Source organism: Procambarus clarkii, chromosome 19, assembly GCF_040958095.1.
Source record: "Procambarus clarkii isolate CNS0578487 chromosome 19, FALCON_Pclarkii_2.0, whole genome shotgun sequence".
NCBI classification, from domain to species: domain Eukaryota; kingdom Metazoa; phylum Arthropoda; class Malacostraca; order Decapoda; family Cambaridae; genus Procambarus; species Procambarus clarkii.
In genome coordinates, this window is record NC_091168.1 from 34,654,273 (window position 1) to 34,771,772 (window position 117,500).

At 48.0% G+C, this 117,500-nt stretch overlaps 3 protein-coding genes across 5 annotated transcripts in view; 1 reads left to right on the forward strand and 2 right to left on the reverse strand.

Annotated features, from left to right (window-relative positions):
• Positions 1–37,176: 37,176 nt before the first annotated feature.
• Positions 37,177–105,699, reverse strand: LOC123757466 (uncharacterized). Of its 2 annotated transcripts, XM_069327274.1 has the most exons (20): positions 105,652–105,699; positions 103,638–103,986; positions 102,258–102,403; positions 88,751–88,868; positions 85,348–85,486; positions 81,610–81,794; positions 78,476–78,642; positions 75,226–75,397; positions 74,221–74,380; positions 72,226–72,300; positions 71,911–72,048; positions 65,834–65,912; positions 63,993–64,354; positions 62,538–62,656; positions 56,987–57,142; positions 52,433–52,520; positions 47,993–48,059; positions 39,327–39,454; positions 38,771–39,029; positions 37,177–38,734 (listed from the first exon to the last, which is right to left on the reverse strand). In XM_069327274.1, exons 1-20 carry the CDS (start codon positions 105,661–105,663, stop codon positions 37,442–37,444), a joined length of 4,212 nt encoding a protein of 1,403 aa, XP_069183375.1. In that variant the 5' UTR covers positions 105,664–105,699; the 3' UTR covers positions 37,177–37,441. The 2 variants fall into 2 exon arrangements, with proteins under 2 accessions (XP_069183375.1, XP_045597067.2); XM_045741111.2 differs by having other exon boundaries at positions 37,178–39,029; positions 105,652–105,698.
• An 8,928-nt stretch (positions 105,700–114,627) lies between these two features.
• LOC123757664 (collagen alpha-2(I) chain-like) lies at positions 114,628–117,012 on the forward strand. Its single transcript, XM_045741508.2, has 2 exons — positions 114,628–114,647; positions 115,836–117,012. Exons 1-2 carry the CDS (start codon positions 114,628–114,630, stop codon positions 117,010–117,012), a joined length of 1,197 nt encoding a protein of 398 aa, XP_045597464.2.
• The window catches only part of LOC123757665 (uncharacterized), a 33,339-nt gene continuing 32,708 nt past the window's right edge, over positions 116,870–117,500 (reverse strand). The window contains exon 15 of one of the 2 annotated variants that reach the window (XM_069327275.1): positions 116,870–117,355. In XM_069327275.1, the coding sequence (XP_069183376.1) occupies positions 117,188–117,355 (168 nt within the window). In that variant the 3' untranslated portion in view covers positions 116,870–117,187. The remainder of the gene's footprint in view (positions 117,356–117,500) is intronic. The other variant, XM_069327277.1, reaches the window with a different exon arrangement.

A 117,500-nucleotide genomic window follows, 5' to 3' on the forward strand; every position in this document is an offset into this window, starting at 1 on the left:
CCACCACCACCACCATACACACCACCACCATACACACCACCACCACCACCACCACCACCACCATACACACCACCACCACCATACACACCACCACCACCACCATACACACCACCACCACCACCACCACCATACACACCACCACCACCACCACCACCACCATACACACCACCACCATACACACCACCACCACCACCACCACACTACAACAGGCCGTTCTCAGAGCCAAGCGACTACTCCGAGACATCAACCCAGCCACACCACCTGGGTAGTTATGTTGACAATTATGATGGTCTGACAACACATTTTAGCCCCAATAATAGTCTACTTGTAAACTGACAAGTGAACCTTTGTCCTAAACACAGAATATTCTCATATTAAATCTTCATTCTATTACAAACTGATGGTTTAAAATATATAACGTCTATGGTTAACCTGTTTTCTTTGTCTGAAGCCAAGGTTTTCCTTATAAAAAATTAATTTTAGGGAAGGTTATCTTGAGATGATTTCGGGGCTTTAGTGTCCCCGCGGCCCGGTCCTCGACCAGGCCTCCACCCCCAGGAAGCAGCCCGTGACAGCTGACTAACTCCCAGGTACCTATTTACTGCTAGGTAACAGGGGCATTCAGGGTGAAAGAAACTTTGCCCATTTGTTTCTGCTTCGTGCGGGAATTGAACCCGCGCCACAGAATTACGAGTCCTGCGCGCTATCCACCAGGCTACGAGGCCCCCTCAATACTCAAATAGTCTTCGAATTTCATATTTCTCGTATGAGAACAATGCATTGTGTTTCGACTTCTCGCTAGTCGAAGATATGATGGAGTATCTTACTTGGGAATGGAGAGAATACTCCCCGGGTTCTCTCTGTCATATTATGACCGGCAGGTAACACAATATCCCGGGCCAGATTCACGAAAGCACTTACGCAAGCACTTACGAACGTGTACATCTTTTCTCAATCTTTGACGGCTTTGGTTACATTTATTAAACAGTTTAGAAGCATGAAAACTTCCCATTCAACTGTTGTTATTGTTATAAACAGCCTCCTGGTGCTTCGGAGCTCATTAACTGCTTAATAATTGGAAAAAAAGCCGCTAAATATTGAGAAAAGATGTACAGGTTCGTAAGTGTTTGCGTAAGTGCTTTAGTGAATCTGGCTGGGCTATGGTGAGCCCGTAACTTACCTGGCACAGGAGCGGGGCAAGCGGCGTCCTGCTGAGGTCCGGCCGCTCTAAGGCGTCTCTGATTGATTATTGCCGGGGGAGGCGACTAGTTTATTGTGCACCCCATACTCATCCTGTGAGCGGTAGCGCAAAAAACATTACAGAGGGCACAAAAGGTCTTTGTCAGACTTCTTCTTAGATTATCACATAAACAATTTCATCCATCCTTCACACCTTATAGTTACATGTCAGCTAGTTACAGAGAATGTTCTATTTCAAGAGCACAGTCCGGCCTACAACCATAGAGCGGCAGCCGCAGCTCTATGGATATGACGTCAGAGGCCTAACTGCTTTGTGATTGGTCAACATTCTAACCGACTACAATTTGAACGCTGACAACTGTTTTAACCTAAACAGTCAACATAAGCCAATTGAAATGATTATCAGGAGAAAACGCCAAGCCGGGCAGATAGCCTAAACCAACCTAATCTAACTAAAGAATACAGCACTAATTATGTAGTAATACGTAAGTAATTGCCTCGAGGGTACAAACAGCCTGGTGGGTTGTCCTACGCACCAACACAACTCTCTGTGTCAACCATAGTAATCTACCAATCCGTTAATAATGCGACCTATTGGTAAAATTTAAAGAACCTTGATTAATATTAACGTTTCCTATGCATTAGGTCTCGATAGGTTAGGTGGGTTGCTTGGGTGTGTACGCTCCTGGTCAGGCTAAACCGTCGCATTTGTTACGTTTGTGGGGAAGTAAAACCGTTGCATTCTTCTCGGAGTGGCCAATGGAGACCATTGCGTCTGGGAGCAGCGCGGGCCACTAGTCCCACAATGACTTATATCCGGCCATCATGTGAGGACCGGCCGGTCGCATGCGGTCACTCGGCGCTGCTGCGGGGAGTGACCGGCGGTGGCGGCTGCGGTGGCGGTGCGGAGTGAGTCAGCGGCAGTGCTCGGAGACCCCAGGAATGTATCACTATTCAGAGTGCAGTTGACTAGAGCTCCTATTGGTCCATACGAGGCAGCTCCTATTGGTCCATACGAGGCAGCTCCTATTGGTCCATACGAGGCAGCTCCTATTGGTCCATACGAGGCAGCTCCTATTGGTCCATACGAGGCAGCTCCTATTGGTCCATACGAGGCAGCTCCTATTGGTCCATACGAGGCAGCTCCTATTGGTCCATACGAGGCAGCTCCTATTGGTCCATACGAGACAGCTCCTATTGGTCCATACGAGGCAGCTCCTATTGGTCCATACGAGGCAGCTCCTATTGGTCCATACGAGGCAGCTCCTATTGGTCCATACGAGGCAGCTCCTATTGGTCCATACGAGCCAGCTCCTATTGGTCCATACGAGGCAGCTCCTATTGGTCCATACGAGGCAGCTCCTATTGGTCCATACGAGGCAGCTCCTATTGGTCCATACGAGGCAGCTCCTATTGGTCCATACGAGCCAGCTCCTATTGGTCCATACGAGCCAGCTCCTATTGGTCCATACGAGGCAGCTCCTATTGGTCCATACGAGGCAGCTCCTATTGGCCCATACGAGGCAGCTACTATTGGTCCATACGAGGCAGCTCCTATTGGTCCATACGAGCCAGCTCCTATTGGTCCATACGAGGCAGCTCCTATTGGTCCATACGAGGCAGCTCCTATTGGTCCATACGAGGCAGCTCCTATTGGTCCATACGAGCCAGCTCCTATTGGTCCATACGAGGCAGCTCCTATTGGTCCATACGAGGCAGCTCCTATTGGTCCATACGAGGCAGCTCCTATTGGTCCATACGAGCCAGCTCCTATTGGTCCATACGAGCCAGCTCCTATTGGTCCATACGAGGCAGCTCCTATTGGTCCATACGAGGCAGCTCCTATTGGCCCATACGAGGCAGCTACTATTGGTCCATACGAGGCAGCTCCTATTGGTCCATACGAGCCAGCTCCTATTGGTCCATACGAGGCAGCTCCTATTGGTCCATACGAGGCAGCTCCTATTGGTCCATACGAGGCAGCTCCTATTGGTCCATACGAGCCAGCTCCTATTGGTCCATACGAGGCAGCTCCTATTGGTCCATACGAGGCAGCTCCTATTGGTCCATACGAGGCAGCTCCTATTGGTCCATACGAGGCAGCTCCTATTGGTCCATACGAGGCAGCTCCTATTGGTCCATACGAGCCAGCTCCTATTGGTCCATACGAGGCAGCTCCTATTGGTCCATACGAGGCAGCTCCTATTGGTCCATACGAGGCAGCTCCTATTGGTCCATACGAGGCAGCTCCAATTGGTCCATACGAGGCAGCTCCTATTGGTCCATACGAGGCAGCTCCTATTGGTCCATACGAGGCAGCTTCTATTGGTCCATACGAGCCAGCTCCTATTGGTCCATACGAGCCAGCTGCTATTGGTCCATACGAGGCAGCTCCTATTGGTCCATACGAGGCAGCTCCTATTGGTCCATACGAGGCAGCTCCTATTGGTCCATACGAGGCAGCTGCTATTGGTCCATACGAGGCAGCTCCTATTGGTCCATGCGAGGCAGCTCCTATTGGTCCATACGAGGCAGCTCCTATTGGTCCATACGAGGCAGCTCCTATTGGTCCATACGAGGCAGCTCCTATTGGTCCATACGAGGCAGCTCCTATTGGTCCATACGAGGCAGCTCCTATTGGTCCATACGAGGCAGCTGCTATTGGTCCATACGTGGCAGCTCCTATTGGTCCATACCAGGCAGCTCCTATTGGTCCATACGAGGCAGCTGCTATTGGTCCATACGAGGCAGCTCCTATTGGTCCATACGAGGCAGCTCCTATTGGTCCATACGTGGCAGCTCCTATTGGTCCATACGAGGCAGCTCCTATTGGTCCATACGAGGCAGCTCCTATTGGTCCATACGAGGCAGCTCCTATTGGTCCATACGAGGCAGCTCCTATTGGTCCATACGAGGCAGCTCCTATTGGTCCATACGAGGCAGCTGCTATTGGTCCATACGTGGCAGCTCCTATTGGTCCATACGAGGCAGCTCCTATTGGTCCATACGAGGCAGCTGCTATTGGTCCATACGTGGCAGCTCCTATTGGTCCATACGAGGCAGCTCCTATTGGTCCATACGAGCCAGCTCCTATTGGTCCATACGAGGCAGCTCCTATTGGTCCATACGAGGCTGCTCCTATTGGTCCATACGAGGCAGCTCCTATTGGTCCATACGAGGCAGCTCCTATTGGTCCATATGAGGCAGCTCTTATTGGTCCATACGAGGCAGCTCCTATTGGTCCATACGAGGCAGCTCCTATTGGTCCATACGAGCCAGCTCCTATTGGTCCATACGAGGCAGCTCCTATTGGTCCATACGAGGCAGCTCCTATTGGTCCATACGAGGCAGCTGCTATTGGTCCATACGTGGCAGCTCCTATTGGTCCATACGAGGCAGCTCCTATTGGTCCATACGAGGCAGCTCCTATTGGTCCATACGAGGCAGCTGCTATTGGTTCATACGAGGCAGCTGCTATTGGTCCATACGAGGCAGCTCCTATTGGTCCATACGAGGCAGCTCCTATTGGTCCATACGAGGCAGCTCCTATTGATCCATACGAGGCAGCTCCTATTGGTCCATACGAGGCAGCTCCTATTGGTCCATACGAGGCAGCTCCTATTGGTCCATACGAGACAGCTCCTATTGGTCCATACGAGGCAGCTGCTATTGGTCCATACGAGGCAGCTCCTATTGGTCCATACGAGGCAGCTCCTATTGGTCCATACGAGGCAGCTCCTATTGATCCATACGAGGCAGCTCCTATTGGTCCATACGAGGCAGCTCCTATTGGTCCATACGAGGCAGCTCCTATTGGTCCATACGAGGCAGCTCCTATTGGTCCATACGAGGCAGCTCCTATTGGTCCATACGAGGCAGCTCCTATTGATCCATACGAGGCAGCTCCTATTGGTCCATACGAGGCAGCTCCTATTGGTCCATACGAGGCAGCTCCTATTGGTCCATACGAGGCAGCTCCTATTGGTCCATACGAGGCAGCTCCTATTGGTCCATACGAGGCAGCTCCTATTGGTCCATACGAGGCAGCTCCTATTGATCCATACGAGGCAGCTCCTATTGGTCCATACGAGGCAGCTCCTATTGGTCCATACGAGGCAGCTCCTATTGGTCCATACGAGGCAGCTCCTATTGGTCCATACGAGGCAGCTCCTATTGGTCCATACGAGGCAGCTCCTATTGGTCCATACGAGGCAGCTCCTATTGATCCATACGAGGCAGCTCCTATTGGTCCATACGAGGCAGCTCCTATTGGTCCATACGAGGCAGCTCCTATTGGTCCATACGTGGTTCCTCTTTATTTCTAACTAGCTGTACCCGGCCACGTGTTGCTGTGGGTCAGCAACGCGCCACAGCAACCTTCCCCTGTCTCCCAGTCCTCCCCTCGTCCTCCTAACCATTCCTTACTCCCCCATCGCCTCGTCCTCCTAACCATTCCTCACTCCCCCATCGCCTCGTCCTCCTAACCATTCCTTACCCCCCCATCGCCTCGTCCTCCTATCCATTCCTCACTCCCCCCATCCCTTGTCCTTCCCACTCCTCCGTCCCTTCGTCCTCCCCACCCTTCCCCCCTCCCCTATTCCTTTGTCATCCCCACTATCCCCCAAGCCACCGTCCCCTCGTCCTCCCCAACATTCCCCACTCCCTCGTCCAATGTATTCCCAAATGATCTGATGTTCCCATCAGAAAATTGGGAACTTCAAATGATCTGATGTTCCCATCAGAAAATTGGGAACTTCAAATGATCTGATGTTCCCATCAGAAAATTGGGAACTTCAAATGATCTGATGTTCCCATCAGAAAATTGGGAACTTCAAATGATCTGATGTTCCCATCAGAAAATTGGGAACTTCAAATGATCTGATGTTCCCATCAGAAAATTGGGAACTTCAAATGATCTGATGTTCCCATCAGAAAATTGGGAACTTCAAATGATCTGATGTTCCCATCAGAAAATTGGGAACTTCAAATGATCTGATGTTCCCATCAGAAAATTGGGAACTTCAAATGATCTGATGTTCCCATCAGAAAATTGGGAACTTCAAATGATCTGATGTTCCCATCAGAAAATTGGGAACTTCAAATGATCTGATGTTCCCATCAGAAAATTGGGAACTTCAAATGATCTGATGTTCCCATCAGAAAATTGGGAACTTCAAATGATCTGATGTTCCCATCAGAAAATTGGGAACTTCAAATGATCTGATGTTCCCATCAGAAAATTGGGAACTTCAAATGATCTGATGTTCCCATCAGAAAATTGGGAACTTCAAATGATCTGATGTTCCCATCAGAAAATTGGGAACTTCAAATGATCTGATGTTCCCATCAGAAAATTGGGAACTTCAAATGATCTGATGTTCCCATCAGAAAATTGGGAACTTCAAATGATCTGATGTTCCCATCAGAAAATTGGGAACTTCAAATGATCTGATGTTCCCATCAGAAAATTGGGAACTTCAAATGATCTGATGTTCCCATCAGAAAATTGGGAACTTCAAATGATCTGATGTTCCCATCAGAAAATTGGGAACTTCAAATGATCTGATGTTCCCATCACTGAAATATATGAAAAACAGATAAAAAACGAAATGAAAAAAAATAAAAAATCAACTACAGTATACTGAGGAAATGAATGGTATGGTAAACAACACAGCTTAATACCAAAGCAATGTTACATAAAATAATTAGATCACAATGAAAATAAATCGAAATCTATGAAAATTCAATTTATCAATGAAATCGGAAACATTGAAATGGAATCATAACATACTTAGTATAGCGTGTGTTGCTATTATGTGCAACAGATGGTGCTGGTTTGTAAAAAAAAAAAATGTTTTTACCTGTCACAGGTATGACATCTATATAGTAGGTATACAAGAACATGTTCACATTCAAATGCAACGTTGTGTCAAAATTTCAAAGCAATCGGTGAAGAACTTTCGGAGATTTCAGCATGTGTTGTTCTTACGTCCAACAGATGGCGCTGTTTCCCCCCCCCCCCCCCAAAAAAAAACATGTTTTTCCTGTCACAGGTGAGGCATGTATATAGTAGGTATATAAAAACACGCGCCTATTCGAATGCAACGTTGCGTCAAAGTTTCAAAACAATCGGAAAGAGGTTTCGAAGATTTCCCTCACATGAAAAACACAGTTTTTCAAGAAAATATGTTCTTCCTGACACAGACGTGACATCTATATAGTAAGTATACCAAAACCTGCTCGGATGCGAATGGAACGATGTGTGAAAATTTCAAAGCAATCAGTGAAGAACTTTAGCGATTTTGAACAAACGAACATTTCCATTTGTATTTATATAGATATGTGAATACAGACGCACGACAACCACTTGTATTTGTGAGTTTTCTTCCCCTAATTCATATTATATAATTTTATTCAATACTAGAAACAATGGGCTGGGTTCCCCCACTAGGTATGATAATGCCATACCACAATCCGTCCTCACACAAGGCTGGTTAAAGCAGCGGCCGTCCCCACACTAGGCTGGTTAAAGCAGCGGCCGTCCCCACACTAGGCTGGTTAAAGCAGCGGCCGTCCTCACACAAGGCTGGTTAAAGCAGCGGCCGTCCTCACACTAGGCTAGTTAAAGAAGCAGCCGTCCTCCAAAGACAACCTGTCCTCACACTAGGCTAGTTAAAGCAGCGGCCGTCCTCCCCAGACCCATTCATCAATTTAACATAATGTGTATTAAAATTGGTTTATTCTCATATATAAACTAATATTATTATACATTAAAATTCTATGTATAGTTAGGCTAGTTTAGGTTAGGCGTAGATTAGGTTAGGTTAGGTTCTGTTGGAGATTATTTGTATTTAAAGTACGTGAGTGAAGCATTTACAGCGTTGTGGTTCGAACAGAGGTCGTGACCAAAGCACTTGTTCCGGAAGTGTTCGGACGTCATCAGTTGTAAGTCGTGTGTAAACCGTTTTTCATTCATAAACAGCTGGGGTTTGGCGGCTGGATTAACGAGCCTGGGGCCTTTGTTTATGAGGGCGGGCTGCTGGGCACTAGGAGACTCGAACCACCGACCTAGTGCCCAGGGGCCAGATTAACGAAGCAGTTACGCAAGCACTTACGAACCTGTTCATCTTTTCTCAATCTTTGGCGGCTTTGTTTATAATTACTAAACAGTTAATGAGCTCCGAAGCACCAGGAGGCTGTTTATAAGAATAACAACAGTTGATTGGCAAGTTTTCATGCTTGTAAACTGTTTAATAAATGAAACCAAAGCCGTCAAAGATTGAGGAAAGATGTACACGTTCGTAAGTACTTGCGTAAGTGCTTCGTGAATCTACCCCCTGATGAATGAAATGCTTATATCCACGGTAGCCGGTTAGCCGAGCGGCCAGCACGCTGGACTTGTGATCCTGTGGTCCTGGGTTTGATCCCAGGCGCCGGCGAGAAACAATGGGCAGAGTTTCTTTCACCCTATGCCTCTGTTACCTAGCAGTAAAATAGGTACTTGGGTGTTAGTCAGCTGTCACGGGCTGCTTCCTGGGGGTGGAGGCCTGGTCGAGGACCGGGCCGCGGGGACACTAAAAAAAAAAAACCGAAATCATCTCAAGATAACCTCAAGATAACGGTAGTGTGAATGTCAATGATTTTCAATCCCTGTTTTTCCTCCGCGTTCGTTTATAATGGCATTATTTTGAATAGCATTATATGCTGATCAAGTCCAGTCACCAGAAGAACAAGCAGCATTATTAGCATTGATTGGACAGCTCGGTCCATTCCTTCCCGCCGTCCCATCCCAAATCCTTATCCTGATTGATTGATTGATAAAGATTAAGCCACCCAAAAGGTGGCACGGGCATGAATAGCCCGTAAGTGGTGGCCCTTTTGAGCCATTACCAGTATCAAGAGCTGATACTGGAGATCTGTGGAGGTGCGACTGCACCCTGCGTGACGGGAGATGTCTCCCGTGCCCTTATCCTGACCCCTTCCCAGTGCTATATAGTCGTAATGGTTTGGCGGTTTCTCCTGATAATTTCCTTCCCTCGGTCTCTCGACTTGATACAGCGTATTAAATTCGACGTTGTAAAGTAACTGGAGCTCACAAACCCAAGCCGCCCACCTAACCTCACTTCTTGAGGTAATAGATTATGTGGTTCTTCGTCCCAAAGAATCCAAGATTGGCTGTTACAACGACGGCTTCGCCTTTTGCGGGTAGGCGTTCAATTCTCGATCTTCCAAGTGCTTGGGAATCGTTTCTTCATCCCTCTAAACCATCCTATCTTCATATCTATCCCAGCTCCTATCCTGTCCTCGCATCCCTTCCACATGCTACATAATGGCTTCTTGTAATCTCCTCTCTACCGCTCCTGTGCCAGGTAAGTCTACTACGGGCTCACCATAGCCCGTGCTACTTGTCCCGCTCCTGTGCCAGGTAAGTTACGGGCTCACCATAGCCCGTGCTACTTGCCCCGCTCCTGTGCCAGGTAAGTCTACTACGGGCTCACCATAGCCCGTGCTACTTGCCCCGCTCCTGTGCCAGGTAAGTCTACTACGGGCTCACCATAGCCCGTGCTACTTGCCCCGCTCCTGTGCCAGGTAAGTCTACTACGGGCTCACCATAGCCCGTGCTACTTGCCCCGCTCCTGTGCCAGGTAAGTCTACTACGGGCTCACCATAGCCCGTGCTACTTGCCCCGCTCCTGTGCCAGGTAAGTTACGGGCTCACCATAGCCCGTGCTACTTGTCCCGCTCCTGTGCCAGGTAAGTTACGGGCTCACCATAGCCCGTGCTACTTGCCCCGCTCCTGTGCCAGGTAAGTTACGGGCTCACCATAGCCCGTGCTACTTGGAACTTGTTCCGAGTAGCTGAATCTATAACAACAACATCTCCTCTCCTGTCTTCCTACAGACAGATGCAAGCACTTCGACACTTTGGTAGTCTTTGGCACTTGAAGAACGAGTACCATCACCTTAGGTTAGAAGTTTGTGAACATTTTTTAATATAATAATAATAATATTATTGATTTACCAGAAGGTACAATGGGTGTGTGAGCTTACATAAGATTTATACATTCTTGTAAAGCCGGTAACCCGCCTAGCGTCTGGCTGTGAGCTGACCTCTCACCATGGTTAGCTTCGGCCACAAGCTCATGGTTCATAGTGTGACCAACCCATTCCAAGTTCAAGTATGTTTATTGAGATAAGCAATAAATACATCTCAAAGGGATAGAGTAGCTTAGGCTATTTCTACCCCCCTGCAACCCATTCCAGGTCTTCACTTGAAGGTCAGTATTTTTCCTCTTTTCTTGAGAATATGTTTTTGTCTTTTAGATGAATTAGATTTAGATTCGACAATGAACACTATATTGCGTTGTTCTTTGTTTTGGTCATTGATCAGGGGTTGCTACTGTATTTGTCACTCTGGGGATGCTGAACCCTTATCGTGTGGTGCTCATGGATCAAGGCACTGGTTGTGTCATCTCTGGGGTTGCTGAACCCATATTGTGTGGTGCTCATGGATCAAGGCACTTGTTGTGTCATCTCTGGGGGTTCTGAACCCATATTGTTCGGTGTTACACTCTTGTTCCTGGTTCATGTTCTCTACCAGTCTGTAGTTCTGTTGTTTAATATTTTCCCAGGTACCTCGACCAGGGGAAACTACCATGTAATTGGTTGTGGTAGTTGAGTATCCTGGTGGCTGTAGGGATTACTCTAGCAGTACTCACCTAGTTGTACTCACCTAGTTGTGTTTGAGCTCTGGCTCTTTGGTCCCGCCTCTCAACCGTCAATCAACTGGTGTACAGGTTCCTGAGCCTACTGGGCTCTATCATATCTAAGTGGCATCATATCATAATAAGTGGCACTTATTAAGTGGGTGGGAGTGCCACAGCTGCAATTAATACAGTACATGTATATATATATATATATATATATATATATATATATATATATATATATATATATATATATATATATATATATATATATGTATATATATATATATATATGTATATATATATATATATATATATATATATATATATATATATATATATATATATATATATATATATATGTATATATATATATATATATATATATATATATATATATATATATATATATATATATATATATATATATATATATATATATATATATATATATATATATATATATACATGTACTTACATAACTTGTTGTTATGTAAGTACATAACTTATATGTTATGTATGATTCAGTTGCATATAGTCCTGGGGACCATTCAGGCTTGTTCGTACATGTATTTATATGTACATATGTACATGTACCGATGGATTCTCCTCCCAGGTAGGTTAATCATTCCTAGTTTGTTTATTTTGTTAATGCGCTGGATGTATTAAATATATGCAGCATACATATACATTTGCTAGTGCCAGGGTTGTGCATAATATATATACATTATAGATATACATATGTTAATCCTCGACACCTGAGTCTTTAAAACCTGGAGTTGGTTTGTTACACTCTTCGGTAGTTATGGGGTGGTAATCACTGCCCCGTGCTGTTAAGGTGTCTTGTTTGTGTCGGTAGTTGGGTAATTAGGTTGTCTGTGACGTTCAGAGGGTCCCGGGGGGGGGGGGGGGTGCTGTTGGGAGGGGGTGGGGGAGGAGCTGTTGTACTCTCCTAGTTGTGCTTGTGGAAGGTTGAGCTCCAGCTCCTGTGTTGTGGATTGTTAGTGGTGATAGTTGTGACTTGCTTGTGATCGTTCAGGTGCTCGTCCCTACCTTCAGGAGGTGGGGTAAGGGGGGGGGGGAGGGGGTGGAGAGAGGGGGAGGGAGGAGAGTGGGGGGGGGAGGGAGGAGAGTGGGGGGGGGGGGTAGGGGAGAGAAAGGTTTTCACCAACATTCTTCCTGCTTCTAGGAACCACCTTCCCCCCCCCCCCAACCAACACCACGCCCCCCAACCCTTCCAATTTCGCCGGAACCCCTCCCGCCCCCCCCTCCCCCTCCCCCCAACACATGCACAGCTAATGTTACCATACGCGGGGTCGCATTTACACCAAAACAGACCACTCGTCCCCCGGGTTCGCATCCCGCCAACACACGTCTGCACGGTTGTGTGTGTGTGTGTGTGTGTGTGTGTGTGTGTGTGTGTGGTGTGTGTGTGTGTGTGTGTGTGTGTGTGTGTGTGTGTGTGTGTGTGTGTGTGTGTGTGTGTGTTCATATATGTAACACTATGTACACACGGGGCTTCACCCTTGTGCTCAAGTGGAATGCAGAGTTCAAACAGCTTCATATACTTGAATGAAGTCAAAAGAGAGAGAGAGAGAGAGAGAGAGAGAGAGAGAGAGAGAGAGAGAGAGAGAGAGAGAGAGAGAGAGAGAGAGAGAGAGAGAGAGAGAGAGAGAGAGAGAGAAGAGAGAAGAGAGAGAGAGAGAGAGAGAGAGAGAGAGAGAGAGAGAGAGAGAGAGAGAGAGAGAGAGAGAGAGAGAGAGAGAGAGAGAGAGAGAGAGAGAGAGAGAGAGAGAGGGGGAGAGAGAGAGAGGGGGAGAGAGAGAGAGGGGGAGAGAGAGAGAGATAGAGAGAGAGAGGGGGGGGAGAGAGAGAGGGGGGGAGAGAGAGAGAGAGAGAGAGAGAGAGAGAGAGAGAGAGAGAGAGAGAGAGAGAGAGAGAGAGAGAGAGAGAGAGAGAGAGAGAGAGAGAGAGAGAGGGAGGGGGGGGGGGGACCAGCGGATGAAGGGCTAGATGCGTGCAGGAGAGACGGCCGTTTGCACTGGTCAGTGTACGTAGTCAACCAGCTGCCACCATCCCACTATCCCCCCCCCTCTTCTTCTACTCTCCTATCCTCGACCTCAGTGACTATAAAACTTTGTATGAAATACATATTCGCTGCCATCTTGTGTGTACTCACCTATTTGTACTTGCAGGGGGAGAAGTTGTGCTCTGGCTCTTTAGACCCGCCTCTCAACCGGGTGTGTGTGTGCCACTCTGGCTCAAGATCGTGCACAACCTGAAGTTGGCACTCACAACACAAGGCGCTCAGCCATCAATAGTGTCTGACGAGATGATGCACGATAACATCACATAGCGAGCTTCAGTGATGATGTATTAAGAGATCAGACATAGCTCAAGCACTTCACGTCAAGCGCTCTCCTCTAGTTAGCAACCACCACAATAGCCTTAGTTATGTCCAACCACCTTACTTGTCCAGGACAGAACTGCCAGTTCACACCCCACCTGCAGTTGCTGCAGGTGGGGGCTGGGGGAGGCAGGAGGTGCAGGTTATGGGGGCTGGAGGTGCAGGTTATGGGGGCTGGGGGAGGCTGGAGGTGCAGGTTATGGGGGCTGGGGGAGGCTGGAGGTGCAGGTTATGGGGGCTGGGGGAGGCAGGAGTGCAGGTTATGGGGGCTAGGGGAGGCTGGAGGTGCAGGTTATGGGGGCTGGGGGAGGCAGGAGGTGCAGGTTATGGGGCTGGGGGAGGCAGGAGGTGCAGGTTATGGGGGCTGGGGGAGGCTGGAGGTGCAGGTTATGGGGGCTAGGGGAGGCTGGAGGTGCAGGTTATGGGGGCTGGGGGAGGCAGGAGGTGCAGGTTATGGGGGCTGGGGGAGGCTGGAGGTGCAGGTTATGGGGGCTAGGGGAGGCTGGAGTGCAGGTTATAGGGGCTGGGGGAAGCTGGAGGTGCAGGTTATGGGGGCTGGGGGAGGCTGCAGGTGCAGGTTATGGGGGCTAGGGGAGGCTGGAGTGCAGGTTATAGGGGCTGGGGGAAGCTGGAGGTGCAGGTTATGGGGGCTGGGGGAAGGCTGGAGGTGCAGGTTATGGGGGCTGGGGGAGGCAGGAGGTGCAGGTTATGGGGGCTAGGGGAGGCTGGAGTGCAGGTTATAGGGGCTGGGGGAGGCTGGAGGTGCGGGTTATGGGGGCTAGGGGAGGCTGGAGTGCAGGTTATGGGGGCTGGGGGAGGCAGGAGGTGCAGGTTATGGGGGCTGAGGGAGGCAGGAGGTGCAGGTTATGGGGGCTGGGGGAGGCTGGAGGTGCAAGTTATGGGGGCTGGGGGAAGGCTGGAGGTGCAGGTTATGGGGCTGGGGGAGGCTGGAGTGCAGGTTATAGGGGCTGGGGGAAGCTGGAGGTGCAGGTCATGGGGGCTGGGGGAGGCAGGAGGTGCAGGTTATGGGGGCTGGGGGAGGCTGGAGGTGCAGGTTATGGGGGCTGGAGGTGCAGGTTATGGGGGCTGGGGGAGGCAGGAGTGCAGGTTATGGGGGCTGGGGGAGACAGGTGCAGGTTATGGGGGCTGGGGGAGGCAGGAGGTGCAGGTTATGGGGGCTGGGGGAGGCTGGAGTGCAGGTTATGGGGGCTGGGGGAGGCAGGTGCAGGTTATGGGGGCTGGGGGAGGCTGGAGTGCAGGTTATGGGGGCTGGGGGAGGCTGGAGGTGCAGGTTATGGGGGCTGGGGGAGACAGGAGGTGCAGGTTATGGGGGCTGGGGGAGGCTGGAGGTGCAGGTTATGGGGGCTAGGGGAGGCTGGAGTGCAGGTTATAGGGGCTGGGGGAAGCTGGAGGTGCAGGTTATGGGGGCTGGGGGAGGCTGGAGGTGCAGGTTATGGGGGCTAGGGGAGGCTGGAGTGCAGGTTATAGGGGCTGGGGGAAGCTGGAGGTGCAGGTTATGGGGGCTGGGGGAGGCAGGAGGTGCAGGTTATGGGGGCTGGGGGAGGCTGGAGGTGCAGGTCATGGGGGCTGGGGGAGGCTGGAGGTGCAGGTTATGGGGGCTGGAGGTGCAGGTTATGGGGGCTGGGGGAGGCAGGAGTGCAGGTTATGGGGGCTGGGGGAGACAGGTGCAGGTTATGGGGGCTGGGGGAGGCAGGAGGTGCAGGTTATGGGGGCTGGGGGAGGCTGGAGTGCAGGTTATGGGGGCTGGGGGAGGCAGGTGCAGGTTATGGGGGCTGGGGGAGGCTGGAGTGCAGGTTATGGGGGCTGGGGGAGGCTGGAGGTGCAGGTTATGGGGGCTGGGGGAGGCAGGAGGTGCAGGTTATGGGGGCGGGGGGAGGCTGGAGTGCAGGTTATGGGGGCTGGGGGAGGCTGGAGTGCAGGTTATGGGGGCTGGGGGAGGCAGGAGGTGCAGGTTATGGGGGCTGGGGGAGGCAGGAGGTGCAGGTTATGGGGGCTGGGGGAGGCTGGAGTGCAGGTTATGGGGGCTGGGGGAGGCAGGAGTGCAGGTTATGGGGACTGGGAGAGGCTGGAGTGCAGGTTATGGGGGCTGGGGGAGGCAGGAGTGCAGGTTATGGGGGCTGGGGGAGGCAGGTGGTGCAGGTTATGGGGGCTGGGGGAGGCTGGAGGTGCAGGTTATGGGGGCTGGGGGAGGCTGGAGTGTAGGTTATGGGGGCTGGGGGAGGCTGGAGTGCAGGTTATGGGGGCTGTGGGAGGCAGGTGCAGGTTATGGGGGCTGGGGGAGGCCGGGTGCAGGTTATGGGGGCTGGGGGAGGTAGGAGGTGCAGGTTATGGGGGAGGCTGGAGTGCAGGTTATGGGGGCTGGGGGAGGCAGGTGCAGGTTATGGGGGCTGGGGGAGGCAGGAGGTACAGGTTATGGGGGCTGGGGGAGGCAGGAGTGCAGGTTATGGGGGCTGGGGGAGGCAGGAGTGCAGGTTATGGGGGCTGGGGGAGACAGGTGCAGGTTATGGGGGCTGGGAGAGGCAGGAGGTGCAGGTTATGGGGGCTGGGGGAGACAGGTGCAGGTTATGGGGGCTGGGGGAGGCAGGAGGTGCAGGTTATGGGGGCTGGGGGAGGCAGGAGGTGCAGGTTATGGGGGCTGGGGGAGGCAGGAGGTGCAGGTTATGGGGGCTGGGGGAGGCAGGAGTGCAGGTTATGGGGGCTGGGGGAGGCTGGAGTGCATGTTATGGGGGCTGGGGGAGGCAGGAGTGCAGGTTATGGGGGCTGGGGGAGGCAGCGTTCCAAGCACCCGCCTCTTATCTACCACCAGCCCCCCTGGGACACTATTTACATCCCACTGATGCGTCCTTATCACCAATTGATTACTGTCTCCGCTCGACCGTGGCGTCCGTCACCGGGCCGCCATAACCACCACTCCTGTCAACAACCTCCCTCAAACTACCAGCTGTAAATAGGATTAACTTCACGCTACTGGAGACGGGAAAGGTCGCTAACTCCCATTGACTGGTTATCATAGGGCCCCCAACACCTGTCTTACATTACAAGTGGTCTAGAGTAGTCTAACTCCCTCCCAAGGAACATTATCCTCCCTCCTGCACGATGGGAGAAGAATATTAAAGGTTAAACACGCTGTAGCGAAGGAAGTCGCTAAATACACCATCAAGTTACGCCCGGCCTTGACGGACTCGCTCGCAGCGGTTGGCACCCCTGGATGACGTCACCAACAACAAAGTTTGCGAGGGGGCAAGACGCTAAATCTTCCCGCTTTACCGTCAGCGTCCCTCGTAGTGTCCACGCCTGAGGGTGTAACTCAGCTCGTGGGTGATCTAGAGCAGTGTGCTAGTCGTTAGAGCTGGTTTGGGTGGGTATTGGGTGGATATTGCAAGAAGTGAGGGAGGGTGGCCATTTTGGTCCGCGCGGCTGGAGGCGCTCGGGGAGGCTGAGGCGTCATCAACGTCACCCGTGTGGGGTAGAGGGGCTCCCTGGCTGGGGCTCCCTAGGTGGGGCTCCCTGGCTGGGGCTCCCTGGCTGGGGCTCCCTGGCTGGGGCTTCCTGGCTGGGACTCCCTGGGTGGGGCTCCCTGGCTGGGGCTCCCTTGGTGGGGCTCCCTAGGTGGGGCTCCCTGGCTGGGGCTCCCTAGGTGGGGCTCCCTGGCTGGGGCTCCCTTGGTGGGGCTCCCTGGCTGGGGCTCCCTTGGTGGGGCTCCCTGGATGGGGCTCCCTTGGTGGGGCTCCCTAGGTGGGGCTCCCTGGCTGGGGCTCCCTTGGTGGGGCTCCCTAGGTGGGGCTCCCTGGCTGGGGCTCCCTAGGTGGGGTTCCCTGGGGCTCCATGGCTGGGGCTCCCTGGCTGGGGCTCCCTCGGTGGGGCTCCCTGGCTGGGGCTCCCTTGGTGGGGCTCCCTGGCTGGGGCTCCCTGGCTGGGGCTCCCTTGGTGGGGCTCCCTAGGTGGGGCTCCCTGGCTGGGGCTCCCTAGGTGGGGCTCCCTGGCTGGGATCCCTAGGTGGGGCTCCCTGGCTGGGGTTCCCTGGCTGGGGCTCCCTGGCTGGGGCTCCCTAAGTGGGGCTCCCTATGTGGGGCTCCCTCGGTGGGGCTCCCTCGGTGGGGCTCCCTGGCTGGGGTTCCCTGGCTGGGGCTCCCTCGGTGGGGCTCCCTGGCTGGGGTTCCCTGGCTGGGATTCCCTGGCTGGGGCTCCCTGGCTGGGGTTCCCTGGTTCCCTGAGGTTCAACTAACACAACACTTGTAATTCCTATTAGACTGTTTTACAGGAACTTTTCGACGGCTCATAAAGCGGAGGAAAGTGTCCTGAAAGATATAATAACGTTATCCCTACAGACAAAAATCAGAAGATACAATTGACAATTTACTACAAAAACACGAAAACAGCCAATCTACTCATGAAAAACTCCCCAGACACCAAACACAACCCTTGGAGGAAACCAACGTCGTCTCAACCTTCACATGTCCACTTGGGGACTGTAAGCCCCAAAGATATCAGTATATAGGCAAGAAAACAACGTCTCTTTCTATGCGATTAACAGTGCACAAACAACAAGGCTCCATCAAGAAACATAATCTCTTCTCACAACCAGACCATCACCAAAGAAATCTTAAAAAGCAACACAGAAATCATCGATAGGTACAGCGATAGCAGGAGGCTCGACATCAGCGTGGCCCTACACATCAAAAAGTCAACACCAGCAATCAACAGCCAATTAACGCAATTCTACCGACTTCAAGACCCCGAACCAACATAGAAGCAGCAAGAGAAAACATGGGTCAATAGGCCTTCTGTAGTTACTTTTATTCTTATGTTTTCATATCCAATTTATACCCAATGATTCGTGTTCTGTCCCCTCACCCAAATATATATATATATATATATATATATATATATATATATATATATATATATATATATATATATATATATATATATATATATATATATATATATTTATTTATATATCCATACACTTGCATGAACTCGCAAGGAATTTTAACAAACAGAACACTTCCCCATATGAGAGAATAGAACCATGGGCCTATATGTTTCGAGATATATATATATATATATATATATATATATATATATATATATATATATATATATATATATATATATATATATATATATTATTAAATATGACCGAAAAAGTAAGATTAATAATTCTAACACAAATTTTCTCTATGTTTCTTATAATTCTTTTCACTGTTGATGGTAACTGAAAAATCAATTCTCCAAAATTCATTTTTATTTCTATTCTGACGCGACACTTGAACGCGTTTCGTAAAACTTATTACATTTTCAAAGACTTTAGTTTACACACACACAACTATAACTGAACAGAGTTTAAACAGCTTTGATTTTATACCTGCATTTGGGTGAGGTGATATGTTGCAACAGTTTTGGATGAGGTGAAAACAAACTTTCAACACAAGACAGAACACGAAACAATGGGTATAATATTTTGTAAGTTAAAGGGAAGAATGGAAGTAACTGCAAAGGGCCTATTGGCCCATATTTCTTGATGCTTCTATATTGGTGCGGAGTCTTGAAGTGAGTAGAATAAAGTTGTGCATTAATTGGCTGTTGATTGCTGGTGTCGACTTCTTAATGTGTAGTGCCTAGCAGATATCAAGCCGCCTGCTATCGCTGTATCTATCGATGATTTCCGTGTTTTTTGTTAAGACTTCTCTGGTGATGGTCTGGTTGTGGGAAGAAATTATATGTTCCTTAATGGAGCCCTGTTGCTTATGCATCGTTAATCGCCTTGAAAGAGATGTTGTTGTCTTGTCTATATACTGAATTCTTTGAGGCTTACAGTCCCCAAGTGGGCATTTGAAGGCATAGACGACATTGGTGTCTTTTAAAGTGTTCTGCTTTGTGTCTGGAGAGTTTCTCATGAGTAGGTTGGCCATTTTCTTGGTTTTATAGGAGATCGTCAATTGTATCTTCTGATTTTTGTCTGTAGGGATAACGTTTCTATTAACAATATCTTTCAGGACCCTTTCCTCCGTTTTATGAGCTGTGGAAAAGAAGTTCCTGTAAAATAGTCTAATAGGGGGTACAGGTGTTGTGTTAGTTGTCTCTTCGGAGGTTGCATGGCGTTTCACCTTCCTTCTTATGATGTCTTCAACGAAACCATTGGAGAAGCCGTTGTTGACTAGGACCTGCCTTACCCTACAGAGTTCTTCATCGACTTGCTTCCATCCTGAGCTGTGGCTGAGAGCACGGTCGACATAAGCGTTAACGACATTTTTACACAGGTACCTGATGTCAGACATCTGCAGGAGCTGAAGGAGGCATTTGAGTGGAATTCTGTGTTGCGTTTCACTTACGAGATGGAGAAGGATGGGAAGCTGCCCTTTCTAGATGTAACAGTCATGGAAAGGAGCGGAGGTTTCCACACTGCAGTCTACACTAAGGAAACAAACATAGGAATGTGCCTCAATGCCAACAGTGACTGCCCAGACAGGTACAACAGGAGTGTTGTTAACGCTTATGTCGACCGTGCCCCTCTCTCCTTTCCCCCCTCTCCTTCCTTTCTAACGTGGTCATGTTTAGTTCCTTCAGTCTGTCTTCGTACCTCATCCCTCGCAGCTCTGGGACGAGTCTCGTTGCAAACTTCTGCACCTGTTCAAGCTTTCTTATGTGTTTTTTTTTTAAGATGGGGGTCCACGATGGTGCGGCGTACTCTAAGACTGGCCTCACACAGGCGGTGTACAGTGATCTAAAAGCCGCCTTATTCAAGTTTCTGAAGGATGTTCTGACTTGTGTCAGAGTAGAGTATGCGGCTGACGTTATTCTGTTTATATGAGCCTCTGGAGTTAGGTTTGGTGTTATGTCCACTCCCAGGTCTTTGTCTCAAGACGTTATAGGGAGGTAGTTTCCCTTCATCGTATATTGGCCTTTAGGTCTCCTGGCTCCTGTTCCCATTTCCAGCACCTTGCACTTGTTAGTGTTGAACTCTAGCAGCCATTTCTCGGACCAGCTCTGCAACCTGTTCAAGTCATCCTGGAGAATCTTGCAGTCCTCATCTGTCTCAATCCTCCTCATTAATTATGCATCATCTGCAAACATCGGCATAAAAGACTCAACTTCTGCAGTCAAGTTATTTACACACACGAGGAACAGTATGGGTCCCAGCACCGATCCTTGAGTCACCCCGCATGTTACTCTACGCCAGTCCCACTCCTCGCCCCCTCACTGTCACTCTCTGACACCTGTCTGTCAGGTAATTCTTTACCCATGATAGTAAGTTTCCGTCTGCTCCCGCCTGCCTCTCAAGTTTGTATAGTAGCCTTCTGTGTGGTATTGTGTCAAAGACTTTTTGGCAGTCCAGAAATATGTAATCTACCCTGCCTTCTCTGTCCTGCCTTATTTTCGTTACCTTATCATAAAGCACCAGGAGGTTTGTCAGGCGTGATCTCCCTGCTCTAAAGCTGTGTTCACTTACAAAAGCTGTGTTCACTTACAAAAGCTGTGTTCACTTACAAAAGCTGTGTTCACTTACAAACCTAATTCTTTCTAGGTGTGTGTATTCACCTAGGTGTGTTTGCGGGGGTTGAGCTTTGCTCTTTCGGCCCGCCTCTCAACTGTCAATCAACTGTTTCTACTACTACTACTACTATTTTTTTTCACACCACACACACACACCAGGAAGCAGCCCGTGACAGCTGACTAATTCCCAGGTACCTATTTACTGCTAGGTAACAGGGGCATTCAGGGTGAAAGAAACTTTGCCCATTTGTTTCTGCCTGGTGCGGGAATCGAACCTCATAGTGACCGTATTGGGCAGCGTCACTCATCCTGTGAGTGGACACACCGCCATAGTGACAGTATTGGGCAGCGTCACTCATCCTGTGAGTGGACACACCGCCATAGTGACAGTATTGGGCAGCGCCACTCATCCTGTGAGTGGACACACCGCCATAGTGACAGTATTGGGCAGCGTCACTCATCCTGTGAGTGGACACACCGCCATAGTGACAGTATTGGGCAGCGTCACTCATCCTGTGAGTGGACACACCGCCATAGTGACAGTATTGGGCAGCGTCACTCATCCTGTGAGTGGACACACCGCCATAGTGACAGTATTGGGCAGCGCCACTCATCCTGTGAGTGGACACACCACCATAGTGACAGTATTGGGCAGCGCCACTCATCCTGTGAGTGGACACACCGCCATAGTGACAGTATTGGGCAGCGCCACTCATCCTGTGAGTGGACACACCGCCATAGTGACAGTATTGGGCAGCGTCACTCATCCTGTGAGTGGACACACCGCCATAGTGACAGTATTGGGCAGCGCCACTCATCCTGTGAGTGGACACACCGCCATAGTGACAGTATTGGGCAGCGTCACTCATCCTGTGAGTGGACACACCGCCATAGTGACAGTATTGGGCAGCGTCACTCATCCTGTGAGTGGACACACTGCCATAGTGACAGTATTGGGCAGCGCCACTCATCCTGTGAGTGGACACACCGCCATAGTGACAGTATTGGGCAGCGTCACTCATCCTGTGAGTGGACACACCGCCATAGTGACAGTATTGGGCAGCGCCACTCATCCTGTGAGTGGACACACCGCCATAGTGACAGTATTGGGCAGCGGCACTCATCCTGTGAGTGGACACACCACCATAGTGACAGTGTAACACCACCATGATGTAATTGTAACACCCATATATAAAATATACTAAACTAATAATGTATACACTACTTCTTATCCTGAGTAACACTTCCTATCGGTTGCACTTGGTAACACTGTTATTGAACACTGTAATATGAGCTGACATATGATGGTTACACCGGAACCAAAGGTACACTGCCAATAAGGAAATGCTACACAGGATCCCACCGCTGCCACCATTGTAACACCACTATACAGTAACACCACTATAATGTATACTAAACTAATAATGTAAGTATAACTACTTATCCTGAGTAACACTTCCTATCGGTTGCACTTGGTAACACTGTTATTGAACACTGTAATATGAGCTGACATATGATGGTTACACCGGAACCAAAGGTACACTGCCAACAAGGAAATGCTACACAGGATTAAAAAAACGCTGCCACCATCTGCCTTGACCATTGAGACTATATCAAGCAACGAGGCAAGAAACATTGCTTGACTTGGAGAGTACTTTCTATGACTGTCATTAATTATGGGACGGTTGTCAGCCACTATATCCAAAAGACTAAGAGGATTCAACAATTGACACAGACGGGAAATTTAAGACGAGTTTATTGAGGACAAAATTATGTCAATCACCACTTATAAATCCTACTCTAACACTGGCCAAGAGTTAAGAAATTTAGATGTGGAACAAAACCTCAGAGATCACACACATTACCTTAAGACCTCTGTCTCTCCCTGCTGTGAGATGTTCTTCACAGACCCTCTCTCGACCCCGGTGTCCCACACTCTGTCTCTAAATCTCTACAGGACCTCTATATACAACCCCAACAGGGGGGATGGGGAAATTTGCTGTTGCTACCTACCCCAAGAATGTAAGAGGTCGGCCACACGTGCACAAACACTCCAAGAATTTTCATTAAACTTGTTTGACATTCACCATACACTCTTCAAGAGAGGAATTATTAATTACGTGTGTGACTGACCTCTGACCTGGCCAAAAGGGGGAGATCCATGGATGTTTACACATAAGAATCTGGGGTCTAATTCCCTTGCAATGTTTGACAAGAGTATCATGAAATATTACATACTTGAAACTAGCTGACTAAGACTAACCCAGGAATTTTATAATCAACATACAAGAATTCCCCAGAGGTCATCTGGGCTGACCTCTTGGAGAAGGCTTCCCTGGGTGATAGCTCATGGGGGGGGGGGATTCATGGGAGTTACAACAGTATTGGGCAGCGTCACTCATCCTGTGAGTGGACACACCGCCATAATGACAATATTGGTCAGCGCCACTCATCCTGTGAGTGGACACACCGCCATAGTGACAGTATTGGTCAGCGCCACTCATCCTGTGAGTGGACACACCGCCATAGTGACAGTATTGGGCAGTGCTACTCATCCTGTGAGTGGACACACCGCCATAGTGACAGTATTGGGCAGCGCCACTCATCCTGTGAGTGGACACACCGCCATAGTGACAGTATTGGGCAGCGCCACTCATCCTGTGAGTGGACACCGCCATAGTGACAGTATTGGGCAGCGTCACTCATCCTGTGAGTGGACACACCGCCATAGTGACAGTATTGGGCAGCACCACTCATCCTGTGAGTGGACACACCGCCATAGTGACAGTATTGGGCAGCGCCACTCATCCTGTGAGTGGACACACCGCCATAGTGACAGTATTGGGCAGCGCCACTCATCCTGTGAGTGGGCACACCGCCATAGTGACAGTATTGGGCAGCGCCACTCATCCTGTGAGTGGGCACACCGCCATAGTGACAGTATTGGGCAGAGCCACTCATCCTGTGAGTGGACACACCGCCATAGTGACAGTATTGGGCAGCGCCACTCATCCTGTGAGTGGACACACCGCCATAGTGACAGTATTGGGCAGCGCCACTCATCCTGTGAGTGGACACACCGCCATAGTGACAGTATTGGGCAGCGCCACTCATCCTGTGAGTGGACACACCGCCATAGTGACAGTATTGGGCAGCGCCACTCATCCTGTGAGTGGACACACCGCCAGTGACAGTATTGGGCAGCGCCACTCATCCTGTGAGTGGACACACCGCCATAGTGACAGCATTGGGCAGCGCCACTCATCCTGTGAGTGGACACACCGCCATAGTGACAGCATTGGGCAGCGCCACTCATCCTGTGAGTGGACACACCGCCATAGTGACAGCATTGGGCAGCGCCACTCATCTTGTGAGTGGACACACCGCCATAGCAGCATGTCCAACACTCCCCAATAGGAAGAAAACCCGCTGGGTTGTTCAACCTGTCACTTGTACCCAGACGCAGCTTAACTGTCACACACGGGATTATTTGAGCATCGCAAAGCTTGCTCTGAGTGCATTGCGTAACACAGAGTTAAGTCAATGGCATCTGTGACGTATTGTCAGAGGAACGTCGATATGACGTCCGTCTGGGAGTGGACACACTCCCAGGGATTGTTCCGGTTACTCCAGATTGTCTAAAAGGTTGTTGGGTGGTTACCGTGCGGTGTGTGTTAGCGAGGATCAACGTCCCTGGGGCCCGGTCTCTGACTAGGCCTCCTGGTTGGTGGTCTGGTCAACCAGGCTGTTGCAACACCGTCAGAGGTCGGCTACTCTCTACAATCTTTCACCCTCCGAACAATTCTCTCTTACCCTTCCATTAATTATTGGAAGGGTTGAGGATTGTTTGGAAGGTTAATTACTATTGAAAGTTTGATTCAAGGTGACAATTGATGAGTTGGGATTTAGTGAAGTACAGATAAGAGAGGGGGTGGGGTGGGGAGGGAGGAGGATGAGGGGGTGGGGGGGAGGAAGGTGAGAAATGCGTCAACCCCCCGCCACCTCCACTTGGACACTAGCCAAAACCCCTCGCCCTCTTACTACTACGGTCCCCACCCTGCCACGTCTCGTCTCTCTACCTCACATTGTCACTCTTCTCCGCTTCCTCTCCGAGTGTTTCTCACAAGAAAGTACACGCAACTACAGAAAACAAGAATATTTTGGGGGTAGAAGCACAAAGATGATGCAGAATTTGAATTGGATTTTCAAGTTGCAGATATGGACAGATTTGGCACAATTTTGCTTCACTTGTGATGGAATGTGGATGATCAGGGCTACCAATATTTACGATATTTTAACTTACACATTTCCGTGTTTGGATCAAAAAATAATTAGTTATTTAATGTAACTTATAACATAAAAAAATTAATCCTAAGCGACATATATTCTTCTGTCCGTAATGAAGATCCACAAATAAAAATATCGTCGTACCTGAGGCAACGAGGCAGACCAATGTGGGGTAAATGGGGAAATTCCCTCTTCTATATTGCAAGCCAAAATTAAACTCAAGACGCACATGTAGTAATAACAACATGTATAGATATTAACCCATTTAATATAGATATTTAGATGGTAACAATCCATATATATCTTTGCTGGGGTAGATAAAGGGGAGAAAAGCCCCGGGAGTTCCGTTTAGTGAGGTCGTGGCCCGTCTGTGTTGTCAACCTTCCGGTCCCTGAGCTGATTTGTGCTCACAGAAAACGGACCTTCCTACGCCCCTTGTCGGGGTGACTCCTCCATCGCTGCCTCGATTCATTTGCTCTCACCACGCACACGGCACAGGCCGAAACAAGTGTGCAGTGTCCTTCACCTGATGCTCCCGTTCACTTTGCAGTAAATAGGTTCCTGGGAGTTAGACAGCTGCTACGGACTGCTTCCTGGTGATGTATTTACTAATTTATGTCTGCACAATCGAAGTATTAGCTCTTAGACCCCGCCTTTCTAACTAATCTATTTTTCCTCTATTATGTAAAGTAAAGTAAATATTATTCAGGAAAGTACATACGTAGTTGCTTACAAACATAATGTTGGATTTATTGATAGAGCTAGTACATACAATACCTAAAGCCACTAGTACGCATAGCGTTTCGGACTGTTTACTGCATATATTTATCTAACACTCACATACACATCCCCAGGAAACAGCCCGTAGCAGCTGTCAAAGTGAAAGAAACTGACCATTTGTTTTCGCCATCGCCGGGGAATCGGACCCTAGGACTACGAATCCCGAGCGCTGTCCACTCAGCCATCAGGCCCCCTGTGTGTGTGTGAGTGAACGTAGGAACAGACAGAGACAAGTGACGGCTAGAGAGGCGGGGTCCAAGAGCTAACAGCTCGTTCCCGGAGGTACAAATAGTAAACACACCGTATTTTCTCCCTATAGGCAGTAAGGGAATTATCAGGAGAAAGCACTAAGCCATTACGATTATAAAGCACATAAAAGGGATAGAAGGATAAGGATTTGGGGATAGAACGGTTGAAAGAAACAGTGCCCCTAGTCACCAGAACGACTGGGGATCGAACGCAGACCCGCTCGAAGCATGTCCATCTCTGTACCGTCCAGTCCAAGTGGGTGGATCACCAACATGAAGAGACACCACCAAATTCACATTCAAATTCAAAATTCAAATTTCCTACCCCCCCCCCCCCACCAAATTAGGGGGGGGGGTAGGAAATAAGGCAAATGAACTTGTTAGTCAAGTAAACAAAGTAATTGTTAAGCGGAGGTATTGGACGAGCAGAGAGCGCCACAGGTGCCGGTATAGCGAGGGTGGGAGGGTGTAGCGAGGCCGGTCGTTATATCTAGGTCACTTTGCTTCTCTCTCCAGCGCATATCCGCTACGGAACAGGTTTGGTGGTTGGAAGTGTTGCCGTGACAGGTGTGGCTGAGCCAGACCCACACTTGGTGTAGTGTGGCAGGGACTCACCTGGTGTAGTGTGGCAGGGACACTTGGTGTAGTGTGGCAGGGACACTTGGTGTAGTGTGGCAGGGACTCACCTGGTGTAGTGTGGCAGGGACACTTGGTGTGGTGTGGCAGGGACACTTGGTGTAGTGTGGCAGGGACTCACCTGGTGTAGTGTGGCAGGGACTCACCTGGTGTAGTGTGGCAGGGACACTTGGTGTGGTGTGGCAGGGACACTTGGTGTAGTGTGGCAGGGACTCACCTGGTGTAGTGTGGCAGGGACTCACCTGGTGTAGTGTGGCAGGGACACTTGGTGTGGTGTGGCAGGGACACACTTGGTGTAGTGTGGCAGGGACTCACCTGGTGTAGTGTGGCAGGGACACTTGGTGTAGTGTGGCAGGGACTCACCTGGTGTAGTGTGGCAGGGACACTTGGTGTAGTGAGGCAGGGACTCACCTGGTGTAGTGTGGCAGGGACTCACCTGGTGTAGTGTGGCAGGGACACTTGGTGTGGTGTGGCAGGGACACTTGGTGTAGTGTGGCAGGGACTCACCTGGTGTAGTGTGGCAGGGACTCACCTGGTGTAGTGTGGCAGGGACACTTGGTGTGGTGTGGCAGGGACACTTGGTGTAGTGTGGCAGGGACTCACCTGGTGTAGTGTGGCAGGGACTCACCTGGTGTAGTGTGGCAGGGACACTTGGTGTGGTGTGGCAGGGACACACTTGGTTTAGTGTGGCAGGGACTCACCTGGTGTAGTGTGGCAGGGACACTTGGTGTAGTGTGGCAGGGACTCACCTGGTGTAGTGTGGCAGGGACACTTGGTGTAGTGTGGCAGGGACTCACCTGGTGTAGTGTGGCAGGGACTCACCTGGTGTAGTGTGGCAGGGACTCACCTGGTGTAGTGTGGCAGGGACACTTGGTGTGGTGTGGCAGGGACACTTGGTGTAGTGTGGCAGGGACTCACCTGGTGTAGTGTGGCAGGGACTCACCTGGTGTAGTGTGGCAGGGACACTTGGTGTGGTGTGGCAGGGACACACTTGGTGTAGTGTGGCAGGGACACACTTGGTGTAGTGTGGCAGGGACACTTGGTGTAGTGTGGCAGAGACACACTTGGTGTAGTGTGGCAGAGACACACTTGGTGTAGTGTGGCAGGGACACTTGGTGTAGTGTGGCAGGGACACACTTGGTGTAGTGTGGCAGGGACACTTGGTGTAGTGTGGCAGGGACACTTGGTGTAGTGTGGCAGGGACACACTTGGTGTAGTGTGGCAGAGACACTTGGTGTGGTGTGGCAGGGACACTTGGTGTAGTGTGGCAGAGACACACTTGGTGTGGTGTGGCAGGGACACACTTGGTGTAGTGTGGCAGGGACACACTTGGTGTGGTGCGGCAGGGACACTTGGTGTGGTGCGGCAGGGACATTTGGTGTGGTGCGGCAGGGACACTTGGTGTGGTGCGGCAGGGACACTTGGTGTGGTGTGGCAGGGACTCACCTGGTGTAGTGTGGCAGGGACACTTGGTGTGGTGCGGCAGGGACACTTGGTGTGGTGTGGCAGGGACTCACCTGGTGTAGTGTGGCAGGGACACTTGGTGTAGTGTGGCAGGGACACACTTGGTGTGGTGTGGCAGGGACACTTGGTGTGGTGCGGCAGGGACTCACCTGGTGTAGTGTGGCAGGGACACTTGGTGTGGTGCGGCAGGGACACTTGGTGTGGTGTGGCAGGGACTCACCTGGTGTAGTGTGGCAGGGACACTTGGTGTAGTGTGGCAGGGACACACTTGGTGTGGTGTGGCAGGGACACTTGGTGTGGTGCGGCAGGGACACTTGGTGTGGTGCGGCAGGGACTCACCTGGTGTAGTGTGGCAGGGACACTTGGTGTAGTGTGGCAGGGACTCACCTGGTGTAGTGTGGCAGGGACACTTGGTGTGGTGCGGCAGGGACACTTGGTGTGGTGCGGCAGGGACACTTGGTGTGGTGCGGCAGGGACTCACCTGGTGTAGTGTGGCAGGGACTCACCTGGTGTAGTGTGGCAGGGACACTTGGTGTAGTGTGGCAGGGACTCACCTGGTGTAGTGTGGCAGGGACACTTGGTGTAGTGTGGCAGGGACTCACCTGGTGTAGTGTGGCAGGGACACTTGGTGTAGTGTGGCAGGGACACACTTGGTGTGGTGTGGCAGGGACACTTGGTGTGGTGCGGCAGGGACACTTGGTGTGGTGCGGCAGGGACAGTTGGTGTGGTGCGGCAGGGACTCACCTGGTGTAGTGTGGCAGGGACTCACCTGGTGTAGTGTGGCAGGGACACTTGGTGTAGTGTGGCAGGGACTCACCTGGTGTAGTGTGGCAGGGACACTTGGTGTAGTGTGGCAGGGACACACTTGGTGTGGTGTGGCATGGACACACTTGGTGTAATGTGGCAGGGACACACTTGGTGTGGTGTGGCAGGGACACTTGGTGTGGTGCGGCAGGGACACTTGGTGTGGTGCGGCAGGGACACTTTTGGCTTTATAATAAATTGTCAATTGTATTTTCTGATTTTTGTCTGTAGGGATAACGTTCCTATCAACAATATCTTTCAAGACCCTTTCCTTCGTTTTATGAGCCGTCGAAAAGTTGTTCCTGCAAAATAGTTTAATAGAGGGTACAAGTGTTGTGTTGGTTGACTCTTCAGAGGTTGCATGGCATTTCACTTTCCTTTTCATGATGTCTTCAACGAAACCGTTAGAGAAGCCGTTGTTGATTAGGACCTGCCTTACCCTACAGAGTTATTCATCGACTTTTTTCCATGCTGAGCTGTGGCTGAGAGCACGTTCGACGTAAGCGTTGACAACACTCCTCTTGTACCTGTCTGGGCAGTCACTATTGGCATTAAGGCACATTCCTATGTTTGTTTCCTTGATGTAGACTGCAGTATGGAAGCCTCCGCTCCTTTCCGTGACTGTTACATCCAGAAAGGGCAGCTTCCCATTATTCTCCATCTTGTACGTGAAACTCAACACAGAATGCCGCTCAAATGCCTCCTTCAGCTGCTGTAGACATCTGGCATCAGGTACCTGTGTAAAAATATCATCAACATACCTGCAGTATATGGCGGGTCTCAAGTCCATGTCAACTAAGACCCTCTGCTCGATGGTGCCCATGTAGAAGTTTGCAAACAGGACACCTAGGGGAGAACCCATGGCGACCCCATCTACTTGCTTATACATGTGCCCATCTGGGCTCAAGAACGGTGCCTCTTAAGTGCAAGCTTGGAGTAGTTTCCTCAGTATGTTTTCTGGCATGTTAAGAGGAGTGCAAGCCTGGTCACAAAACACTCTGTCTGCTATCATCCCGATTGTCTCGTCCACAGGTACGTTGGTAAATAGTGACTCCACATCCAACGAGGCTGTTATCCCCGTGGCCCGTGCTCCCAGCAGTAAGTCGACAAATTCCTTGGGAGACTTCAAGCTGAAAGCGCAGGGTACGTAAGGAGTCAGCAACCCGTTGAGTCGCTTAGCCAGTCTATATGTGGGTGTGGGTATCTGGCTGATGATTGGCCGAAGTGGGTTTCCAGGCTTGTGGGTCTTGACATTTCCATAGGCATACCCAGGTTTGTATTCCCCAACAACTTTTAGCAGGTAGAGTCTGGATTTCTTGGCGTTCACAGTTTCGATCAATCTGTTTACCTTCGTTTTCAATTCGGCTGTAGTGTCCTTCGTTACCCTTTGGAATTTAGTTTGGTCAGAGAGTATGAGGTTCATTTTTGCCAGATATTCGTCTGGCAAAAATGATAGATATGCGTTGCTGTCACACCACACCATGTGTTCCTGCCACACCATTCATTACTCACGAAATGAACGGTTTGGTAAACAACACAGCTCAATTCCAATGCAATGTCAAACTATGAAAATTCACATCTACACATCTGAAATTTACATGTCATATCTATGAAAATTCAATTGATCACTGCAATCGGATCCTTTAAATGAAATTGAAACATATTTACTATAACATGTTAACATGTGTTGCTCTTACGTGCAATAGATGGGGCTGTTTTTAAAAAAGCATGGTTTTACCTGTAACAGGTGTGGCATCAATACTTATTCTCTCAAAATGAATGGTATGGTAAACAACACAGCTCAATTTCAATGCAATGTCACACAAAATAACTAAATCAAAATGAAAATAAATCGAAATCAATGAAAATTCAATTTATCAATGCAATCGGAAACATTGAAATGGAATCGTAATATATTTAGTATAGTGTGTATTGCTCTTACATGCAACCGATGGCGCTGTTTTTCAAAAAAAGCATGTTTTTACCTGTCACAGGTGTGGCATCTGAATAGTAGGTAAATAAAAACACGCGCGTATTCGAATGGAACGTTGTGTCAAAATTTCAAAGCAATTTGCGAGGAATTTTTGGAGATTACTGTGTGTGTTGCTCTTACATCCAACAGATAGCGCTGTTAAAAAAAAAAAATATGATTTTTCCTGTCACAGGTGAGGTATATATATAGTAGGTATACTTGATAAAAAATGTGAGCAACCTCTCACTTGCTCTGGTGCCCATGGGGGGTGGGGATATTTGGGGGGTTAAATACCCCAAAATTTCCATCCCATTTAAGGTTCTGAGTTTGGTGTAGTGGGTTAAAGGTGTACCAGCTGTGCTGGTTGTTGTCAAGCATCTGTGCTGGCTAGGGTTCGAGTCTCCTGGTGGGAGTTGTTGTCTAAAGTTGATTAACTTCAAACTTGTGAATTTAGGCAAGTTAGTGCATGCATATATATATATATATATATATATATATATATATATATATATATATATATATATATATATATATATATATATATATATATATATATATATATATATATATATTTATATTTTGGTAGCAGTCTTTCCTGTAGACATATATTATTAAATATGACCGAAAAAGTAAGATTAATAATTCTAACACGAATTTTCTCAATCTTTCGTACATTACGCTTCACTGTTGGAGGTAAATCAAAAATCACTTCTCCAAAATTCATTTTTATTTCTAGTCTGACGCGACACGGGCGCGTTTCGTAAAACTTATTACATTTTCAAAGACTTCACAAATACACAACTGATTAGAACTTACGTATCTCTGATTTTATATCTACATTTGAGTGAGGTGAGAGGGGTGATGTGGCATTAACACAAGACAGAACAAGAGGGGATATTAATAGGGTATTAAAAGTATCAACAGAAGACAGAACAGAAACAATGGGTATTGAATAGAAGTGTTTGTAGAAAGCCTATTGGTCCATATTTCTTGATGCTTCTATATTGGAGCGGAGTCTTGAGGAGAGAAAATTCGTGTTAGAATTATTAATCTTACTTTTTCGGTCATATTTAATAATATATATATATATATATATATATATATATATATAAATATATATATATATATATATATATATATATATATATATATATATATATATATATATATATATATTATGCTGTGGAATATGACCGAAAGGGTAAGATTAATGATTCTAACACGAATCTTCTCAATATTTCTTAAGTTTTTCTTCACTGTCAGGGGTAATTGAAAAATTAACTCTCCAAAGTTCATTTCCTCATTGTTTTTCTCCCAGTTGCTGCTCAAATCACACTGTCCTTAGCCTCCTCTCTCAAGCTGAGACTGACCTAGGCTAGTTGCCAAATTAATTTTCAAGGATGATTAACAAAGATTAATCCTGTACTGATCACTGAAGGTGACTTAATCATCATTCCAAAAAATTGGAAAGTTACCTAGATACTTGAGCAGGTAAATTACTGAATACAATATTGAATGATAACTTGAATTTCTCTACATTACTGATGTTCTATTTTGCTTTCCCGACTACAATGCGTACGTCGCCAATGTACATGTGGCAGACGCTTCACAAAGCAGTCGGAATCAGCAGAGAAAATACGAGAGCAACCTTCAGGGCCTGGGAGCAAGGTCGAGTTAGAGTCCTTGAGGGTCTCTTCTCAGACTAGTCTCACCTGGTCCTGCTCCACGTTGATCGTTGGAATCTCCTCAATGATTTAACACTTTAAGGGACTCCTAGGGTCCTCATCACTTTTATGGTTTGTGACTTATAGGCAACTCGGTGTTGAAGACACTTAAGAGCTGAAGGCTTGTGTAATATTTGCAGTATTCAGAAGTGGTTCAACGGAAACACCGCATAAAGCTTAACAGTAGTTTATTTACTAACTTAACCACTTATACACAGGGTGCTTGATTTACTTTAGATTGGCGTCAGTAAAGCTATGGTTGTATTAGCGAGACTCTTGACGTCTGGCTAAACGACTCGGATCCACTCGTGGAGAAACACCTAACTTAACACAGTTGACAGCCAATCATTAGCACGGCAACCTAACTGCCGGTATGCAAAGGGATCACAAGAGTTCTAACCGGATACTCGGGTAATGATGATATGCAATAACCACAACTGCACTGTCAATGGGACAGGCAATAACATGCACAATAATAATGTCACACAATAACTAAATGTGTGGTGTATGTGAAGCTCACATTCACAGACGAGTGTAATGTCGTGATACCACACAGATAACACCGTCGGGTGTCTAGGTCTCCACTTACACCTGTGTCAGGTATGAGAAGGTGAGAACTGTGGTTGATCCCTCAGATCAACACAGACAGACACAATAAAACAATGACAAGATCTTGTACTTACAGGTACTCTTATTCACTCACTCACTCAGGCACATTTATGCAAGAACTCGTAGGTGGCCTGACAGCTGGTTCTGCTCGTCACGACGTGAGACCATTGACGACAGGCTTTCTCACACACCATACTTGACACGGGGGTACTCGCAGGAGGGCGCGCTGTATGTCAACAGACACACGCACACACACTTGGCACTGGCGGTGAGTAAGGGTGGTGACATCACGTAGTACCGTGAGGCAGCGCGGCTGGCGGCTTGAGGTACCGAGGTACTGAGGCACTAGCTACACGCTCTGGACAGTGGCGGCTGGCAGCTGCAAGTTATATGGTACCATGCAGGTACACTGTGGTAAAGTCACACACAGGTTACTTAGGTGGCGGCACTGCCTTAGCTCACTCCAGGTCACTCACAGACGATCTCCACTTGTCACCAGGGTTACCTGATAACAGTCTGTTTCGCTCTGGTGATTTGTCACTAGGCTTTTAAACAATATATTCATGGTCGCGATTCCGGGCGAGCGTTGGTATATTGAAAATACGCTGAGTTTAACTTGATGGTGAGGAATAGACGGTGTTCTTCTGTCTATTGGCCGATAGACAGAACAGGACACGTCCTCTATACAAGGGCTTCCTCACGTGAATGCTCTTGCCTGGGACTCTGGGCTCCTCGTGGGACACAACACAAGGGGTTACAATTTGACCAATGACATTGCAGCGAAAGAGCGGGAACCAATCATATTGATCATTCCCTGATCAGTAGCAGAGGTGACGTCATGAACACGTCACGACCACGTCACAGTTGTTATTCTCCGTCGCGCCGGTTGAGGCTGACCCCAGAGGTCAGACTCTGTGGCCTGAGCTGGCGTCTCATCTGCTCTCTCACGCTTCTACACCTCCTATGTGTACTCTCTGACCCTGTAGCCGGTCGGCCGAGTGGACAGCACACTGGACTTGTGATCCTGTGGTCCCGGGTTTGATCCCTGGCGCCGGCGAGAAACAATGGGCAGAGTTTCTTTCACCCTATGCCCCTGTTACCTTGCAACAAAATAGGTACCTGGGTGTTAGTCAGCTGTCACGGGCTGCTTCCTGGGGGTGGAGGCCTGGTCGAGGACCGGGCCGCGGGGACACTAAAGCCCCGAAATCATCTCAAGATAACCTCAAGAAGAAGAAAACCTGTAGCAAGTATGCTTAATTTCCCTGGATCTACTCCCTGCCTGGACATGCGGCGGCCTCCGTATTATAAACGTGTTCCTGGTTATGTACCGTATGTACTAGGCTGTGACTCGTACGTCAGGCTGCGAGCAGCCGCGTCCAACAGCCTGGTTGATCAGTCCGGCAACCAGGAGGCCTGGTCGACGACCGGGCCGCGGGGACGCTAAGCCCCGGAAGCACCTCAAGGTAACATCAAGGTAAGGTAAGGTATGTGGGCCTCCTGGGGACACCCAACACGCCAGATTACCATCCAGGGTTAACAGAGATAGGGCTTGTGCACGAGGATCGGTGCACTGGGCACTGTAATGAGCCATTCAAGTCAGCTGTGGGAGAATCTTGAGAGACCATCCTTTCACAACTGAATTAACACAAAGATGGAGACTTGGAATAGAGGGGAGGGTAGAGGTGGAGGTGAGGCCAGACTCTTGCTGGTGACCTGACCTACGGTCGGTGTTGCCAGCTCTACACGAGTCGTCTGCCCTCGAACGAAAGGAGGGGATTTGATTCTTTATTCATAAATGACGTTACATTAATCTACCTACTTGATGAAAGAGGTTATTACTACTATTACTGTACTTATTGAGTTATTCATCACTGTTGAATTAATACAAGGGAAACACAGCCATTTTGTCTTCAATCCTCGTTAATCCCTTAATCCCAGGGGAGATGACCTTTACTGTGCGAGTCAGGTGAGCTACCAACTCTCTCTACCAACCTTCTAATGAAACGACAACTTTTAATGTTAGCTCTGTTGCCTTCAATATTAGTAGTTCTACTGTTACAACGTGAAGGTGGGCAGCCAGCACCTGTGTGGGGGTGGGCAGCCAGCACCTGTGTGGGGGTGGGCAGCCAGCACCTGTGTGGGGGTGGGCAGCCAGCACCTGTGTGGGGGTGGGCAGCCAGCACCTGTGTGGGGGTGGGCAGGGAACACCTGTGTGGGGGTGGGCAGGGAGCACCTGTGTGGGGGTGGGCAGGGAGCACCTGTGTGGGGGTGGGCAGGGAGCACCTGTGTGGGGGTGGGCAGGGAGCACCTGTGTGGGGGTGGGCAGCCAGCACCTGTGTGGGGGTGGGCAGGGAGCACCTGTGTGGGGGTGGGCAGGGAGCACCTGTGTGGGGGTGGGCAGCCAGCACCTGTGTGGGGGTGGGCAGCCAGCACCTGTGTGGGGGTGGGCAGCCAGCACCTGTGTGGGGGTGGGCAGCCAGCACCTGTGTGGGGGTGGGCATGGAGCACCTGTGTGGGGGTGGGCAGGGAACACCTGTGTGGGGGTGGGCAGCCAGCACCTGTGTGGGGGTGGGCAGGGAGCACCTGTGTGGGGGTGGGCAGGGAACACCTGTGTGGGGGTGGGCAGCCAGCACCTGTGTGGGGGTGGGCAGGGAGCACCTGTCTGGGGGTGGGCAGCCAGCACCTGTGTGGAGGTGGGCAGCCAGCACCTGTGTGGGGGTGGGCAGCCACCACCTGTGTGGGGGGTGGGCAGCCAGCACCTGTGTGGGGGTGGGCAGGGAGCACCTGTGTGGGGGTGGGCAGCCAGCACCTGTGTGGGGGTGGGCAGGGAGCACCTGTGTGGGGGTGGGCAGCCAGCACCTGTGTGGGGGTGGGCAGGGAGCACGTGTGTGGGGGTGGGCAGGGAGCACGTGTGTGGGGGTGGGCAGGGAGCACGTGTGTGGGGGTGGGCAGGGAGCACGTGTGTGGGGGTGGGCAGGGAGCACCTGTGTGGGGGTGGGCAGGGAGCACCTGTGTGGGGGTGGGCAGGGAGCACCTGTGTGGGGGTGGGCAGGGAGCACCTGTGTGGGGGTGGGCAGCCAGCACCTGTGTGGGGGTGGGCAGCCAGCACCTGTGTGGGGGTGGGCAGGGAGCACCTGTGTGGGGGAGGGCAGGGAGCACCTGTGTGGGGGTGGGCAGCCAGCACATGTGTCGGGGTGGGCAGCCAGCACCTATGTCGGGGTGGGCAGCCAACACCTGTGTGAGGGTGGGCATCCAGCACCTGTGGGGGGGTGGGCAGCCAGCACCTGTGTCGGGGTGGGCAGCCAACACCTGTGTCGGGGTGGGCAGCCAACACCTGTGTGAGGGTGGGCATCCAGCACCTGTGTGGGGGTGGGCAGCCAGCACCTGTGTGGAAGTGGTCAGCCAACACCTGTGTGGGAGTGGGCAGCCAGCACCTGTGTGGAGGTGGCCAGCCAACACCTGTGTGGAGGTGGCCAGCCAACACCTGTGTGGAGGTGGCCAGCCAACACCTGTGTGGAGGTGGCCAGCCAACACCTGTGTGGAGGTGGCCAGCCAACACCTGTGTGGAGGTGGCCAGCCAACACCTGTGTGGAGTTGGCCAGCCAACACCTGTGTGGAGGTGGCCAACCAGCACCTGTGTGGAGGTGGCCAGCCAACACCTGTGTGGAGGTGGCCAGCCAACACCTGTGTGGAGGTGGCCAGCCAACACCTGTGTGGAGGTGGCCAGCCAACACCTGTGTGGAGGTGGCCAGCCAACACCTGTGTGGAGGTGGCCAGCCAACACCTGTGTGGAGGTGGCCAGCCAACACCTGTGTAGAGTTGGCCAGCCAACACCTGTGTGGAGGTGGCCAGCCAACACCTGTGTGGAGGTGGCCAGCCAACACCTGTGTGGAGGTGGCCAGCCAACACCTGTGTGGAGGTGGCCAGCCAACACCTGTGTGGAGGTGGCCAGCCAACACCTGTGTGGAGGTGGCCAGCCAACACCTGTGTGAAGGTGGCCAACCAGCACCTGTGTGCAGATGGCCAGCCAACACCTGTGGAGGTGCCAACACCTGAGTCAAGACCCGCCACAAGTGAGACTGGTACGCTAGGTGGGGCTTCCTACTCTACTGTAGCCCAGAGGCAGGTCTTCGGGAGCCTCGCTCACACACCTCGAACTACCCCGAGCCTCCCGGCCAGCGCCAGTCACCAGCGCCGTGGTTTCCACAGTCTTATCAGGGTAATTCTCACTCTTCACTAAATCACCGAGGCCAGAGGATTCTGCCGTGTGTAGGGACGGTTTCCTGATGGCGCCGTTTAAGCCAGGTGCATTGAGAGACGGACCAGTAGCGGAGGTAATATCCCACTCTGGTGTTTCTTCGGCCAGCGGGTGGGGTATATACCCACAGGTCGAAGTGGTGCCCTTGTTCACCAACAGCTCGTGGCTCTCGTTCATGACCGTCATAGCCATCACTTGACTGGGATTTGCAAGTTGAGATGAACTGGTAAACGATCCCAGTTCAACGTAGCCAGCACTATTGAGGTTTGAAGGTTTGGGCATGGAATTTGTCAAAGTTTCGGCCGTGTTAATATTGTCCATTTTATTTCCTAAAGTCACCTCTCCTCTATGTACTGAAACCTCCCTAGAGCCCTGGTTTGATATACCAAAGTTTGGATCTTGGATTCCAACGTAGCCTTGTGGTAGGCCTACCTTGAGAGTAATTGTATCACTGCTGTCTACATATCGCCTCTTTTGTACCTTGGAATTTCCATTTGGCCACAATTCTAAATAATCAGAGATTTTCTCGGTCACTTTCCTTTCAGCATCATGTTGGTCATTTAACAATAGTTCCAAATAATCAGAATGTTTCTCTGTCACTTTAGCTCCAGAATCATGTTTGTTATTAATGTGTACAGGCATAAGTGGGGTGCTTGCTTCTGGGGGTAAGTTAAGATGATCATTGTCCTCTTCGGGGAAGGTAAGGCTCACGTATCGATCCCTAATGTTGTCACTCTGTTTCGGGAGGACGGAGGATGTCTCGAGGGCCTTCGATGGTTTATGGTCGCCTGCGTCGTGTGCATCAACGCCACTTGTTGCGTTCTGAAGACCAGTGGTGTTGAGTGTTCCCAAGGGAGGAGAAGAGGCGACGACGTACCCTGTGCCTGGGGTCATATTCTCAGTCCAAAAACGACGTAGTTCTGACATTTTAGAATCCATTTGATCCCTTCCATCTAAATTCACGGTGTCTTTGATTCCCTGGGGAACAAAGGCTCTGTTATCTTGTTGAACAGTTACGTATCCAAACGTTGGCGCGTCAGTTATTAATAACGTACTCGACAGATTTCCAACGGAATCACTTTGGTTCATAGGTGGCTCGAAGTGGTAATCACCCTGGGAAACCTGGACGTAACCCGGGTGCTGGTCACCCTGGGAGACCTGGACGTAACCCGGGTGCTGGACTACAGTGGAGGCCTCCGGAGTCGCCATCACTGGGGAAAGGTAGCCAACCGTCAAGTCTGAAGTGACTGTTTCACCAGACTTTCTTGGACTGGTCGACGAGCCAGCAGGCGTCCTGGTGGCTTGGTCGGACAGATGTTGCTCTTTCCCGCCAGATGGCTGGAGTGAACCACCCCCGAGAGAGAGTCCGCGGCCACCGGGAACCTCTTGCCGCTCTGAGTCCAAGACGGAACCCGACCTGTAGGGGAGAGCGAGGTATTAGATCTTACATGATACATGATGAAGTGATCGTGAAGAACCACGAAGTATTTAGACTAATTAGCACCAGCGGGTAGACAGACAACCCACCAGCAGGTAGACAGACAACCCACCAGCAGGTAGACAGACAACCCACCAGCAGGTAGACAGACAACCCACCAGCAGGTAGACAGACAACCCACCAGCGGGTAGACAGACAACCCACCAGCGGGTAGACAGACAACCCTCCAGCGGGTAGACAGACAACCCACCAGCGGGTAGAAAGAGAACTACAAACCTGGCCACTTCGACTGCCTGCTGGGGACCACCGCTGGGGACCTGGAGGACAAGGCCGGACGCTGAAGAACCAACACTCCGCGGGAGTCGAACCGGGGCACTAGGCCGGCGGTCTGACCGCTTCGGGGCCTGCCAAAATATGGACATTTTCTTACACCCAATTGCTGAAATTTAACTCTTAGGAAAGGTAAGGTAACTATGAGGTGAAAATGCCAAGCCAGGAGCTGGGGGGTATAAGGACAAGGAGCTGGGGTTATGAGGACAAGAAGCTGGGGTTATGAGGACAAGGAGCTGGGGGTATGAGGACGAGGAGCTGGGGTATGAGGACAAGGAGCTGGGGTTATGAGGACAAGGAGCTGGGGGTATGAGGACGAGGAGCTGGGGTATGAGGACAAGGAGCTGGGGGTATGAGGACAAGGAACTGGGGGTATGAGGACAAGGAGCTGGGGTATGAGGACAAGGAGCTGGGGTATGAGGACAAGGAGCTGGGGGTATGAGGACAAGGAGCTGGGGTTATGAGGACAAGGAGCTGGGGTTATGAGGACAAGGAGCTGGGGGTATGAGGACAAGGAGCTGGGGGTATGAGGACAAGGAGCTGGGGTTATGAGGACAAGGAGCTGGGGGTATGAGGACAAGGAGCTGGGGGTATGAGGACAAGGAGCTGGGGTATGAGGACAAGGAGCTGGGGGTATGAGGACAAGGAGCTGGGGGTATGAGGACAAGGAGCTGGGGGTATGAGGACAAGGAGCTGGGGGTATGAGGACAAGGAGCTGGGGGTATGAGGACAAGGAGCTGGGGTATGAGGACAAGGAGCTGGGGGTATGAGGACAAGGAGCTGGGGTTATGAGGACAAGGAGCTGGGGTTATGAGGACAAGGAGCTGGGGGTATGAGGACAAGGAGCTGGGGGTATGAGGACAAGGAGCTGGGGTTATGAGGACAAGGAGCTGGGGGTATGAGGACAAGGAGCTGGGGATATGAGGACGAGGAGCTGGGGTATGAGGACAAGGAGCTGGGGGTATGAGGACAAGGAGCTGGGGTATGAGGACAAGGAGCTGGGGGTATGAGGACAAGGAGCTGGGGTATGAGGACAAGGAGCTGGGGGTATGAGGACAAGGAGCTGGGGGTATGAGGACAAGGAGCTGGGGTATGAGGACAAGGAGCTGGGGTATGAGGACAAGGAGCTGGGGGTATGAGGACAAGGAGCTGGGGGTATGAGGACAAGGAGCTGGGGTATGAGGACAAGGAGCTGGGGGTATGAGGACAAGGAGCTGGGATATGAGGACAAGGAGCTGGGGGTATGAGGACAAGGAGCTGGGGGTATGAGGACAAGGAGCTGGGGTATGAGGACAAGGAGCTGGGGTATGAGGACAAGGAGCTGGGGTATGAGGACAAGGAGCTGGGGGTATGAGGACAAGGAGCTGGGGGTATGAGGACAAGGAGCTGGGGTATGAGGACAAGGAGCTGGGGTATGAGGACAAGGAGCTGGGGTATGAGGACAAGGAGCTGGGGTATGAGGACAAGGAGCTGGGGTATGAGGACAAGGAGCTGGGGTATGAGGACAAGGAGCTGGGGTATGAGGACAAGGAGCTGGGGTATGAGGACAAGGAGCTGGGGTATGAGGACAAGGAGCTGGTGTTGGAAATTTCTAACACTAATAAACTACTATTGTATTATAATACATCATCATTATTATATACTAACTACAGTAGTTCCTAATTTTACTAACGGTAGTGTCAACATAAATTAAACATTTCATCTGCGTATTAATGCTAGAATTCTCATGAAATCGAGTAGCAACATTGCGTCAGATAATGTCCAGTTAGACACGTTTATTACCAATGTGTTAGAGAATTGAATGTGGTTCTCTAAAATTATTAGTATTCCGTGTAATAATTACCTACGGATAATATGAGTCCCGATAATCTAAAACCGAGAGTTATTAACTAAAATTGTTATCAAGTAGTAGTTTTATCTGTTACGTGCGAATGCTATGGAGAAAATAAAATCTTCTCCATCTCTCGTTTAACACCATAAAACGAGAATATGATAATATTTAAGTCCCTATAATTGCAACCCAGTTCTCATTAACGTATTACATCCATAATTGCGCGAAAAAGAATTATTCGTGATTAATAATTTCTGTGGTGAATGCGAGAGACGGGTTGAGGGAGGCGGCGACGCCATTGTGGGAGAGAAGGCATCCCTGGCGTGAAGAGTGGCGAGACACGAGGTAGTGACTGGGGAGTTTATCGACAAGAATTACGTTGATACCCGGTCAACAGTTAATAATTACTTATCCACGTGTTCTATAGTGCCCAGCCAGTTAATAACGCATCAACAATTGAAGCCAAGACCCGTAATTACACGTACACAGCAGTGGACGTCTGGGACTAGCTGACGCGGTTTCGGCAGACCTCAGTATTTAATACGCTCATGTTAAGTATATGGTTCTCGTTTGATGCATCATCCTAGATTATATATTTGTGAGTAGTCTGTCGTCATACAGCAAGGATACCTAATACACAACGTTAGTAAACTTACGACAATTTTCTCCGTTTTCATGAATATTGAAAATAAATCGTAGCCTAATCAAATGTTACTTAAATTTCTCTGATTTCAGCGTGTATACGAGGAGTCGTCAAGTTGTTTCTCATCATTCGTGATATTCACCTCGGGTTCTTTCTTTGTGGGGATCCTGTGACCACGAATGACGAAATGGCGTTACAGAAATCGTCTTAAAGCTAAGACATTTTTCGTACATATTTATTTAATATTATTATTGATTTCTATATAATTCCCGTAGGATCTTTACATTGAATAGATTATTACCAGAAATGATAATTGGTAATTAATGTGTTTTGCTCTGACTGTTGCTCAGTAATTCATAATCTTTAATATTCACAATTTGAGTTATCATATCTTTGAATCTATAGTAGTTTTATTACATCATTTACTCAACAATGAACTAGTGACGAACCACACTGGTTCCTAGATATATATATGAACTTCTAGAAATACCCCGCCAATGTAGGTCTTTGAGACTTAAATTAATTAATAATACAGTCCATTCATTATTTCAAGTGATTATTCTTTTAATTATTATCCATAGACACTGGTTCTCTAGTGTTATTCTAATGATCACTTCTATTCGTTTTCCCTCTTTTCTCAAAAGTGGGTGGTCCTTCGATTTATTAAATACAATAAGCAAATAATTGAATATATGAGTCAAGCCCCAGATATCCCACAGCTGGGGGTATGAGGACAAGGAGCTGGGGGTATGAGGACAAGGAGCTGGGGGTATGAGGACAAGGAGCTGGGGGTATGAGGACAAGGAGCTGGGGTATGAGGACAAGGAGCTGGGGTATGATGACAAAGAGCTGGGGTATGAGGACAAGGAGCTGGGGTATGAGGACAAGGGGCTGGAATATGAGGACAAGGAGCTGGGGGTATGAGGACAATGGGCTGGGGTATGAGGACAAGGAGCTGAGGTATGAAGACAAGGGGCTGGGATATGAGGACAAGGAGCTGGGATGTGAGGACAAGGGGCTGGGATATGAGGACAAGGAGCTGGGATATGAGGACAAGGGGCTGGGATATGAGAACAAGATGCTGGGATATAACAAAGTTGGGATAGGACATAGGAAAGGAATGGTACCTAACCACTTGGACTATCGGGTATAGAACGCCGACCTGCAAGAAGCGAGTCCACGGCTATACCCTCTCGTCCAAGTGGCTTACATGTAACCAATGATACATATTAGAAAAGGAAATAGATAAATTGTGTAATTTTCTTCTTAACCAACTTAATCATTCAAAATGACAAACATTTATGAAAAACATTTTGAATTTGAATTTGAATTTTCTAACAATAAAACTGAAAAATAGGGTCCGATTAAGCTGTTATTTCCGAATGTCGGTTTGTGGACTAAAGGGTTCGGTTAAGCGAGAAGTGGGAGAAGCTTATTTGTGCTTGTTAAGAGGGTAGAAACGAATTAAAGAAAAAGGTTATCACTCGGACCGGATATGAGGCCGCATTTCATAAACAGGATGAGTGACTGGTTCACGGAATACCAAATCCCAGAAGACATTGATACATTTGTTGATGACCTTAATAACCAGAGTGAGCACTGTCTCAGAGTTCCGTGCTGTATGACTGGGCGAAGTAACCCTCAGAGGAAGAAAATAAATTGGTATGAGAACGATTACATAAAGATGCTTAATGCAAATGTGCGAGACATGAGTAGAGAGTACCGGAGACATCCCACCGAAAGCAACCAAGAACTGTTCAAAACTGTGTGTCAAGTTGTAACAAGAGAGCAGTACATAGTACATGAACATCATAACAGCATGAACAGGCCACGTGGAGGATGAACAACCCACAGGCGCCAGACAGGCGGCGGCAGACAATGTAAAAAGTTACACCTCTGTACAAGTTAGCCATAGAGTCAGGTCAACGGTCATCGAATCACAAAGAGGTCAGAATTGATGCCGTCATGGTAATCTTCAGGGATTAACCCCTAAACAACAAATGCAAAACCCTCATGTTCAGCTGAGGAGCAGCAGATCAGGGGAGGCAGTTGAGTGGGCACAGCCCAGTAGGGAGGTGTGTGTGGACTCTGGGAAGGAACATCATCTCCAGGAAAACTGTGGAACAACATACGAGTAAGTACGGCTCTCTTGTACTAAAGCACCTCATTCAGTACCCTTGGCCTCTAGTAGGGAATATAGTTAGGGAGTGTCTTATTTAATTATTTTTAATAAAGTCAGATTTTAAGTGTTATTAAATGTGTATTAATGGTTCCTTGCCTAGTGATATTGGGCCTACCGTCCCTTTTGCCCTAGTGACCTAGTGCTCTTAATTATTCAGTACTCCTCCCCCGTTCGTCTTCCGTGTTGAGGTGTTAGTATTGGTGTGTCCCGCCTTATTCTTGTGTACACTATAGTTCCCAAGTGGTCAGGATTATTCGAGTGTCAGGCCAGGATCCTTGTACCGTTCAATTGTCCCCTACACCTGTCCTGGTAGGTTATTCCATCTGCAAGACCTACGACTCTCACTCCGGTCCCCTGTCCGGTAACTCAGGGTGGTGGCAGCGTCACTCGGTAACTCATACGATAGGTTGTGACTACGATTACCTCTATCTTTCTGTCTCACTCTCCCTCACTAGTGTCTCACTCTCCCTCGCCCTCACTCGCTCTCGTTCTCCCTCCCTTGCTCTCGTTCTCGCTCTCGTTCTCCCTCCCTTGCTCTCGTTCTCGCTCTCGTTCTCCCTCCCTTGCTCTCGTTCTCGCTCTCGTTCTCCCTCCCTTGCTCTCGTTCTCGCTCTCTCCTCTCTCTCTCCTCTCGCTCTGCCTCCCTCTTCCTCTCTCTCTCTCTCTCCTCTCGCTCTGCCTCCCTCTTCCTCTCTCTCTCTCTCCTTCCTCTGTGTACTGGTTTACGTCTTCGTATGACGGCCCGAGTGTTAACATCTTACATGATCGGTATAGCATCTGTTATTACCATAGAAAGAGCGGAGATTGCACGGTTAGCTCAGTGGTAGTAGCAGGGTGCGCGGTCGAGATAGATACAAGGCGAGGTATTACACGCAGGGTCATTACAAAGTAGCCAGGGAAGAGAAGGTTAGAGAGCAGGAAAGACAATGGCTTGACTTCACCAACTCTATTGGAAGAGAAACATCTGCAAGACAAGTGTGGGCCAAGATAGAGATAGCTAAGGGGGGCAGAGCCCGGCCTGCGGCTCACAAAGACCCCCAGGGTAAGGCTGAGGAACTAATTCATAAGTGGAGTGATGCAGCATCCTCCTCCTCCCTCCCTGCAGAAGTAAGCAGGGAACAGCTCCTGCGACTTGATGACAGAAGAATTAGGATAATAAGAGCACTGTCTAGTGATGACGAATAAGGGGAACCAATCACAGCCCAGGAAGTAAAGGGCGCTATGAAAAAGGGTAAAAGTACAGCACCTGGTGAAGATGGCGTCACCTACGACATACTCAATGCACTGTGTGAAGTGTCTGGGAATCCACTACTCCACCTGTTTAACAAGTCATTCCTAAGTGGAGTGTTGCCCACACACTGGAAACACGCAATAATTGTCCCCATACTGAAGCCTAATGACCCTGGTAATTACAGACCTATCAGTCTCGTGTCATGCACTTGCAAGATGCTTGAAAGGATCATCCTAAACCGACTGTTGCACAAAATAGGCAGGTTAGGGGAGGGGGTCAATGGATATGTTACAGGACGGAGCACAGCAAATTGTATAGTTAATTACCTGGCTAATGACACAGCTAAGTACTCTGTATTTGTTGACATCAAAGGAGCTTTCGACAAAGCACAGGGGATTGCGATCCTGGACGAGCTTGCATGCATGGGTGTCAAGGGGAGACTCATGAAATGGGTTGAAGACTACCTCACAGGGAGAACAGTCAAGGTCTGCTTCAATGGAACAGTCTCCAGAACAATGAATATGGAACTCGGGACCCCCCAAGGCGGAGTCTTAAGCCCTACACTATTCAATGTACTTATGAACGCCATTGCAAATATTAATTTTCCGGAAGGAACACAACAAGTGGGATATGCAGATGATGTCCTAATACAAGCTCCCACCTTGGGAAAAATTAAACAGTCCATTAACCTCCTCGGAAGGAAATGTATTGAGCTCGGTTTCACTCTCTCCACAAACAAGACAAAAGCATACTCTCTTCACAAGAGGGGAGAAAATGAAGAACTACAAATTAATGGTGTAACACTTGAATGGGTTGACCACTATCGGTACCTTGGCGTCACTGTCGGCTCTAACAAGGGGAAGAAAGAGGAGCTCAACCAACTCATCGGAACATGCAAAAGTCGACTCAGGGCACTGAAAGCCATGACCTGGAATGGACATGGAGCCTCTATTGCCGTGCTAAAAATGATGTACAGAGCCTATGTGCGCTCCGTCATAGACTATGCAGCACCAGTTTTATGCACCTACTCCCAAAGTGATATGAAAAGGATCGAAAGCATTCAGAATGAAGCCATGACAATCATTCTTGGAGTTCCAAGAACTGCCAAAACGTCTAATCTACGAGAGGATTTGTCCCTCCCCAGTGTTAAAAGCAAAATTAAGGAGCTGAATGCTAAGCTTGCAATTAGGATAGCCAGAGATCCCCATTACAATGATATTGCTAAGAAAAAACTGAGTTCTGTGCTACTTTCAGGGGGAAACAGGAGAAGCAAAAAATGGCATCACAGATCAGTCTGCTACCTTGAAGAACTTCACCTGCTTGAGCAAGCCCGTGAGCTCCTGCCTGTAGAGAGGTTACCTCCCTGGGAGGATGACCCATGCAAGATCATCATCAATGAAATGGCAATGAAAAAATCCAACATGATACCACAAGAAATAAGGCACAAGTATCTCGAGGAAATTTATAAAGAAGCCGGAGATGAACTAGATCAAATCTACACTGACGGGTCATCTAATCCTGTCAATGGCAGGGCTGGAGCAGCATACACGGTAATCAAGGATAATACTTTCCAACGCAGAAATGAAGAAAAAGCGCGTATTGAGAACTATGCCTCTTCAACGCAAGCAGAACTAACTGCCATTATTCTGGCGTTAAGGTTTCTTGAACGGAACACTAATAGTGCAGTGATCTGCACTGATTCAAAAGCAGCACTGCAAAGCCTAAGTAAAAATCGGGCAGAAAATCTTGCAATAGTCGCTGAAATTAAGAGAGCTGTGAGAGTACTTACCAATCAGGGAAGAGTCATCAAGTTTCTGTGGATCCCCTCCCATGTTGGAATATGTGGGAATGAACGAACAGATGTGCTGGCTGCTGAAAGAGACCATATTGAATACTTTATACCCAAGACTCTTCTACAAATTAGAGGTATTGTCAGGCAACATCACCGTGACAAGGTAGCTGAGGTAAGGAGGATAGAAGCACAAACCAGTGAATCTGTACGATGGTACAACATGGTTGCAGCTGGCAATCCCAGTCATTATGGGCGAAGAGGAGGAGGACGAGGGAGAGAGTCAGTAATAACGAGATCCGTCTTGGATACAAATATCCATGGAGATATGGAATGGAAACAACAGTTGATCAGCGAAGCTGCAGAATCTGTGGTGAGAGTGACGGACACCGCCTTGACCACTATCTACGTGAATGTGAACACCTGAGAGACATTAGAAATATGTGTAGAATAATAAACCCCACATTGTTTGAGTTAGGAAAACACTATTTGTCAAATATTGATACTGTTCTTAAATGATATCCCCATTTTGCGCCCGCAAGATAACGTAAGCTTTTAAGGGTTGATAGATGTTAATCTTCTTGTTTGAGGAGCTGTTCACTTGAGACAGTTAAGCAAGTCCCAGCTGTGTCTGGGTACAAGTGACAGGATGAACAATCCAGCGGGTTTTCTTCCTTTTGGGGAGTGTTGGACATGCTGCTATGGCGGTGTCCACTCACAGGATGAGTGACGCTGCCCAATAAACTCACCCCTCGGGGCAAAATTTGAAATTTTAAATTTAAAGGGTAATTTAACCGTGTCCACTGCACGCTTGGCACAGCACACACACAGTCACAGGTCACTGGATCAGTGATCATGAGAGAGACCCAAAACAGAGGCTTGTGTCTCTAGAAGGAAAGTGAAGGGAGTGACAGAGAGAGAGAGAGAGAGCCTCACCTCGTTCACCAGGCCTATGGGCAGGTTGGGTTCTCTCTTCAGTTCTATCGCCAGGAGCTGTAGTTTCCTGCAAGCAATTGTGGGTAATTAGTATCACGGATGACCCCCGCACAGCCCTGTCGGCCATAGCCGCCATTTTTTCCAAGATGGCCGCCATTTTTTTCAAGGTGGCCGCCATTTTTTATGACGGACATAATCATTCAAAGCAGAAAATGAATTGCCATTTTAAGGCTAACTATTATGAAATCAGTATTTCACATTTGAGATTATATATGGACCTTCGGGAAATTTTATAACTATATTACTTTAGAAAACAATATCTTTATCTACACTATCCCTTTATATATATATCTACAGCCCCCAGCTACACCCTCCCCAGCCACACCCTCCCCAGCCACACCCTCCCCAGCCACACCCAGCCACACCCTCCCCAGCCACACACCCTCCCCAGCCACACACCCTCCCCAGCCACACCCTCCCCAGCCACACCCAGCCACACCCTCCCCAGCCACACACCCTCCCCAGCCACACACCCTCCCCAGCCACACACCCTCCCCAGCCACACACCCTCCCCAGCCACACACCCTCCCCAGCCACACACCCTCCCCAGCCACACACCCTCCCCAGCCACACCCTCCCCAGCCACACACCCTCCCCAGCCACACACCCTCCCCAGCCACACCCTCCCCAGCCACACCCTCCCCAGCCACACCCAGCCACACCCAGCCACACCCTCCCCAGCCACACACCCTCCCCAGCCACACCCTCCCCAGCCACACACCCTCCCCAGCCACACCCTCCCCAGCCACACCCTCCCCAGCCACACACCCTCCCCAGCCACACCCTCCCCAGCCACACCCTCCCCAGCCACACCCAGCCACACCCTCCCCAGCCACACACCCTCCCCAGCCACACCCTCCCCAGCCACACACCCTCCCCAGCCACACCCTCCCCAGCCACACCCTCCCCAGCCACACACCCTCCCCAGCCACACCCTCCCCAGCCACACCCTCCCCAGCCACACCCAGCCACACCCTCCCCAGCCACACACCCTCCCCAGCCACACCCTCCCCAGCCACACCCTCCCCAGCCACACCCAGCCACACCCTCCCCAGCCACACACCCTCCCCAGCCACACCCTCCCCAGCCACACACCCTCCCCAGCCACACCCTCCCCAGCCACACACCCTCCCCAGCCACACACCCTCCCCAGCCACACCCTTCCCAGCCACACCCAGCCACACCCTCCCCAGCCACACACCCTCCCCAGCCACACCCTCCCCAGCCACACACCCTCCCCAGCGACACCCTCCCCAGCCACACACCCTTCCCAGCCACACACCCTCCCCAGCCACACCCTCCCCAGCCACACACCCTCCCCAGCCACACCCTCCCCAGCCACACACCCTCCCCAGCCACACCCTCCCCAGCCACACACCCTTCCCAGCCACACACCCTCCCCAGCCACACCCTCCCCAGCCACACCCTCCCCAGCCACACCCAGCCACACACCCTCCCCAGCCACACACCCTCCCCAGCCACACACCCTCCCCAGCCACACCCTCCCCAGCCACACACCCTCCCCAGCCACACCCTCCCCAGCCACACACCCTCCCCAGTCACACACCCTCCCCAGCCACACACCCTCCCCAGCCACACCCTCCCCAGCCACACACCCTCCCCAGCCACACCCAGCCACACCCTCCCCAGCCACACCCCCTCCCCAGTCACACACCCTCCCCAGCCACACACCCTCCCCAGCCACACCCTCCCCAGCCACACCCAGACACACCCTCCCCAGCCACACACCCTCCCCAGCCACACACCCTCCCCAGCCACACACCCTCCCCAGCCACACACCCTCCCCAGTCACACACCCTCCCCAGCCACACACCCTCCCCAGCCACACACCCTCCCCAGCCACACACCCTCCCCAGCCACACACCCTCCCCAGCCACACACCCTCCCCAGTCACACACCCTCCCCAGCCACACACCCTCCCCAGCCACACCCTCCCCAGCCACACACCCTCCCCAGCCACACACCCTCCCCAGCCACACCCAGCCACACCCTCCCCAGCCACACCCCCTCCCCAGCCACACCCCCTCCCCAGTCACACACCCTCCCCAGCCACACCCTCCCCAGCCACACACCCTCCCCAGCCACACACCCTCCCCAGCCACACACCCTCCCCAGCCACACACCCTCCCCAGCCACACACCCTCCCCAGCCACACACCCTCCCCAGCCACACACCCTCCCCAGTCACACACCCTCCCCAGTCACACACCCTCCCCAGCCACACCCTCCCCAGCCACACACCCTCCCCAGTCACACACCCTCCCCAGCCACACACCCTCCCCAGCCACACACCCTCCCCAGCCACACCCTCCCCAGCCACACCCAGACACACCCTCCCCAGCCACACACCCTCCCCAGCCACACACCCTCCCCAGCCACACCCTCCCCAGTCACACCCTCCCCAGCCACACCCTCCCCAGCCACACACCCTCCCCAGCCACACACCCTCCCCAGCCACACACCCTCCCCAGCCACACCCAGCCACACCCAGCCACACCCAGCTGTAACGGGGGGTGGGGGAAATAACTCTATCTTGTCCATTATTCCACCCCCCAGTTAACTAACGAAGCCGGGGGAAACAGCTCTCTCTAGTCCGTTATCCCGTCTCCAGTTAGCTAACTATTCTAGAGCACCCTCCAGAGTTCCTAAGGCAGCCTCTCTCGCTCAACACCTTGTAACCTAGGTATTTGACTACCTAGGTGCTAAGACTACAAGGCGCCGTAACTTGATCAGTTACCCGAAACTCTAGAGAGAACTCTAGAATACAGAAAAATTTGCCACAAACGTATAAGAGAAAACGAAAGGAAAGAAATGAATAGTGAAGTAATTAGTGAGGGTTTGGGGTGAGAGGTAGAGAGGTGGGAGGAGGGTCATTAGTTGAAAGTGAGAGTTTAGAGAAGGGCGGAGGGAGAGGTGTAGATAGGTAGAAGTAGAAGAGTAGATAGTAGACGTAGAAGAGTAGATAGTAGAAGACGAAATGCTGCCACCATCCATTCATGATCATTACATACAAGACAAGGAATGGAACTTGCCTGTATCACAAAATTCTCAAAAGATGTTATCATGAGTTCATTATTAGTATGTTCCCTCTGTACCATGTATCAACTCCAAACATGTACTCATTTATATCATGAACCCAGTAACCACTGAGGCTTTCTCAAATCCTCAACTCAAAGCTCTAGGGCACAAAGTTAAACACAATTTAAATAATAAATTCATAATTATATTTCACATGAAGTATCATAATATAAGCAATCCAATTCAAATGTTAAAGAGAGTCATCATCCAAGAATTCGAGAACCCTACAACTTGACTGCCCCTGATCATCACACAACATATGTAAACACGACAAGTCACCTTACTGTTCACTCACCAAGTGTCTCTGCCTATAGCTGGATAGAGGGGGGGGGGGGGGGGGTCTGTAGTTGACAGAGACTCCCGCCCTGCCGGCCGACAGCCTTCCTGCTAGGCCGTCTCTTCTGCAATCCTGACTGCCGTTCTGTCTGTTAATGCTTTTTGCTGGATAGCTCTCCGAGTTTATATTGGGGAACCTAGTAGCTAACTCCGCCCACAAGTAGATAGCCTCCGGCACTACCAAGCCACTCCTTAAACGTCGGCATGTTTGAAGGCTACCCGGCTCCAATTATACGCTTAGCGGAAGCAAGGTGAAATTATCATGATCTGACCTCAGGTCACTTGGGGTCATTAACGGTTAGAGGTGTGAGATCTCAGGCAGACAACTGGCGCCTCTCAGATCCTTGTCTGTGACTCGTGTACTCTATATATATTTTAAATAAACTAACCCAAACACTTTTACAGTGTTACACAGCCACACCCAGCTACACCCTCCCCAGCCACACCCTCCCCAGTCACACCCTCCCCAGCCACACCCAGCCACACCCAGCTACACCCTCCCCAGCCACACCCTCCCCAGCCACACCCAGCCACACCCAGTCACACCCTCCCCAGCCACACCCAGCCACACCCTCCCCAGCCACACCCAGCCATACCCAGCCACACCCAGCCACACCCTCCCCAGTCACACCCTCCCCAGCCACACCCTCCCCAGCCACACCCTCCCCAGCCACACCCAGCCACACCCTCCCCAGCCACACACCCTCCCCAGCCACACACCCTCCCCAGTCACACCCTCCCCAGCCACACCCTCCCCAGCCACACACCCTCCCCAGCCACACCCTCCCCAGCCACACCCTCCCCAGCCACACACCCTCCCCAGCCACACACCCTCCCCAGCCACACACCCTCCCCAGCCACACACCCTCCCCAGCCACACACCCTCCCCAGCCACACCCAGCCACACCCTCCCCAGCCACACCCAGCCACACCCAGCCACACCCACCTCCTGCTGTAGCTGCAGAAGAAGACCAGGACAACCGCCGAGAGTATGGCGCCTATAGTGATGACCCCGATGACCCAGGCAGCCACACCTGTAAACACCAACACCACACCTCGTCACCGGCCACACTGTGTTACTGGCCACACTGTGCTACTGGCCACACCTCGTCACCGGCCACACCTCCTTATATTAGCCTCCCATACACATTATGCAGTGGAGTTTTGTGTTTAGAAATGGGTGTTTAAGATGAGTAGGTGAGTATATTGGGTAGATGAGTGAATGTTAAGATGAGTAGGTGAGTATATTGGGTAGATGAGTGAATGTTAAGATGAGTAGGTGAGTATATTGGGTAGATGAGTGAATGTATGAGTAGATGTTTGCTTGTAGTGGCAGAGCACTTCAGCATCAGGCTCTGTTGTGACGACGCATAATTAATGGGGGAGGCTGGCTTGGGGCAGCTGCATGGAAGGGTCGAACTGTAACCCCAAGTTTGTACTCCACTGTGGCCTGATGAACGGGCGGGAGAACACGAGTTAATGCTCCATCCAAGAAGCTGTAGACTTGTTGGAGGGAGACACTAAGACGCAGAGACGTCTTAGAAGAGAGAGAGAGAGAGAGAGAGAGAGAGAGAGAGAGAGAGAGAGAGAGAGAGAGAGAGAGAGAGAGAGAGAGAGAGAGAGAGAGAGAGAGAGAGAGAGAGAGAGAGAGAGTGTGTGTGTGTGTGTGTGTGTGTGTGTGTGTCCCAGTCGTTTGCTGTCAAGTAAAACAAAGTGGAATATTTTTGGAAGTAATCAACCAGAAAGGCTACAAAGATTATCTCTCTAAATTCTGGTATTCTATAATGGACATCAATGCTCTTGAATGCTGACAGAGAATAATCACAAAGTAGTAATGACCGTCCCTTATCAAGAGAGATTATAACAGCCGATCCAACAAAATTTCTATTTCACTAGAAGTACCAAGAGAAGGTGGTGAGCCTCATAGAATTACATAAGTCATGAATATGACATATTTACTCGCTATAATGCTGGTGCTGAATGTAGAACACAATATAAACGTATTTTTACTCGGAAATAATAACATTTTATAACGAAATGACACGAGACTAAGTGGGAGGTGACGCCATAGGAAGTCGACGATCCGAGCGACAATGTTGTGGCTTTGGGTACTTATGGACCAACTTTTGTTATTAAACAATATTATTTCAGAGTAAAAATATATTTTCTTCATGTTCTACCTTCAGCATCAACATTATAGTGAGTAAATATGTCATATTACTTCATTACCTACGTAATGCGAGGAGGCCTTGGGCAGCTTTGGGTAATTAGACGGAGCGAATGAAAGGGTAAAAGAAACGGTTTAAGAGCTTACAACAAACTAATAATGAATACAAACTGAATTAATTTAGATTTAGAAAAGGCCTGGGTAAATACTGGCTTGGAAACATTCGTTGGTTTATGGAACAAATTACCGGGGAAACACAATAGAATTGGGATTGTTTCAAGTGTAGTTTACACCTATATATGAATGAGTTTGGGTGTATATAAACAGAAGCTGCCTCGTATGGGCCAAAGTTCCAGCCCCGCTCCTGTGCCAGGTAAGTCCACTACGGGCTCACCATAGCCCGTGCTACTTGCAACTTTTTGTTCCGAGAAGCTGAATCTAAAACAACAAACAACATATGGGCCAATAGGCTAACTGCAGTCTCCATTAAACGTATCAGTTTCACAACGAACTCTCCAAATATCAGTGACAGATTGAGTCCTATTCTGATTAATCAGCCTGTGAGTCATACTACCATCAAATCTACTGACGTAGAGAGGTGAAGATTTCTCTAACTCATCAATGGGTAAGTGAAGCGTGGATTTGTCTCTTTGGACTAGTCAGTAGAGCGACGAATTAGTATTCTTGCATGGTCTGGGTTCGATCCCCGACGGTCCAAATGATTGGGTACCGTTTCTGTCCTTATAATACCCCTTCCAAGCGCTATATAGTCATACTGGCTTAGCACTTTCTTCTGCCTCATGTTGTCAAGGGTCCATCTTGAAGAAAATGAATAAGTAGCCAACAGTGCTTCGTTAACAGGGGTGACAGCCCAAGGAATGAATGAATGAATGAATGAATGAATGAAACAGGGCTCATACACTCCTGGTCTAATCTATACAAATAATTCAAGTGCCATTTGGTCTACAAGACAAGTGTAAACACTTGTTTGATTTTAGTTGTATTCATTATTAAGTGTATAACTAACCTTACCGTACGGTGGTGAGTCAGGTACTCACCCCCATCTGTGATGAAGCAATTACTCACCCCCATCAGTGATGAAGCAATTACTCACCCCCATCAGTGATGAAGCAATTACTCACCCCCATCAGTGATGAAGCAATTACTCACCCCCATCAGTGATGAAGCAATTACTCACCCCATCAGTGATGAAGCAATTACTCACCCCCATCAGTGATGAAGCAATTACTCACCCCCATCTGTGATGAAGCAATTACTCACCCCCATCTGTGATGAAGCAATTACTCACCCCCATCTGTGATGAAGCAATTACTCACCCCCATCTGTGATGAAGCAATTACTCACCCCCATCAGTGATGAAGCAATTACTCACCCCATCTGTGATGAGCCAATTACTCACCCCCATCTGTGATGAAGCAATTACTCACCCCCATCAGTGATGAAGCAATTACTCACCCCCATCTGTGATGAAGCAATTACTCACCCAATCTGTGATGAAGCAATTACTCACCCCCATCTGTGATGAAGCAATTACTCACCCCCATCAGTGATGAAGCAATTACTCACCCAATCTGTGATGAAGCAATTACTCACCCCCATCTGTGATGAAGCAATTACTCACCCCCATCAGTGATGAAGCAATTACTCACCCCATCTGTGATGAAGCAATTACTCACCCCCATCAGTGATGAAGCAATTACTCACCCCCATCTGTGATGAACCAATTACTCACCCCCATCTGTGATGAAGCAATTACTCACCCCCATCAGTGATGAAGCAATTACTCACCCCCATCTGTGATGAAGCAATTACTCACCCCCATCAGTGATGAAGCAATTACTCACCCCCATCAGTGATGAAGCAATTACTCACCCCCATCTGTGATGAACCAATTACTCACCCCCATCTGTGATGAAGCAATTACTCACCCCCATCTGTGATGAAGCAATTACTCACCCCCATCTGTGATGAAGCAATTACTCACCCCATCTGTGATGAACCAATTACTCACCCCCATCTGTGATGAAGCAATTACTCACCCCATCTGTGATGAACCAATTACTCACCCCCATCTGTGATGAAGCAATTACTCACCCCCATCTGTGATGAGCGAATTACTCACCCCCATCTGTGATGAAGCAATTACTCACCCCCATCAGTGATGAAGCAATTACTCACCCCATCTGTGATGAAGCAATTACTCACCCAATCTGTGATGAAGCAATTACTCACCCCCATCAGTGATGAAGCAATTACTCACCCCATCTGTGATGAAGCAATTACTCACCCCCATCTGTGATGAAGCAATTACTCACCCCCATCAGCGATGAAGCAATTACTCACCCCCATCAGTGATGAAGCAATTACTCACCCCATCTGTGATGAAGCAATTACTCACCCCCATCTGTGATGAAGCAATTACTCACCCCCATCTGTGATGAAGCAATTACTCACCCCATCTGTGATGAATCAATTACTCACCCCCATCTGTGATGAAGCAATTACTCACCCCCATCAGTGATGAAGCAATTACTCACCCCCATCTGTGATGAAGCAATTACTCACCCCCATCAGTGATGAAGCAATTACTCACCCCCATCAGTGATGAAGCAATTACTCACCCCCATCTGTGATGAACCAATTACTCACCCCCATCTGTGATGAAGCAATTACTCACCCCCATCTGTGATGAACCAATTACTCACCCCCATCTGTGATGAAGCAATTACTCACCCCCATCAGTGATGAAGCAATTACTCACCCCATCTGTGATGAGCCAATTACTCACCCCCATCTGTAATGAAGCAATTACTCACCCCCATCTGTGATGAAGCAATTACTCACCCCCATCTGTGATGAGCCAATTACTCACCCCCATCTGTGATGAGTCAATTACTCACCCCCATCTGTGATGAGTCAATTACTCACCCCCCATCTGTGATGAAGCAATTACTCACCCCATCTGTGATGAAGCAATTACTCACCCCATCTGTGATGAACCAATTACTCACCCCATCTGTGATGAACCAATTACTCACACCCATCTGTGATGAACCAATTACTCACACCCATCTGTGATGAACCAATTACTCACCCCATCTGTGATGAACCAATTACTCACACCCATCTGTGATGAACCAATTACTCACCCCATCTGTGATGAACCCATTACTCACCCCATCTGTGATGAACCAATTACTCACACCCATCTGTGATGAACCAATTACTCACCCCATCTGTGATGAACCAATTACTCACCCCCTCTGTGATGAGTCAGGTACTCACCCCCTCTGTGATGAGTCAGGTACTCACCCCGTCTGTGATCGGTTATAAAGTGCTGAGGACTGGACCACTGGGAGAGCCCTGAGCGGAAGGAGACTCTGAGCCACACCGTGTACTGTGACGCCGCTGCCAGCTGCCTCACCTCCACCATGCCCGACCACACCTCACTCTCCCGCGCTGACTCGCCTGAAACACGCAACACAATGACTATAATGACTACCAGTAACGACATAGATATAATTGCTTTACAGGAGCCCTACACGTCCAACATGATAAACAAAACCCCACCAAAGATCAGAGGGTATGCATCCTATAATAACAGTAACGCCACAGGCCTATTAACATACGTCAGAAGTGATTTACCGCACATTCTTGTGAGCACGTCACACAATGTACACACACAGTACCATCACTTTCATGTACAAACTACAGCAAGCCACTTTTCATTCCTCAACGTATATGCCAGAAGCCAGAAACTCAATGTAACATTGTTCCCAGATCTAGACAATCATGGGACAATATACATGGGAGATTTTAATGCTAGACATATTATGCTGGGAGACATTACTAACAACGATAATGGATGCAAATTTATAAAATATGTTTATGACAACAGATTAACCGTGTATACTACGGATACCCAAACTCATTTATTGGGAGGCAGACTTGATTATGTAATGGGTAGAAACCTTGTGCAAGATAATATGGAATGTTCGTTGGTAAATCACCTGGTTAGTGATCACTATGCAGTTTCTGCTTCCTATGAGGTACAGTGTGATGTACCTAATAGACATCAGAGACGGAAAATGAATATTCCATATGGCTTGCATGACCACTTTATTAATTGTATTTCAAAATGGTATCAAGATTACACAACAACGACTGTACAAGCCTTCTCCAGAGATCTCGTTGATACGATTACTACCTACTATGACACATGGGTGTGTTGGAGAACAGGTCGTAAGCCTAGCAGAAGTGGGCAACACCTACCACCACCCAAGTGGGTCCTTGACCCCGTATTTGTTAAAGAACATGAACGAGTAAAGCAACTTGGAGATACGTACAAACGAACCAAAGCACAAGGTGACTTGCATGCATTTCTAGTTGCAAATAGAGAGGTGAGAGACATGAGCAACGTTATACGTAATAAACATTGGGAAGAGTTCCTACAAAGTATAAATGAGCAAACAACACTTGTTGAAGTTTGGGAAAAGATACGAAAAATCTCTAGAAGCAGCCCAACCAAACCGCTGCACCACAGCCCACTAGAACAAGCAAACATTCTCCTTGATCAATGGGCACTAACATCGAGCTACGACTCACTCCCAATTAACATACAGCACAAACTTGATGACACACGCCCCAACAGACAACGAACCATTAATCTTGCCTGTACAGCTATCGACGTGTCGGACCTTAATGATGTAACTGAATGGGAATTAAATCATGCACTAAAGATGGGAAAATCAACTGCTCCTGGAGAAGACGGCATTACTTACAGTCTACTGAGATTAGTCTCACACGTACCAGGTAATCCACTATTAGTGTTGTACAGAATGAGTTTACGTGAAGGAGTATTACCTGATGCTTGGACAAAGAGTGTCATTGTTCCCATCCCCAAACCACACTCAGATAATTATAGACCCATATCTCTAACATCGTGTGTTTGTAAAGTGCTTGAACGTATTGTTCTTAACAGACTCATGTATCGTATACAGGGGGCACCTGTCACCCCAACTGTATGGATTTATGCTCAGTACACAACACTGTTTTGCTGAGTACTTCGCACATATTGAAGCTTCCCCCCAAACAGTCTTCATCGACCTAGCAGCAGCTTTTGATACAGCAAACAGAGAAATCATACTGGAACAGCTTGCCGAGCTGGGAATACAAGGAAAATTACTGAAATGGATAAAGGGCTATTTGTCTAATCGAACAGCATATGTTTTGTTTAATAGTGTTAAAAGCACAGAGAGCAAACACTTTGAACTGGGAACTCCACAAGGAGGGGTCCTCAGCCCCTTGTTGTTCAACGTTCTGATGCATAAACTTATTAAAGATCTTCCAACTAATAATGAAGACACTGTCATTTGTTATGCTGATGATATATGTTTACAGGCTGCCACCGAGCCTAGAATGCAAGTTCTGCTCGACGCTTTTGCTACTAGAGCTGAGGAATGTGGCCTCCTTATATCTGTACAGAAAACTCGTGCCCTCATTCCATGTGGTATTTCACCAGCCAATTATCATATAGATGGGCGAGCACTTGAGAACTGCGAGTCTTACAGATACCTTGGTGTCCCCATTAACGACCCTGGGTACCTTTCTTCTCTCAAGAGGAGACTCTGGGAGAGATTAAAGCCCTTGCGGGTCCTTGTTGGTGTCAATCATGGACTTAACGTGAGACTTGCTAGAATGTTTTATGTATCATTTATACGCTCTGTGATTGACTACAATGCTCTACATCTCACACTGTATACTGACAAAGAGCTGAAATCTCTTGAAACCTTGCAAAATGAAGCTATGCGTCTCATCCTTGGGGCTCCAAAGTCCACGAGAATAGTTAACATGAGAGCAGAGTTAAAATTACCTACCATAAGTGAGAGAATTTTGTCTATTAGCACAGTTTTCGGCGTGAAGGCATTGAGTAGATCTAGACAACACATGAAGTTTCAAGCTAAACTTTCTAATATGCTACACTCACCTGAGGTCTATAGAAGAAGAACGAAATCTGATTATGTATATTGGTTCTACAAGGTAGCCAACTCCATCAAAATATTAAATATGTACCCAACTCGACTAATGATTAATCAGCCAATTACTCCATGGGATAACTGGGATCTATCAGTTGATTTTGTAAATGCGCCCAAGAAAGATAGTGTGCACACTACATTATTAAAACAGTTAACACTGAAAAGCATCACTGAAAGTACTCAGAGTATGGGTAACGATGTGTATCAGTGCTATACCGACGGCTCTGTAGAAGAAGGTGGACGATGTACCGGATGTGCATGTAACATATTTGAACAATCTTCTCTCGTATATACAGCAATGAAGCGCGTCAATGACTGGGCAAGTACAACTCAAACCGGCTTGCAGGCATATACCTTGTCACTGAATTTTTAAAAGACAAAGGCAGTGGACTTATATACTGTGACTCGCAGAGTGCACTCCTGGCATTGAACGCACATAGTAGTGACACCCAGAAAATAGTCAGTGATATTCGAATGAATGTTTTAGCTGCCAAAGAAAATAGATTTGAGATTAAATTCCTATGGATACCATCACATGTTGGCATCTCAAGGCATGACACTGTTGATATGCTTGCTAAGACAGCCTGCAGAAAACCAGTGGTAGAAATTGATATGGGTGTTTCATTAGCAGTGACAAAGAGAATACTTAAACAAATATCTAATGAAAATCTCACCGACCTAACAAATTCTCAAAGACCTGAAAGTTGTAGCATTAAATGTTATGATAGATATCGTGAGGAGACATTCACATATGGGACTAATAGAACAAGAACCCGGCAATGTGATGTTATAGTGGCCAGAATATGCCTGGGATATAGACGTATCTGGCAGCTTTCTCAAAACCCAAATGTCGAGTACACAATGTGTCAACTTTGTGAAAGAGAAAACATGCACTCTCTTGAACATTATATTGTAGAATGTCCCATATTGACTGACTTTCGCCCTCCTGGGCTAAGGTATGCTGAACTCTGTAGTTACTATATGAGTACTGGAACACTTGATGATATATTGGACTTGTATCCAAAATTGACCATGTAATATATCAATCATACAATGTATGTATGTGATGTAACTATATAACCTGAGCTTGTAAAAGCACCTTCATCACCTTCAGTGATTAAGTGCTTAATTGCACACTAGTTTCTTTATCAGCTACCTCACCCTGTCAGGGTAAATGAGACAAATGTATGTGAATGCATGTGTGTGTGTATATATGTATGTATATATGTATGTATATGTGTGTGTGTATGTATATGTATGGGTATAAAGTATATATGGAAGCTGATCAGAATTACATTTCACCTTTGTGAATGTACATTAATGACACTATGTAAAAGACACATCTAACACTTATGTAGGAGAAGAGTCACAATAACGTGGCTGAAGTATGTTGACCAAACCACACACTAGAAATTGAAGGGACGACGACGTTTCGGTCCGTCCTGGACCATTCTCAAGTCGATTGTGTATTTACAGTGTTTACAGTATTCTCAAGTCGATTGACAATCGACTTGAGAATGGTCCAGGACGGACCGAAACGTCGTCGACCCTTCAATTTCTAGTGTGTGGTCTGGTCAACTTTATGTAGGACATACGTAAATCTGTGTATCTATGTATTTACGTATGTAGGTTAGCTTAGCATTTTAAAAGCACCGAATCACCTTCTGTGGTTGAGTGTTCAATAAACCCTTGAACTATATGTTTAACACTTCTCTAACCCTGTCCATGGAGGACAGAAGAAAATGTATATATGCTGATTAGCATTGTAAATGTCTGGCCACGTCTGTGGTAGAAAATAATAATACAAAAAAAAATGACTATAACCCACGGGAGACATCTCCCGTCTTGTACGGGCTCGCCATAGCCCGTGCTTCTTGGAACTTGTTCCGAGTAGCTGAATCTATAACAACAACAACATCTCCCGTCACGCAGGGTGCAGTCGCACCTCCACAGATCTCCAGAATCAGCTCTTGATACTGGTAATGGCTCAAAAGGGCCACCACTTACGGGCTATTCATGCCCGTGCCACCTTTTGGGTGGCTTAATCTTCATCAATCAATCGACTATAACCCACAGAAATCACGCGTGAAGCATCAAATGAACAAATCGTAGCGTCTGGGATCCTCTGGGACGTAAGTTCGAATCCTCGTCACAGCCCTTTGTGAATTTGTTCATTTACTATGACTATAAACTGGGGTAAGTTCAGCGTCAGGAAAGCTCTGGGTAAATACCGGTTTGGAAACAGGGGGGGGGGGGGGTTGATTTATGGAACTCTATAGCTATCGGGGTGACATAATTGACCCCCCGGGAGCTGTGGATTGTTTCAAGCGTAGGTTAGACAGGTATATATATGGATCAGTCTGGGTGGATGTAAATATGAGTCACGTGGTGTTCCCCCACATCCGGTGATGTCAGCGATGGTTCAATTACTCACTTCCCTCAGCGTTCCTCACCTCGTCGAGACGATAGTAATGCTATCTACCCAGATAGCATCTAAGACTTCTGGATAGCATGTAACCCATAATTTGATCCCTATTCTATAAACGCACCAAACCAACCCAATATAACCAAACCTAACCTTATGAAACCTAACCAAACCTACCTGACCGAACCCTAACTTAACCCAACCTAACCTACCTGACCAAACCCTAACTTAACCTAACCTAACTTGACCTAATCTGACCTAACCTCACCTCACCAGACTTAACCTAACGCAAATAACATGTTATCTTTGACATACGGCGAGGCTGAGGCGTGACGTGCCCGTGGCGCCATAATACTGGTGGCGGGACAAGGGCGCTACAGAGCCTATATAGTGGTGGACTCACCGTGACAGTCTTGGGAGAGGTTGTGGTGACCGAGACAATAGGTGACCTCTAGGTACTCCACCACCCCGGCCCAGTCATCACACTCCAGCGTCCACTGGACTCTAGCTGTCGTCTCAGACCTGTCAATGAATGTTTTAGCTGCTAAGGAAGACATATTTGAAATTCAATTCCTATGGATACCATCACATGTTGGCATCTCAAGGCATGGCACTGTTGATTTGCTTGCAAAGACAGTCTGTAGAAAACCAGTAGTGAAAATTGATTTGGGTGTTTGTGAAACTTGATATGAAACTTTGTGAAAGTGTCCAATACACCAGGTGTCAACTTTGGGAAAGTGTCCAATACACCAGGTGTCAACTTTGGGAAAGTGTCCAATACACCAGGTGTCAACTTTGTGAAAGTGTCCAATACACCAGGTGTCAACTTTGTGAAAGTGTCCAATACACCAGGTGTCAACTTTGTGAAAGTGTCCAATACACCAGGTGTCAACTTTGTGAAAGTGTCCAATACACCATGTGTCAACTTTGTGAAAGAGAAAACCCTTACTCCCTAATTGAACATTATATTGTAGAATGTCCCATATTGACTGACTTTCACCCCCCCCCCCTGGGCTAAGGTATGCTGAACTCTGTAAATACTATCTGAATACTGGAACACTTGATGATATATTGGACTTGTACCCAAGATTAATTATGTAATACATCTGGTATACAATGTTTGTGATGTAACTATAACCTGAGCTTGTAAAAGCATCTTAATCACCGTCAGCGGTTAAGTCCTTAACAACATGCTAGTTAAGATAGCAGCAACATGATAGCAGCAACATGATAGCAGCAACATGATAGCAGCAACATGATAGCAGCTATCTTACCCTGTCAAAGTACGAGACATAAATGCATGTGTATATAGGATATGTGGATGCTGGCCAGAACTGCATTTCACCTTTGTAAACGCACATTAATGACACTATGTAAAAAAAGACGCCTTGAACACCGTTTATATAGTAAATATGTATATTTATGTTTCTAGGTTAGAAGAGCATTTTAAAAGCCCTACAATCAATCACAGATTGTTCAATAAATCACTGAACTATATGTATAACAGATCTCTCAGCCTGTCCATGGAGGACAGAAGAAAATGTAAATATGCTGGTTAGCATTGTAAATGTGTGGCCACGTCTGTGGTAGAAAATAATAACAAAACACACACACACATTCCCACGGACCCTTCCCTACCCCCCCCCTCTCTATTGCTCTTGTACAGGTATACCATACACAGGGAAGGTATACCATACACAGGGAAGGTATACCATACACAGGGAAGGTATACCATACACAGGGAAGGTATACCGCATACACGAGAACCATCACTATGTCATAACGTTATCAAACCAAATTGTTAAACACTGTAAACCAGTTATAAACATTATTAATAATTAGAAGTTTTTATATTTACACATCTACGGGGGATGTGAGGGTGGGCGGGCGGTGGGCGGTGGTGTAGGCCCTGGGGGTGGAACACCTGTCCCAGGACATCCCGCTGGACACGGCAGAGTAAGTGTCCCAGGACACACCGCTGGACACGGCAGAGTAAGTGTCCCAGGACACACCGCTGGACACGGCAGAGTAAGTGTCCCAGGACACACCGCTGGACACGGCAGAGTAAGTGTCCCAGGACATCCCGCTGGACACGTTCGTCCCACGCTCCGTAGACACGGCAAACCTCACGCCCGTGTCCTCCACCACCGTCAGGTTAAACTCCTCCAGAGTGATGTTGATGGCTGTCACCCCGCCCACTGTCAGCCAGTACAGGTCGGCCTGCAGGGGGTGGACACATTAGGTCAGTACAGGTCAGCCTGCCAGGGGGTGGACACAGTAGGTCAGTACAGGTTAGTGGAAGGCAGGTGTCCAATGTGCGAGGCCCGTCTCCAACATTTGAGGCAAATGTCCAACGATATATTTACTGTTTCATATATTTACTCAGTACAGTGTTTACAGTAAGTAGCAAGCAGGACATATACATGTCCATCTCTCCTCCACACAGAGACCAGTTCCACTACATATAGTGAGTTGGGGTATTGTGCACTCAGCCGCAGAACTGTAGAGCACAGTGGGGGTGTAACGCCACTATAATGGAACACCACTATAATGGAACACCACTATAATGGAACACCACTATAATGGAACACCACTATAATGGAACACCACTATAATGGAACACCACTATAATGGAACACCACTATAATGGAACACCACTATAATGGATACTAAACTAATAATGTGTAAACACTACTTATCCTGAGTATCACTTCCTAAGGTGCACTTGGTAACACTGTTATTGAGCACTGTAATATGAGCTGACATATGATGGTTACACCGGAACCAAAGGTACACTGCCAAACAAGGAAATGCTACACAGGATTAAATACGCTGCCACCATCTGCCTTGACCATTGAGACTATATCAAGCAACGAGGCAAGAAACATTGCTTGACTTGGAGAGTACTTTCTATGACTGTTATTAATTATGAGAGGGTTGTCAGCCACTATATCCAAAAGGCTAAGAGGATTCAACAATTGACACAGACGGGAAATTTAACATGAGTTTATTGAGAACAAAATTATGTCAATCACCACTTATAAATCCTACTCTAACACTGGCAAAAATTTAAGAAATTTGGACATGGAACAAAACCTCAGAGATCACACACATTACCTTAAGACCTCTGTCTCTCCCTGGCTGAGATGTTCTTCACAGACCCGCTCTCGATCCTGGTGTCCCGCACTCTCCTCCTAAATCTCTACAGGACCAATATATATACCCCAAAAGGGGGGAGGGGAGATTTACTGTTGCTACCTAGATCAGAAATGCTAGGGGGGGTCGGGCCACATGTGCACAAACACTTAAAAAATATTTCAATTAAGCTTGTTTGACATTCACCATACACTCTTCAAGAGAGGAGTTATTAATTACGTGTGTGACCGACCTCTGACCTGGCCAAAAGGGGGAGATCCAAGGATGTTTACACATAAGAATCTGGAGTCTAATTCCCTTGCAATGTTTGACAAGAGTATCATGAAATATTACATACTTGAAACTATGCTGACTAAGACTAACCCAGGAATTTTTTAATCAACATACAAGATAATCCGGAGGTCATCTGGGCTGACCTCTTGGAGAAGGCTTCCCTGGGTGTGAACTCTAAGGGGGGGGGGAGGTCATGGGTGTTACAGCTGGGGTACTGGGCGCTCAATACCGTATGGTATATTAGTGGTTTGAGCGCGAGGTGGCGCTCACCTTACAGGGCAGCTTGGTATCTAGGCCGTCCATACACACGTACACGGTGTACGTCGAGGTGTTGTCACTGCTGCTCCACCTGTGGATAGTACACCCAAGTTAGTTGGCTGTACACACACATGCACACACACACATGGTTGTTAGAGTTTAACCCAACCAAATGTAATGTAATGAAGATAGGTGTAGGGAGCAGGAGGCCAGATACAAAGTATCATCTGGGAGAGGAAATTCTTCAGGAGCCAGAGAAAGAAAAAGACTTGGGGGTTGATATCATGCCAGACCTGTCTCCTGCAGCACATATCAAGCGGATAACATCAGCGGCATATGCCAGGCTGGCCAACATACGAACGGCATTCAGAAACTTGTGTAAAGAATCATTCAGAACTTTGTATACCACATATGTCAGGCCAATCCTGGAGTATGCAGCCCCAGCATGGAGTCCATATCTAGTCAAGGATAAGACTAAACTGGAAAAGGTTGAAAGGTTTACCACCAGACTAGTACCCGAGCCGATAGGTATGAGCTACGAGGAGAGACTACGGGAATTAAACCTCACTTCGCTGGAAGACAGAAGAGTTAGGGGGGACATGATCACCACATTCAAGATTCTGAAGGGAAGTGATAGGGTAGATAAAGACAGGCTATTTTACACAAGGGGAACACGCACAAGGGGACACAGGTGGAAACAGAGTGCCCAAATGAGCCACAGAGATATTAGAAAGAACTTTTTTAGTGTCAGAGTGGTTGACAAATGGAATGCATTAGGAAGTGATGTGGTGGAGGCTGACTCCATACACAGTTTCAAGTGTAGATATGATAGAGCCCAATAGGTTCAGGAACCTGTACACCTGTTGATTGACGGTTGAGAGGCGGGACCAAAGAGCCAGAGCTCAACCCCCGCAAGCACAACTAGGTGAGCACACACACCCTCCACATACAGCCAACCACAACAAGTTCGTCTCCTTCACCCTCCAATACTGACCCTCCTTCCCTCCCCCTGTGTATCCTCATTCTCTCATTTATTGATTTTTAGTTATTTATGTATACAAGAGTTGTTACATTCTTGTACAGCCACCAGCACGCACAGCGTCTCGGGCAAGTCCTCAATCAAATTCAAATTAAAAAAAAAAATCAAAATATCCTAAGTTTTTATCCAAATCCTAAGTTTCCCCGGAATACGACCCGCCAAATCGTTTAATAACCAGGTACCCATTCACTGCTGGGTGAACAGAGGCTACAGTTAAGGATTGGCACCCGGTCAATCCTCCTCGGCCAGGATACGAACCCAGACCAAAGCATACACGAAGTGCCGGGTGAGTGTTTTATCACAGCGCCACAGAACTGTATAAGTCCCCTCATTTCTCTCTCCCTCTCCCTTTTCTCTCCCCAGCTCTTCTCTGTCTATGTCCTCCATCTCGTACTCTCTTCCCCTCACCCCTCCCTGCACCCACCAATCTCCCTTCCCCTCTCATCTCTCATCTCCCTCCACCTTCCCCTTATATCTTCCTCTCCCTCTGCATTCCCCCTTACCATCCCTCTCTCTCTCTCTCTCTATCTCCCTCCTCACTCTCTCTTCACCTCTCTGATCCTTGTAGTCTAACACTAACCCTTCATACCAAAAAAAGTGATCAAGCGTGATGGTAGGACAACAGAACACAGGTGTAGGAGAGGGACAGGGCGAGACACACATGGAGATGATCGCTCGTGCATTGAGGGAAATCATTGGGGAATTGAAAGACATGAGGAGAACCCTAATTAAACTACAGATGGAACTAAGTGAAGCGCAGGGGATAAAAAGCCTAAAACAAAAAGCCCTCCACGGACTCAGGCCCAGGCAACCAACCCCCAGGTAGCAGGGAATATAGCAATGGCAGGGGACCTCTACAAAGGGTGCCACCTTTCCTGAAATGCTGAGGAAGAGCCCAGAAGCCATGTCCACAGTCAAGGAAGTTGCAATGAAAACAGTAACTTCATGGGCAGCAGCAAGATGCACAAGTCAGCTAATGGAAAGGAAAAGAGCTGTAGTCGTGGTGGGTATTAAGGTACAAGAAGGTTCCAGGCAGGAAGAGTGGAAGGCTAAGGACAAAGCTGTAGTGTCAGGAATACTGAAGGAGATACAAATGGAAGGGGCTGAGAAATGAATAAAGAAGGGTTTCCGGCTTGGCCATTACAACAAAGACAAAAACCGATTGATGAAGGTAGCATTCAGGAAGGCGGCCACCAATGAGGACATTCTAGTAAAGATCAAACTGCAATATGTAAGGAAATACAGAAATATACCAAAAGGATATCTTGGGGTAACATATCCAAGGAAGGGATCGGAAAGGAAAAGGCTAAGTTATGAAGAAGAAAATATGACAAGATGAGGAATTTCCTAATGGGAATACCATAGGAAACAGAACTCAGAAAAGACTGTACAAGATATGATGAACTATGTCACCTAGAAGTGTCAGGAAGTTGCAAACAGGTTTATCAGGGCCCAAAAGGAGATAACGAAAAGCAACAGAAGAAACCATGGTTCAGTCAGGAATGTAAAGTAGCGAAGCAACTGAGTACAAGAACATGATGAAACTACAGGAACAACAGAACACCAGAGAGCAGGGAAAGATACCAGAGGGCCAGAAATGAGTACCTCAGAGTGAGGAGAGAAGCAGAGAGGCAGTATGAAAATGACATCGCGAGTAAAGCCAAGACCCAACCAAAACTGCTCCACAGCCACATCAGGAGGAAAACATCAGTGAAGGAACAAGTGATGAAACTGAGAAAAGGGGTGAACGTATACAGGGAGAACGACAAAGTGTGGACAACTCAACAAGAGATTTCAGGACGTCTTCACAATAGAGCAAGAAGAAGCCCCTGTACTAAGAGAGGAGATGAGAAACCAAGCAACCGTGGAGGAATTTGAGTTCACCAGTGATGAGGTCAAAAGGAATCTGTTGGAGCTGAATGTGACAAAGGCTGGTGGGCCTGACAAAATCTCACCATGGATACTAAAAGAGGGTGTAGAAGCACTAAGTGTGCCACTCTCTATGGTGTATAACAGGTCACTGGAAAAAGAAGACCTGCCAGAAAGCTGGAAGACAGCTAACGTAGTCGCAATATACAAGAAGAGTGACAGGCAAGAGGCGCTGAACTACAGGCCAGTTTTCCTAACTTGTACTCCATGCAAGGAGATGGAGAAGATCGTGAGGAAAAGGCTTGTAGAACATCTGGAGGGAAATAGCTTTGTAACATACCACGAACATGGGTTAAGGGATGGTAAATCGTGTCTGACAGGCTTAACAGAATTCTATGATCAGGCGACAAAATTTAGGCAAGAAAGAAAAGGGTGGGCAGACTGCATTTTCTTAGACTGTCAGAAAGCCTTTGACATAGTACCCAATAAAAGGCTGTTGCAAAGGTTGGAGCAACAGGCAGGAGTAAAAGGTAAGGTGCTCTAGTGGATAAGGGAGTATCTAAGCAACAGGAAACAGCGAGTAACGGTGAGGGGGGAGACATCAGAGTGGAGAGATATCACCAGCGGGGTCCCACAGGGCTCTGTACTTGGACCCATCCTGTTTCTGATATATGTAAATGATCTTCCAGAAGGATTGGACTCATTCCTCTCAATGTTTGAATTATGAGAAGACTCCAGACAGATGAAGATAGAAAGAGACTACGGACGACCTGGACAAACTAGAGGAATGGTCTAGAAAATGGCTATTAAAGTTTAACCGAAGAAAGTGTAAATTAATGAAATTAGGCGAAGGGAGCAGAAGGCTGAACACAAGGTACCATCTGGGAGGTGAAATCCTGCAAGAGTCAAATAGAGAGAAAGATCTGGGGGTTGATATCACACCGAACCTGTCCCCAGAAGCCCACATCAAAAGGATATCATCAGTGGCATATGCTAGATTGGCCAATATAAGAACTCCCTTTTGAAACTTGTGTAAGGAATCATTCAGGACTTTGTATACCACTTACGTCAGACCAATCCTGGAGTATGCAGCTCCAGCCAGGATCCCATATTAAGTTAAACACAAGGCAAAGTTAGAGAAGATTCAGAGGTATGCCACCAGACTAGTCCCAGAACTGAGAGGTATGAGCTACGATGAAAGGCTACGGGAGCTAACCTCACGTCCCTGGAAGACAGAAGAGTAAGGGGGAGACATGATCACCTCCTACAAAATTCTCAGAGGAATTGACAGGATGGACAAAGACAAACTATTTAGCAAGGAGTTGAACACGAAGAAGGGAACACAGCTGGGAACTTAGTACCCAAATGAGCCACAGAGACATTAAAAAGAATTTTTTCAGTGTCAGAGTAGTTAACAAATGGAATGCATTAGGCAGTGATGTGGTGGAGGCTGACTCCATACACAGTTTTAAATGTAGATATGATAGAGCCCAGTAGGCTCAGGAATCTGTACACCAGTTGATTGACAGTTGAGAGGCGGGACCAAAGAGCCAAAGCTCAACCCCCGCAAGCACAACTAGGTGAGTACACACACACACACACACTGGGAAGACGGGACACCACGAGCTTAGCTCTCATCCTGTAACTACACTTAGATAATTACTTAGGTAATTACACAGTAATGGCTTCCTCCACCAAACATGCCTGCCAAGTACACAATTAAATCACGCTAATGTGATCCATGATCTAAAACCGTTGGTATACTCTCTAAAATAAGATATTATGGTCCTAACTCTGCTCTCCTCTCAGTATATTATGCACTAATCTACCCCTATCTTAATTATGGTATCTGTGCATGGGGGTCTACCACTGCAAACCACCTTAAGCCCATCATCACACAGCAAAAATGTGCTATCAGAATAATAACAAACTCTGCTGTCAGACAACACTCAGCTCCCTTGTTTAAATCCCTAAACTTGCTAAATATTAACTCTCTCCACACATTCTCTTGTGTCAACTACATTTACAAAACCCTGTTCTTAAAAGGAAACCATGCTCTGAAACTCTCCCTGGACAGATGTAATAGGACCCATTATCACCACACCAAAAATAAATATCTCCTTGATATCCCCAGAGTCAAACTTAATCTGTGTAAACACTCTATGCAAATTAAGGGACCTAGTCTATGGAACTCACTCCCTAATGAATTGAAAAACTGTCAAACTTTTGCCTCATTTAAAAACAAAAACAAAAAGTACCTAATTTCATCTTCTTAGTTTCCTACACTGAGCTTTAAATTTGCTCTGTATCTAGTGTTACCCAATCTCCCAACCTTTATGTACTTAACCCAAACAACTTTATCATTGTGTTCATTGCTGTCTTCTTTTATTTGCTAGCCATATGCTGTATTGTGCCTGCTAAGTTTTGTTAAACTACCATTCAAGCTGTCATTGCAATCAATCTGAGCTTCCTATGTGCTTAATATACCTTCAATTTTCTCTCATCTTTTATTTTTTTTTCTTGCTTTGTAACTTACCATTTTTTTTTATAAATTTTGCAAGTATTTACCTACTTAAAATTTTCTTAGATTAAGGACCTGCCCGAAACGCTGCGCGTACTAGTGGCTTTACAAGACTGTAATTACTATGCTGTGTATCCTCACAATCCCAATGTACCTTCTGGTATATAAATAAATAAATAAATAAATAAATGTAGACGATCTTGGCGCGATGAGGCGGACTCCACAACGGCTCAATAGAACCATGCTGTGTGCAGCCTAGGCAGGCGCGGGTCTCTGATTCCAGGCCCAGAATTCACCAATCACATTTACATTTACCCATCTATTTACAAAACCTATATATCTTTTCTCAGTTATGGCGGCTGTGTTTACATTCATTAAACAGTTTATAAGCGCTGAAGCACTACGAGGTTGTTTACAACAATAATAACCTTGCCTTGAAGCCCACAAACTATTTTAATGAATACAAAACTGGCAGGACTCAGGAAAGATGCACAGGTTTCGCAATTGGTTGCATAAATTCTTGATTAATCCCAGCCCCCAGGCTCTTAATTAAAGACATATATGGAAATAATAACTCGTCTTGGGTTCGAAAATTAAAACTTTCCTTGTTACCATGATAATTCCTTTATTGTTCAAATTAACGTCAGAAAAGAGGCGTACCTGAGTTCATACTGTTGTTGTCTGTGGAGGACGACGACGGGCAGGACGGGGTCGTCCGGCAGGTCGTTGTCCGCCCCCACCACCACCCACGACCCTTCCTGGCTCCTGCCCTCGCTGTTCTGGGACACCACCTCCAGCCTGTAACACATTGTTTGTTACAGCTACCTCCTGCAGCCTGTACCACTACCACCTCCAGCCTGTAACACATTGTTTGTTACAGCTACCTCCTGCAGCCTGTACCACTACCACCTCCAGCCTGTAATACCATTACATTGTTAGAAGTCTGATCTATAGGGAAGGCTGGTGAGGACTGACCTGTAAGGAAGGCTGGTGGACAGGTTGGTGAAGGTAGCGTAGGGCTCCGTCACGTTCACAGTTGCCACTGACGCCCTGCAACAACCACAACTGTTAGTTATACCTCCACACCTGTCCTGGCACAACCACATGTGTCCTGGTACAGTCACACCTGTTCTGGTACAGCCACACATGTCCTGGTACAGCCACACCTGTCCTGGCACAACCACATGTGTCCTGGTACAGCCACACCTGTTCTGGTACAGCCACACATGTCCTGGTACAGCCACATGTGTCCTGGTACAGCCACACCTGTCCTGGTACAGCCACACATGTCCTGGTACAGCCACATGTGTCCTGGTACAGTCACACCTGTCCTGGTACAGCCACACATGTCCTGGTACAGCCACACCTGTCCTGGTACAGCCACATGTGTCCTGGTACAGCCACACCTGTCCTGGTACAACCACATGTGTCCTGGTACAACCACATGTGTCCTGGTACAGCCACATGTGTCCTGGTACAGCCACACATATCCTGGTACAGCCACACATGTCCTGGTACAGCCACACATGTCCTGGTACAGCCACACATGTCCTGGTACAGCCACACATGTCCTGGCACAACCACACCTGTCCTGGTACAGTCACACCTGTCCTGGTACAGCCACATGTGTCCTGGTACAGCCACACCTGTCCTGGTACAGCCACACATGTCCTGGTACAGCCACATGTGTCCTGGTACAGCCACACCTGTCCTGGCACAACCACACCTGTCCTGGTACAGCCACATGTGTCCTGGTACAGTCACACCTGTCCTGGTACAGCCACATGTGTCCTGGTACAGCCACACCTACAAAAACGCCTCCAGATTTCTAGCTCCATTTACGGGCTCACCATAGCCCGTGCTACATGGACATTTCGTTCTGAGTAGCTAAATCTTAAACAACAACAACATTCTAGTTCCTGCCATTGCGTTGCTCTACAACAAGTCACTTGAACTCCAAACCTTTCCAGATATTCTAAAAAAAACGAGAGTATCCCAAGTCCATAAATGTGGTGATCTCACTGATGTCAACAACTTCAGACCTAAATCAGTTCTGCCAAACTAGTCAAAAATATTTGAAAAACTAATCTATAAGCAGCTTTACTCTTATCTAGACAAACACAATATACTTAGCTTTTTTCACTATGGTTTCAGACTCAAAGAAAGCACTAACGATGCACTTATTAGTATGATTAACTTGATACATATATAGCACTTGATAAAAATGAGTTCCCTGTTGGGTTACTTGTTGACCTACGTAAGGCTTTTGACACTCAACCACCGAAACCTTCTTCTTAAATTACATCATTATGGAATCAGAGGTCACTCCCTCCAATACCTTCAGTCTTGCCTTACTGACAGGCTCCAGTATGTTTCTGTGGATAATTCCATTTCTCCCACCCTACCCATAAACATTGGTGTTCCACAGGGCAGCCACACCTGTTCTGGTACGGCCACACCTGTCCTGGTACGGCCACACCTGTCCTGGTACGGCCACACCTGTCCTGGTACGGCCACACCTGTCCTGGTACGGCCACACCTGTCCTGGTATATCCACACCTGCCTTTCGATTGACTACAATTGATGTTTATCATAAAAAAATAAAAATTATTATCTGCTTATTGATTTCTAAATTATCAAGAACTGATATATCTGTCGCGATTATTAATTAGAAAGATAATGTGATCATACATAATAATTCGTTATTTAATGGAATTTTGGAGATGGGAGCATCATAACACAAGAATATTTATCTATATAACAAAAGTTCAAGTTTATATTTGTTTTAGTTAACCCTACTAACTACGCATTTTCTCTCATTATCATAAAAAGAAAACGAAATTTTAAAGGGTAACTCTAGATCCAAATTTCATTGCCGGCATTTTGGGGAATATGAAGCAGAGTGAATTAGGTCCTAGCTTAAAAATGCAATAAAAGCTAAAACCGAGGCAACTGGCGTGGAAGGCCTACCCTCCGGGGTAGATGGTGGCGGTGACGAGGTAGGAGAAACCTGGACCATTATGGAGGAGTGTTGGAAGAGGTCGCCAGGAGAGGGTCAGGTCACGGTACTCTGGAGTGTTTCTGGCGATCCTGAAGGTGCCAGGACCTACTGCCGGGGCCTCCTCGGGCTCTGAAACGTGTGCAACACAGGTCAATGTTATTGTGTTGCAGACATGAATACGGCAGTCACGTCATATGTTGATATATATGCTAATGAGTACCGTACGGTGCAGTACGCTACAGTACTCTGCAGTACACCACAGTAGGCTACTCCAACATCAACCGCAGTATACTAGCCACTAAAGTACACGGTAGCCTAGCCCACAGCTGTCAGCAATACTCCCAACCACACTACTGTACAGCACACCACAGAAAATAGTAGTACACAGGATAGTAATAGTACACAGGACAGCAACAGAGTACACTGTAACAACAGAGCCACCTACAGGAGGGGGTGACAACAACAACAGAGTACACTGTAACAACAGAGCCACCTACAGGAGGGGTGACAACAGCAACAGAGTACACAGGACCACAGTGACCTGCAGGAGGGGTGACAACAGCAACAGAGTCACCTGCAGGAGGGATGACAACAGCAACAGAGTACACAGGACCACAGAGTCACCTGCAGGAGGGGTGACAACAGCAACAGAGTACACAGGACCACAGAACCACCTGCAGGAGGGGTGACAACAGCAACAGAGTACACAGGACCACAGAGTCACCTGCAGGAGGGGTGACAACAGCAACAGAGTACACAGGACCACAGAGTCACCTGCAGGAGGGGTGACAACAGCAACAGAGTACACAGGACCACAGAGTCACCTGCAGGAGGGGTGACAACAGCAACAGAGTACACAGGACCACAGAGTCACCTGCAGGAGGGGTGACAACAGCAACAGAGTACACAGGACCACAGAGTCACCTGCAGGAGGGGTGACAACAGCAACAGAGTACACAGGACCACAGAGTCACCTGCAGGAGGGGTGACAACAGCCACAGCTGACCAATCAGACCACCAGCCGTCGTCGTCCAAGGTGAAGTTAGCAGCCCCAGACCGAAGCCGGACGCGCACCTCGTACTCCTGCCACCAGTACTTCACCTCCACAGACACCAAGTTGGAATTCTTACACTTCCCCGTGGCAGCCTGTGGGACACACAATACAGTTACTCGTGGCACCCTATGGCACCCTGTGGATTAGCAGAGAACAAAATTAAACAACACATCCTCCATCCCAAATATTAAAACAATACAGACTTATGTAGCTTTAAGCAAGTCAATATTTGACTTACGAAGCAAAGAACCAACTGACATTAATCTTTCACATGGAATAATAATTGTTTTTATATCAAATATGAATAAATATTATATATTGTGGGTTGACGCATTGTTAGGTTATAGTTTATGCATAGCTGAGTTAAGTCTAGCATAAGGTCAAGTTAGGGTAGGTTTTCTAGAGTAAGTTTAGATTAGGTCTGGTTATGCCTAGTGTAAGTTAAGTTAGGCTTGGTTAAGTTTAGTGTAAGGTTGGGTAAGGTTAGGTTAAACCTATGTAAGGTTGGGTAAGGTTAGGTTAAACCTATGTAAGATTGGGTAAGGTTAGGTTAAACCCATGTAAGATTGGGTAAGGTTAGGTTAGACTGATGTGATCACATCAGTATACAAAATTTGTTGTCAGAAATTAACATAAATATTGTATTTTTTAATTTTCAATCCCCTGTGGGTGTATGCTGCAGCTGTACTGCCCCCCCCCCCTCCCGTGGCTTGGTGAATTGTCAACCACAATGATAATTCCCATTGTTGGGGGACAGGAAGACTGTAACCATCGCAAGGTAGTTAGCTTTAAGGTCCCCATCTCCCCCTCCCCTCTTCCAGGTCAACTACTGACCTTCTCTAGGATACAACCCACAACAGTTCGCTAACTCCCGGATAGATATTTACTACACTGAGTAAGAAAGGGGGGGGGGGGGGTGGAAATATGCTCAACCGTTACTGTTCAGGGGCCAGATTCACGAAAGCACTTACGCAAACACTTACGAACCTGTACATCTTTTCTCAATCTTTGGCGGCTTTGTTTACAATTATTAAACAGTTAATGAGCTCTGAAGCACCAGGAGGCTATTTAGAACAATAACAATAGTTGAATGGGAAGTTTTCATGCTTGTAAACTGTTTAATAAATGTAACCAAAGCCGTCAAAGATTGAGGAAAGATGTATACGTTCGTAAGTGTTTGCGTAAGTGCTTTCGTGAATCTGGCCCCAGATGTGTTGGGGTTGAGAATAAACCACGTGTCTACGAGGATTGTTTCTCTTCTAAACGTAACAGTGGCGACGAAGATTATTAAACACCTAAGGCAGAGAGCCCGGGTACAAGACGAGGTGTGAGCACCAGGAGAGAGCAGAGTACGTCGTGCCGATGGGCGGGAAAATTGTAATTTTACATAAACAATATGTAAATATGAAGGCAGAAGGAGAGTTGCACATCAGTGAGTTGTGCAACCCACCGTGTGCCCATGGCTACCCCAGCACTCATCTCAGTGGAGCCGGTTAATGCCACCAAGATCTCGTTGCATCTGTGGCTCAGCCTGCTGGAAGCAAACTTCCAGTACCGTGAGATTAAGGAGGACGCCAACAAGAAAGCGGTACTTTTAGTTTCACTGGGTACAGAAGTATACAGTGTCTTGGGTAACTTGTGTGAGCCAGAGCTACTCCACACGAAGACCTATGAAGACCTGATTACCCTGCTGCAACGTCATTATGTAGTGAAACCTTCATATCACAGGAGTTTGAGGGATTTCCAGAAGAAGACGAAAAAACAGCATGAATCAATATAGGATTTATATGCAGAATTGAAGGCGTTGGCTAACCACTGCAACTTTGGAGCACAGTTTGACGGGCGGGTGAGGGACCAGTTGTTCATGGCAGTAGAAAATGAGATATTTTTCCCTAACCTGGTGGCAGAAAACGTGGATCTACATTCGATGACTTCATGGACAGTGCTAGAAAAGATTTTGAACCTGGAAATGGCTTTTGGAAGTAAGAAATCTACTACTAAAGAAATTATGTTCGTACAGGGGCCAGACCAGATGTAAACACTGTGGGTACATGCACAGTAGTAGCAAGTACAAGTTTGGTGACTATATATGCAACTTTTGTGACAAGGAAGAGTAATTGAGGAACGTGTGGAGAGAATACCTGAACAGAAATAGCAAGGCCTGGGAGAGGAGACCCCCTGGGAATGCAAGAAGAGGTAGTGGTACTGTGGTCAAGACAGTAGAGGAAGGTAACCTGTCTGAAGAAGCTGCAGGTGAGGAAAGCAGACAATATTCGGTGAAAGAAAAGGTATGTTCGGTGAAGTCACAAGTGGTGAATTTTGTAATTAATGGGAAGTTAGTTCCCTTGGAACTGGACACTGGTGCTGCAGTGTCAACATTGTCTAGAGATTGGGCAGATACCTTGCAAATAAATGTAAAAGCAGGTAAAAAATCATTAAGTGCTTATGATAATATACCGATTAAGGTACATGACAAGGTGTCGGCAAAAGTAGGCTATAATAAAAAAGAAATTGACCAGGATTTGTTGTAAGGATCTCATGGAAAAGGCGGGAATTTTCTTGGCGGGCCTAGATGAATTGTCGATAGTTAAAACAATTAATTAAAAGTGACGAAGATATGGTAGTAAAATATTCAGTGGAGGCAGGTAAGCCAATTAACAGCATGGTGGCAAAAATTCACCTGAAAAGTGGGACTTCAGCTAAATTTGTCAATGCAAAAATAGTTGCGTTCCATTACAAGCAACTGGTAGAATCGACCCTGGAAAGCCATGTGGCAGAAGGCATCTTAGAGCCAACTACACATAGTGAGTGGCAGCCCCAATTGTACCAGTGTTGAAGACAGACCGGAAATCCATGAGAATCTGTGCAGATCTTAAAGAATTAAATAACCGCATCCATTGTGAGAAGGTATCCTTTACCTAAGACAGATGAGCTGTTGTGGTTGAGAATAAACCATGTTGACCACACACTAGAAAGTGAAGGGACGACGACGTTTCGGTCCGTCCTGGACCATTCTCAAATCGATTGTGGTCCAGGACTCAAGTCACAATCGACTTGAGAATGGTCCAGGACAGACCGAAACGTCGTCGTCCTTTCACTTTCAAGATGGGACTGAACCCGGGATTGCGAGTCGAAAACGAAAACCACTGTGCCAGAAAGTGCTCCCTTACCGTGGTCCATGTGTCGGGGTGGGCGTGGAGGCGGTGGTCCACCCGGAACACCACGCCCCCCGCGCTAGGGAAGGCGTCCATGGGCGAGGGAAGCGACCACCTGACCTCTAGCTCCCGGGACCCCGCCACCGCCTCCGCCTCCACGCTCTCTGCTGCGTCCGGGAGCACTGAGGACGGGTGTAGTGCCAGGGAGAGATAACGTTAGAACATAATGAATGAGGTAACTGTAGAAGGCCTGTTGGCCCATACCAGGCAGCTCCTATTGGTCCATACGAGGCAGCTCCTATTGGCCTATACCAGGCAGCTCCTATTGGTCCATACGAGGCAGCTCCTATTGGCCTATACCAGGCAGCTCCTATTGGCCCATACGAGGCACCTCCTATTGGTCCATACGAGGCAGCTCTTATTGGTCCATACGAGGCAGCTCCTATTGGTTCATACGAGGCAGCTCCTATTGGTCCATACGAGGCAGCTCCTATTGGCCCATACGAGGCAGCTCCTATTGGTCCATACGAGGCAGCTCCTATTGGTCCATACGAGGCAGCTCCTATTGGCCCCTATGAAACAGCTCCTATTGGTACATACGAGGCCGCTCCTATTTATATCCACCCAAACTTTCATACATACGTCTAACCTACACTTGGAACATCCCAGCGTTCCCCGTCTATTGTGTTACATATCAATTTGCTTCATAACTCAAGAATACTGTTTCCAAACCAGTATTTACCCAAGTCTTTCCTGAATCTAAACCTACCAAATTTATATTCATTGTTTCGTGTTCTATTTAGTGTTCAATTATCTAACCCAAAATTATTATCCTCTTTCTTATATCCTTTCATCCGTTTGTGTACTTTTCCTCTTTTTAGAGTATGTAAATAATTTTTTTTTTAATTTCTCTCACCACAAGGTTTTCAATTCCCGGAATTTAACTTTGACATTCTTCTATGTGAGAGTTCAAGTGAATTGATGGACAGGAAAACAGAAGAGTAAGGGGAGACATGATAACCACCTACAAAATTTTCAGGGGAATTGACCAAGACAAACTCTTTAGCACGGGTGGATCACGAACAAGGGAACACAGGTGAAAACTTGGTACCCAAATGAGCCACAGAGGCGTTAGAAAGAATTTTTTCAGTGTCAGAGTAGTTAACAAATGGAATGCATTAGGCAGTGATGTGGTGGAGGCTGACTCCATACACAGTTTAAAGTGTAGATATGATAGAGCCCAGTAGGCTCAGGAATCTGTACACCAGTTGATTGACAGTTGAGAGGCGGGACCAAAGAGCCAAAGCTCAACCCCCGCAAGCACAACTAGGTGAGTACAACTAGGTGAGCTCACACATTTAGTGTGGTGTGTGGAGGAGAGTGTAGAGTCCAACTCCACTCATAACAAGGAGGTATGATAGTGAGATAGGTCAGTGTTACCAGTTCACACAAGATACGCTCAGCTCATATCTGTAATTATTAATTTACTTCTAATACAATTTTTTGTTCTATACCTTTACGCTGCTGAGGTGTTTAAAGTATGCCTGTATGTATTTAAGTTTCATTATGTACATGTGTGTTAGTGTATTATTATATTATTCTTATGTGTTATATTGCATTATGTTGTTGTTGAATGATCGAGTTGCATGATTGACGGACGGCTCGTGCAACTCAATCATTCAGGTGATTCAATCAATCATTCATTCAACTCAATCATTCATTCATGTAACTCAGTCTACCCTCCTATACTCACCTAGTTGTGTTTGCGGGGGTTAAGCTCTGGCTCTTTGGTCCCGCCTCTCAACCGTCAATCAACTGGTGTACAGATTCCTGAGCCTATTGGGCTCTATCATATCTACCTTTGAAACTGTGTATGGAGTCAGCCTCCACCACATCACTGCCTAATGCATTCCACCTGTTAACTACTCTGACACTGTAAAAGTTCTTTCTAACGTCTCTGTGGCTCATGTGGGTACTCAGTTTCCACCTGTGTCCCCTTGTGTGACTGTGTGCGCGTGTTTATGTTTACGTCAGGGCAGCCAACCTGTGCGATGGTTGTCTATTCTTGTTTCTCTTGTATATACTTATATATTGTCAATTTATTATGTAGTTGAACATCTGTGTATGTTGCAGAGTGTGTGTAATTTACGTCGGCGTATTTTATGTTTTCTGTAAGCTGATGTGTGGACACACAAGAGCAGGAAGTGTTCATTGATCTGTTGGTTTTGGACGGGGTAACATCTTGGTGGTTTGCTCTGTTGAGCAGTTTTACATTAAGGATCTTTATATATCTGCTGTCTTCTTACCAGTAAGATAAGAAGGGGATTACTGTGTGGATCAGAGTTGATAAGTGTTATTATTACATTTTCAAATGATAACTCCCGTGATGTAGTGACTTATATTGTTAAAGCCGTTTGGGGACTCTCATATTTTCAAGTGTGTGTCGACTCTAACCTTTGAAAGGAGATTCCTGATTTGGCCAGATTTATCAGTCATTTTGAGCTCTAACTTTTGAAGACAAGTTATTGACTCGCCATTTGTCGGTTATTGTTGACTCTAACTTCTGTAGAGAGTTTCTTGATTAATATTTGAGTCATTGTAAGTGGACTCGTGACTTTTGAGAAAAAAAAGTTTTTCGACTGCCATTTACCGGTCCAGTTGGGACTTAGCTGTTCTAAAGGCAAAGTGATGGTTCCCTGACTTGTGTTTATTGATGTTCATGCTGAGACATTATATGATGAGTGCACGCACACACACACACACACACACACACACACACACACACACACACACACACACAGTAACAGGAATTGATAAAATCGACAGGGAAGACTTCCTGAGACCTGGAACTTCAAGAACAAGAGGCCATAGATTTAAACTAGCTAAACACAGACGCCGAAGAAATATAAGAAAATTCACCTTCGCAAATAGAGTGGTAGACGGTTGGAACAAGTTAAGTGAGAAGGTGGTGGAGGCCAAGACCGTCAGTAGTTTCAAAGCGTTATATGACAAAGAGTGCTGGGAAGACGGGACACCACGAGCGTAGCTCTCATCCTGTAACTACACTTAGGTAATTACACACACACACACACACACACACACACACACACACACACACACAATGCTTGTCATAGTGAGGGTACACCTACCCACAGCATAGTTCCTGACGAGGTGGGTAAAGTTGAAGGTTTGGTTACTGAGGGAGTTTGAGGCCTGGAAGAGGACGCGGAGGAAGGGCTCCGCCGCGGGGTACTCCGGCGGCCTCCAGAAGCAGCAGGTGGTCAGGTCATCACAGGTGTCCTTCACGCCCCCGCTGTCACCACTACACTGGGACCTGTGGGGCGTTGATACACTGAGTGTACGGTAAGTGGGGGGAGGGGATCCTGTCTACACAGAGAGGAGGCTCACACACACACACACACACACACACACACACACACACACACACACACACACACACACACACACACACACACACACACACACACACACACACAAATCACAGGTTGAAACTGAGTGCCCAAATGAGCCACAGAGATATTAGAAAGAACTTTTTTAGTGTCACAGTGGTTGACAAATGGAATGCATTAGGGGGTGATGTGGTGGAGGCTGACTCCATACACAGTTTCAAGTGTAGATATGATAGAGCCCAATAGGCTCAGGAATCTGTACACCTGTTGATTGACGGTTGAGAGGCGGGACCAAAGAGCCAGAGCTCAACCCCCGCAAACACAACTAGGTGAGTACAACTAGGTGACTAGGTGAGTACACACACACACACACACACACACACACACACACACACACACACACACACACACACACACACACACACATGAGCGACCACAGTGTACTGGTGTTTGAGTACCTGATTGAAGAAGGGTTATTGAACTCGAGGAGGGATACCGAAACCAAAAGGTTAGCATACCGAAAGGGAAACTATGAGGAGATAAGAAAATGCCTAGCAGATATAGCATGGGAAACAGAGCTCTGGGAAAAGACGGCCCAAGATATGATGCAATACATCACGCAAAAATGCAAGGACGCAGCAAACAAGTTTGTCCCAGTCCAAAAGGAAAACAGTGAAATGAAGATGAGAAACCCATGGTTTAATCAGAGATGTAGGCTAGCTAAGCAGCAAAGTAAAAGGGCATGGAGAAACTATAGGAATAACAGGACACTGGAGAGCAGAGAAAGATACCAGAATGCCAGGAATGAATATGTCAGGATGAGAAGAGAGGCAGAAAGACAATACGAAAATGACATCGCAAGCAAGGCAAAGACTCAGCCTAAATTGCTGCATAGCCACATCAGGAGAAAAACAACAGTAAAGGAATAGGTTATGAAATTAAGGATAGGGACAGAAGGATTCACAACAAACGACAAGGAAGTGTGTGAGGAACTGAATAAGAAATTCCAAGAGGTCTTCACCTTAGAGCAAGGAGAAATCCCAGAGATAAGAGAGGGAATAGCTAACCAGGAACCACTGGAAGAGTTTGAGATTACCAGCGGGGAAGTAAGGAAGTGTTTACTAGAATTGGATGTGACAAAGGCTATAGGCCCAGATGGAATCTCCCCTTGGATACTAAAGGAAGGAGCAGAAGAACTATGCCTGCCACTCTCCATAGTGTATAACAAATCACTGGCAACAGGGGAATTGCCAGAAATTTGGAAAGCAGCTAACGTAGTCCCGATATACAAGAAAGGGGATAGACAGGAGGCACTGAATTACAGGCCAGTGTCCCTAACCTGCATACCATGCAAGATGATGGAGAAGATTGTGCGAAGAAAGCTAGTGGAGCACCTGGAGCGAAAGAACTTTGTAACACAGCATCAACATGGATTCAGGGATGGCAGGTCCTGCCTCACAGGGTTACTTGAATTCTACGACCAGGCAAGAAAGAGAAGGGTGGGCAGACTGCATATTTTGGATTGTCAGAAAGCCTTTGATACAGTGCCACACAAGAGGCTAGTGAAAAAACTGGAGATGCAGGCTGGAGTGAAAGGGAAGGTACTCCGTTGGATACAGGAGTACCTAAGTAACAGGAGACAACGAGTCAGTGTGAGGGGTGAGGTCTCAGATTGGCGAGACGTTACGAGTGGAGTACCGCAGGGGTCAGTCCTTGGACCTATACTGTTTCTGATATATGTAAATGATCTTCCAGAGGGTATAGAATCGTTTCTCTCAATGTTTGCCGATGATGCAAAAATTATGAGGAGGATTGAAACTGAGGACGATAGTAGGAGGCTACAAGATGACCTAGACAGACTGAGTGAATGGTCCAACAAATGGCTGTTGAAGTTCAACCCGAGTAAATGCAAAGTAATGAAACTAGGCAGTGGAAATAGGAGGCCAAACACAGGATACAGAATAGGAGATGAAGTACTTAATGAATCGAACAGAGAGAAAGATCTAGGAGTTGATATCACACCAAACCTGTCTTCTGAAGCCCACATAAAAAGAATAACGTCTGCGGCTTATGCGAGGCTGGCTAACATCAGAACAGCGTTCAGGAACCTGTGTAAGGAATCATTCAGAATCTTGTACACCACATATGTAAGACCAATCCTGGAGTATGCGGCCCCAGCATGGAGCCCGTACCTTGTCAAGCACAAGACGAAGCTGGAAAAAGTCCAAAGGTATGCCACTAGACTAGTCCCAGAACTAAGAGGCATGAGTTACGAGGAAAGGCTGCGGGATATGCACCTTACGACACTGGAAGACAGAAGAGTAAGGGGAGACATGATCACAACGTACAAAATCCTCAGAGGAATCGACCGGGTAAACAAGGATAAACTATTCAACACTGGTGGGACGCGAACAAGGGGACACAGGTGGAAACTGAGTACCCACATGAGCCACAGAGACGTTAGAAGGAACTTTTTCAGTGTCAGAGTAGTTAACAGATGGAATGCATTAGGCAGTGATGTGGTGGAGGCTGACTCCATACACAGTTTTAAATGTAGATATGATAGAGCCCAGTAGGCTCAGGAATCTGTACACCAGTTGATTGACGGTTGAGAGGCGGGACCAAAGAGCCAAAGCTCAACCCCCGCAAGCACAAATAGGTGAGTACAAATAGGTGAGTACACACACACACACACACACACACACACACACACACGCACACACACACACACACACACACACACACACACACACACACACACACACACACACACACACACACACACACACACACACACACACACACACACACACACACACACACACACACACACACACACACACACACACACACACACACACACACACACACACAGCAAAGAACAAAGCTCAAACCCCGCAAACACAACTAGGTGAATACACACACACAGGAAACAAATAGGTCGGGAATCAATATATTAAACAACTAACGGTTAGAAAGGCGGGTTCCAAGAGCTAACAAATCGATCCTGTAAGTACAAATAGTACAAACATACACGTACATGACTGACCTACCCTTCAGCGTTCATAGAGACGAGAAGGTCTGTAGGTGCCCGAATGACGGAGCCCAAGAGCTCGTCTTCCCTCCCAGACAACACACTGACAACCACAGTTAGGTAAACAAACAAACACACACCTTCAGTGTGTATAGACCTCACACACAGAATGTTGACCAGACCACACACTAGAAGGTGAAGGGACGACGACGTTTCTGTCTGTCCTGGACCATTCTCAAGTCGATTTTGAGAATGGTCTTCAAGTCACAATCGACTTGAGAATGGTCCAGGACGGACCGAAACGTCGTCGTCCCTTCACCTTCTAGTGTGTGTGGTCTGGTCAACATTCCTCAGCCACGTTATTGTGACTCATCGCCTGCTTACACGCAGAACTTTTACTGAAAGTAAACTGACTTTTAGAGAACTTGTAAAAAGAGACTTACCCTTCAGTGTGTAAAGTTGAGATGAGATAAGGTTTGTAGCTGGCGGTCTGGACGGGGTTGTAAGGCAGGGTCCAGTTGCACTTAAGAACCTCCAAGTTGTAGGACACGCACTGGAAGTTCTCCACGTCCAGGGGCTGGTCTGTATGGGAGGAGGTCTGATGCCTACAGCAAGCCACAATAATCCCAGGGGCCAGATTCACGAAAGCACTTACGCAAGCACTTACGAACGTGTACATCTTTCCTCAATCTTTGACGGCTTTGGTTACATTTATTAAACAGTTTACAAGCATGAGAACTTGCCAATCAACTGTTGTTATTGTTATAAACAGCCTCCTGGTGCTTCGGAGCTCATTAACTGTGTAATAATAAAGATTGAGAAAAGATGTACAGGGGCCAGATTTACGAAACAGTTACGCAAGTACTTACGAACCTGTACATCTTTTCTCAATCTTTGGCGGTTTTGTTTACAATTATTACACAGTTAATGAGCTCCGAATTGGTGCTTTCCGGGAGACATCTCTCGTCACGCAAGGTGCAGTCGCACCTCCACAGGTGCAGGTCCGCGGTTGTTCAACGTCCTCCCAGCGACTATAAGAAATATTGCCGGAACAACCGTGGGCATCTTCAAGAGAAAACTGGACGGTTTTCTAAGAGAAGTTCCGGATCAGCCGGGCTGTGGCCCTGCGGGCCGCTCCAAGCAACAGCCTGGTGGACCAGACTCTCACAAGTCGAGCCTGGCCTCGGGCCGGGCTTGGGGAGTAGAACTCCCAGAACCCCATCAACCAGGTATCACAGATCACCAGTATCTATTGATACTGGTAATAGCTCAAAAGGGCCACCACTTACGGGCTATTCATGCCCGTGCCACCGTTTGGGTGGCTTAATCTTCATCATTCAATCAATCAGGTGCTTTCCCAAAAGTTACAGCCCCGCTCCTGTGCCAGGTTAAGTCCACTACGGGCTCGCCATAGTCCGTGCTACTTGGAACATTTTGTTCAGATTAACTGAATCTAATACAGCAATAACTTCCTCCTGATAATTCTTCTTCCATTCCCGTCATCACGGACGCGTCTCTGACAGCCTGTCACCCAAAAGGGACAGTACACATAGCGACTATGGACGGAACGTTCACAATACGTACGGCTGAATGCAAAAAAAGTTCCCGTTTAATACTATTCATTTTGAAGGAAGAAGACAACACCCAAACCTAACCTTCCTTAGGCCTACCTTACCTTGAGGTGCTTCCGGGGCTTAGTGTCCCCGCGGCCCGGTCGTCGACCAGGCCTCCTGGTCGACGCCTAGAGTGATACATATGTTAGTGATAGAGTGATAACATATGATACATATGTTACAGGCCTAGAGTGATACATATGTTAGTGATAGAGTGATAACATATGATACATATGTTACAGGCCTAGAGTGATACATATGTTAGCCGGTGTTAGTTCATGTTCTTGTTGAACATGAACTAACATATGTGAAGAACACTGTAGCTTAGTGTTCTTCATAACACTGTGTCTCAGTGTTCTTCATAACACTGTGTCTCAGTGTTCTTCATATACATATATATGTATACATATATATGTATATATATATGTATACATACATATATATACCTATATATATGTATATATATGTCACATATACATATATATGTATATGTGACATGTATACATATATGTATACATATCGAGGTACCCCCCCAAGGTGAAACTACCTACTGACCCCCCCCCCCCGGATGGGACCCCACAACAAGCTGACTCCTGGGGGACCTATTTACTGCTGGGTGAACAGGTGCATTAGGTGATAGGAAACACGCCCAATCACTTCTGTTCCGCCCGAGATTCGAACCCAGAATTCACGAATGTGATTCGTCAGCCCGTCCTCCAAACAAAGACCCATAAGTGATTCCATCCACCCGCCAAACCCCAGCTGTTTATGAATGAAAAACGGTTTACACACGACTCACAACTCCTGCCGTCCGAACACTTCCGGAACAAGTGCTTCACTGACGAATTTTGTTCGAACCACAACGCTGTAAATGCTTCACCCACGTACTACAAATACAAATAATCGCCAACAGAACCTAAACACCTAACCTAACTATACGTAGAATTTGAATGTTTATTAATATTAATTTATATATGCGAATGAACCAATTTTTAATAAACAGTATGTTAAAACTGATGAATGGGTCTGGGGAGGACGGCCGCTGCTTTAACCAGCCTAGTGTGAGGACGGCCGCTGCTTTAACCAGCCTAGTGTGAGGACGGCCGCTGCTTTAACCAGCCTAGTGTGAGGACGGGTTGAATTCGTGCATATATCTCTTGAAATTCCAGAAAGTGATATCAGCTTAACTGATAATTTACAAGTAAATGTTCATGATGTAATAGTGTGTGTGTGGAGTACTCACAGTCCACGGACAGAGTACTCACAGCCCACGGACAAAGTACTCACAGCCCACGGACAGAGTACTCACAGCCCACGGACAGAGTACTCACAGCCCAGGGACAGAGTACTCACAGTCCACGGACAAAGTACTCACAGCCCACGGACAAAGTACTCACACCCCACGGACAGAGTACTCACAGCCCACGGACAAAGTACTCACACCCCACGGACAGAGTACTCACAGCCCAGGGACAAAGTACTCACAGTCCACGGACAGAGTACTCACACCCCACGGACAAAGTACTCACACCCCACGGACAGAGTACTCACACCCCACGGACAAAGTACTCACACCCCACGGACAAAGTACTCACAGCCCACGGACAAAGTACTCACACCCCACGGACAGAGTACTCACAGCCCACGGACAAAGTACTCACACCCCACGGACAGAGTACTCTCAGCCCAGGGACAAAGTACTCACAGTCCACGGACAGAGTACTCACACCCCACGGACAAAGTACTCACACCCCACGGACAGAGCACTCGCAGCCCACGGACAGAGTACTCACAGCCCAGGGACAGAGTACTCACAGTCCACGGACAGAGTACTCACACCCCACGGACAGAGTACTCACAGCCCAGGGACAAAGTACTCACAGTCCACGGACAGAGTACTCACACCCCACGGACAAAGTACTCACACCCCACGGACAGAGTACTCACACCCCACGGACAAAGTACTCACACCCCACGGACAGAGTACTCACAGCCCACGGACAGAGTACTCACACCCCACGGACAAAGTACTCACAGCCCCCGGACAAAGTACTCACACCCCACGGACAAAGTACTCACACCCCACGGACAAAGTACTCACAGCCCACGGACAGAGTACTCACACACCACGGACAAAGTACTCACAGCCCCCGGACAGAGTACTCACAGCCCCCGGACAAAGTACTCACAGCCCCCGGACAGAGTACTCACAGCCCCCGGACAGAGTACTCACAGCCCACGCGGACGACACCTAAGCATTTGTTGTCGCCAGAGGAGTCAGTACACGCCAGCATGTAGCGGACGGGCGCCGCCTCCGTCAGGTCCACTGAGATGGTGTACTCATCCACCACCTCCACCACCAGGCAGGTACAGGTCCACCAGGCAGGTACAGGGCCACCAGGCAGGTACAGGGCCACCAGGCAGGTACAGGTCCACCAGGCAGGTACAGGGCCACCAGGCAGGTACAGGGCCACCAGGCAGGTACAGGGCCACCAGGCAGGTACAGGGCCACCAGGCAGGTACAGGGCCACCAGGCAGGTACAGGGCCACCAGGCAGGTACAGGGCCACCAGGCAGGTACAGGGCCACCAGGCAGGTACAGGGCCACCAGGCAGGTACAGGGCCACCAGGCAGGTACAGGGCCACCAGGCAGGTACAGGGCCACCAGGCAAGTACAGGTCCACCAGGCAGGTTCAGGGCCACCAGGCAGGTACAGGGCCACCAGGCAGGTACAGGGCCACCAGGCAGGTACAGGGACCACCAGGCAGGTACAGGGACCACCAGGCAGGTACAGGACCACCAGGCAGGTACAGGGCCACCAGGCAGGTACAGGGCCACCAGGCAGGTACAGGGCCACCAGGCAGGTACAGGGCCACCAGGCAGGTACAGGTCCACCAGGCAGGTACAGGGCCACCAGGCAGGTACAGGGCCACCAGGCAGGTACAGGGCCACCAGGCAGGTACAGGGCCACCAGGCAGGTACAGGGCCACCAGGCAGGTACAGGGCCACCAGGCAGGTACAGGTCCACCAGGCAGGTACAGGGCCACCAGGCAGGTACAGGTCCACCAGGCAGGTACAGGGCCACCAGGCAGGTACAGGTCCACCAGGCAGGTACAGGGCCACCAGGCAGGTACAGGGCCACCAGGCAGGTACAGGGCCACCAGGCAGGTACACGGTACACATCAAGCAACATCAGACAAAGAGAACACAAAAGCAATGTTAATACCTACATGCTTCTATCTACGATTTCAATAAAACTACCATTATTATCTATTCCCTCATGTTTTTTTTGTTCTTTAAGACAAATAAAACTTTGCATGTAACTCAATTGCTAACTTTAATACATTCATAAATCAACTAAATGTTTACTATCATAATTAAAATATTTTTACTTCTATTAGTCTGCTTTTATTTTAGTTTCCCTCTTTAACGCATGTGACGTCTTTATATTACCATTTTCTTTCTTACAGGACATTCAACGTTAACTAAACTGTTTAGTTAAAAAATGTTTTATTTAATATGGACACACAACAGCCACACAAGACTAATATAACCCATTAATGGGGACCATATGCCACTGGGGGACATTACTATTGGAGGACAGACAGTGCGTGGCCCTTCACACTGGTGTAATTATATGCCACACCTGTACACAAACATGAAGAGGATCAGAGGCCACACCTGTACACAAACATGGACAAGATCACAGGCCACACCTGTACACAAACATGGACAAGATCACAGGCCACACCTGTACACAAACATGGACAAGATCACAGGCCACACCTGTACACAAACATGAAGAGGATCACAGGCCACACCTATACACAAACATGGACAAGATCACAGGCCACACCTGTACACAAACATGGGCAAGATCACAGGCCACACCTGTACACAAACATGGACAAGATCACAGGCCACACCTGTACACAAACATGGACAAGATCACAGGCCACACCTGTACACAAACTTGGACAAGATCACAGGCCACACCTGTACACAAACATGGACAAGATCACAGGCCACACCTGTACACAAACATGGACAAGATCACAGGCCACACCTGTACACAAACTTGGACAAGATCACAGGCCACACCTGTACACAAACATGGACAAGATCACTGGCCACACCTGTACACAAACATGGGCAAGATCACTGGCCACACCTGTACACAAACATGGACAAGATCACAGGCCACACCTGTACACAAACATGGACAAGATCACAGGCCACACCTGTACACAAACCACGGACAAGATCACAGGCCACACCTGTACACAAACATGGGCAAGATCACTGGCCACACCTGTACACAAACATGGACAAGATCACTGGCCACACCTGTACACAAACATGGACAAGATCACTGGCCACACCTGTACACAAACATGGGCAAGATCACTGGCCACACCTGTACACAAACATGGACAAGATCACAGGCCACACCTGTACACAAACATGGACAAGATCACAGGCCACACCTGTACATAAACATGGACAAGATCACAGGCCACACCTGTACACAAATATGGACAAGATCACAGGCCACACCTGTACACAAACACGGACAAGATCACAGGCCACACCTGTACACAAACATGGGCAAGATCACAGGCCACACCTGTACACAAACATGGACAAGATCACAGGCCACACCTGTACACAAACATGGACAAGATCACAGGCCACACCTGTACACAAACATGGACAAGATCACAGGCCACACCTGTACACAAACATGGACAAGATCACAGGCCACACCTGTACATAAACATGGACAAGATCACAGGCCACACCTGTACACAAACATGGACAAGATCACAGGCCACACCTGTACACAAACATGGACAAGATCACAGGCCACACCTGTACACAAACATGGACAAGATCACAGGCCACACCTGTACACAAACATGGACAAGATCACAGGCCACACCTGTACACAAACATGGACAAGATCACAGGCCACACCTGTACACAAACATGGACAAGATCACTGGCCACACCTGTACACAAACATGGGCAAGATCACTGGCTACACCTGTACACAAACATGGACAAGATCACAGGCCACACCTGTACACAAACACGGACAAGATCACAGGCCACACCTGTACACAAACATGGACAAGATCACAGGCCACACCTGTACACAAACATGGACAAGATCACAGGCCACACCTGTACACAAACATGGACAAGATCACAGGCCACACCTGTACACAAACACGGACAAGATCACAGGCCACACCTGTACACAAACACGGACAAGATCACAGGCCACACCTGTACACAAACACGGACAAGATCTCAGGCCACACCTGTACACAAACATGGGCAAGATCACAGGCCACACCTGTACACAAACACGGACAAGATCACAAGCCACACCTGTACACAAACATGGACAAGATTACAGGCCACACCTGTACACAAACCACGGACAAGATCACAGGCCACACCTGTACACAAACATGGACAAGATCACAGGCCACACCTGTACACAAACATGGACAAGATCACAGGCCACACCTGTACACAAACATGGACAAGATCACTGGCCACACCTGTACACAAACATGGACAAGATCACAGGCCACACCTGTACACAAACATGGACAAGATCACTGGCCACACCTGTACACAAACATGGACAAGATCACAGGCCACACCTGTACACAAACATGGACAAGATCACAGGCCACACCTGTACACAAACATGGACAAGATCACAGGCCACACACTTACACAAACATGGACAAGATCACAGGCCACACCTGTACACAAACATGGACAAGATCACAGGCCACACCTGTACACAAACACGGACAAGATCACAGGCCACACCTGTACACAAACATGGGCAAGATCACAGGCCACACCTGTACACAAACACGGACAAGATCACAAGCCACACTCTTACACAAACATGGAAGAATTGAAGAGTTGGAGGTAACATGTTACTTGGTTCCACAAAACAGTGGTTCACACAAGGGACTCACCAGCTGGAAGAACGTTGTTGTGACAAGAGCCAATGAGCAGATGTAGCGAGATGTGGTGCCCTACAGCACACCGCATACTTAAAATATGGGTGTCGAACCCTTCATGCACACAGCCTTTCTCCTGTGCCAGGTAATTCCAGTACGGGGCTCACCATAGCCCGTGCTACTTGGAACTTTGGGTTCTGATTAGCTGACTCTTAAACAACCACAACAACGCTTCATGCCCACTTGACCCAAGGCCAGCTAGATCAACTACACCCGCGCTGATTGATTCAGCCGTAACTGGGCCTTTATCATAGAGAGTGGGGCCCAGGAGCTGAGGCCCACGGGGGAGACATCTCCCGTCACGCAGGGTGCAGTCGCACCTCCACAGATCTCCAGTATCAGCTAAAGATACTGGTAATGGCTCAAAAGGGCCACCACTTACGGGCTATTCATGCCCGTGCCACCTTTTGAGTGGCTTAATCTTCATCAGTCAATCAATCTGAGGCCCAGATTTATCCTGGGCGTCTCCCAGGAGTCGCAGCTACCTGGGAGGATTAAGCTGATGTTAAACTGGGAGAGCATGTACGACAAACACATGCACTGTGAATTAAAAATTAAGCCCAAATTTTAGTCATACTCATGAACACCTTCTCAGGATGTGCTCGTGTAAGCTGTAACCTGACTCAAAGACAGTTTATTTTAATATACGGTTTAACCAAGTACTGTATTTTCTCAAATATACTATTCATGAACATTATAAGTCGTTGTATAGTTAGGTCTAGTATAGGTTTGGTTAGTTGCTCTAGTTCTGTTGACATTATTCAACCCGTTTTCAGACTGAGTCCATTCCATCCAGCGGTCGACCCCAAAGATGCATTCATCAATTTTAACCAACCCGTCCTCCAAACAAAGACCCAAAAGTGATTCTATCCCCCCGCCAAACCCCAGCTGTTTATGAATGAAAAACGGTTTACACACGACTCACAACTCCTGCCGTCCGAACACTTCCGGAACAAGTGCTTCACTGACGAATTTTGTTCGAACCAAACGGTAGCCGGTCGGCCGAACGGACAGCACGCTGGACTTGTGATCCTGTGGTCCTGGGTTCGATCCCAGGCGCCGGATAGAAACAATGGGCAGAGTTTCTTTCACCCTATGCCCATGTTACCTAGCAGTAAAATAGGTACCTGGGTGTTAGTCAGCTGTCACGGGCTGCTTCCTGGGGGTGGAGGCCTGGTCGAGGACCGGGCCGCGGGGACACTAAAAGCCCCGAAATCATCTCAAGATAACCTCAAGAAGATAACGCTGTAAATGCTTCACCCACGTACTACAAATACAAATAATCACCAACAGAACCTAAACATCTAACCTAACCTATGCCTATATATACACAATATGCTAATATATTATAATATTAATCTATATTTGAGAAAATTCCTGTTTTGAATGAACAGCATGTTAAAATTGATGAATGCGTCTTTGGGGTCGACCGCTGGATGGAATGGACTCCGTCTGAGAACGGGTTGGATAAGGAGGCAAGAGATATTAAAAAACTGGTCAAGAGGGTGTCGAAACCCACCTTCTCCCCCCCTGGCTTCAGCCAACTGGCACTTTAGAAGACGAGATTGGAGCCAATTGAACCTGTGAAGGCACTCCCACAGCAAGGGCATGCCAGGCTGTTGCTTCTTGGGCCTGGCACTGCCATAATGGCACTAACAAGTGCCGGATAATCCCCTCAATATTAACTGCCACTTGTACAGCTATCAACCCCGTCCTCTCACATAATACGTCGCATTTCTAACGGAATCTATCAAACTATTAAATATGCCAAGTTTCTATACATTCGGCCCCGATATGTTAGGTGGGTTGCTTGGGTTGATACGTGTCTGGTTTGGTAAAAGTTTGGTATGTTTACAGAATTGTAAATTGAGAGAACTGACTGCACGCGCACCAACGCACGCACGCGCACACACACACACATATGGGGCCGGTGGCTGAGTGGACAGCACGCTTGATACGTAGTCATGTGGACCGGGGTTGATTCCCGGGGCCGGCAGAAACAAATGGGCATAGTTTCTTTCACCCTGATGCCCCTGTTACCTAGCAGTAAATAGGTACCTGTGCTGGGGCCAGATTCACGAAAGCACTTACGCAAGCACCTACGAACGTGTACATCTTTCCTCAATCTTTGACGGCTTTGGTTACAGTTATTAAACAGTTTACAAGCATGAAAACTTGCCATTCAACTGTTGTTATTGTTATAAACAGCCTCCTGGTGCTTCGGAGCTCATTAACTGTTAAATAATTGGAAACAAAGCCGCCAAAGATTGAGAAAAGATGTACAGCTTCGTAAGTGCTTGCGTAAGTGCTTTCGTGAATCTGGCCCCCTCCGCAAGCACAACTAGGTGAATACACACACACACACACAGTTTAAACATGCCAAACACAGCCAAGAACTACTTTATTTACAAGTGTTTTACTAATTTACATAAGAGATAAACAGATTTATACAGACGCCTCTACCGATTAACATGAATGGATTAACTTATGTACACGGATGCATTCGCTTATTTTACAGCAAATGAGTTATGTAAATGAGTGGAATGGTAAATTTGATCTTTTACACAGACAGATTTCTTAAATAGAACAAAATTATTTACAAGAAAAAATCATATTTACAAAATATTTACTAATTTACAAGGATTAGTAGCCAAAATTAATATTCCAATTCACGAGAACACATTTACATATTTACAGAGGCGAGAAAACTAATTTACACTCTCCTAAGGAGAGCTCCACAACCTAAGGTGTGCTACCCAAATTTACCCAAATGTTGAGGTAAATGACAAGGTACAGTAAGCCAAGCCTACTACTGCATGTCACCCAGTGAGGGAGGGAGGGTCACCCAGTGAGGGAGGGAGGGAGGGAGGGTCACCAAGTGAGGGAGGGAGGGAGGGAGGGAGGGAGGGAGGGAGGGAGGGTCACCAAGTGAGGGAGGGAGGGAGGGAGAGAAGGTCACCCAGTGAGGGAGGGAGGGAGGGAGGGTCACCCAGTGAGGGAGGGAGGGAGGGAGAGAAGGTCACCCAGTGAGGGAGGGAGAGAAGGTCACCCAGTGAGGGAGGGAGGGAGGGAGAGAAGGTCACCCAGTGAGGGAGGGAGGGAGGGAGAGAAGGTCACCCAGTGAGGGAGGGAGGGAGGGAGAGAAGGTCACCCAGTAAGGGAGGGAGGGAGGGAGGGAGAGAAGGTCACCCAGTGAGGGAGGGAGGGAGGGAGGGAGAGAAGGTCACCCAGTGAGGGAGGGAGGGAGAGAAGGTCACCCAGTGAGGGAGGGAGGGAGGGAGAGAAGGTCACCCAGTAAGGGAGGGAAGGAGGGAGGGAGAGAAGGTCACCCAGTGAGGGAAGTAAGTAATTATCAACAGAAGGCACCAAGCCGGGAAGGCTATGTAGCGCCATCAATGTTCGGGATAATCAGAGGGCGCTAAATATCACTGAGGATGCCAATATGAGAACAGAAACGCATAAGACGAACAATATCAGAAATATCCGATTCATCAAAAATTCTACCGAGGGACAAGTGACCACGAGGGACGGTCGGAAAGCAAGACACACGCTCGTCCTGGAAGTCAGGACATTCAACAAGGATATGCACGATTGTAAGAGGGACAATGCAGTTTAGACAATAAGGAGTAGGGAGGAACTCCGTTAAGTGACCGTGAGTTAAGCGTGTATGGCCAATACGTAACCTTGCCAGAGCCGTTTCCCACCGCTGGTTACGGTGGTATGAGGAAGGCCACAGGGACACACTACTCATAAGAGCAAGCAGTTTGTTAAGGGTAACAGAAAACGGAAGACCAACAACTCTGCCAACGGGCAAGGATGGAGGAATGAATAATTGGGTAAAAGTCGGAATAAGTCGACGACCACCTTTGCGGGAGATGGGACAAGTGGGGATAGCTTCCTTAGCGGCAGCGTCCACACGCTCATTTAAAGAGTCGCCAATATGGCTGGGAACCCAACAAAACTCTACTGTCTTAAATCTGCTGGAGATAAGAAACAGCCAATGTTGAATCTCGACGACCACCTGATGGACTGGAATAAAGGACTCCAGAGCCATGAGGGCACTGCGAGAGTCAACTACAACCACAAAGGAGGACTGACAACAAGAAAGCAGTTGACGAAGAGCATACAGAATACCATAAAGTTCTGCCATGAAGATGCTAGTCTCCGAAAGCTGGCGACACATATAGGTGTGGTCAGGAAACACAACAGAGTAGCCTACACCGTCTGCAGACTTAGATCCATTGGTGAAGATAGAAATGGAGCGGGAGTGCGAAGAAAAGTGTTCAAGAAAAAGGCGTTTCAGAACTGCAGGAGGGGTAAAAGCTTTAGTGATGTGGGTCAGGAATTCACAAAATTTAGGAAGGGGGTCCCTCAACGGGGGCATGGACAGAACAACACGAGGAAAAATATTGGTAATACTAACCGAAAGAGAATTTTGCAGGCGAGACAACCGGACAGAAAGAGGGAGGTGGTGAAGTGGAACAGGAACTACAGGAGGAGTAAAAGTCAAAGCACAAGACAGATGAGAGTGAGGGTGTTGTAAGGACCGCGCAAGGTAGCGAAGACAGTAGCGATTACGGCAGTCCTGGAGAGACACGAAGTCAGCGTCAACATACAAGCTTAGGGTAGGAGTCGAACGAAAGGCACCAGAGCTGAGGCGCAACCCAATATGGTGCAAAGCATCAAGACAGAGTAGAGTAGGAGAAGCAGATGAGTAAGCAGGGGAACCATAATCGACTTTAGACAGTACGAGAGAGGAATGTAAAGAGAGGAGCGTGCGCCTATCCGCTCCCCCAAGAAGTATGGGACAAAACCTTAAGTAGCTTAAGGGCCTTAGAGCATTCAACTTGGAGGTAAGAGGTATGGGGTGACCAAGACAAACCAGTGTCAAAGATTAACCCAAAAAGCTCAGCGGAATCTTTGTACACAAGGGGATAACCATAAAGCCACAACCATAACCATGAAGAACGACTTGCTTCCGAGTAAAAGTCATAGCACAAGTCTTAACTGCAGAGAACTTGAAGCCGTGATTGGTGGCCCAAGACGACACTGCATCAATCGCAAGTTGAACACAAAGGAGAAATATCACCACCTCGACAGCAAAGGGTAAGATTGTCGACATAGAGAGCAGAGAAGATGCCAGAAGGAAGGGAGGAAAGAAGACCATTGAGGGCAACCAGAAAAAGAGTAGTGCTCAGAACACTACCTTGGGGTTCACCTTTGTATTGCCGAAAAGAGGCAGAGAGAGTGGCACCAAGCCTCACTCTACAGGAATGACGAGAGAGGAAGTTTTGGAGGAAGAGAGAGAGATTACCACGAAGGCCAAAAGAACGAAGGTGGGACGGAATATGATATCTCCAGGTGGTGTCATAAGCCTTTTCCAGGTCAAAAAGGACAACAACAACGGAGATCTTCGCAGCAAAAGCAGTACGAATATAAACCTCCAAGTTCACCAAGATATCAGTCGTGCGCGGCACTTGCGAAAACCAAATTGAGAAGCGGAGAGATGGTGATGGTGTTCCAAGAACCACATCAGACGAACATTGACCAAACGCTCAAAGAGTTTGCAGACCCAACTCGTGAGGGCAATAGGGCGGAAGTCCTTAGGAAATGTCCAGAGAGGACCCCAGTTTCCGAATAGGGAGTAAAACGGCATCAAGCCAGTCCTCAGAGACCGACGACGACTTCCAGACTCGGTTATACAAATTCAGTAAATACTGAGACGCGTATGGAGGGAGATGACGAAGCATCTCATAATAAATGTCATCTGAGCCAGCTGCTGTAGAACTGCAGAGGGCCAGAGCAGACTGAAGTTCAGAGAGAGAGAAGGGATCGTTATAGGGATGAGATTCGAGAACGGGCTTACGAAGAAAGAAAGATTGAGGAAGGTGAGATTTTTTTTCGGAGCTAACAGTCGAAAAGTGGGAACCCAGTTTGGTCGCGACCATCACTGGGTCTGCCACAAGAGTACCGTGGAAGTGAAGGACTGGCAAGACATCTGGAACAAACTTACCCACTATCTTGCGGATTTTCTTCCAGATCTGCAGCAGAGAAGTATCGGACGTAATGGTCGAAACAAGATTTCCAACTCACATGTTTAGCTGTGTAGATGGTCTTACAGGCCACTGCACTTGCCTTCCGAAACAAAATAAAAGAATCAGCCGTCTGTCGGCGTCGGTGTGTCTTCCAGGCTGCACGCTTACAGCGGACAGCCTGAGCACAGTCCACATTCCACCAGGGAACGCACTTCCGCGTGCCCCGGGAGGTAGAGCGAGGAATAGAGCGGAGGGCAGCGTTAAAGATGGTGTCATGAAAAAGGAGGAGGGCATGAGGGAGAGGCAGAGTGGAGAGATCGGAGAGAGTAGCACGGAGGGTGAATAGATTCCAGTCAGCCTTGGCAAACTGTCCCTTAGGGAAGGAGAGGGGAGGGTGAAAAGAGAAAAGGTAACAATGATGGGGAAATGGTCACTGTTATGGATGTCATCAAGAACGCCACGTGAAATCTAAGTAAAGAGACGATGAGCAGAGAGAAAGATCAAGACAGGAAAGGGTGCGAGTTCAAGAGTCCTCATGAATGGGCTCACCAGAATTCAGAAAAGACAAGGAAGAAGAGAGGATGAACGGTTTGAGAAGGCGGCCTCGGGTGTTTATCAGAGCATCACCCTAGAGGGTATGCCGACAGTTGAAATCACCCAACAGGAGCACAGGTTTTAGTAAGGAGTCCAACAGGTGCTTAAGATCAAGAAGAGAAAGCGGGACATTTAGGGGGGGAGATTATTGAAACAGACCATATACTCACAAAGATACGGGCCACAGAACATTGGAGAGGCGACGGAAAAAGTAGGAGGACGAAGGGAATATCAATATGAATCAAGAGAGCAGTAGAGTTATGGGCCCCAGCAGAAGCTGGAGGGGGAGGGGGGGGGAGAAAGGAATAACCATGAAAGCGACCAGGACGAGCACCTAGCATCAGCTCCAGGAGACAGACAGAAAGTGGTGAAAACTATGTTATCAAAAGTTGGAGTTCATGGAAGTTGACATAAAATCCACACATATTCCATTGAAGAATAGACATTATCCAAAGGAGGAAGAACAGCAACAGAGAACAATGAAGAGACAAAGGTAAAGAAGAACAAAGTATACAAAAGAAGATCAGGACCAGGATCAGTGAAATCAGGGCTAAAGGGCAAATGTAAAGTTAGCAAAGATGATATAGGCGAGGGAGCGAGAGGACGGACCGAGTCCGGAGCTGAAGGACGAAACGGAGAGGAGCGGTCAAGGAAATCAGAGGGAAGAGAGGGCAGAAACAGGGGAGCGCACCACAGCAAGGGCAGCAACTGACAGAGCATCGGGAGCTAAAGGAAACACCATAGTCGGGACAGAGGGCTCGACCACCGAAATGGGAGAAGATGCAGTGTTAAAGTCGGAGTCAGAGGGTGGGGAAGTAAGAGAAGCCTTCTTACCTGCCGGGAAGGAGGAAGAAGAGGAGCCAGGCTTACATTTCTGACTTAAAGAGACAGGTGTGCCAGCAACAACGTACTGGGCGACAGCCTCCATAGTCTCAACAGGAGGAGAAAGGGAGCATCTAACTAGAAGAGTGCTGAGAGGATGATGGACAACAACAAGGACAGACGAGCGGCATGGAGAGTCAAGGGACAGGGGGAAGGGCTGGTAAGAAGGATCGGGGGAAGATGGGAAAGAAGACACCGAAGACATGGCAGACTGGGAAGGAAGGAGGGAAATACCAAATGGAGAACCAGGCGGAAGACCCCGTGGTTCAGAACGTAAGGGAGCTGGGGAGGTGGAGGAGGGTGTGTCCGGGTCTAAAGACTGGAAGCGGTTGTGAGACTGAGAAAGGCGGGAAGGACGAGGAGAGGTGGAATGTAGAACACGAGCATAAGATATGTTTGCATAAGAGGAGTTACGGCGAACTAGGCGCCTCGGCTCAGGAAAAGACAAATGATCGTGGTGCTTCAAATTGAGGATGACTTCCTCAAGTTTGTAGTGTATACACTGGCAGAAGAAAATAAGGTGGGCCTCACCGCAATTGAGGCAGCGAGCCTGGGGAGAAGAGCACTCAGCTTTAGAGTGATCCGAGTCCCCACACATGGGGTATGGAGACACCACACTTATGCATTTAAGAACACCATGCCCAAATTTCCAGCACTTATTATAAAGCCTAGGAGAGGGAATGTACTCCTGAATGAAGCATCTGGCACTAGCAAGAATTACAGAAGGCGGACGGGTCCTGCTATCAAAAGTGATTTTCACAACTTCAAGCGGATGACGACGACGACCACGAGATGGTCGGTGAACGTAACAACCTGGAGGATAGAATGGCCTTGGATTTCAAGGATATGGTTAATATCCTCGTGGCAGTCTTTCAAGTCCCGAACATCAGTCGCAACATGGTGCGGGAGGATAACAGTGCCAATATTGGCATTTAACTAGGCATTTTTGGAGATCGTAACAGGGGTCTCTCCAATGCTGGACAATGTGGCTAAGCAGGCAGCTGCTTCCTGAGAAGGAGCAGCAACGACACATGTACCAAATCGGGTGGAGTTAAAAGTAACAGAGGCATCCACCGAATCAACGAGGTGTTTATGGAGGAAGAAATTGTCAGGGAAAATAGAATCCATATGAGTGAGATCACAGTATTTAGTCCATGTAGCGGGACCAAACACGGTGTTGAACATATTAGCACTGGAAGGGATCGTGCGAGGGCGTCTGTGGGGGAGTCGACATCGAGCATCCCCCCCCCCTAGTGAATGGGGGGGGGGGGTAAAAGGTGCAGTTGTGCATGAGAGAAGTAGCCGCTGCAGGTGATGAGGTGGCCACCATAGCAAGCTTAGGGCTCAACCCTACCACAAACGAAGGCAGGGGAGGGGAGCAGAGGGAGGTAGTCAGGAGGGCCAAAGGAGTAGCTTGGTCTGGGCCCAATGTAGCGGGGGCTACAGAGCCCGGTCTTCCAACACAGTCCGACTCAGGGGGCTTGGTCGCCCACCCCACGAGCCTGAGAAGTTATAAGAGAATCATTCAGCAGCATAGAAACGAGGAGGTATTAATTTAATTCACGAATGAGCCCCCACACCCACCATGGAGCCACAATTAGAGGGTAGGACAGCCAACGAGAGACAAGCTGGGGTGCATCGTGAGTATACGCCCCCACAATCGCCACCTTAAGAACCACTAGTTCGTCGAGATCGGGTTCAGCAACAATAGGAGGATTGACAAAAAAAACATCCCCTCGCTCGTGATGCTGCGGCCCACAGTTCTACAGGCGAGAGTGGGCTCCCCCAAACACAGGCGCCAAAACAGAAGATATCCGAACGAATAATCAAGACTGGCAAAAGATGGGCGGGAAAGACAATGAGAAAGGAGAAGAGGGGGGAGGAACGAAACACAAGGAAGAGGAAACAGTGACCAGCATAATTAGTGAATACGGCAGCAGGAGCATAATACCGTAAAAGGACAGAGAACCGTCCCATGGAGCATCACACCCCGGCAGCCGCCTACTAAGCCCCCTCACGACGACAACGGACTGGAAAGGGAGGGAGGGAAGGGTGGGGAGTGAGAGAAGGTCACCTAGTGAGGAAGGGAGGACGGGAAGGACGGGTTCCTTCCTTAATGACGGGTGGGATCAGTAATGTCACTTGGTGGGGTCATCTGGAGTGGGGAGTTATCTCACCTGATGAGATAACGGGTTCATCATATTCCTGAGAAAGGTGAGGTTAGCAGCAGTGAGAGAGGAGGAGGAGGTCTGGTCAGTAACGTAACAGATGACCTGGTAGACGCTGTCCACTTGACCCCAGATGTCTCCCGAGGGCCGCATCGCTGCAAGGTCAGGAGAAGGTCACCACACGACACCTGTGCGCACCTGTCCTCACACATACCCACACACCTGTCCTCACACATACCCACACACCTGTTCTCACACATACCCACACACCTGTCCTCACACATACCCACACACCTGTCCTCACACATACCCACACACCTGTCCTCACACATACCCACACACCTGTCCTCACACATACCCACACACCTGTCCTCACACATACCCACACACCTGTTCTCACACAATGCCACACACCTGTCGAGGAATACACCCCCTGAGGGTGTATTCGTCGGCGGGTGTTTCGGGGGAAAACAAACATGACAGCAGGCTGTGTGATGGTCGAGGTGTTTGTATAAGGAGAGTATGAGGACAGGTGAGTGGTATAAGGGAGCAAGAGTATAAGGGAATGGACAGGAGAAAGAGAGAGACACAGGTCAGGGTCGTAGCCAAACTATTGAATTTGAATTTGAATTTTGAATTTTGAATTTGAATTTGAATTTGAATTTTGAATTTTGAATTTGTATTTGAATTTTAATTTTGAATTTTGAATTTTAATTTGAATTTGAATTTGAATTTTGAATTTTGAATTTTAATTTTAATTTGAATTTGAATTTGAATTTGAATTTTGAATTTTAATTTTAATTTTGAATTTGAATTTGAATTTTGAATTTGAATTTGAATTTTGAATATGAATTTGAATTTTGAATTTTGTATTTGAATTTTAATTTGAATTTGAATTTGAATTTTGAATTTTGAATTTTAATTTTAATTTGAATTTGAATTTGAATTTGAATTTTGAATTTTAATTTTAATTTTGTATTTGAATTTGAATTTTGAATTTGAATTTGAAACAGGTTAACTAGAAGGACCAGGTAATTTGAGTACAAGATGAAACAATGAGACGTGACGCCTCCATCTCTGTCATCGATTATACATATGAATTATTGAGAAAATGCGTATAGGAGCCGTGATGTGGATTCGAATCTATGCGCTGAGTATTACCAGGCACACGCCCCAGTGAGCCAGACCACGACATGGTCAAATGGAGTACAACCTGAAGTTCTACTGAACACACGAGTAGTTCAGTAGAACTCCAGGTTGCAATTCTTTTGACCGTTTCGGTGGCCTGGTTGTCCGAGGCGTGTGTCTGGGTATATCCAGTGTGTAGGTTCGAATCCTCATCATTGATAATACAATCCTCTTTGTATTATTATGATGTACTGTACTTACATAGTGAGCCTTCGCAATCGGGGTTTCTTTCACGTGTGGTGGTGATGTTGGTTGACGCGGTGGTGGTGGTTGGGGTATAACTGAGGGCCACAGTGGCCTGAGTGTGGCCCTGATGGCTGAGGGTGGCCAGGAGGGCCACTAGCTGCCATACACGATGGCTGGGTGTAATATGGAAGCTGTGACCACCACACCCCCCCATGTACCTGGGTGACACACCTGGAGCTGGGTGACACACCTGGGGCTGGGTGACACACCTGGGGCTGGGTGACACACCTGGGGCTGGGTGACACACCTGGAGCTGGGTGACACACCTGGGGCTGGGTGACACACCTGGAGCTGGATGACACACCTGCAAAAGGGAGAGGGAATTTATTTAGAGACATTAAATGCAAGACGTTTGCACCCCCCGCATCTCTATCCTTAATTAAGTGTGTACACCAGCGGTCAAGTGTGTACACCAGCGGTCAAGTGTGTACACCAGCGGTCAAGTGTATACACCCAGGAAAACCTAGCCCCTCTCCTGGGAAAGGTCAGGTCGCATGTGACCTTTGACCCCCTGTAGAGTGCTGACGGGTCATCTTGTTGTCAATATCTTAATGAGAACATTCCCTGCCCTAAGCTACCCCAACCCCGAGGGTCAGTCCTTGCACCTCTCTCTCTCTCTCTCTCTCTCTTCTCTTTCTCCTCTCTCTTCCTCACTCTGCCCTAATTCTCCTCTCTCCTCCATTTCCTGGTTAGTATGAGTAAGGGGTCAGGGAGGCTGACCTGACATAGCAGGAAGGAGGTATTTGACCTCCCCCCCCTCCACTCCACCAATAACACCTTAAATGGTCCGCTTTGCCGGTCATTAGCTATGAGATAGTTTGGTAAACACTGGTGTAAAAACAGCGTTAATTGAAATTCCTATAGAATGCCGAGTGTGATGTTTTGATTCAAGTTAATCAGATAGTTAAGATGCACTTGGGTGTGTAGACACTACAAGCCATCAACTTGTAGTTGGGAACAAGCTTAAAAACTACCAGCAGACACCAGCAGGGGCACTTCCGGGTATATATATATCCCAGCATAGAGAACTGACAGAACTGAGGACAGAACTGAGAGTAACTACAGGGGTAGCGACTGGAGCAGGGCTGTCTCATCAAGAGCGGGATAGAAGACAGAGACTCCAGCTGTTGAAGGGATGTGGTCCATGAGGTATCGTACTCTGACGTAATGTACTAACGTACACTTGTGATTTCTCTGTTGTTATTGTCCATATCTTAATTACTTACCATTGCCAGTGTAGGATATGAGTAAGTAAGTAATTATCAACAGAAGGCACCAAGCCGGGAAGGCTATGTAGCACCAGTAGGATATGAGTGGCTTAGGTATTTTTTGGTGAATATCATAATTTCGATTAAATAAAATCTTATTAATTTTCATCTTTGTGTCTCTGGTTCTCCCACATTGTTATTTCCGGTGTATGTCATCAAGGACATTGAACCTCCTTGTTAGAACCTCCCAAAATTCTCCAGCTTTTAGCTGTTTAAAATAACTGTCAGTGATTACATCAAAAGAAATCTCTCATTAGAAATTATCAAAAACCTTCCGTTGGATACATATACTAAAGTTACATCAAGCTTAAAGTCTTATAAAAGGGGGCGTAGTGGTTCCCCCCATAAACCACTGGCAATCCACTAATTAGTAATTATCAGCTCTTGAACATCATAATAGTCTTGAAGTAACGAACGCAATGGGGTGGTGACAACCAGTTCTCCTTTGAACTGAGATTTGAGATTATTTCCTTGAAAGCACTATTGGTTTTGTCCGAGGCCACTATTTCCGGGTTACACTCAACTGTAAATAAAGTTTGTTTTATAAGGAAATATACGTAAGAACACCAGCGTACAGTCCTAGAGAGGTACAGTGGTATCAGGTAGGTGTTACAATGGCAGCAGGTGTAACAAAGTGTGTACACCAGCACTCAAGGTGTGTACGCCAACACCGCACTGTGTACAGTGACGAGGGTACACACCTGTACTTCCATAACTGGTCAACAGTGACGAGGGTACACACCTGTACTTCCATAACTGGTCAACAGTGACGAGGGTACACACCTGCACTTCCATAACTGGTCAACAGTGACGAGGGTACACACCTGTACTTCCATAACTGGTCAACAGTGACGACGGTACACACCTGTACTTCCATAACTGGTCAACAGTGACGAGGGTACACACCTGCACTTCCATAACTGGTCAACAGTGACGAGGGTACACACCTGTACTTCCATAACTGGTCAACAGTGACGAGGGTACACACCTGTACTTCCACAACTGGTCAACAGTGACGAGGGTACACACCTGTACTTCCACAACTGGTCAACAGTGACGAGGGTACACACCTGTACTTCCATAACTGGTCAACAGTGACGAGGGTACACACCTGTACTTCCATAACTGGTCAACAGTGACGACGGTACACACCTGTACTTCCATAACTGGTCAACAGTGACGAGGGTACACACCTGTACTTCCACAACTGGTCAACAGTGACGACGGTACACACCTTTACTACCACAACTGGTCAACAGAAGCAGCACAGTCCTGGCTGATATCAGTAGCTACGAGCGGGCATTATCTCCCGATATCAAAGATAACATCAGCGGTGCGTATGTGAGGGCCTCATGCCCCTTGCCAACTACCATAATATTGAACTGCCTCAACATTCTCTAACCGTCACAACAATCTTCAACTGCCAATAAGCCAATGAGATTAGGTGCTAAGGCTAGCTGTGATTGATTAGATGAAATATCGGAGGGTAGAAATAGCCTAAGCTACTCTATCCTTTTGAAATGTATCTTATTGTCTCGATAAACTTATTTGAACTTGAGGATGAAATATTAACCAATCAGCGAAGAGCTCGGCGATGTGGTGCAGCAGCCCCCGCTTCCTACTGGCTCTCAGGAACGCACTTGACGCCCAGTCTTGACGGGGAGTAGTCATGCTTCTCGGCTCTCTCGAGCAGCTCACTAAATTCGTTATTATATGCCTTGTATCAAGCTCTCCAAATCATCACAACATTACCAGTTGGGATATATACAATCTGTAGTGACTCCAAGAGCGCGATTCAAGCAATTTCGTACTCTTCGAAAACATGCAAGGAGATTGTCTACCCATGCCTTCAACTTCTTCACAAACATCAATTGAACGGTTATGACACCTCTATCCAATGGGTCCTAGCACATTGTGGTATTCTCCATAATGAACTTGTAGACCAACTAGCCAAAGCAATGCACGACACGCCTCACCTCACCCGTCATCCAATTCCCCATGTTGCACGTAAAGGAGCCTTCAAAGATACCATCTCCCAGGATTTTGCAACAAACTGGAAAACGTTATGCTCACCTTTGCACTATGGGTCCATTAAAAAGAAATGGGAAACTTGGAAACATGTCCGATATAAAAGCAGAGAAATTGATGTAACGATGACCAGATTAAGGCTGGGACACACCAAACTAGCAGCACACAGCTCTAAGTACAGAACAGACATCAACGAACTCTGTACTCACTGTCAGGTGCCTGAAACAGTCGAACACTATCTCCTGCACTGCTTCCGACATTATAGTGCCAGAGTAAATTTCAAACAAGTCTTTATCGCACTTAAAATACCCTTTACCATCGAGCATATATTAGGAGGCGGTGACCACTCGTCACAAGAAAAATACCAAATAGTCAAAGCACTGGCTAAATATCTCCAATCGACCAACAAATTGGGTCACATCTGACCCGCGCCACATTTATACCTGGCGCCACCAACAGCTAAACACAGAAAACAACTGCCTCGTCGCAGCACCAAGGATCAGCTGACGCCATAAACACAACACACCGCCCTACGGTGCGGCAAGTCTCCCTCTAACACACCTCTGTTTTAATCACCGTTCCTCTATCTACAGCACAAAGCAACAAGCACCTTGGTAGCTCCGATCATCTTCAACATAAACGCGTCCAACAACATCAGTACTGGTGCAGTCATCGGGAGGACAAACCCTTCATGCAAACTGCACCTACTATCAACAAGAAGAAGAGAAGAAATTCGTTATATACATGCCTATATGATGGCCTACCTCTTGTTCAGACCACTTTAGTATTTACCTAGGCAAGGATTCGTCGAGCATTCAGCCCGTACTCCTAAGGTTTCCCAACGTCTAGAAATTGTTGTACTAAAGTGCGCTTATCCTAACCTACCAGAGCACCCAAAACAGAAAACAGGACAATATGTCAATTTCGCGAGCCGCCATCATTTTCTACCCCACTCCCTTTCCAGGCCGTTGTCGCCGTGAAGGGGCTTGGTGGCCGGCTGCCGGGGTGTGATGCTCCGTGGGACAGTCCTCTGTGCTTTTGGAGCCTTATGTTCCTTCTGCTGTCTTCATAAATTATGTTGGAAGCCTTTTCCTCTTCCTCATGTTTCATTTTCCTCCCCCCTCTTTTCCTTTGTGATTGTCATTTCCCGCCGACTTTTTACCATTCTTGATTATTCTTTCAGACGTCTTCTGTTTTGACGGCCCGGGTGTTTTAGGAGGCACACTCTCTCACCCGTAACACTGTGGTACTCGACTTTCGAGTGAGGTGATGCTCTTATTGTCAATCCTCGCCTTCATTGCTGAACCTGATCTCGACAGACTGACGGTTCTTAAGGTGGCGATTGCGGGGCGTATACCCACGATTCACCCCTGGGGGGGGGGGATTTTGTTGGGTGTCCTATCCTCTAAGTGTGGCTCCATGGTGGGTATGGGGGGCTTATTTGTGGACGAAATTATTACCTGTTCATTTATATGCCAATGACTGACCCTCTTCTTAACTTCATAGACTCATGGGGTGGGAGACCAGGGCCCCCGAGTCCGACTGTGATGGAAGACTCTGTTGCCCCCGCTACATTGGGCCCAAACCAAGCTGCTTCACTGACCCTCCTGACTACCCCTCTCAGCTCCCCTCCCCCCCCCCTCTGTGGCGCGGTTGAGCCCCATGCCTCCAGTGGTGACCACCTCATCACGTAGAGTGACTCCTTCTCTCAATGTGCACCTTTTACCCCCCAACTTACTGGGGGTTCTCGGCGCCGTTCCGTCCGCACAATTCCTTCCTGTTCTACTTCATTCCAAGCCTTGTTTGGTCCTGCTATATGGAGTAAGTACTTTGATCTCAACCATGTGGATTCTACACGTCCTGACGATTTCTTTCTCCATAAACACCTGGTTGATTCGGTGGATATCTTCGTTACTTTTACCCCACCAGTGTACATGTGTCATTGCTGCTCCTTCTGAGGAAGCAGCTGCCCGCTTAGCCTCGTTGTCCAGCACTGGGGAGACCCCTGTTAGGATCTCCAGAAATGCCCAGTTAAATGCCAGTATTGGCACCGTTATTCTCCTGTACCATGTTGCAACTGGTGTTAGGGGACCTGAAAAACTGCCACAAGGATATTAAACATACCCTTGCAGACCAAGGCCATTAGAGGCCAAGTCCTCTAGGTTGATACGTTTACTCAACCCCCTCATGGACGTCATCAGCCTCTTCCCGTTGTGAAGATCACTTTCGTTAGTAAGTCCCTTTCCCCTTCTAGAATTCTTGCTGGAGCCACATGCTCCGTCCAGGAGTACATCCCTTCTCATAGACTTTGCAATAGATGCTTGAACTTTGGGCATGGTTCCCTCAAATGCACAAGTGCAGTGTCTCTATGCCCCTTGTGTGGGGACTCGGGCCACTCTAAGACAGTGCTTTTCTTCCCAAGCTCACTGCATCAATTGCAGTGAAAACCACTCTACCTTCTCCCGAGCGTATGCTCACACTCTTCTCTATACATTCCTCTCTCGTATTTTCTAAACTCTGTTATGGTTTCCCTGCTTACTCGACTGCTTCTCCTTTACTAATCACAGTCTGGATGCTCTGCACCATACTGGGTTATGCCTCAGGTCTGGTGCCTTTCATTCGGCTCCTACCTTAAGCCTGTATGTTGAAATTGGAGTCTTGTCTCTACAGGATCATCGTAATCACTACCTTGCACGGTCCTTACAACTTCCTCACTCTCGCTTATGTCATACTTTGAACTTTACCCCTCGTGTGGTCACTGTTTCCCTTCACCACTTACCTCTTTCTGTACGACTGTCTCGCTTACAAGATTCTCTTTCGGTTCGTGTTACCAATATTTCTCAATGTGTTATTCCATCCTTGCCCCCATGGAGGATCCCCCTCCCCAAGTTTTGTAAAACTTTGACCCACGTGACTAAAGCTTTTATCCCTCCTACAGTTCTGACACGCCTTTTCCTTGAACACTTCTTCACACTCCCGCTCTATTTCCGTCTACACCGATGGGTCTAGGTCTGCAGACGGTGTGGGCTACTCTATTGTTTTTCCTGACCACACCTGTATGTGTCGCCTGCCTCAAGAGACTAGCATCTCCACGGCAAAACTTTATGCTATTTTGTATGCTCTTCATCAACTGCTTTCTCAGTCAATCCTCCTTTGTTGCTGTTGTTGACTCTCGCAGCGCCCTCGTGGTTCTCAAGTCCAGCCCATCGTGTGGTAGTCGAAATTTCACATTAACCGTTTCTCATCTCCAGCAGATTTAAGATAGTGGAGTTTTGCTAGGTCCCCAGCCTTATTGGTGTATCCTTAAATGAGCATGCGGATGCTACCGCTATAGTCAAGGTGTTCCTCATTCAAACTTCTACCCAGTTATTCATTCCTCAATCCTTGCCCATTGGCAAGGTCGTTGGTCTTTTATTACCGGTAACAAACTGCATGCTCTTAAGAATAATATCCCCGTGGCTTTCCTCCTACCACCGTAACCGGCGGTGGGAAACGGCTCTGGCAAGGTTACGTATTGGCCATACACGTTTAACTCAGGGGCACTTAATGGAGCGCCGCCCTGCTCCTTATTGTCCAAATTGCATTGTCCCTCTTACAGTCGTGCATGTCCTTATTGAATGTCCTGACTTCCAGGACGTGCGAGTATCTTGCTTCCCAACCGTTCCTTGCTGTCACTTGTCCCTCCATAGCATTCTTGGTGAATCGGATACCTTTGATATCGTTCCCCTTATGTGTTTTTGTTCTCGTATTGGCATCCTTAGTGATATTTAGCGCCCTCTGAATATCCCGCACATTTGATGGTGCTTCGTAACCATCCCAGCTTGGTGCCTTCTTTTGGTAATTATTTACCAATTTCTAGTACGACATTTTTTGGCCTTAGGTAGAGTTTATGTCAAAATGCGACGTTCTATTTGGAGGACAGGTTGGAACATTTACCTGTCAGGTTACGAAACCTGTTCATCTATCCTCGATCATGGCGGCTTAGTTTGTAGTTATTAAACAGTAATGAGCTCCGAAACTCCACAACCCAATGTTATTATTGTGATAAAGAGCCTCGTAGCTCGTAAACTGTTTAATAAATGTAAACAAGGCCATCATGCTTGAAGAAAGCTGTACAGGTTTAGTGAGTAGACACGTAAATGCTTGGTGGATCCTGGCTATGTGTATCTTTACATCATTGATCACTGCGCTAAGGTAACTTAATTACTACTTACCACCACTATACAGGGTATACCACTAGAAGGTATTTTGAATATAATGATTGTTGTCAACACCATGACTAGATATTATTAAGCACCACAAGTATTACTGGTACCGGGTTCGATCCCTGCAGCATAGCAAAGACGTTTTGGTTCGTTTCCTTTCATCTGATGCTGCTGTTCACCTAACAGTAAATAGGTACCAAGGAGTCAGGCAACTGTTATGGGTTGCATCTTAGAGCATGACAGTAGGTGGCCTAGGGAGACTTGGATAAGTTTAACAGGCTTCCTGTCCCCAGCAGGTGGGACACCATTATGAAGACTTCAAGGTACTCACCTTGTGGCTGTTCCGAACTCGTGCCTTGCCTGCCACTTGCCTTCCTTCAACCATGTCTTAATCCATGACAAAGGTGGTCAAGGCCCCACACAGCTGGGTCACGCAGGCACAGCAAGAATAGAATCGATTGATTGACGAAGATTAAGCCACCCAAAAGGTGGCACGGGCATGAATAGCCCGTAAGTGGAGGCCTTTCTGAGCCATTACCAGTATCAAGAGATGATACTGGAGATCTGTGGAGGTGCGACTGCACCCTGCGTGACGGGAGATGTCTCCCCCGTCAGACTGGAATCATTTGATTTTTTTCCCAGAGATATTCCTGCACGGGCCCCAATCTTCTGGCCGGCTCACTCGGTGTTACTCACTTCTGTCTGGTGTAGGTGAACGTATCCTATGTGGCTTCAGTAGGATTATGTCCAGTGTGTTTAACAACTTCTGCTTTGTTAAATCTCCATTGAAATCTTGTTTGGTATGTAACTGTTATCAGGGAGTTGGGGGGATTTTATAAAACGGGTTACTGAACCAAACTGATACCAGCTTACCGACGAACAGAGGTCCCAACCCCTCCCTGATAAAAAATACGACCGACCACGGCAAACACACTTCTGCTGCCGTCAGTCGACCAGCAATGGGCACTGGAGTGCTTGCAATTTGTTGGGAGATGACCCTGTAATCGTCTCGTTGAGAGGGGTTCACCATCACCTTTATTCAGGGGTGCGGCTCCAAATTGGCCTGGTTGTCATGAGTACACGCACACGAGTGTAGATATGATAGAGCCCAATAGGCTCAGGAACCTGTACACCTGTTGATTGACAGTTGAGAGGCGGGACCAAAGAGCCAGAGCTCAACCCCCGCAAGCACAACTAGGTGAGTACAACTAGGTGAGTACGAGTCGCCGTAACTCCCCCAAACTCTCCTTATTGTAGGATGATCTCCTAAATCCTCCTTGAGATGTTATCGACCACTGTCACGTAACAACCCGTTCTCGCACTTGCTTACTGTCAATATTGGCTTATTTAATAAGTGCATATGTGACATACTAATTGATTGTGAATATTTTAGTTTACTTTGAAAAGCTTCATAGAAAAGACCGACCTTACCTGACCTTCTTAGAATGTTAAGATAAGCGTCTTATTGCTTCTTAATTACAATTATTACTGATAATGTCGTAATTTGCAATCATGTCTCTCTCTCTTACTATCCAGGAAGCCTCACCAGAACAAGGCCAAAAATCAATTGTTATTAACATACAAACATTTATTACACAATAATAATAATAAATTTTATATATATATATATATATATATATATATATATATATATATATATATATATATATATATATATATATGTCGTACCTAATAGCCAGAACGCACTTCTCAGCCTACTATGCAAGGCCCGATTTGCCTAATAAGCCAAGTTTTCATGAATTAATTGTTTTTCGACTACCTAACCTACCTAACCTAACCTAACTTTTTCTGCTACCTAACCTAACCTAACCAATAAAGATAGGTTAGGTTAGGTTAGGTAGGGTTGGTTAGGTTCGGTCATATATCTACGTTAATTTTAACTCCAATAAAAAAAATTGACCTCATACATAATGGAATGGGTAGCTTTATCATTTCATAAGAAAAAAATTGAGAAAATATATTAATTCAGGAAAACTTGGCTTATTAGGCAAATCGGGCCTTGCATAGTAGGCTGAGAAGTGCGTTCTGGCTATTAGGTACGACATATATATATATATATATATATATATATATATATATATATATATATATATATATATATATATATATATATATATATATATATATATATATATTAGTATATTTTGGTAGCCGTCTTTTCTGTAGACATATATTATTAAATATGACCGAAAAAGTAAGATTAATCATTCTAACACGAATTTTCTCAATATTTCTTATATTTCTTTTCACTGTTGATGGTAATTGAAAAATCAATTCTATTGATTTTTCAATTACCATTAACAGTGAAAAGAAATATAAGAAATATTGAGAAAATTCGTGTTAAAATTATTAATCTTACTTTTTCGGTCATATTTAATAATATATATATATATATATATATATATATATATATATATATATATATATATATATATATATATATATATATATATATATATATAAGCTTGTGAGGGTACCACCTCTGGTGCAAATGTAGGGACCCATAGCCTCGGAGAAGAAAATAAGGAGTATTCAGAGAAGACTTTGTGGATTCACTGAACACTAATATTTTCTTCTTCTTCCACCCTTATTCTTTTGTATATACACATATATATTTGTTTTATTTAAACTTTGTTACAAAAAAAAGTTACATATAGGGTACAAAGATGATTATCATAAGTTGTCGAGTTCCTCCAGCTCCTCAGATGGCGGGCAGGAACCCTGGATGCAGTGCGCATTTCCCCTCTGTATCGCCACGCTGAGGCGCTGGAAAAGGAAGCTGGCAGCTCTAGGTTCTCTTGTTGTTTCAATTAGCCTAGAACCCAGTTCCTTCAAAAAACTGGTAGCACTCTTACCCCAGGCGCCGAGTGCCTCAGTAGCAATGGTAACAAAATTATTGTGGTGATCCAGTTCTCTGTACTTACGGGATTTGACTGATTCCCGGTGGGTGGCAGCGCAACCTCACTGTGCAACACTGAAGTCAATGTAGGTGTTAGCCAGGGATGATACACACGTGTAGTCCCACACCAACTGCTTGCCATTCGTCCAGGGGTTCACTGTGATACCATCCAGGCGACCAAAAAGAGCATCAGAGTTACGGGGCGTTAGGTAACGGGGCTCTCTTTCAGCTGGGCATCCAGCTGTGGTGAGGCTCCTCTTGAGGTTGTCGTTAACTTCACTGTGCCTCGAGTGCCATCCCCCTGTGCTTTGGCAGAGTAGGCCATGGTGGCCGTACCTGTCGGCCACCATATACTCCACTAGAGTATACTAGAAGAGTATATTCCTCCACTAACTTCTCCTATACAAACCTGTAATTCCATTATCAATCCATAATAACATGTTTTCATAACAAAACAGAAATAATATTATATATTCACATTAATATCGGCATCCGACATCACACCCCGCGCTGGTTTCGCTGAGATGGGTCCTCCCCCATCTGGGCGAGTCCATACTGAACTCAAGCACCGACGCGACGCCCGGGGGGGGGGGGGGAGCCTCCGCCCCTCAGCAGCTCACTGAACACAGGCGAGGAAGTATGTACTGCTCCTGCCTCCAGCATGTCTTCTCATCTCTAACTCCTTATATCTGTTGATTGTCTTAATAAAATATCTATTCTATTATTCATATACGTTCTCTATGATCGCTGGGCACACGATCAAATACTAGCAAATATCCTATCAACTAATTAAATGAGCTTACCGCAGAATTCAGGATGTGAGGGCGCCCGCCCTCTGGCGCTCCAAGATGGCGTCACTCTCGGCCACCCAACAAAGTCACTTTATGACTGCTTCTAACAGCTTCTTTTCTCCTGACTTGAGCACACAAAGTCACCTGGCAGGCTCCACACAGAAATACCTACTTATTCTACCCCACTTGAGGATATAACACATTAGAGTCCCACACAGGCACGACCACCACCAGGCTTCAGGTCATCTCTAATATCTTCATAAATACTGAGAAATGACATACGTCGCATCCTTGGCAGCCTCCTCACCAGTTGTACACTGTAACCTTCACTCAAACACACTATCCATAACCATATTCTTCTATCTTCCCAGGACACTGTGATGGACGTCCATTCCTGATGGCTGTAGCAACTCAAGTGATGCATTACAATGTCCGCCAACATCACGTAACGTCACAAAATGTCGACATCTTATTCCCTCTATCATAAGATGCTCATCCTCTGCTTGTATGCTTTTAAGTCACTCACTGACGTTTACTTAATATATTTCCTTATGGAACCTGTACCCATGAACATGGGTGTCCCAGCCTGATGCGATGAAAGTGCTCGTCTGTTGTCTATTGTTCACTTTCATCAAAATAAGTGGTTCTTAGTTAGTTGAATTCTTGTACCAACCTGCAGATCCTGATGTTTTGCAACTGCTGCATTATAGTCACTGGACATCTTCTGTATTGCTCTATCTCTATTTGCTTAATCTGTTCTAGGCTATGGTATGTAAATGTCAACATTCCTCCTCTTAGTAGCAAGATTTGCAGCTTTGTCTGCAATGTCATTCCCTGGTATTCCTACATGACTTGGCGTCCAGTTGCCAAGTATCTGGCAACCTTGACGTTTGAGTGTTTGCGTTAATGCTATGACATTTGTGGTCATTTGTGGGTCCTAGGCTGTCGGAGGTCCTCGCGGGTCCTGGAGCTGTCGGAGGTCCTCGCGGGTCCTGGGCTGTCGGAGGTCCTCGCGGGTCCTGGGCTGTCGGAGGTCCTCGCGGGTCCTGGGCTGTCAGAGGTCCTCGCGGGTCCTGGACTGTCGGAGGTCCTCGCGGGTCCTGGGGCTGTCGGAGGTCCTCGCGGGTCCTGGGCTGTCGGAGGTCCTCGCGGGTCCTGGGCTGTCGGAGGTCCTCGCGGGTCCTGGGCTGTCGGAGGTCCTCGCGGGTCCTGGCTGTCGGAGGTCCTCGCGGGTCCTGGAGCTGTCGGAGGTCCTCGCGGGTCCTGGGCTGTCGGAGGTCCTCGCGGGTCCTGGGCTGTCGGAGGTCCTCGCGGGTCCTGGGCTGTCAGAGGTCCTCGCGGGTCCTGGACTGTCGGAGGTCCTCGCGGGTCCTGGGGCTGTCGGAGGTCCTCGCGGGTCCTGGGGCTGTCGGAGGTCCTCGCGGGTCCTGGGGCTGTCGGAGGTCCTCGCGGGTCCTGGGCTGTCGGAGGTCCTCGCGGGTCCTGGACTGTCAGAGGTCCTCGCGGGTCCTGGACTGTCGGAGGTCCTTGCGGGTCCTGGGCTGTCGGAGGTCCTCGCGGGTCCTGGACTGTCAGAGGTCCTCGCGGGTCCTGGGGCTGTCGGAGGTCCTCGCGGGTCCTGGGCTGTCGGAGGTCCTCGAGGGTCCTGGACTGTCAGAGGTCCTCGCGGGTCCTGGGCTGTCGGAGGTCCTCGCGGGTCCTGGGGCTGTCAGAGGTCCTCGCGGGTCCTGGGGCTGTCGGAGGTCCTCGCGGGTCCTGGGCTGTCGGAGGTCCTCGCGGGTCCTGGACTGTCAGAGGTCCTCGCGGGTCCTGGACTGTCGGAGGTCCTCGCGGGTCCTGGGCTGTCGGAGGTCCTCGCGGGTCCTGGGGCTCTCAGAGGTCCTCGCGGGTCCTGGGCTGTCAGAGGTCCTCGCGGGTCCTGGAGCTGTCGGAGGTCCTCGCGGGTCCTGGGGACTGTCGGAGGTCCTCGGGGGTCCTGGGGCTGTCAGAGGTCCTCGAGGATCCTGGGCTGTCAGAGGTCCTCGGGGGTCCTGGGGACTGTCGGAGGTCCTCGGGGGTCCTGGGCTGTCAGAGGTCCTCGAGGGTCCTAGGGCTGTCGGAGGTCCTCGAGGGTCCTAGGGCTGTCAGAGGTCCTCGGGGGTCCTGGGGCTGTCAGAGGTCCTCGGGGGTCCTGGGCTGTCAGAGGTCCTCGGGGGTCCTGGGCTGTCAGAGGTCCTCGGGGGTCCTGGGTCTGTCACAGGTCCTCTGGGGTCCTACAGGGGACTGTCAGAGGTTCTCGGGGGTCCTGGGGCTGTCAGAGGTCCTCGGGGGTCCTGGGGACTGTCGGAGGTCCTCGGGGGTCCTGCAGGGGACTGTCGGAGGTCCTCGGGGGTCCTGCAGGGGACTGTCGGAGGTCCTCGAGGAGGTCCTGGGGTTGTCGGAGGTCCTCTGACGAGGCCACACTTCCCTCCTTCCTGAAGACCTGAAGAAAATCAACAGCATTAGCATACCGCCCCAATACGTGAACCTCTCCGACACGGGCGATCGTAACTCATGTTCCCAGAGACGGGGCCAGAAAGGTTTATCCAGGTCTCCCTAGGCCAACAACTGACCTCACACAAGCTGCA

What these genes read in the sequence shown, in the direction of transcription:
- LOC123757466 (XM_045741111.2), bottom strand. An exon ending in AGGTGTCGTCCGCGTGGGCT is followed by an intron (nt 85,487 to 88,750) that starts GTGAGTACTCTG and finishes CCTCCCATACAG; the next exon opens with ACCAGCCCCTGGACGTGGAG. An exon ending in CCATAGGCCTGGTGAACGAG is followed by an intron (nt 39,455 to 47,992) that starts GTGAGGCTCTCT and finishes ATATTTTGGCAG; the next exon opens with GCCCCGAAGCGGTCAGACCG.
- LOC123757664 (XM_045741508.2), top strand. Translation starts at nt 114,628, where the DNA reads ATGGGTCCTCCCCCATCTGG. An exon ending in ATGGGTCCTCCCCCATCTGG is followed by an intron (nt 114,648 to 115,835) that starts GCGAGTCCATAC and finishes TGTGGGTCCTAG; the next exon opens with GCTGTCGGAGGTCCTCGCGG.